Source organism: Salvelinus namaycush, chromosome 21 (genome assembly GCF_016432855.1).
Source record: "Salvelinus namaycush isolate Seneca chromosome 21, SaNama_1.0, whole genome shotgun sequence".
NCBI lineage: Eukaryota > Metazoa > Chordata > Actinopteri > Salmoniformes > Salmonidae > Salvelinus > Salvelinus namaycush.
The window spans coordinates 33,247,488-33,391,666 of NC_052327.1; the positions used below are offsets into that span (position 1 = coordinate 33,247,488).

The 144,179-nt window shown below is 42.3% G+C and overlaps 2 protein-coding genes across 2 annotated transcripts; both read right to left on the reverse strand.

Annotated features, from left to right (window-relative positions):
• Nucleotides 1-14,953: 14,953 nt before the first annotated feature.
• LOC120066701 (ras association domain-containing protein 10-like) lies at nt 14,954-17,295 on the reverse strand. Its single transcript, XM_039018152.1, has one exon. It carries the CDS (start codon nt 17,027-17,029, stop codon nt 15,539-15,541), a length of 1,491 nt encoding a protein of 496 aa, XP_038874080.1. The 5' UTR covers nt 17,030-17,295; the 3' UTR covers nt 14,954-15,538.
• A 4,358-nt stretch (nt 17,296-21,653) lies between these two features.
• tead1a (TEA domain family member 1a) lies at nt 21,654-106,810 on the reverse strand. The gene is made up of 11 exons (XM_039018153.1): nt 106,609-106,810; nt 55,323-55,387; nt 54,448-54,510; nt 47,464-47,589; nt 47,323-47,369; nt 47,098-47,159; nt 40,511-40,626; nt 33,541-33,714; nt 23,119-23,259; nt 22,448-22,600; nt 21,654-22,363 (listed from the first exon to the last, which is right to left on the reverse strand). The coding sequence occupies exons 1-11, from the start codon at nt 106,808-106,810 to the stop codon at nt 22,250-22,252; spliced, it is 1,263 nt and encodes a 420-aa protein (XP_038874081.1). The 3' UTR covers nt 21,654-22,249.
• Nucleotides 106,811-144,179: the final 37,369 nt, after the last annotated feature.

Below are 144,179 nucleotides of genomic sequence, written 5' to 3' on the forward strand. Positions count from 1 at the left end.
TGTTTACATACCCTACATTACTCATCTCATATGTATATACTGTACTCTATACCATCTACTACATCCTGCCTATGCCGTGCGGCCATCGCTCATCCATATATTTTATATGTACATATTCTTATTAATTCCTTTACACTTGTGTGTGTGTGTATAAGGTAGATGATGTGAAATTGTTAGATTACTTACATTTACATTTTAGTCATTTAGCAGACGCTCTTATCCAGAGCGACTTACAGTAGAGTGCATACATTTTATTACATTTTACATACTGAGACAAGGATATCCCTACCGGCCAAACCCTCCCTAACCCGGACGACGCTATGCCAATTGTGCGTCGCCCCACGGACCTCCCGGTTGCGGCCGGCTGCGACAGAGCCTGGGCGTGAACCCAGAGACTCTGGTGGCGCAGTGGCCACCCGGGAGACCCCCAGTTACTTGTTAGATATTGCTGCATGGTCGGAACTAGAAGCACAAGCATTTCGCTACACTCGCATTAACATCTGCTAACCATGTGTATGTGACCAATAAGATTTGATTTGAACGAGGCCTGTACTCTGGAGCAGGATCGATTTGGAGGTGGAGGGTCCGTCATGGTCTGGGTCGGTGTGTCACAGTATCATCGGACTGAGCTTGTTGTCATTGCAGGCAATATCAACGCTGTGCGTTACAGTGAAGACATCCTCCTCCCTCATGTGGTACCCTTCCTGCAGGCTCATCCTGACATGACCCTCCGGCATGACAATGCCACCAGCCATACTGCTCGTTCTGTGCGTGGTTTCCTGCAAGACAGGAATGTCAGTGTTCTGCCATGGCCAGCGAAGAGCCCGGATCTCAATCCCATAGAATTACTGATGCTAGCATTGGATGTGCTCGTGGAAGCAGAACAACTTGTCATCGACAGGTGCAGGTGTAGTACTGCTGGTAGTAGCAGTACTACCAGTAGAGCTGGTATGTGTGTCTATGGATGCGGGCCTTACTTTTCTTTAACCATTTGTCAATTTTCGAGCAAACGGAATGAGCAGCAGCTACTTTTGGCTAGATACGGACCGTTAGTGGATTTCCCGCGAGAGCGTAATGGTTAATGTGATTGGATGTTCATTATTTGACTAGGCTACCTGTATTTGACATTATTATTTCGCTGAACACGAGATGGTTGAATTTTATTTTTGGCAGTGAAACAAGGCTACTCAGGCAGGGGGGGACCACCCAAATGTATAGCCCCGCTGGAAAATATAAATGGACTGTTTGAAAATGTGAAGAAGAGAGGGGGGGGGGGGTTAAATGTCAATCACATTTTTATTTGGCGTACCCCTGACGGCACAGTTTGTGCCCGACGGCACAGTTCCAGTTTGGGAATACCTGTTCTAGAAAAAGGCCAGAGTTCCGAATTTACAATTCCGAGTTGGATGAAATTTCAAAATGTATTTGTTTTTCCCCCCCGAGTTCCCAGTTGTCTTGAACTCACTCAGATTTGCAGTTCCGAGTTAACAGTTGTTTTGAGCGCGGCACAAATCATGCTTCATTGACTGCATGGCCAGCATGGTAAACTAGGAAAATAGACCCTTAATCTTAGACTTCATGACGATAACAGCTAGCTATGACTTTGAAAGTATGATGTTGACATGATCAGTCCAATCAAAGCTACTGTAGATATGTGATTTGATGTAATTTTATCTGTGGGCAATGACCTTGAGCCTTCTTGGGTGGGCACCTCTAATGTAACTAAATGGCAGCACTCAAGGGGCTTGAATTTTCTAGCTCTACCCTTCGACTTGGCGGTGACGTAATGTCCTCATAAGTGACTGAACACTGAGCCAATCATGGCACACTGCTTTGTATTTTCTGCTGGGTTGCCCCACCTCCACAGAAAGCACTGAGCTAGGCTGAAACACCTGCATTTTGGAGCTGCCGTACTCAAGAAAACAACAGAGACCATGTTTGTATGCGGCTTTATTAACTCAACTATATATCTTTTTACATTGGTTGCAAACTGATATGTGACACATTAATGCCAAAATAAGATGCAAAACAGGAAAGCCTGTATTTTATTCATTTTTTTGCTAAAAATGTGGGGCTCAAAACTGCCCTGAATGACGGGTCGCAACTGGATACGGCCATATGCTGCTGTTCAGAGAAGTGGGTGCCCGTCTCCTCCCTCCCCTCTGATCGCTGAGGGAGGAGAGACAGTACAGGTCTACTGGGACCAGATTAGGACATGGCTGGCAGGGGGACTCAGTAGTGATATGCTGCTGAACATGCTTTAACTCTGGAACCTGATCACTCACTGTGTGTGTGGTTTAGTAGCACTCTGTAGTTATTTGTTCAGGTGTAAGGCTTATGTAACCAACAACAAAGGGAAATGGGGCATGGGATCTGTGATCAGTGCGCCAGCTATTTTATACATATTTCAGTGGAGCTCAATGGGAATATTTGTTTTGAGACTATGCAAACTGCGCAGGACTACCAGAGCTGTTTGTCAAGAGTAAAAGCAATGATTAAACAAACGGATATTATTTTATGGACATGTATACTCTTAGCCTCCACCGCCATGCTCCCATAACACTGTATACAACAGTTGCCTTTAATTTTTCATGACATCACTCCTGATTTCCCAGCATTGGCCTGCTGTTCAGACGGGCTAGTGTTTCCGTGGAGAATAGGAACAGAGGGAAATCCAGACAGTGCACATGCTTGGGAAACATGATTCCATGTGAAGCTTTGCAATGCGGATGTCACAGATGGATAAGTAATCGAATAAGTTGTCTACTGTAGGTTTAGATTCCTAGTATAACAGACAAGAGAAGAAACATTTATTGAATTGACTCTTTAATAACTTCTTACCAATACTTTGTAAGACTACAATGGAAGAGCATGATGAGTATCACACCCACTTGTCTGTCTAGAACCCTCAACTCAACTCTGGACCTCAAAGCCAGTTTCACTGTTCTTTTCTCCATTGGTTCCCTCTAACCAGGGACTGATTTAAACCTGGGACACCAGGTAGGTGCAATTAATTATTAGGTAGAACAGAAAACCATCATGCTCTGGACCTCGTAGGGTACGAGTTAAATATCCCTTGTCAAGAACATGATCAAAGTGTCAATGACCTGCAGGTTAGTCAGAGGAGCAGTTAAGGTAGAGACCCTCTCAAAGGTCCTCAGACCTACCAATACCTTTGTCCCAGGCAGCACACCTGTATTCTCACTGGCCAACATTGTTTCAAGAGGATGAGAGAATTAGTCATTTAGCAGACACTCTTATCCAGAGCGACTTACAGTAAGTAGTGAGTGCATTATTTATTTTTATAGACCATCCTCTGTCCATAGGTGTCTTACTTGCTGTATCATGAGAACTCATTCCAACCGAACAGACCCCCCCCCCCCCCCTCCAAAGGGACAAGAATTATTATCAAATATGTGTGCTTGTGTAAGTGTTCAGTTCATATATGCATTTATTCAGCTATTGTGGGAAAGTCCTACTGCTGAGTCATTCATTGACCAGGAAAACATTTTGTGACAGTCCCCTGCCTTTTGTGGTTTCTGCTGCAGTGAAATTGAATTTAAATTATGCATGCTGGGTGTCTGCTTGAGCAGAAAGACAAAAATTGCCCCCTTTGTCCAAAGTGGTGACGCTCTCCTCGTGGCTGTAGGAGAACTGTAGAAACCACCATTCTGCTACTACATGACAGCTAGCCTAAATGTTTCAGTAGAGCAAGTAGCCACAGTCAGCCATTGTTAATGGAGTTTGTGAATGTCAATCACATTATATGGATTTAAAATGTATTTTCTTGGCAAATACATTTCTTGGCGTTGTAGCTAACCCGGATCCTGTTGTAATGTTGATCTCAGTATATCAACTTAGCACACTAATCTAGAGTAGTAGACTTTCACATGCAGCATAGATTCTGCTCTGATAATCCTTCATAGAGGTCCCAGGAGCTGAAAGTTAATATGGGAGTGAAGGATTGCATCTGATCGCCACAGGTCTGTTTCACCTGTAGTCCTGCCCTGCCATCAGCACCTGTGATCGTTCTACTGCACTCTCACCCAGCCATTCACAGGCTTTCACGTTCAGGTCCCACACGGCCAGTGTTGCGCTAGAAAAGGCCTCTCGGTATCACTGACAAAGGTGGCTTTGTTCACAGCAAGATGCAATACTTGCTCCTCATTGTGGCAGACTCTTTCGAGTCCTCTGGTTCTTTTGACGCATGTAGGACTTTGTGTGTGCCGTAGCAACCCCTGACATTACAAGGTTATGCTGACCTCCAATAAGATATCTTCTGGAGTTATATTTTATCACTGTCTTGATGTATAATGTCAACTCTAATAGTGGTAGTACTGCCCATAGCCTCCATTGCCCTAGCCCAGTTAAAGATGGTGTTCAGTGTGTTCATTCTCACAAAGTTTTGTATGAACAGAGCGTTGCCCCATTCACACGTCAGAGGAGGACACAACACTGCGGTTTCCCTCCTCACCATCAGGAGGTAGGGTCGCTGTCAAATACAATTAGACTTTCCCTCATCTCATGTCTATCAGCCCCACAAGGACCACTGGAGCAGCCTTGTTTTTCTGTCTCTTCTAAAGAGGGAGTGTATTCCTCTTACAGTATGTAGTGGTCTATGGAGCGAGGCGGGCAGGGCCCCTGCCATTCAGGATTAGCTGTCAGATCAGACGTATGTGTGTGTAGGGCGACTGGACCAACCTCTCCTGCTCTAACCAGACTGAATCGGCTCTGACAATGGCACCTAGCCTAACGCGATGGGCAGAACCTGTTCAGCACACTGCAGGCCACATAAAAACACCAGACTTTTTATCACCTCAAATTAAGAGGTATTTACTACATGGGGGGGGGGGGGGCTAGAGCTCAATAATGGGGTGACAATGCTTGAAAAGGGCATTGTGACATTAAAGATTTTAATCCCGACTTGGTGCATGTGCTGTTATGCATGTCTCCATCACCACTCTGGGGATGTTTAGCTGGTATGTATGTATGTGTGTGTGTCCTTAATTCTCTATCAGATTAGCTCTAAATATAGCATGATCAAGGCCATATCAGGCTATGCTTTTCATGAAGTGATTTTAAATGAGGCTACAGTATAATACAGTTGTCTATGTTCATTAATGTGGAGGACTAGAGTACTCCTCTGAGGCAGAGTTGCAGTAGTTGGTTGGTAGTAGTACTTCTTGCCCTGTGATGTTCTGTAATCCAGCTCCCACAGCATGGTTTCCTAGGAGACCTGTTGCGAGCAGCTCAAGGCTCCATCACCGAGCCTCATCTCCAGCCCCCCTCCGGACCTCCACATGAAACCCAAACCCCAACAGTGTCACAGGCTCTAGCGCCACTGCTTTTTCACCAATGCCCCCAATGCAGTAGTATTAAACCATCATGATAATTAACGTCGCACAGGCATTGTGTTCATCTTTTAGAGGAGTCTGGGGGACATTGTGTTGCTGTCTGAAATGTCTCATTCCCCCTCCGCTCTCTGACTGTTTGTGCGTCGCAAATGGAGTGTGTCCCTCAGTGTTTTGGCATCTGAATATCTGGGCATTGAAGGTTCCATACAGAAGCCTGGTGTGGAGTCTTTTGCGTGAGAAATGAAAAGTGCTCTTAGAGCCCGAGGAGGGAGAGTGCTCCAGCAGCAGGCATCTCCGTGCTTTTAGTGCTCTCATTCTTTATTTTTTTTTCTCTTCTTTCCCTGTGGAGGAATTTGAAAATCCCTTTAACTCATTCCTTTGACCCTTACCGGGGCAATTTTATTTTAACATTAGGCTACAGAAATAGCCACAACACTTTAAGTGCAAATCTTTTCAGTCGGTTTTGTTTCGGGATGTCAATGTGTGTTTTGTCCACGTCTACATTTATACTCTGAACATTTTAGAAAAATACGTTTTCAGAATAACTTGTTTGCTCAACAATCCAGATCTCCAGTCTCTTTCAGTATCTAGACTTAGAAAAATGTTTTGTGGCTAGCTTCAGTTGAATGCCGTTTGAAAGAGCAGGGGTGCAGCGCCACGACCCCCAGTCCTGTCAGCGCCACGACCCCCAGTCCTGTCAGCGCCACGACCCCCAGTCTTGTCAGCGGCACGACCCCCAGTCCTGTCAGCGCCACGACCCCCAGTCCTGTCAGCGCCACGATCCCCAGTCCTGTCAGCGCCACGACCCCCAGTCCTGTCAGCGCCACGACCCCCAGTCCTGTCAGCGCCATCCTTAATCTTCTTTCACTGGTTGATAATGTATTTTTTATACTGATCACTCGCTCTCCACTTGTCATAGGGAACTGTCATCAAGATGTCACTGCCTGAATAAGACCAACCCCTTAAGGAACACTCAGGAGTCCCAACTCATCTGAGGAAAGGCGGACCTGCACTTGATGGTACTCTTGTTTATCACAATGCCCTCAAAACCCAACACGGAGGACTACAGAGTAATGTCCCCATGGAAACTTTTTAAACATCACATGCAAGATCCAACCTTCCTGGATGTCTTAGATTAATCACTGCTCATAGTTGTGAATATCATTGTCCTAGGAAGGGCCTTCTGATATGGGGCATTGCTCCATATCCCCTTTCCAATGTTTGTCCTACCACTGCTACCCAGCGATTCAGCACTCGCTGGGTAGTAAGAACAGTGACTTTTCACTCAGCCCTCTCGTGCGATGACTAGGCTAAAGGTGGGATTTGCTGTGTCTCATCATATTTTAGCACTGCATGTGGGAGTGTATATTTAGTTGCGAATTCTACCTCTGGATTTCTGTGACGTCGCTCCAGTGGAGTTGTTTGTTGTTTTCATGTATCTTGTACTCGTAGAGACGTCAATGTTTTTATTGTAAAGCTGTTTTGAAATAATAAAATATTAACCCTTCTAATGGTCGGTCATTTATTCACTAGAATGTTTCTGAGGGTGGTCACATGTGGAGTCACTGCTCTTTGGTTTGCATTTTTTATGAGAAGCTCAACTCAATACAACTATACAAGAGATTAGAAACGTAACGTCTCTACATAGAGGTAACGTTTTGGATTCTATGATGAACAGTGGTGATGGTGCCACTACTGTTGGATTTGACAGATTCTGTTATGAGTTAATCAGTTAAATAGTTATGTTGACTAGATAAATTGCAGCCAGTCTGAACTAATGTCTTTAGGCAGCTAGTGCACCATCCATTTACATCTAGACCCTACATGTTTGACCAGAGGTTCTTGTAATGTTTTTCTCCAACTTGGTTACAAACTTTTCACTGCACAAACATTGTGGGTGATCATGTTGTGTGTTTTGGGAGGGTATCTGCCTTTTTCACGACATGTAATGACAATCAGCCCCTGGAATTACCTGAGGTGTATGTAGGCAGCACTACACAACCACACAATTGTTCACTCTAATGGAACAGCTGCGTGACGTTTTTGTGGAAGAGGCGGATTCTACTTTCCCCTACTTATGTAACTGTCAGAAAAGCACTGTAGTGGAGAAAGACTGGCAGACGAACAATACAGATTTAACCTGGTTTTGTTATTGTGATTTAGTGCTCTTATAAATCTGTCAGCTCACAAGGAAAACTAAGTCAACTGGAAAAGCTGTGGAATGAGGGGAGTGTGCTTTAGGTCTTTTTTGATCCCACACACCGATACTTGGCTGGCTGAAGAAAGCGGCGTTTTATTTTGATGCGTTTTAGTTTTTTCTCTTTTCCCCTCCAGTAGGTGGATTTAACTAGCGTTGCTCTGTGATGATGCATGTTATCTCATTCTGCTTCTTTCTGTTTTTTTCTCTTGCTATTTCACTCTCGCTCTAAGTTAAGGTAGTGACCTATTAAAAGCTCAGGAATGCTTTGAGTGGACCCTCTGACCTTGTAAGGCTGCGTTTAGACAGGAATCCTGATTCTATTTATTTTCCACTAATTGGTCTTTTTACCAATCACACATCTTTTCCAGAGCTCGTCTGATTGGTCAAAAGATCAATTTGTGAAAATAAAATATCAGATTCTGTCTTCCTGTCTAAACGCTCTGACCCGGTAGTTCAGGGTCAAAGGCAGTCCTCAGAACCTGGCCAGGACAGAGGGGAGGAAGGAGGGGTGGAGGGCTCAGGGGCACAAGTGCTCCCCATACCTGAAGCAAGAGTGGGAGTTTGGCGGTCAGCAACTTTTGTTTACATCCCCCAATGTCTCCCGTCTCACCTGCTTTCAAACAGGACATGGGTTAATGTTATTGCATAATTTTCTCATCTATTGTAACAGTATGAGGCCGTGTGTGGCATATTAGATGATACATTTAAACTTTATCCAGTTCCACAAAACATATTTCCAAAGGTTAACACATACAAAACAAATAAAAAATCCAAAAGTTTTCTCATAAAGTAGACCGAAACACAACAATTGTAGTAAAACATTTACATTCAAACTAGTTATTTTGGTCTCGTTTCCCAGAAGGCTACTGCATTCTCCTAATCCAGTCCTGTATGCTGTGTTTTGGTTTCAACCATACTTATATCCTTATGTGTCCACTCAACCTCATGGATAGAGCAGATACCTTTTAGTCAGGTACGTCCACCCACAGGATGCAATTTGTCTTCCAGTTGTTCTGGGAGATGAGCTCTGTCAGCTCTTGTTAAAGACACATTAACATCTGCATGAGGGGGAGGCACACAGGGTTGAATTATTGACAGCACACTGTTTCTCTCACCTCTAGTCCAGGTTCACTACAATCCTTTTAGGAGTTTCTAAATTCTTTGTGCTCTTTGACGTGCCCATGATTCAATCTTTATACATTAATGAAAACAGATTTTGATAGTACCTAATCTTACACAGGAGAGCACACTAATGACCTAATTACACAGAGGTGAGAGAGCTTCAGTTTTTACTCATGTTAAAATGTTGCCCGCGCACCCCCCCCCCCTAACCCTCTTGTGATATGGGAAGTGAGAAGGAAAGGGAAAGGTGCCGCCTGCTTCCTGGCATTCATCTGTTGGGATGAGTGGGACTAGAGTCAAAATGAACATCCGCCACTTCTGAACTGAACAGACCTGACACACAGGTTATACTCATCTTGAAAAACACAATAAAAAAAATTAAAACATTAACGTTTATCTCTAAAAGAATTGCGTACAAATCAACTACTAAATGTTCATGTTTTTCATATAATCATAGGACACACATATAATCACTATATGTGGAAACCCTGACAGATGCAAGATATGCACTTGTCATTAGTCATCTTCCTGCTGTTTCACCCTTCATAGAGAAGCTATACTCTTGTTGATTTCCAATTTAATAATCATTGTCATTAACCTATCCAATAATTAATTAAAAGGAGTTCAAGACACTATTCCTTCTGACCAGCCCTGTGTGCCCACACAGTAAGGATGACTTACAGTACTGTAGCTTTCTCCTCCATATAACCACTAATGAAAACATTGACTGGACTTCAGTTATTCTAACTTATTGTACTGTGAGGTTTTTATATACAGTTATTAGATCTTAATTTGACATCTTGTCGCAGCAAAATAATCCTGCAGCAACAGGATGTGAACGTTTAGTCTATAATGTTGCATGATCGATGGCTAGGCTATTTGGCTGAAAGTAGGCTACTTGAGAAGTGCAATACTGTTAATATAACCGTGGGTTTTCAGTGAATTTATGTAAATCACGAAGCTCATCTGCATGTCCTGAAGTGCAGGAAAATTCTCAGCACCAAAAGAGTGATCAAATTAAGATCCTGCACCTGTACCATTAATTTTAAATGACGCCTCCCGGGTGGCGCAGTGGTCTAGGGCACTGCATCGCAGTGCTAGCTGCGCCACCAGAGTCTCTGGGTTCGCGCCCAGGCTCTGTCGCAGCCGGCCGCGACCGGGAGTTCCGTGGGGCGACGCACATTTGGCCTAGCGTCGTCCGGGTTAGGGAGGGTTTGGCCGGTAGGGATATCCTTGTCTCATCGCGCTCCAGCGATTGGATACCACGAAAATTGGGGAGAAAAGGGGATAAAAAAAAATATATATAAAAATATATATATATATATATATATATATTTTTTTTTAAATGATGATGATCGTGAAGTGCAAAATTATAAACAAACAAATCGTCAACTGCTGGTTTTGATAATTAGCTCTTCTGGTCAGGAGCATTGTTATAAATCGTCATGGTGATTTCTTTGCACCATGCCTGTTAGGAGCTGTGTTGTTCAGAGGGTAACATTAGAGGGCCCAAATGTATGACTTGCATAATGGATGAGTGTTGTTGCGTAGCACTAACATAACTCCCTGTTCAGCGTAAGTGTTGTGACTGGCTCCTGTGAGAACCTGTTTAAATGCTGTGAACCTGCTCTTTACTTCACCCTTTCCTACTGACAGACAACATAATATATGCCAGCTCCAACCTGTTCACACCGATAGCTCTGATTGCTGCATGGGAATATCGGAAGTAGTAGGACTCGAGCATATGACTGTTGGTAGTATATCATAAAAGCAGGACCTAGTTAATGGCTGGCCCACCAAACATGACCTTGTTTTGCCAATGCATGGTTGCATTATTGCAATGTAACATGTTTGATTTTTTTTCTAGTTCAGTGCATGAATATGTTATGCCAGTTGGAAGGGAAGTGTACACCCGTGTCACACACACACACACACACACACACACACACAGGTATGTAGAGGGACACCGTGTCCTGTGCTGTGTGAGTCATTAAAAGGGGTTGACACACACAGGCATGTTTCGTCTTTGACAGGCCCGTGGAGCATGAGATCAAGGAAGTCTGCTGAATGTATTTACTATGGTAAATGTTTAATCCAGCCAGCCTTTCCAACTAGCTGGACGCCTGTTTGCCTGCAGCTCTGTGTTTCCCAGTCCTATGCAGTCGAAATCACAGCACAGCACCGCCAAGGTTCGGTTACAGGGAGATGTTGGAGAATTTGGGTTCACAGACATTACGAGAGGAATGGTATGCAAGTCAGTGTGATCTACACTGAGTGTCCAAAGCTTCCCACAGTTGTCAAGTTGTCTGGATGGCCTTTGGGTGGTGGACCATTCTTGATACACACGGGAAACTGCTGGGCATTAAAAAAACTGCAGCGTTGCAGTTCTTGACACAAACCGATCCACCTGGCACCTACTACCATACCCCGTTCAAAGACACTTAAATATTTTATCTTGCCGATTAACCCTCTGAATGGGACACGTACACAATCCATGTCTCAAGGCTTAACAATCCTTCTTTGAACTGTCTCATCCCCTTAATCTACACTGATTTAACAAGTGACGTCAATAAGGGACCATAGCTTTCACCTGGATTCACCTGGTCAGTCTGTCATGGAAAGAGCAGGTGTTCTTAATGTTTTGTACACTCAGTGTATTCCCATGTTTGTCGCCTAACTCTAACATGGCATGAATTGGTCCTATTGGGCCTGCGTGTTAGAACAACAACATTAAGCTGCTTTGGTTTCAAAACTAGGAGCAGGAGGAATTAACCCAACCATACCCCTTCCTATAAATCAATATGGCTGAGTGGCTCCTCGGGTTGAGTGAGTTATGACAAGCACTGTGAGAGGACTGTGTCTGTGAGTTATGACGGGCCCTGTGAGGGGACTGTGTCTGTGAGAAATGACTCTCTCTTACATGGCACCAAACAGCCAGGCTGAGTTGTTGTCATCAACGATTCATAAGGCCACACCCTAGTCTTCATGTTCCATGTTCATCCAGCTAGATTGACTGATGAACAGAACAGAGCAGACAGGCTCATCAAGTTTATTAGGCACTTAGCTCCAGTAGGAGCTCTGACAGGACCTCTGTCTCTTTCTATCACTCTTTCCGCGCCACATTCAGTAGGAAAACATTGTTAAATGTTTCAGATAGAAATTACATGAGCAGAGCCAACATGATTCCTTATTCTACATGTTAGAGAGGCATGTTCTGCAAAATATATTTCTATCTGATGCTCCTCAATGTTGTGCCCTGCTGAACATGCCCCAGGTTTCAGTATGACTAGAGGGTCAGCCCCTCCATCTGACATGCCACTTGTGGAACAATTAGCTCCAGTGTAGAATAATCCCATACTAGCCTGTCTGGTCCATGTATCCTCCTCTCCAATGGTCTGGATGGGGGTGAGAGTGGTTGTCAGTTGGCACCTTGAAGTGTGTTATGTTATGTTCTGACTCACTCACTCGTGGTTTGGTTTTATTGCCCCCCACTCATCCAGATTGTTTCCATGTCAGTAGTATTTCCTAAAGACAGCCACCAGATGAAGAGAGGGTTTATTAGATCCCATATGGATATTAACTGCTGGGCTCATTCCAGCAAACACATAATGAGCCTGCATCATCTCATGCGAGTGGTTTTGTACTATGCATGTGTAGCATGCATTTCAATATCACTAAAGTCTCTTAAATTTGATTATATATACATTTTGATGATCTCTTTGGGGTGAATCCTAACCGACTGGCCAGATGTGCAGTAGATTTTCACTTAGTTATTCAGTGATGTCAATGGGAGACTAAATGAAAATTCTACTTAAGTGGAAGTTACGATTGGCCCCTTAATGTTTTAGAGGGCCAGTCTTTATTCAGCTGGCGTAAGAATGATTCCGGTCTTACAGGTTGCTGCTTTGTAACTATTTATAGATTTGCGGTCTCCTGCTGATACAGTTCATTACCTGGGTTTATGAATGATGAGGTTGATGACCCATGAGAACATCGCCAGGGCAGGGTCCCATTCATTACTAAGGGGGCATTGCATGAGTGGAATGGGGGGGGGGGGGGGGGGGGTTGAAGGGTACAGGAAGTCTCTCAGGTCAGTCTTTTCACCTTACAGTATGTCTGCATTATGCAACTCCATTATGATAACACCAGCCTGATAGCGTTATCATACAAACGCAACAGAAATGGTACAGGAAATCCCTGGAACAGATGGTTACGCCTACGTTTTAATTTTAAAGGTTATAGTTAAGTCATGCTATTTATGGTAAGGGTGTGGCCAGGTTGTTTTTAAAGTGAAGTGGGAATGGTACAGTGTATGGATACGTTTGAGGTAAAATGGCTGTTTGAGGACAATGCAACAAGGTTGTGTTTCAGTGTTATCTGTGACTGTTGCCAGGGTGCTTAAACAGTTAAATCACCTTATCTACCCAACACAGCTACAACGCCTACACAGCATAAACACAGTTTCAGAGAGAAGAAGTAGCTGTGCCATCCAAGACAGCAGCTGCCTGTGACCGTCTGGTGTTTCTCTCTGTTGGCTTCTCCTCCACACACACACACACCGCTGACCAGATGTTCCTCTCTGGTGTCCAATCCAAACACACTGCCGCTCTATTTCATGTACACAGGAATTTATGCTCTTGTTTGTTTGTCTGTTTGAAACATTTCCATTCAATCTTGCTGAATGAAGCGTTATCTACCCCCATCCTGTCATCTGTCATCTGGTGGGATCAGAGCAGGTGCTGGTGTTAGAAAGACTGGGCACGACCTCACTACTGTACCACTGATCTGTCTGTCTGTGTCTGTCTGGCCACATACTGTACACCTCTGTGTGATCAATTTCATACATAAGGCCGAAATAATCTCAGCAGTATAGAAAACTAACACAGCATTAGTGTGGCACTGAGCTGTTGGGGACTCGAATCCTCCAGATCTGAAACACACACATCCCTTCTCAAACAGTCCCAGTCCATCCCACACAGTAGCACATGAAGCCTGACCCAGCCTTCATCCCTGATTTATGTAAACACCACTGTTTTCAGCAGAGGGAGCAGGGCTAGGCAGCTGCTCTCTGCCCCTGCCGCCCCGTGCCAAACACAGCCCAGTGAGGACACAGTGGGCACAACAACACAACAACAGCACGACGCCCAGACACAGAAGCAGACAGGGTTGTATAAACAGAAACTGATTCTGCATGTCATGTTTTTCTCTCCTCCTCAATTTATAGAACCACAGTCTGAGTAGGGCAGTGCATAACCACTGCATTGACTTTGGGATGTTGTATGTCTCAGCTTTCCCAGGATCCATATACACTATTACTTGTCCTGATAAACCAATTAGAGCTCTCAAATGGTTGTCCTGACATAAACCATGCTGAGAACAAGCGATCCCTGAGGTTGATTGGCACAGCAAATTGTACTGTAACTGAATAGAGCATTGCCCCCAATAGGGCATGACCATCATGTTGCCAAGAAACCGGAGAGAAAGTGAGGATCAACTACATGGATGAATTAAACAATCACTGGATCAGGTGACAGCTAGTCTGAATTTGCATCAGCAGACTGGCTTTAATCTTGTATTCTCTGAATATGAACCGTTAGTAATGCATCAACAACATTCTCAAGAGAGAGGTTTTGTTCATTGATAATGTCCTTTGATATTTCTAGAAGTTACCATCTGGGAAATGCTACATCTTGGCAGGTTTGAACCTGGCACTCAGAGGTCCATAGTGTCACAGTAAAAAAAATCTATAGGCCTAAACCGTGCCAACAGATACTGCATTCATATTGATCAAATGCAGTTGCAGTTGTAGGCTTCTAACGCATTGGCTTATATCCAACTTGTTGAACACCCACCTCAGAGTACAGTGAAAAGCTTGGCATGAAAATTGGTATCTAAGCAAATACAGGGAATTACAAACTTAATAGTAAAAATGTCTGGAATTTCCTCGCTTGGTTAATAGTGAACAGTTTGGTCTGCTTTGTTGCTATATTCTACCTGTAAAAGGTATGCATTTACAGTAATCATCTTTAATGCGGAAGTTCATGCTCTGCTGTTCCATAGACTCCAATGAAATACAACTGACCATGATAAGCACACATCACACACTGCAAGACATGGCCCCTAAAGAGATAAGCACACATCACACACTGCAAGACATGGCCCCTAAAGAGATAAGCACACATCACACACTGCAAGACATGGCCCCTAAAGAGATAAGCACACATCACACACTGCAAGACAACTTTTTTATCAACTTTTTACTTTCTCATGAGGTGGGCATAATCCCCATGCAAATAACATTTGTGAGTGTCCTAGCCAACACTTAAATAGTTTTCCCAACTCATGCAAGTACTAAATCAAACAGATCATAATATGTTGTAATAGTTTATTTCCACAGTAACCTGTATGTTTATAGCTGAATGGTCATAGTCATGTGGGTCTTTGCAGTTCAATGCAGTTGTCGTTTTCCCTAGTTCTAATACTTGTGACACACAGAAACAGCAGAGCAAGCTATATCAATTTTCCATAACTTTTGTTAGGATTTCAGCACAATTGACATATTGCTTGTTTATACTATTTACATTTTAGTCATTTAGCAGACACTGTTATCCAGAGCAACTTACAAGTGCCTTGCTCAAGGGCACATAGACATATTTTTCACCTAGTCAGGTCAGGGATTCGAACCAGCGACCTTTAGTTTGCTGGCCCAGATGCTCTTAACCGCTAGGCTACCTGACGCCTTATAGATTTTAAGTGTCCATGCTTATGCCTTTTGGAGGAAAAGGAGAAACATATTGTTTAGTGTGGAGAATTTCACTGTCCCTGAGTTTGCATTGCATATTTTCAACAGTTCAATAAAGAGTTACACTAGTGATTCACAAACAGGTGTATTGTCAGAGTCCTGGCTATGCATGGAGCTCAGCCCCGTGTCTGAGTCCTCATCGTTCGTGTTGCTGGTCTTGGAGAGACCTCTGGCCTGCTCCACCCACCCACTGCTCTTCTCCAAAGAAGGCAACATTTCAGTCTCAGTGACACCAGAGGGTTCTTTGTAATCATCGGGTAACTTCTCATTATTTAAATCCATAGAGTCCATTTTTGCGAGCAAATCCGTTAGTTCTTTTTCTTTTGCGTCCCACAGCTCCTGGCTTAAGTCCAAATCACCCTTAATAGTCTCTGAATCCGTGTTCAAACGAAGACCAATATATAAACTAGTATCCAGCTGTATTTTGATTCTCTCCTCCTCTAAAACCAAGTCGTTCTCTGATAAACTGTCCACAGTTGTCTCTTGAGCAGCGACGCCTGCCTTTGGAGCCATTGCAGACACGGGGATGTCTACAGACTCCCCAATACTGTCGGTATCTTTGCCCGACAGCTCATCTTGCCGTCTTTTCATCCACCTTTGGTTCAGCTCCTCCTGAATCTCACCTGTGATGATGTCCATGAGAGCTTCGCGTTCTGTCAACTCCTCCTGAAGTCGCAGGACCTCCTCGCAACAGAGCGCGTACTCCTCAAACTGTGCGATAGCCTCCGCTGAACATGGCACGTTCTCTGTTGGATCAGCCTTCGCGCTTGACTCCACCATGTATGTGTCCTGCACATAATTGATACCATGTTTCTTAATTCTGTCAAAATGCACGTTTGCCTCATACCTCTCTATATCCCTATCTAATTCTTTGATCCTTTTGATCTGTTGGCGGATGGTGTGATCTTGAGATATAACCAAGTGCACCAATGTTTCCATTTTCTCCACTGAGGATGTATCTTTAGGAACAGTCTCCTCTTTCTTTTTGTTAATTTTGTCCAACTTTCTAAAAGCTTTTCTAACAATCCTCCGCTGCTTTTCTTGCGAGAAAGCCATTGTGGTCTTGGCTGCTCCCTTGAATACGCACGGACTGTCTTTGCTCTGAACGACCCGCGCCTCGGCGCTCCTGGGTCCGTTGTTCGGTAACGATGCCTCATTCTTCACCAACACAAACCTCACATTTTCCTGCTCATCTCCCCAGGCGCTCCAGAGATGCAGGATTTTGGTTTTATTGGGTAAAATCCTCTCAAAGCCTCTCCATTTCTCCACTATGCAGTAAGACTGGGGGGTCCCAGATAGCATCACCGCTGACGCACCTTGCTTCAAGTTTTGGTCCTCCAGTAGAACTTTGACAACATCGGAGCAGGTGGTGCGCTTGGACAGCCCGGAGACCAGTTTCTCCTCCCGGCAGACCCATACTGATACCTTGCATTCATCCTGCTCCATACTGGAAAAACCTTTAACCCAATTGCTGATTAAAGTTTCTGCTCTCCTTTCGACTCCTCGGTTCCACTTTTCAGTTGTAGAGGGAAAAGTGACACACACCTTCATTTGGAGCTGTCCTTATTCTCATGTAAGCATGTCATCATCATGAAGTAATAAGTGCAGTACTTGCCTCCAGTAGGACTTTTCCTGTGGCAGACTGAGTGAGGCACACTGTGAAGTTGTTCTGCGGGGGATCACATTATCAGACTTCCTTTTGGAACACTGTGCGCAGAGGAGGAACGGGCATCCTTCCTTTCGGTTGGTATGCACTGCTGTGGGTACATTTCTATGCAAACACTAAAGTATACGCCCTCCGCTCCCAATGGGACTCTCTCCACTCTTCGTTGATCACAACACTACAACTCTACTCCAAACAGAAGTTTTTGAAAGTAACATTACCCACCCACTTTGTGCGCATTTTACGCACCAGTTTGCCTACTGTACTTTGGTCAAAACTACCATCAATCTCATGTGAAAGATTAAAAAGTGGACACATTTTAAAGTGATTGTTATATATGTCATTAAATGAATTCAAGTGAAATTGTCAAGTTAAACTATATAAATATTCTGATGTCTCAAGCTTATTCATCTACAAGGCCTTTTATTAGTTTATGTTGATGCACATAAAGACAAGAGTTAGTCAGGATCCCCCTTGTTTCACTCCATTATTTCACATCTTGAAGACTTCTGATCTGGTCTTCTGCAGAAACAACAAAGCAAGCGAAAAAAAAAATATATATATGAATGAAGCTGCTCAGAAGATAATTTATCTCTGCCCTCTATAACACCCCAACCAAACCACTTCCCGCAAATACATATGAACGAAAAACATATTTTCATAAAACAAGGATTTGTCTGTGGTTATTGCAGAGGTCTTTAGTGGATAGGGATTGTTGTCTGGGTGTGTATATGTTAATTCCCTACAGCCCTGGCCAGAATCACAGCTCGTCATTGGTCCCGGTCGGTTTATCCTCCTGTGATCCTGACAGCTGATGACAGGCCAAGTTTGTTGATGAAACACTACATAAAACCCCAGGCTGGAGGTTATAATCATGTCAGCCAGGTTATTCTCCAACATCAACATAGCCAGGAGCTAGCTGTATTGAAAGAGGATTGCCATTTCGAAGCTCAAGAAAAAGTGGAGTTACTATTTATTCTCATGTGTGTGAATAGGTCAACATTATCACAGGTTGCCAAGCCCGATTCTTTTGGATAGAGCTCCCCCTGTTGTCCATTAGGAGCATTGTATGTTCCAGCAAAATAAGTAATACTATAATAATTTCAGAGACGTTAATCGACGTTTGTGAGAAATTATGATTCATTATCATTCAGAAACAGAATTGAATATTTATTTTAATTGGATATAATATGCATACAACATTTCTAGAAAGCTATAAAATATCTAACATTTTAGCAATGAAGAAAAAATTACAAAGCAAAGACCAGACCCATTACAGTAAAAACAGTCTTTTTCCATATTCTCGTCTCTTTATACAAATCACCTTTAACCATTTTCTGCACACAATATTCTGAGGATGCCATCCAAACTTGAGAAAAATTAAAGCCAGTTTTGAAAAAAATAGACAAAAAGGTACCAGTACCTACAGACAAATAACAACCCAGATCTTAGCTGCTGATGTTTGTGTAAAAAAAATACTCATTTTAAAATAACAATATTTCCCCAAAACGTATCTTGTGGTTGACAGGACTGACATAATGGGAGCCCAACAGTGAAACCAACAGGCTTGACTCTGATTAAACTGGAGTCATCACAAAAGCATTGTAAGTATAGCCTACATAGAACACATTCAAACAGAAATTACTGTAGTGGTGGTCTGTGTTGCTCACACCATAATCTAGTCCCAATTATTAATAAATTAGAACACAGGTCAAAGGTCTTCTAAACATGACATGAACCCTGCCTGATCCATTGTCTTCAGCAACACTAACATACAAGTATACTGCATGATGTTTTATGGACTGTAATGTTAGTGTGCATATGGTATGATAACAGTTGATTTACTGTGACAGTGATATCAAATAAACCTTCGCAAAGGGATCTTTTGACTCATAACTATTGAAAACACTGAACATGCATCTATCTTTTCCCAAATAGTCTAATTGTTGTGGTAATGAATACAGTTCTACAAAGAAAGATATTGATAAAGGCATTCTGGTGATCTCGTCCGCCATTTCTTTAACTTTTTGGTTTTGCTTCTTTTAAACCTTTTCTAAGATGTAAAGTCATGACCAAAGGCACTTTATAATAGTGCAGGCGACAAATGCACATCTGACATGTCTCCAGATTTTTGGTTTTTGATAGACAAGGCAAAGTTATTACTGCTATTACACATGGAATTTGTTTATTGTAATAATCAATGTATAACTTAGCATCATTATTTTGTAAAACAAGGTGAAATGTGTACATGTAAAACGGACAGTTGTGTATCTATAATGACCAACATGAAACATCACTAATGTTATGCATTTTCCATCCAAGCAAACCAGGTGCCATTGGGGAAAAGTTACTAAGGCACTGTACATGCAACACTGGGATGTATGAGAATAACAGGGCTGTCCTCCAGCTTAAGAAGAGCTCACATTTCGTGGTAGAGTTACAGTATCTGTAAGGATGCCATTCCCTACCGCCAAGGTTAAAGATGCAATCCGCATTAGGGGAAACAGCGCCACTGTCCACCCGCGGACGTTATTGTTTTGCTGACAAAGTGGAGGTGAGGAACGTCACGCATCCTGCAAAACATTTCTTTACAGTACATGTTCTGCTGTTCTATCGCGTGTGCAATGATGTGGGGGGGGGGGGGGCATAGTTGTTTGCAGTACCTTCTTTGTTGTTGTTATATCGCAAACAGACGTGGCAGTTCCACTAATAAAGAGTCCAGCTTTAGTGTAGGCCACAGATTGACAGGCAAAATAAGGCTGAATTACATCCAGAACCAAGAACACCCAAAGATGAATGTGTGGGAGTGTTTTGACTACTGTGTTCCTCAGTCACTGAGAAGTAAAGTTTCACTCTATCCCACATAACCATACAGAGGAACTAAGTGCTTATTTTCAATATGTGTATTCTTTGCTTCATTGTCATACGGGGTAAAACCTTAGCAGCTTAGAGAAAAGATACCTTAGGAGGAATCTCTGGTCTCTGCCATGCATTGTCTTGCTTTAGTGTCATCAGTGCTTTTTCTCTTTAGTTGGGCCCAGGGGATATGATGCAAAGTGGTACCTGAATCTTATTTATACTCTCAATGTCCCTGGAATTGTAACTGTAACCTGTCTTCATCATACAGTAGTTTAGCATTTTCTATGTTATCCAAAATGTAAAACCTTTTTCTTTGGAAAAATGTTGTGTGATAGTGATGTTCATTCGGAAAGTATTCAGACCCCTTGACTTTTTCCAGATTTTGTTACATTTGAGCCTTATTCTAAAATGTATTAAATAAAACATTTTCCTCAGCAATCTACACACAATACCTGATAATGAATAGGCAAAAACAGGTTTGACATTTTTGCAAATTTATTAAAAACAGAAATACCTTATTTACAAAAGTATTCAGACCCTTTGCTATGAGCTTCGAAATTGAGCTCAGATACATCCTGTTTCCATTGATTATCCTTGAGATGATTTTTCAGTCCACCTGTGGTAAATTCAATTGATTGGACATGATTTAGAAAGGCACACACCTGTCTATATAAGATCCCACAGTTGACAGTGCATGTCAGAGCAAAAACCAAGCCATGAGGTCGAAGGTATTGTCCGTATAGCTCTGAGACAGGATTGTGTCGATGCACAGATCTGGGGAAGGGTACTAGAAAAATGTCTGCAGCATTGAAGATCCCCACGAACACAGTGGCCTCCATCATTCTTAAATGGAAGAAGTTTGGAACCACCAAGACTCTTCCTAGAGCTGGCCGCCCAGCCAAACTGAGCAATCGTGGGAGAAGGGCCTTGGTCAGGGAGGTGACCAAGACCCCGATGGTCACTCTGACAGAGCTACTCTGTAGAGATGGGAGAACCTTCCAGAAGGGCAAACATCTCTGTAGCATTCCACCAATCAGGCCTTTATGGTAGAGTGGCCAGACGGAAGCCACTCCTCAGTAAAAGGCACATGACAGCCCGCTTGGAGTTTGCCAAAAGGCACCTAAAGACTCTCAGACCATGAGAAACAAGATTATCTGGTCTGATGAAACCAAGATTGAACTCTTTGGCCTGAATGCCAAGCGTCACGTCTGGAGGAAACCTGGCGGTGAAGCATGGTGGTTGCAGCATCATGCTATGGGAATGTTTTTCAGCGGCAGGAACTGGGAGACTAGTCAGGTTCGAGGGAAAGATGAACGGAGCAAAGTATAGAGAGATCCTTGATGAAAACCAGCTCCAGAGTGCTCAGGACCTCAGACTGTGGCGAAGGTTCACCTTCCAACAGGACAATGAGCCTAAGAACACAGCCAAGAAAACACAGGAGTGGCTTTGGGACAAGTCTCTGAATGTCCTTGAGTGGCCCAGCCAGAGCACAGACTTGAACCTGATCAAACATCTCTGGAGACCTGAAAATATTTTTTGAAATTAGCAACAATTTCTAAAAACCTGTTTTTGCTTTGTCATTATGGGGTATTGTGTGTAGATTGATGACGAAAAAACAACACTTTAATCAATTTTAGAATAAGGCTGTAAAGTAACAAAATGTGGAAAAAGTCAACGGGTCTGAATACTTTCCGAAGGCACTGTATGTAGTAACTGTATAATGTTTAATATTTATCTAATTAAGAAAGGCTAAGATCTGTAATTGGTTTATAATTGTGATGACTACAGTATAAAATGCAGAAAACAGATAGCTTCCAAATGTAATCCACAGTACATCTTCCTATGTTACACAATGCCCCTTCATATGTACACCATAGATATGACAGTCTGGAAAAATGACACCACACAACTGTACCACAAATTGACAGCTGCACTCATACAAATATACATACAAAATACAAATATAATGATATTATCCATTAGAAACTTCACCCCAATGTAACCCAAGGACATTGTGGGTGGGATTTGTGTAGAGGCACAGCCACTTTCCATAAGGTTGTCTTTCTGAAGGTGTGCTTCACTGGGCGGTTGCCTCATGTCCCGCTCACAACCAACCAATCACAACAGCGATTTATCTCTGTCAATTACTAAGAATTCGTCCTTCAATGTCTTCCCTCCATTCTTCAGAAGCTGTCCTTCAGGTAGATCGGTGATAGTTTGTCCCAGCACGTTTCTACTGAATCAGTCTCTTATTCCTTGACTAGCCGGTAGATGTGATGTTGAGCTCCGTGGTCGCTGTTCGACACCTCAAACACACACGCCATGCAAAGCATCGTCTCCTGTGTTTCTCTGTTAGTCACCACCTGAAGCACAAGAGAAATGCAGTGTGAGACACACACACACAAACACTAGTATACAAGCAGACTGACTGAACAGGCTATCCTTACCAATAGGATAGTGAAGTTCTCTAGGACACTGTTCATCATGTACTTCTCAGGCAGGTGTTTGAGTTTGTGGATAAAGTTGATCATGTATTCACACATGGGGGAGCGGCTTATCCTGTAGACAAAGCGTCCATTCTCAAAGCAAGCATATTCCGTCTGAAGGAGGGAGAGAGACAGAGAGAGATCACGAGTACAGCTCTTCACAAGAAAACTAATAAGTGAAGGGAACAATGTCCACCACGATCAAATAGGAGGTAAAACACAGCAATTGTGAGAAACACAAATATAAAAGTAGGTAACGATTATGAGTCATGTGTAGTTTTTAATAGTTGCTTCTCCACCAAGCACACAGTGGTGTGTGTGCGTGTAGGACTAAGAGCTGGATTCACTTCGTATCACAGAAGATACGCGTTCAAATTTAAAGGTAATTTCCAATTGAGCCGACATATGCAGCGTTTACCCGCAAACGTGGAACATACCCTTTAAATTTCAATCAAGCTATAACGTGGATCTTCAGCGTGATTGAAATGTAAAGGCATTGTTCCCACTTTAGTGGAAACTTTATTCAGGGTAAACGCTGCATATGTCATCTCAATCAGAAGTTACCTTTACATTTCTATCACGTAAACTGTATTGCTTCAGCTTTACAGAATAAATAGAGCCCTAGGACTCACCTCGACCTTCTCGACCACCTGCTTGCCGAAGGAGCACACCTTGGTAGAGCACGTGATGGTCATGTTCTCAGAGCTCTCATACTGGCTGCTCACACCGTAGAAGGCCCCAGAGTCATCCTGGATGTTACAGTTCAGGTCAGCCTGCATCAGGACAACACAACATGTATTTTTATTAGAAAAATGATATGATTTAACCTTTATTTAACTAGGCAAGTCATGTAGAGGATAAACTACATAATCAAACAAATGTTGACCAACACCAGCAATGCAATGAGTTAAATGTTTACAACAAAACACATAAAAATGTTTAAATGAAAATAGATTTTCTTTAAGTCTCAAGAGGACTAATGTAACTTGGCTGTACAGCTGGGTTATCCAACTGGCGGCCCGCTGGTGATTTTATTTGGCCCCCCCAAGTTTTCTGTGCAAAAAACAAAAAAACTACATTTAAAATCATAAGACTGTAAAAACAAATCTGTTCCAAAGTATTCCCACGCATAGATAGAGATACTCAGTGGCCAGTTTATTAGGTACACGACCCCATTCAAGAAAATGTGATCGTGGCTTGGATATAAAGCAGGCTGAGGCATTCTGTTACTGTTTGATTGAATGTTAAAATGGGCAAAACAAGTGACCTAAGGGACTTTGTACGTGGTATGCGCATCGATGCCAGGCACGCCGGTTCCAGTATCTCAGAAACGTCCGGCCTCCTGGGCTTTTCACGCATAACAGTGCCTAGAGTTTACCGAGAATGGTGCAACAAATAAAAACATCCAGTCAGCGGCAGTCCTGAGGTCAAAAACTCGATGAGAGGTCAAAGGAGAATGGCAAGAATTGTGCAAGCTAACAGGCAAATAGGCAAATAACAGTGGTGTGCAGTACGGCATCACAGTGCGCACAACTCGTCGGTCGTTGTCAAATCAAATCAAATTTATTTATATAGCCCTTCTTTTATCAGCTGATATCTCAAAGTGCTGTACAGAAACCCAGCCTAAAACCCCAAACAGCAAGCAATGCAGGTGTAGAAGCACGGTGGCTAGGAAAAACTCCCTAGAAAGGCCAAAACCTAGGAAGAAACCTAGAGAGGAACCAGGCTATGAGGGGTGGCCAGTCCTCTTCTGGCTGTGCCGGGTGGAGATTATAACAGAACATGGCCAAGATGTTCAAATGTTCATAAATTACCAGCATGGTCAAATAGTAATAATCACAGTAGTTGTCGAGGGTGCAGCAAGTCAGCACCTCAGGAGTAAATGTCAGTTGGCTTTTCATAGCCGATCATTAAGAGTATCTCTACCGCTCCTGCGGTCTCTAGAGAGTTGAAAACAGCAGGTCTGGGACGGGTAGCATGTCCGGTGAACAGGTCAGGGTTCCATAGTCGCAGGCAGAACAGTTGAAACTGGAGCAGCAGCACAGCCAGGTGGACTGGGGACAGCAAGGAGTCATCATGCCAGGTAGTCCTGAGGAATGGTCCTAGGGCTCAGGTCCTCCGAGAGAGAGAAAGAAAGAATTAGAGAGAGCATACTTAAATTCACACAGGACACCGGATAAGACAGGAGAAGTACTCCAGATATAAAAACTGACCCTAGCCCCCCGACACATAAACTAATGCAGCATAAATACTGGAGGCTGAGACAGGAGGGGTCAGGAGACACTGTGGCCCCATCCGATGATACCCCCGGACAGGGCCAAACAGGAAGGATATAACCCCACCCACTTTGCCAAAGCACAGCCCCCACACCACTAGAGGGATATCTTCAACCACCAACTTACCATCCTGAGACAAGGCCGAGTATAGCCCACAAAGATCTCCGCCACGGCACAACCCAAGGGGGGGCGCCAACCCAGACAGGAAGATCACGTCAGTGACTCAACCCACTCAAGTGACGCACCCCTCCTAGGGACGGCATGAAAGAGCACCAGTAAGCCAGTGACTCAGCCCCTGTAATGGGGTTAGAGGCAGAGAATCCCAGTGGAGAGAGGGGAACCGGCCAGGCAGAGACAGCAAGGGCGGTTCGTTGCTCCAGAGCCTTTCCGTTCACCTTCACACTAATGGGCCAGACTACACTCAATCATATGACCCACTGAAGAGATGAGTCTTCAGTAAAGACTTAAAAGTTGAGACCGGCCTCCTGGGTCACGCAGTGGTCTAGGGCACTGCATCGTAGCGCTAGCTGTGCCACCAGAGACTCTGGGTTCGCGCCCAGGCTCTGTCGCAGCCGGCCGCGACCGGGAGGTCCGTGGGGTGACGCACAATTGGCCTAGCGTCGTCCGGGTTAGGGAGGATTTGGCCGGTAGGGATATCCTTGTCTCATCGCGCACCAGCGACTCCTGTGGCGGGCCGGGCGCAGTGCGCGCTAACCAAGGTAGCCAGGTGCACGGTGTTTCCTCCGACACATTGGTGCGGCTGGCTTCCAGGTTGGAGGCGCGCTGTGTTAAGAAGCAGTGCGGCTTGGTTGGGTTGTGTTTCGGAGGACGCATGGCTTTCGACCTTCGTCTCTCCCGAGCCCGTACGGGAGTTGTAGCGATGAGACAAGAGAGTAATTACTAACAATTGGATACCACGAAATTGGGGGAAAAAAGTTGAGACCGAGTCTGCGTCTCTCACATGGGTAGGCAGACCATTCCATAGAAATGGAGATCTATAGGAGAAAGCCCTGCCTCCAGCTGTTTGCTTAGAAATTCTAGGGATAATTAGGAGGCCTGCGTCTTGTGACCGTATCGTACCTGTAGGTATGTACGGCAGGACCAAATCGGAGAGATAGGTAGGAGCAAGCCCATGTAATGCTTTGTAGGTTAGCAGTAAAACCTTGAAATCAGCCCTTGCCTTAACAGGAAGCCAGTGTAGGGAGGCTAGCACTGGAGTAATATGATCAAATTTTGGGGTTCTATTCAGGATTCTAGCATCCGTATTTAGCACTAACTGAAGTTATTTAGTGCTTTATCCGGGTAGCCGGAAAGTAGAGCATTGCAGTAGTTTAACCTAGAAGTAACAAAAGCATGGATACATTTTTCTGCATCATTTTTGGACAGAAAGTTTCTGATTTTTGCAATGTTACGTAGATGGAAAAAAGCTGTCCTTGAAGCAGTCTTGATATGTTCGTCAAAAGAGAGATCAGGGTCCAGAGTAATGGCGAGGTCCTTCACAGTTTTATTTGAGACGACTTTACAACCATCAAGATTAATTGTCAGATTCAACAGAAGATCTCTTTGTTTCTTGGGACCTAGAACAAGCATCTCTGTTTTGTCCGAGTTTAAAAGTAGAACGTTTTCAGCCATCCACTTCCTTATGTCTGAAACACAGGCTTCTAGCGAGGGCAATTTTTGGGCTTCACCATGTTTCATTGAAATGTACAGCTGTGTGTCATCCGCATAGCAGTGAAAGTTAACATTATGTTTTCGAATGACATCCCCAAGAGGTAAAATATATAGTGAAAACAATAGTGGTCCTAAAATGGAACCTTGAGGAACACCGAAATGTACAGTTGATTTGTCAGAGGACAAACCATTCACAAAGACAAACTGAAATCTTTCCGACAGATAAGATCTAAACCAGGCCAGAACTTGTCCGTGTAGACCAATTTGGGTTTCCAATCTCTCCAAAAGAATGTGGTGATCGATGGTATCAAATGTCACAGATTGAAGCAGACGACCACACCAGGTTCCACTCCTATCAGCTAAAAACAAGAAGAAGTGGCTCCAGTGGGCACGCGATCACCAACACTGGACAATTGAGGACAAACATCGCCTGGTCCGACAAATCCTGGTTCCTGTTGCGTCATGCTGATGGCAGAGTCAGGATTTGACATAAGCAATATGAGTCCATGGCCCCATCCTGCCTGGTGTCAATGGTACAGGCAGGTGGTGGTGCTGTAATGTTGTGGGGTATGTTTTCCTGGCACACTTTAGGTCCCTTGATACCAGTGGCGGTCCGTAACGTTTAAGATGAGGGAGGACAATAATTTATTATGAGCATTGACTTATTTCTATTAAAGCATATTGGATGTCAGTCATTCATATTCCATTCAATCAGCTTAATGTAACATCAATAGGTTTTAGATAATACATGATACTCACCTTTTCCCTATACCCATCATGAGGTTGCCACAACCTAGTTTATGAATGAAAGTTTACAATGTGAGAGAAATATTAGACTAATCAAGGTGACAGACAGTGACACATTCAATACCAGCTTGCACACTCTTGCCTGCATCAGTTGCAAAGGAGAGTTTCTATTGGACAAATTCAGGTATGTTTATCCCACCGATTGTGTTGAAAAACGTTCCTTAAACAGAAGCAAACGAAACGGGAATGAATACACCCTCGATCACACGCAAACACAGTTCACTTTCAGAGCAGCCACATACAAACAGCATGATCCTTTTGCTCGTTATATAATTCCTTCTCGCATCTACATGCTCTCTTCCTCTCACCTTTTCCCTTCACTTCTGGACTTCAGTGCACAACACATCAGATGTCTGTGACCATAACCTAGCTGTAGTTTATGCTTTCATTCTCTGATCCTTTGATTGGATGGACAACATGTCAGTTCATGCTGCAAGAGCTCTGATAGATTGGAGGACATCCTCTGGAAGTTGTAATAATTACTGTGTAAGTCTATGGAAGGGGCTGAGAACCATACGCCTCCTAGGTTTTGTATTGAAGTCCATGTACCCAAAGGAGGATAGAAACTAGCTGTCCTCTGGCTACACCAGAGTGCTACCCAGAGTGCTGTTGAGGCTACTGTAGATCTTCATTGCAAAACAGTGTTTTAATCAATTATTTGGTGACATGTGAATCTATTTTGTATAGTTTTACCTAAAAAGGATAACTTTTTTAATGTTTCACTATTTTTTTTTTTTTTTAATTCACTGAGGATGGTCCTCCCTGTCCTCCTCTAAGGAGCCTCCACTGCTTGATATCAATTGAGAAACATTTCCATGTCCCAAAAAATTCTGTGTGTTCTGGAGGCAAAGGGGGTCCGACCCAGTACTAAATTGTTTCAAACCTTGCTTACATGTATACAATCACATAGACTAAATGGACAGTTTATTAGGTACAGTCATCATGTTTTAGTCAAAGATTATATCCGTTTGGGCTTCTTGCGGTCAATTTGCAGTCTACATGAGTGGACCATCCACTCAGGAAAAAGAAATCGGCCTGTGGCTGAATTTAGTTGATGATCCATGATGTAAAGATACTAAGGCAGCGAGGCCCTCTAGTGACTCATGGCAATACTTGCAACCATATTATTTGGCATGTGTGTATCCTGAGAATGAGTGGAGTAGCCATCTACCAGTAAGCACTGCTGTCCAATAATCTTTTGAGACCAAAAGAGGCTTTAGGAATATCGAATGGCACAGGATGTACTGTATCTTTAGAAATAGCCTGATGAGAGTCTATGTAATAAGAGTCCTCTGAAGAGGAAGGCCTGTTTCAAGAAAATAGAAAACCATAATTTGTACAAAGGAATACATAGCTCCTTCATTAAGTCAGCGTGTTATTAAGGCCTGTAATGATGAGAGGAGGGCTATTGTTTAGAGTGGGTGTCCATGTTTGAAATTCAGATACAGTGGCTCTTCACTAATGTCTGAAGAGAGACTCATCCTCTTGTTTGCGTTTTACATTTGAATTTTATTAATGTGCACGTCAATTAATATGGTCCCGTTTGAAAACATATCAGTTGACTGTAGATTATGAAAATATGTTCGAGTTGAACAAAATAAAGGGATTTTATTGAGTATCTTAAATAGAGAACCAGCATGCATGTAACAAACAGAAGGAAACAGAGCTAAGGATTAAATTCTTTGTAGTTCTAAAATGTTGATGTTGCTTCTGAAACCAAATATTTTGGCCAATAGACTCTATAGGATGTAATAGTAAGTAAAGCTGTGGAGAACCAGTTGATATTTGCGCTTAGAGAGAGAGACTTCATTGGTAGGGAGCTGCTGCAATCTCCTTAGTTTGCCCCAATCTCTTCACACCTGTCAGGAGGTAGGCAGGTGTTCAAACAAAGCCTCAATGCTACCACATCAGCCCCTAGGGATGCATTGTTGGGAAGGGCCCGTAAGTAAGCATTTCACTGTTAGTCTACACCTGTTGTTTACGAAGCATGTGACAAATAAAATTTGATTTGATATGACGCGCATACATATGCACACACACACACACACACACACACACACACACACACACACACACACACACACACACACACACATTCAAGCACAAACCCATATGCTTGGTTTCACTCATGATGCATATACAGTACCTTCAGAAATTATTCATACCCCTTGACTTATTTCACATTTGTCACACCCTGACCTTAGAGAGCCTTTTTATTTCTCTATTTTGTTAGGTCAGGGTGTGATTTGGGTGGGCATTCTATGTTTTCTGTTTCTTTGTTTTGTGTGGTTCCCAATCAGTGTGGTTCCCAATCAGAGGCAGCTGGCTATCGTTGTCTCTGATTGGGGATCATACTTAGGCAGCCCTTTTTCCCACCATTAGGTTGTGGGATCTTGTTTTCTGTTTCGTGTCTGTACCTGACAGAACTGTGCGCTTTCGTTTTCACTTTGGTTATTTTGTTTGAATGTTTTTTGAAAATAAAAATCATGAACACTTTCCACGCTGCGCTTTGGTCCACTCCTTTCGACGAGAACTGTAACAACATTTTGTTGTGCTACAGCTTGAATACAAAATTAATTAAATAAAAAATGTCACCCATTCAAACAGAATACCCCATAATGACAAAGTGAAAACATGTTTTTAGAAATGTCTCCTAATTTATTTAAACTGAAAACCAGAAATATCTCATTTACATAAGTATTCGCACCCCTGAGTCAATACTTTGTAGAAGCACCTTTGGCAGTGATTACAGCTGTCTTTCTGGGTAAGTCTCTAAGAGCTTCCACACCTGGAGTTTGCAACATTTGCCCATTATTATTTAAAAAGCTCTGTCAAATTGGTTGTTGATAATTGCTAGACAATCATTTTCAGGTATTTTCAAGCAGATTTAAGACAAAACTTTAACTTGGCCACTCAGGAACATTCACTGTCTTCTTGGTAATTAATTCCAGTATAGATTTGGCCTTGTGTTTTAGATTATTGTCTTGCTGAAAGGTGAATTCATCTCCCAATGTCTGGTGGAAAGCAGACAAACAGGTTTTCCTCTCAAATTTTGCCTGTGCTTAGCTCCATTGTTTTTTTGTTTTTTTCCTGAATAACAACCCAGTCCTTAACAACTACAAGTATACCCATAACATGATGTAGCCACCACTGTGCTTGAAAATATGGAGAGTGGTACTCACTAATGTGTTGTATTGGATTTGGCCCAAACATAATTTGTATTCAGGACAAAAAGTTAATTGCTTTGCCAAATGTTTTGCAGTATTACTTTAGTGCCTTGTTGCAAACAGGATGCATGTTTTGGAATAAGCTTCCATCTTTTCACTCTGTCATTTAGGTTAGTATTGTGGCGTAACTACAATGATGTTGATCCATTCTCAGTTTTCTCCTATCACAGCCATTAAACTCTGTAACTGTTTTAAAGTCACCATTGGCCTCGTGGTGAAATCCCTGAGCGGTTTCCTTCGTCTCCGGCACCTGAGTTAGGAAGGACATCTGTATCTTTGTAGTGACTGGGTGCATTGATACACCATCCAAAGTGTAATTAATAACTTCACCGGGATATTCAGTGTCTGCTTTTTTTATACCCATATATCAATATGTGACCTTTGCGAGGCATTGGAAAACATTACATGAGCATTACACCTAGGCCTGTACTCTGGAGCAGGATCGATTTGGAGGTGGAGGGTCCGTCATGGTCTGGGGCGGTGTGTCACAGCATCATTGGACTGAGTTTGTTGTCATTGCAGGCAATATCAACACTGTGCGTTACAGGGAAGACATCCTCCTCCCTCATGTGGTACCCTTCCTGCAGGCTCATCCTGACATGACCCTCTAGCATGACAATGCCACCAGCCATACTGCTTGCTCTGTGCGTGATTTCCTGCAAGACAGGAATGTCAGTGTTCTGCCATGACCAGCGAAGAGCCTGGATCTCAATCCCATTGAGCACGTCTGGGACCTGTTGGATCGGAGGGTGAGGGCTAGGGCCATTCCCCACAGAAATGTCCGGGAACTTGCAGGTGCCTTGGTGGAAGAGTGGGGTAACATCTCACAGCAAGAACTGACACATCTGGTGCAGTCCATAAGGAGGAGATGCACTGCAGTACTTTTTCTTTTTTAAATTGAACCTTTATTTAACTTGGCAAGGCAGTTAAGAACAAATTCTTATTTACAATGACGGACTAGGAACAGTGGGTTAACTGCCTTGTTCAGGGGCAGAACGACATATTTTTACCTTGTCAGATAGGGGATTCGATCTAGCAACCTTTCAGTTATTGGCCCAACACTCTAACCACTAGGCTACCTACCACTAGGCTACCTGCAGCTGGTGGCCACAACAGATACTGACTGTTACTTTTGATTTTGACCCCCCTTTGTTCAGGGACACATTATTCCATTTCTGTTAGTCACATGTCTGTGGAACTTGTTCAGTTCATGTCTCAGTTGTTGAATCTTGTTATGTTCATATAAATACACTGCTCAAAAAAATAAAGGGAACACTAAAATAACACATCCTAGATCTGAATGAATGAAATATTCTTATTAAATACTTTTTTCTTTACATAGTTGAATGTGCTGACAACAAAATCACACAAAAATTATCAATGGAAATCAAATTTATCAACCCATGGAGGTCTGGATTTGGAGTCACACTCAAAATTAAAGTGGAAAACCACACTACAGGCTGATCCAACTTTGATGTAATGTCCTTAAAACAAGTCAAAATGAGGCTCAGTAGTGTGTGTGGCCTCCACGTGCCTGTATGACCTCCCTACAACGCCTGGGCATGCTCCTGATGAGGTGGCGGATGGTCTCCTGAGGGATCTCCTCCCAGATCTGGACTAAAGCATCCGCCAACTCCTGGACAGTCTGTGGTGCAACGTGGCGTTGGTGGATGGAGCGAGACATGATGTCCCAGATGTGCTCAATTGGATTCAGGTCTGGGGAACGGGCGGGCCAGTCCATAGCATCAATGCCTTCCTCTTGCAGGAACTGCTGACACACTCCAGCCACATGAGGTCTAGCATTGTCTTGCATTAGGAGGAACCCAGGGCCAACCGCACCAGCATATGGTCTCACAAGGGGTCTGAGGATCTCATCTCGGTACCTAATGGCAGTCAGGCTACCTCTGGCGAGCACATGGAGGGCTGTGCGGCCCCACAAAGAAATGCCACCCCACACCATGACTGACCCACCACCAAATCGGTCATGCTGGAGGATGTTGCAGGCAGGAGAACGTTCTCCACGGCGTCTCCAGACTCTGTCACGTCTGTCACGTGCTCAGTGTAAACCTGCTTTCATCTGTGAAGAGCACAGGGCGCCAGTGGCGAATTTGCCAATCTTGGTGTTATCTGGCAAATGCCAAACATTCTGCACGGTGTTGGGCTGTAAGCACAACCCCCACCTGTGGACGTCGGGCCCTCATACCACCCTCATGGAGTCTGTTTCTGACCGTTTGAGCAGACACATGCACATTTGTGGCCTGCTGGAGGTCATTTTGCAGGGCGCTGGCAGTGCTACTCCTGCTCCTCCTTGCACAAAGGCGGAGGTAGCGGTCCTGCTGCTGGGTTGTTGCCCTCCTACGGCCTCCTCCACGTCTCCTGATGTACTGGCCTGTCTCCTGGTAGCGCCTCCATGCTCTGGACACTACGCTGACAGACACAGCAAACCTTCTTGCCACAGCTCGCATTGATGTGCCATCCTGGATGAGCTGCACTACCTGAGCCACTTGTGTGGGTTGTAGACTCCGTCTCATGCTACCACTAGAGTGAAAGCACCGCCAGCATTCAAAAGTGACCAAAACATCAGCCAGGAAGCATAGGAACTGAGAAGTGGTCTGTGATCACCACCTGCAGAACCACTCCTTTATTGGGGGTGTCTTGCTAATAGCCTATAATTTACACCTGTTGTCTATTCCATTTGCACAACAGCATGTGAAATTTATTGTCAATCAGTGTTGCTTCCTAAGTGGACAGTTTGATTTCACAGAAGTGTGATTGACTTGGAGTTACATTGTGTTGTTTAAGTGTTCCCTTTATTTTTTTGAGCAGTGTATTTACACATGTTAAGTTTGCTGAAAATAAACGCAGTTGACAGTGAGAGGACGTTTCTTTTTTTGCTGAGTTTATGTATCATTAATGTTGTTTGTTTAGATGTCAATCATGTGTGTATTGTGAAGCCAAATTGTGTGGACAATAACGGCCTGGATTTTATTCAAGACACGTTATAGAGCAGCACACTGGACAATGCAACTTTTACAACCATTCACAGTTAATGACCTTGTGCCTTGAGACTCACCCAGAACTTGACCAGGAAGAAGGAGTTGTGAGGGCCCTTTCCAAAGAGGTCCTTCAGTCCTCCCTTCTTCTCTGGGAACTTGTCGTAGATCTGACGGATGTCCACAGCCTCCAGTAGGGCATCGCTGTACAAGTAGTTGGTCTGTCCAATGCTCACAAACAGGTGTTTGTTGTACTGATGAGAGAAAGAAAACAGCCGGTTTATATAGATTACTTCTATTAGCATTATTTTAGTACTTCTTCATTATCCTAAGAGTTGGTTCCCCAGACACAGATTAAGCCTGGTCCTGGACGAATTTTTTTTTCAATAGATGATCTCCATTGAGAATGATTTTTAGTCCAGGACTAGAGTTAATCTACATCTGGGAAGCCGGCTCTAAAAAATCTTAACCTCTTGACAAGGTCACTAGTATTGTGTTGTCATAAAAAATTATTAATATATCTTTGAAGCCCTTTTACAAAAAGTCCTAACATCATTACTAAACTTTAGACATTCGAGTTACCACACCCAGTCTCAGGGATGGCAAACCCTGGAAATTCCTTTGGTTCGCATAGCCTATTACCGACTTTTGGTCGACCAAAAGTTGTCTGTTCTTTTGACCAATCGATTGCTCCATTTTTAAACGTGTTTTTTTTCTCCCATATATAGACACACCCTATGTGTTTTAATGAAATCAACTATGTGCATTGATGCTTCAAGCTTACGGTTTGATGCCTTAAGCGGGTGCCAGAGATCTAGATAACCAGAAGAAAAACCTGACCCAATTATTCTCCTTCTGCTCCTGCTGGCTTTCGCAGATTCTGCCATTACTCTCCTGAAGTTGCCGGTAATAGGCTATACGAGGAGTCAGCAACCTTTCTCATGTGGAATGCCAATTTATCTTACCATTTCTACCAATCTGCGTGCCAGTTTCGTGAAACAGTTTCTCAAAATCATTGTCATGTGGTTAATCAAAATTCTATCCAAATCTTCTTGCGCTTCACGGAGCAGTGCATAGCTGTTGTCAAGGAAGTGAGTTTGTGTTTATACAAGATGTACCGCCCCCACCTACCTTCAACCAATTATGTTAATGCGGCGCTATACAGACTCCTCCGCATTGTTTGGGAGGTGCATGACTATGTGGTACAGGGCTCAAAATTTGGCCTCTGCATGCCTCTGGAGGCTCCGCAATTGCATCACACCCTCTATATGGAGCATCCGTCCAGCTTTTACTCTAGGCCTCCACAATGGATTAGTTCACTGAGATGGGCGCAAATATATATACAGTGGGGAGAACAAGTATTTGATACACTGCCGATTTTGCAGGTTTTCCTACTTACAAAGCATGTAGAGGTCTGTAATTTTTTATCATAGGTACACTTCAACTGTGAGAGACGGAATCTAAAACAAAAATCCAGAAAATCACATATACAATATGATATGAAGTAATTAATTAGCATTTTATTGCATGACATAAGTATTTGATACATCAGAAAAGCAGAACTTAATATTTGGTACAGAAACCTTTGTTTGCAATTACAGAGATCATACGTTTCCTGTAGTTCTTGACCAGGTTTGCACACACTGCAGCAGGGATTTTGGAGACCTTCTCCAGATCCTTCAGGTTTCGGGGCTGTCGCTGGGCAATACGGACTTTCAGCTCCCTCCAAAGATTTTCTATTGGGTTCAGGTCTGGAGACTGGCTAGGCCACTCTGTTACGCACGCCTCTATAAAGAGGGAACGCAACTCCCTGCTGCAACTCAACTCTCCGTGAAGCGAAAGAGGTATGGACCGTAGGTGCGAGAAAGGACGACAAAGGCAGAATTTACCGTTACTAGGATTTATTTCCTACACGGTAATATGGGGAAAAGGGGCTGGACGGAACCAAAGGAAAGAAAGTAAATATCAAAGCTCCCCCTCTCCTATCTAACCTGCCTACCCACTTAACTTACCTATCTTAGCACCACCTGGTGCCCTAACCAAAATACAGGGGGTGGTCCGCCCAGGTCTTACCTAGTGTGCCTAGACATTGAATATACTACGGGTATATGTATGCCAGCGGGCCTCTTGCCTAAGCACTCCCAAAGTGCCTTCCCCTTCCCCCCTGGGAACAAATGAAACAGAATAATTATTAACAATTTCACAAACACTTTACAACAAAACTGAGTAAACTAACTCAGGCCACTAAAGAAGCTTTGACAAAGCAACAAACACAGAACTCTTTCTAATGATTTCTCCAAAACATTCAATCTCCCTCTAACCTCCAATCATTTCTCATGATCTTCAATCTCCCTCTAACCTTTTCTCCAAAATATTCAATCTCCTCTCTCTCTAATCTCTTTCTCATGATCTTCTGAACAGAACACTGGCTTTATATCTTCAGGTGGCAATGGTGATTAGAGTCAGCTGCTTCTTGACGAGGGGGCGGGGTCAGCTCTCCAATCATCAATTAGCCTGGGGTCGACCAATCAGCTGCTTGGGGAGTTTTCAGGAATCTATCTCCTGAAACACACACACTCAAATACAACACAGAAACTGGGGAACGTAACACACTCCAGGACCTTAAGATGCTTCTTACGGAGCCACTCCTTAGTTGCCCTGGCTGTGTGTTTCGGGTCGTTGTCATGCTGGAAGACCCAGCCACGACCCATCTTCAATGCTCTTACTGAGGGAAGGAGGTTGTTGGCCAAGATTTCGCGATACATGGCCCCATCCATCCTCCCCTCAATACGGTGCAGTCGTCCTGTCCCCTTTGCAGAAAAGCATCCCCAAAGAATGTTGTTTCCACCTCCATGCTTCATGGTTGGGATGGTGTTCTTAGGGTTGTACTCATCCTTCTTCTTCCTCCAAACACGGCGAGTGGAGTTTAGACCAAAAAGCTCTATTTTTTGTCCCATCAGACCACATGACCTTCTCCCATTCCTCCTCTGGATCATCCAGATGGTCATTGGCAAACTTCAGACGGGCCTGGACATGGCTGGCTTGAGCAGGGGGACCTTGCGTGCGCTGCAGGATTTTAATCCATGACGGCGTAGTGTGTTACTAATGGTTTTCTTTGAGACTGTGGTCCCAGCTCTCTTCAGGTCATTGACCAGGTCCTGCCGTGTAGTTCTGGGCTGATCCCTCACCTTCCTCATGATCATTGATGCCCCACGAGGTGAGATCTTGCATGGAGCCCCAGACCGAGGGTGATTGACCGTCATCTTGAACTTCTTCCATTTTCTAATAATTGCGCCAACAGTTGTTGCCTTCTCACCAAGCTGCTTGCCTATTGTCCTGTAGCCCATCCAAGCCTTGTGCAGGTCTACAATTTTATCCCTGATGTCCTTACACAGCTCTCTGGTCTTGGCCATTGTGGAGAGGTTGGAGTCTGTTTGATTGAGTGTGTGGACAGGTGTCTTTTATACAGGTAACAAGTTCAAGCAGGTGCAGTTAATACAGGTAATGAGTGGAGAACAGGAGGGCTTCTTAAAGAAAAACTAACAGGTCTGTGAGAGACGGAATTCTTACTGGTTGGTAGGTGATCAAATACTTATGTCATGCAATAAAATGCAAATTAATTACTTAAAAATCATACAATGTGATTTTCTGGATTTTTGTTTTGGGGTCACTTAGAAATGCCCTTGTTTTTTAAATAAAAACGTTTGTCCATTAAAATAACATCAAATTGATCAGAAATACAGTGTTGACATTGTTGTAAATGACTATTGTAGCTGGAAATGGGTGATTTTTTTATTTATAAAAAAATAAGTATTTTCACCCTTTTTTTCTCCCCAATTTTTCGTGGAATCCAATTGGTAGTAGTTACAGTCTTGTCTCATCGCTGCAACTCCCGTACGGACTCGGGAGAGGCGAAGGTCGAGAGCTCCGAAACACAACCCAACCAAGCCGCACTGCTTCTTGACACAATTCCCATCCAACCCGGAAGCCAGCTGCACTAATGTGTCGGAGGAAACACCGTACACCTGGCGACCGTGTCAGCGTGCAATGCACACAGGAGTCGCTAGTGCGCGATGAGACAAGGATATCCCTGCTGGCCAAACCCTCCCCTAACCCGGACGACGCTGGGCCAATTGTGCGCCGCCCCATGGGTCTCCCGGTCACGGCCGGTTGTGACAGAGCCTGGACTCAAACCCAGAATCTCTAGTGGCACAGCTTGCACTGCAATGCAGCACCTTGGACCACTGCGCCACCCGGGAGGCCCCCAAGGAAATGGCTGATTTCTTATGGAATATCTACATAGGCGTAAAGAAGCCCATTATCAGCAACCATTACTCCTGTGTTCCACTGTGTTAGCTAATCCAAGTTTATCATTTTCAGTCTATTCTTGTTCTGAGAAATGAAGGCTATTCCATGCGAGAAATTGCCAAGAAACTGAAGATCTCGTTCAAAGCTGTGTACTACTCCCTTCACAGAACAGCGCAAACTGGCTCTAACCAGAATAGAAAGAGGAGTGGGAGGCCCGGTGTGTATATATATTTGTTACTGCTCGACTAAAACAATCTTGGTTGACCAACAGCCTAACGAACAAACAATCAACCAATCGACTAATTAAGGTCAGCCCTAAATCAGCTTAGTTTTTTTTGCAACTTATTTGTTGAACAATGTTTGATGTTTTGTTGCCTCTAGGCCAATTCAGAATGATAACATTTTTACTGATGGTCTTTGTTTTTCTTTCCGCTTGCATTTTGTATTTTCATTTTGATGTGTATTTTCTGTAATTGATGTAATTCAGGGCTCATTTGTAAAAGAGACCTTGGTCTCAGGATGACTCCCTGATAAAATAAAGGTTAAATTAAAAAAATATATCGAAATGATTTTACTTCATTGTAACATTGCCCAGACATACAGTGCCTTTGGAAAGTATTCAGACCCCTTGACTTTTTCCACATTTTGTTACGTTACAGCCCCTTACGCTTCGAGTCTTCTTGCGTATGACTTTACACTTGTATTTGGGGAGTTTCTCCCATTCTTCTCTGCAGATCCTCTCAAGCTCTGTCAGGTTGGATGGGGTGCGTCTTTGCACAGCGATTGTCAGGTCTCTCCAGAGATGTTCGATCGGGTTCAAGTCCGTGCTCTGGCTGGGCCACTCATGGACATTCAGAGACTTATCCCAAAGTCACTCCTGTGTTGTCTTGGCTGTGTGCTTAGGGTCATTGTCCTGTTGGAAGCTGAACCTTCACCCCAGTCTGAGGTCTGGAGCAGGTCTTCATCAAGAAACTCTGTACTTTACTCCATTCATCTTGCCCTCGAACCTGACTAATCTCCCAGTCCCTGCCGCTGAAAAACATCCCCACAGCATGATGCTGCCACCACCATGCTTCACCGTAGGGATAGTGACAGGTTTCTTCCAGACATGACGCTTGGAATTCAGGCCAAAGAGTTCAATCTTGGATTCATCAGACCAGAGAATCTTGTTTCTCATGGTCTGAGAGTCTTTAGGTGCCTTTTGGCAAACTCCATACGGGCTGTCATGTGCCTTTTACTGAGGAGTGGCTTCCATATGGCCACTCTACCATAAAGGCCTGATTGGTGGAGTGCTGCAGAGATGGTTGCCCTTCTGGAAGGTTCTCCCATCTCCACAGAGTAGCTCTGTCAGAGTGACCATCGGGTTCTTGGTTACCTCCCTGACCAAGATCCTTCTCCTCCGATTGCTCAGTTTGGCTGGGCGGCCGGCTCTAGGAAGAGTCTTGGTGGTTCCAAACCAAAATGATGGAGGCCACTGTGTTCTTGGGGATCTTCAATGCTGCAGAAATGTTTTGGTACCCTTCCCCAGATCTGTGCCTCGTCACAATCCTGTCTCTGAGCTCTACGGACAATTCCTTCGATCTCATGACATTGTTTTTGCTCTGACATGCACTGTCTACTGTGGGACCTTATATAGACAGGTGTGTGTCTTTCCAAATCATGTCCAATCAATTGAATTTACCACAGGTGGACTCCAATCAAGTTGTAGAAACATCAAGGATGATCAATGGAAACAGGATGCACCTGAGCTCAATTTCTGTTTTTTATTTTAAATAAATTTGGTTTTCGCTTCGTCATTATGGGGTATTGTTTATAGATTGCTCAGGATTTAAAAATTGTTTTTAATCCATTTTAGAATAAGGCTGTAACGTAAGAAATGTGGAAAAGGTCAAGGGGTCTGAATACTGTCCGAAGGCACTGTAGCAGTATAAACACTGGTCTAGGATAGCTCACTAACCCAAGATAAATGTCAGCTGTTATAAAACACAAGTAAAAATGCAATAGCTAACAGATAGTGACAAAATGACAAACTGGATATACAGGTAACTGCCAAAATAAAGGAAACACTTGAGTAAATGAGGGATACAAAGTATATTGTAAGCAGCTGCTTCCATACAGGTGTGGTTCCTGAGTTAATTAAGCATTTAACATCCTATCATGCTTAGGTTAGGGTCTTGTATAAAAATGCACAGTTGCCCATTATTTTGGCTACCATGGCTAGAAGAGATCTGTTATTTTGAAAGAGGGGTCTCAAAGGAGCAAAAGGGGTTTAAAAGGTGTGTGTGAACACTTATGGGAGATTCTGGTGCGGCGCCTGAGACAACGTTTTCCACCACCATCAATGATGGAAATTATTGTGGAAGAATGGTGTCGCATCCCTCCAAAAGTGTTTCAGACACTTGTAGACTCTATGCCAAGGCACAGTGAAGCTTTCTGGCTCGTGGTGGCCCAACACCCTATTAAGATACTTTATATTGGTGTTTCCTTTATTTTGGCCCTTACCTGTATGTTCCAGAGTCACTTTGGTATTTGGAGGGATTCTGCTTTGCTTGTTTTACCTTTTTTGTCTGTGAGAGTGTGTGAAGACATACACCAGTTTGAGGAAGTACGGTTGACCTCAGGAAACGGCACTAGTTTGGCCTGCTTTGGTCTGGTTTGGGATGCTGTCTGAGAAACAAGTACTGGTTTACCCAGGTGTGTTTTACTGTGTGTGGGAAGGAAGACAGTAGGGCAGGTACTCACAGTGTCAGGGTCTCTCTGCTGCTCCAGGAAGGCAGAGAACTCCACCAGTCTGAGTTTGGTGGTCCCGATGGAGCGTCCCTGCCAGGCCGGGGCTGTAGCCGTGGGGGGCTCGTACGCTGGGGGATTACACACAACACTGTCACCTCACTATCCACCGTTTACTGACACTAGGCAATCCAAGATGGCGTAGCAGTGCAGACCTGTTTTGTCATTGTCCTGTGTAAAAAAACAACAACATTTTTTTGTATATATTTCAATATAATAAATCTCTTTTTCCATTTTTAAATTAAATATACCTTCCGGCAACCCGCCTCACCCAATGTGATACGGATCTGCTATTTTTAGACCTTATAGCTAGAACCTCCATCAGATGCTAACCAGCTAATTAGCTACTAGCTATTTAGTCATTGTTAGCCACTGCTAGCGGCCTTTACCCTTAGCTCAGACACTAGCCACTTTTTGCCTGGATAATACCCACCAGTCTGCATAGCGCGATATCAATCCTGAGCATATCAGACTGCTTTTCTCCACTACATCACCAGATTCCTGCCGTAAGCTCTGGACCATTACTCCAGATCATCGCAGCTAGCTGCTACTGAGTGTCCCAGCCCCGAAGCTGCCATAGTAATTCCGTCCGATGTGCCCTCAACCGGCCTTTGTTGGACGTCGGTGAAGACGCTTCTGCTAGCCCCGACCTGCTAACTTTATGAACGCCGTGTCCCCCGCTTGCTAGCGTAGTAACGACTACCTAACGGCTTCCCTGTTTCATCTATTGCTGTTCACTGGACCCTATGATCACCTGGCTACATAACTGATGCCTGCTGGACTGTTCATTAATCACGGTACTCCATTTTTGTTTATTTTGTTTATCTGTCGGCCCCAGCCTCGAACTCAGGCCCTGTGTGTAGTTAACTGACCCTCTCTGCCCATTCATCGCCATTTTACCTGTTGTTGTTGTCTTAGCTGTTTAGCTGTTGTTGTCTTAGCTAGCTCTCCCAATCAACACCTGTGATTGCTTTATGCCTCGCTTTATGTCTCTCTCTAATGTCAATATGCCTTGTATACTGTTGTTTAGGGTAGTTATCATTGTTTTATTTTACTGCGGAGCCCCTAGCCCCAGTCAACATGCCTCAGATACCTCTTTTGTCCCACCTCCCACACATGCGGTGACCTCACCTAGCATAACTAGTGCCTCCAGACATGCAATCTCTCTTATCGTCAATCAGTGCCTAGGTTTACCTCCACTGTACCCGCACCCTACCATACTCTTGTATGTACATTATTCCCTGAATCTATTCTACCACGCCCAGAAATCTGCTCCTTTAATTCTCTGCCCCCAACGCACCAGACGACCAGTTTTGATAGCCTTTAGCCGTACCCTCATCCTACTCCTCCTCTGTTCCTCGGGTGAAGTAGAGGTTAACCCAGGCCCTGTGTATCCCCAGGCGCTCTCATTTGTTGACTTCTGTAACTGTAAAAGCCTTGGTTTCATGCATGTTAACATAATTTTGTTTTACTCACTGCTTTAGCACACTCTGCCAACACTGATGTCCTTGCCGTGTCTGAATCCTGGCTTAGGAAGACCACCAAAAATTAGGAGATTTCCATCCCCCGTCAAGATAGAACTGCCAAACGGGGAGGACTTGCAATCTATTGCCGCTTGTTATAGACCCCCCTCAGCTCCCAGCTCTGCCCTGGACACCATATGTGAATTGATTGCCTCCCATCTATCGTCAGAGTTCGTTCTGTTAGGTGACCTAAACTGGGATATGCTTAACCTGTTTGGGCTGCAGGGGCAGTATTGAGTAGCCAGATAAAAGGTGCCCATTTCAAACGGCCTCGTACTCAATTCTTGCTCGTACAATATGCATATTATTATTACTATTGGATAGGAAACACTCTCTAGTTTCTAAAACCGTTTGAATTATATCTGTGAGTCAAACAGAACTCATTTGGCACAAACTTCCTGACCAGGAAGTGGAAAGTCTGAAATCGAGGCTCTGTTCTACTTCCTGCCTATAAATGGGCATGATACGTATTAGTATACATGCACTTCATAGACCTTCCCCTGGATGTCAAGAGGCGGTGAGAGAAGAAATTGAGTGTTTATCTTGGTCTGAAGTGGAATACAAGCTCTTTGTATGACGTGTCCCCCATTTCCGGTTTTCTGGAGAGCGCGAGGAGGTACCTGGATTTGCCTTCTGTTTAGCTGCCGTTATAGGCGACTACTATCTCCGGCTTTGATTTTATTTGATACATGTGACCATATCATCGTAAAGTATGTTTTTTCAATATAGTTTAATCAGATTATTGAATTTTTTTCGGGAGTTTTGCCGTGTTCCGTTCTCTGACTTTGTTGACGATGGAGAGATTCGTGCCACTTGGCTAGTGTGCTTGCTAAATCGAGAGGGAAAGTGGCCATTCTAAATCCAAACAACGATTGTTCCCGACAAAGGACCCCTTGTCCAACATTCTGATGAAAGATCAGCAAAAGTAAGAAACATTTTATGATGCTATTTCATATATCTGTCGTACATGTGAATTAGTCGTCGGCGCCCAACTTTTGGGTACTCTAGCTATACCGAAGCTGGATGTCGTAATGAAGTTATTTTTTAGAATTCTAACACTGCGATTTCATTAAGAACTAATGGATCTATCATTTCCTATACAACATGTATTTTTTAGTTATGTTTATGAATAGCTATTTGGTCAGAATATGTGTGTCAGAAAAAGTGTCAGAAAAATATCCGGACGTTGTGGGAAATAGTAGCTATGTTAGCACAATGTGTAACCACTGATTTCAGCTCTAAATATGCACATTTTCGAACAAAACATAAGTGTATGTATCACCTGATGTTATAGGACTGTCATCTGATGAAGAATATCAAGGTTAGTCAAAAATTATATATCTTTTACTGGTTTGTCACGATCGCTAACTTGTACTGCTGGGGAAGGGCTTGTGTTTCTGGCTATTGTGGTAAGCTAATATAACGCTATATTGTGTTTTCGCTGTAAAACACTTAATAAATCGGAAATATTGGCTGGAATCACAAGATGCCTGTCTTTCATTTGCTGTACACTATGTATTTTTCAGAAATGTTTTATGATGAGTAATTAGGTATTTGACGTTGGTGTCTGTAATTATTCTGGCTGCTTTCGGTGCAATTTCTGATTGTAGCTGCAATGTAAACTATGATTTATACCTGAAATATGCAAATTTTTCGAACAAAACATAGATTTATTGAATAACATGTTATAAGACTGTCATCTGATGAAGTTGTTTGTTGGTTAGTTTGGTTGGTTCTTGGTTAGTTAGGTTGGCTTTGTGCATGCTACCTGTGCTGTGAAAAATGTCTGTCCTTTTTTGTATTTGGTGGTGAGCTAACATAAATATACGTGGTGTTTTCGCTGTAAAACATTTTAAAAATCGGACATGTTGGCTGGATTCACAAGATGTGTACCTTTCATATGCTGTATTGGACTTGTTAATGTGTGAAAGTTAAATATTTAAAAAAAATATCTTTTGAATTTCGCGCCCTGCACTTTGAGCTGGCTGTTGTCATAAGTGTACCGACACCGGGCTGCAGCCATAAGAAGTTAACACCCCGGCCGTCCTACAATCTAAGCTAGAAGCCCTCAAACTCACACAAATTATCAAGGAACCCACCAGGTACAACCCTAAATCCGTAAACATGGGCACCCTCATAGATATTATCCTGACCAACTTGCTCTCCAAATACACCTCTGCTGTTTTCAATCAGGATCTCAGCGATCACTGCCTCATTGCCTGCATCCGTTATGGGTCCGCGTTCAAGCGACCACCCCTTCACTGTCAAACACTCCCTAAAAACACTTCTGCAAGCAGGCCTTTCTAATCGACCTGGCCCGGGTATCCTGGAAGGATATTGACCTCATCCCGTCAGTAGAAGATGCCTGGATGTTCTTTAAAAGTAATTTCCTCACCATCTTAAATAAGCATGCCCCTTTCAAAAAATGTAGAACTAAGAACAGATATAGCCCTTGGTTCACTCCAGACCTAACTGCCCTCGACCAGCACAAAAACATCCTGTGCCGTACTGCACTAGCATCGAATAGTCCCCGCGATATGCAACTTTTCAGGAAAATCAGGAACCAATACACACAGTCAGTTGGGAAAGCAAAGGCTAGCATTTTTCAAACAGAAATTTGCATCCTGTAGCTCTAACTCCAAAGAGTTCTGGGACACTGTAATGTCCATGGAGAATAAGAGCACCTCCTTCCAGCTGCCCACTGCAGTGAGGCTAGGAAACACTGTCACCACCGATAAATCCACGATAATCGAGAATTTCAACAAGCATTTCTCTATGGCTGGCCATGCTTTCCTCCTGGCTACCCCAACCCCGGCCAACAGCACCACACCCCCCGCAGCTACTTGCCCAAGCCTCCCCAGCTTCTCCTTCACCCAAATCCAGATAGCAGATGTTCTGAAAGAGCTGCAAAACCTGGACCCCTATAAATCAGCTGGGCTAGACAATCTGGACCCTCTCTTTCTAAAAATATCCGCAGCCATTGTTGCAACCCCTATAACTAGTCTGTTCAACCTCTCTTTCGTATCGTCCGAGATTCCTAAAGATTGGAAAGCTGCCGCGGTCATCCCCCTCTTCAAAGGGGGGAGACACTCTAGACCCAAACTGTTACAGCCCTATATCCAAGTTAACAAATACAGTGGGGCAAAAAAGTATTTAGTCAGCCACCAATTGTGCAAGTTCTCCCACTTAAAAAGATGAGAGAGGCCTGTAATTTTCATCATAGGTACATTTCAACTATGACAGACAAAATGAGAAAAAATTATCCAGAAAATCACATTGTAGGATTTTTTATGAATTTATTTGCAAATTATGGTGGAAAATAAGTATTTGGTCACCTACAAACAAGCAAGATTTCTGGCTCTCACAGACCTGTAACTTCTTCTTTAAGAGGCTCCTCTGTCCTCCACTCGTTACCTGTATTAATGGCATACTGTCAATCACAGTATTCTTATCGGCAGACTCAACAGCCTTGGTTTCTCAAATGACTGCCTCGCCTGGTTCACCAACTTCTTCTCAGATAGAGTTCAGTGTGTCAAATCGGAGGGCTTGTTGTTCGGACCTCTGGCAGTCTCTATGGGGGTGCCTCAGGGTTCAATTCTCGGGCCGACTCTTTTCTCTGTATATATCAATCATGTCGCTCTTGCTGCGGATGATTCTTTGATCCACCTCTAAGCAGACGACACCATTCTGTATACATCTGGCCCTTCTTTGGACACTGTGTTAACAAACCTCCAAACGAGCTTCAACGCCGTACAACACTCCTTCCCTAGCCTCCAACTGCTCTTAAACGCTAGTAAAAGTAAATGCATGCTCTTCAACCGATCGCTGCCCGCACCCGCCCGCCCGAGTAGCATCACTATTCTGGACGGTTCTGACTTAGAATATGTGGACAACTACAAATACCTAGGTGTCTGGCTAGACTGTAAACTCTCCTTCCAGGATCATATTAAGCATCTCCAATTCAAAATGAAATATAGAATCGGCTTCCTATTTCGGAACAAAGCCTCCTTCACTCACGCTGCCAAACATACCCTCGTAAAACTGACTATCCTACCGATCCTCGACTTTGGCGATGTCAATTACAAAATAGCCTCCAACACTCTACTCAGCAAACTGTCTATCACAGTGCCATCCGTTTTGTCACCAAAACTCCATATACCACCCACCACTGCGACCTGTATGCTCTCGTCGGCTGGCCCTCGCTACATATTCATCGCCAGACCCACTGGCTCCGGGTCTTCTATACGTCTTTGCTAGGTAAAGCTCCGCCTTATCTCAGCTCACTGGTCACCATAACAACACCTACCCGTAGCACGTGCTCCAGCAGGTAAATCTCACTGGTCATCCCCAAAGCCAACACCTCTTTGGCCGCGTTTGCTTCCAGTTCTCTGCTGCCAATGACTGGAACGAATTGCAAAAATCGCTGAAGTTGGAGACTTATATCTCCCTCACTAACTTTAAGCATCAGCTATCTGAGCAGCATTCCGATCGCTGCAGCTGTACACAGCCCATCCAACTACCTACCTCATCCCCATATTGTTTTTATTAACTTTTTTGCTCTTTTGCAAACCAGTTTTTCTATTTGCACATCATCATCTGCACATCTATCACTCCAGTGTTAATTTGCTAAATCGTAATTACTTCGCTACTATTGGCCTATTTATTGCCTTACCTCCTTACTCCATTTGCACACACTGTATATAGATATTTATATTGTGTTATTGACTGTACGTTTGTTTATTCCATGTGTAACTCTGTGTTGTTGTTTTTTGTCGCACTGCTTTGCTTTATCTTGGCCAGGTCACAGTTGTAAATGAGAACTTGTTCTCAACTGGCCTACCTGGTTAAATACACTCACTAACATGATACCCATTAGCTATATCACTAGTAGCATTAGCCATGTAACAGTATTAATGGCCTGGTAATAGGTGCCATTGGAGTTTTGTTTGAGCGTTGGCCTCAGATAAAGTGAAATGAGCTGATAGAAATAGGATGGATAGGGTAAAAGGGCACCCTCACGTGAGATGGTAGTCGTTACAGCTGTCTGGCTGGGGTAGGCCTGCTGGGAAAATGGCTTAATGCTGAAGATAAAAAGACAGAATTAGGAAGTTGACCTGGTTATTGTAATAATACAAAAAATGAACTAGGTAGATAAGTTATGAAATCGAGCTAACAAATGAGTTAAGTTATTACTTCATCATCTTATATCGTCAATAACAAGACAGACACATTAGGACGACTTACTCTTGTGAGGATCCAGGCTGGCCAGTGGATATCATACCCTGCCAAAACTAGGGAAGAGTAAATGAATGGACAATCAGGACAGCACAATGCACATCAAGTCAATTGTTACGAAATATGTGGGTTTAGTGAGGGGTGTCTTACCCCTGTCGCCCCAGGGAAGGTGGGTCTTGGGAGGCCCAGCTTGTTGTGGATGGCAGTGGCAGAGACAATCTGAGCCGAGGACATGGAGGCCATACTCTGCAGTGCCTTGTCTTTCACACTCTGGTCCTTCAGCAGAACACAACACAATGACTCAGAGTGGTGGGACAAAGAACAAGCAACAACAACCAAACAAACACACACACCCACACACATTAATAGACAACCTCACACACACACACACACACACACACACACACAAGGCCGCCTATTTGCCTGGAAAATATGTGCCTTTAAGAGTACAGAATTCTATTGCTTTTCATTTTTCTCTGAGACTGGTGAATAAAAACACAGAACAACCATTGTGTTGTTATTGAGTCTTGAATTGAATACCTAACCATTTAAATGAGTTTTTCTTCTAAGGACAGAGCTTGTCTTGTATGAAAAAACAGTACATTACCCAAACAGATTGTCACAAGTGGCGCAACTAAGGGCTGGATTTAATCTGTATTGCGGAAGATCCAAGTTAAAATTCAAAGGTAATTTCTGATTGAGCTGACATTGGCAGCGTTTACTGCAGTCTCCAAGAACGTTGCAACATTGCCTTTAAATTTCAATCGAGCTATAACGCGGATACAGATTGAATCCAGCCCTAAGTGATTGAAAGAATCCCACAACCAAGGACATCAGGGCAAGATTCTAGTGTATGCTGAACATTGGAAAGAAAGCACTCCGGTGCTTGAGTTCTCTGTAGAGAAGTGGCATCTGTGAACATTTTATAAGTCGGACATTTTAATTAAATTTATGAAAAACATACAGTATCAGTAAAAGGTTTGGACATACAGTTGAAGTCGGAAGTTTACATACACTTAGGTTGGAGTCATTAAAACTCGTTTTTCAACCACTACACAAATTTCTTGTTTCTTGTTAACAAACTATAGTTTGGCAAGTCAGTTAAGACATCTACTTTGTGCATGACACAAGTAATTTTTCCAACAATTGTTTACAGACAGATTATTTCACTTATAATTCACTGTATCACAATTCCAGTGGGTCAGAAGTTTACATACAATAGGTTGACTGTGCCTTTAAACAGCTTGGAAGATTCCAATGATGTCATGGCTTCTGATAGGCTAATTGACATCATTTGAGTCAATTGGAGGTTTACCTGTGGATGTATTTCAAGGCCTACCTTCAAACTCAGTGCCTCTTTGCTTGACATCATGGGAAAATCAAAAGAAATCAGCCAAGACCTCAGAAGAAAATTGTAGACCTCCACAAGTCTGGTTCATCCTTGGGAGCAATTTCCAAATGCCTGAAGGTACCACGTTCATCTGTACAAACAATAGTACGCAAGTATAAACACCATAGGACTACACAGCCGGCATACCGCTCAGGAAGGACACGCGTTCTGTCTCCTAGAGATGAACATACTTTGGTGTGAAAGGTGCAAATCAATCCCCGAACAACAGCAAAGGACCTTGTGAAGATGCTTTAGGAAACAGGTACAAAAGTATCTATATCCACAGTAAAACAAGTCCTATATCGACATAACCTGAAAGGCCGCTTAGCAAGGAAGAAGCCACTGCTCCAAAACCGCCATAAAAAAAACAGACTATGGTTTGCAACTGCACATAGGGACAAAGATCTTACTTTTTGGAGAAATGTCCTCTGGTCTGATTAAATAAAAATAGAACTGTTTGGCCATAATGACCACCGTTATGGTTGGAGGAAAAAGGGGGAGGCTTGCAAGCCGAAGAACAACATCCCAACTGTGAAGCATGGGGGTGGCAGCATCATGTTGTGGGGGTGCTTTGCTGCAGGAGGGACTGGTGCACTTCACAAAATAGATGGCATCATGAGGCAGGAAAATTATGTGGCTATATTGAAGCAACATCTCAAGACATCAGTCAGGAAGTTAAAGCTTGGTCGCAAATGGTTCTTTCAAATGGACTATGACCGCAAGCATACTTCCAAAGTTGTGGCAAAATGGCTTAAGGACAACAAAGTCAAGGTATTAGACTGGCTATCACAAAGCCCTGACCTCAATCCCATAGAACATTTGTGGGGAGAACTGAAAAAGTGTGTGCGAGCAAGGAGGCTTACAAACCTGATTCAGTTACACCAGCTCTGTTAGGAGGAATAGGCCAAAATTCACCCAACTTACTGTGGAAAGCTTGTGGAAGGCTACCCGAAACGTTTGATCCAAGTTAAACAATTTAAAGGCAATGCTACCAAAAATGCTAATTGAGTGTATGACCCACTGGGAATGTGATGAAAGAAATAAAAGCTGAAATATATCATTCTCTCTACTATTCTGACATTTCACATTTTTAAAGTAAATTGGTGATCCTAACTGACCCAAGACAGGGAATTTTTACTTGTATTAAATGTCAGGAATTGTGAAAAACTGAGTTCAAATGTATTTGGCTAAGGTGTATGTGAACTTCCGACTTCAACTGTACCTACTCATTCAAGGGTTTTTCTTTATTTTTACTATTTTCTACATTGTAGAATAATAGTGAAGACATCAAACCAATGAAATAACACATATGGAATCAGGTAGTAACCGAGAAAGTGTTAAACAAATCAAAATAGATTTTAGATTCTTCAAACTAGCCACCCTTTGATGACAGCTTTGCACACTCTTGGCATTCTCTCAACCAGCTTCATGAGGAATGCTTTTCCAACAATCTTGAAGGAGTTCCCACATATGCTGAGCACTTGATGGATGCTTTTCCTTCACTCTGTGGTCCTTTACTCTGAGGTCAGGTGATTGTGGAGGCCAGGTCATGTGATGCAGCACTCCATCACTCTCCTTGGCCAAATAGCCCTTAACTTCTTATGGCTGCAGGGGCAGTATTGAGTAGCTTGGATGAAAGTTGCCCAAAGTAAACGGCCTGCTCCTCAGTCCCAGTTACTAATATATGCATATTATTAGTAGTATTGGATAGAAAACACTCTGAAGTTTCTAAAACTGTTTGAATTATATCTGTGAGTATAACAGAACTCATATGGCAGGCAAAAACCTGAGAAAAAACCCAAACAGGAAGTGGAAATTCTGAGGCTGGTCGAGTTTCAACCAAGATCCCATTGAAATCACAGCGAGATATGAATGAGTATTCACTTCCTACGGCTTCCACTAGATGTCAACAGTCTGTAGAACTTTGTCTGATGACTATACTGTGAAGGGGGGCCGAAGGAGACAGGAATGAGTCACCACTGCCATGAGGTGAACATTCTTTGACCACGCGCGCTCACATGAGAGGCAGCTCCGTTCTATCGCTCATCTGAAGTCAATGTAATTCTCCGGTTGGAACGTTATTCAAGATATATCTTAACAACATTCTAAAGATTGATTCAATACATCGTTTGACATGTTTCTACTGACTGTTACGGAACTTTTGGACATTTCGTCACGTTTTAGTGAACACGCTTTGTGACTTTGGAATTGTTTACCAAACGCGCTAACCAAAGTAGCTAATTGGACATAAATAACGGACATTATCGAACAAATCAAGCATTTATTGTGGACCTGGGATTCCTGGGAGTGCATTCTGATGAAGATCATCAAAGGTAAGGGAATATTTATCATGTAATTTCTGGTTTCTGTTGACTCCAACATGGCGGCTAATTTGACTATTGTTCTGAGCTCCGTCTCAGATTATTGCATGGTTTGCTTTTTCCGTAAAGTTTTTTTAAAATCTGACACAGCGGTTGCATTAAGGAGAGGTATATCTATAATTCCATGTGTATAACTTGTATTATCATCTACATTTATGATGAGTATTTCTGTTAAAACGATGTGGCTATGCACTATCACTGGATGTTTTTGGAACTAGTGAATGTAACGCGCCAATGTAAACTCAGATTTTTTTTATATAAATATGAACTTTATCAAACAAAACATGCATGTATTGTGTAACATTAAGTCCTATGAGTGTCATCTGATGAAGATCATCAAAGGTTAGTGATTCATTTTATCTTTATTTGTGCTATTTGTGGCTCCTCTCTTTGGCTGGAAAAATGGCTGAATTTTTCTTTCAGCTGGTGGTGACCTAACATAATCGTTTGTGGTGCTTTTGCTGAAAAGCCGATTTGAAATCGGACACTTTGGTGGGATTAACAACAAGATTACATTTAAAATGGTATAAGACACATGTATGTTTGAGGAATTTTAATTATGAGATTTCTGTTGTTTGAATTTGGCGCCCTGCACTTTCACTGGCTGTTGTCATATCGATCCCCTTACCGGGATTGCAGCCATATGAAGTTAAGGAGAGGTATATCTATAATTCCATGTGTATAACTTGTATTATCATCTACATTTATGATGAGTATTTCTGTTGAAACGATGTGGCTATGCACTATCTCTGGATGTTTTTGGAACTAGTGAATGTAACGTGCCAATGTAAACTCAGATTTTTTTATATAAATATGAACTTTATCAAACAAAACATACATGTATTGTGTAACATTAAGTCCTATGAGTGTCATCTGATGAAGATCATCAAAGGTTAGTGATTCATTTTATCTCTATTTGTCCTTTTTGTGACTGCTATCTTTCGCTGGAAAAATGGCTGTGCTTATTGTGGTTTGGTGTGACCTAACATAATCGTTTGTAGTGCTTTCGCTGAAAAGCCTATTTGAAATCGGACACTTTGGTGGGATTAACAACAAGATTACCTTTAAAATGGTAAAAGACACATGTATGTCTGCGGAATTTTAATTATGAGATTTCTGTTGTTTTGAATTTGGCGCCTTGCACTTTCACTGGCTGTTGTCATATCATCCCGTTACCGGGATTGCAGCCATAAGAAGTTAAACAGCCTGGAGGTGTGTTTACGGTCATTGTCCCGTTGAAAAACAAATGATAGTCCCACTAAGCGCAAACCAGATGGGATGGCATATCACTGCAGAATGTTGTGGTAGCCATGCTGGTTAAGAGTGCCTTGAATTCTAAATAAATCACAAACAGTGTCACCAGAAAAGCACCCCCACACCATCACACCTCCTCCTCCATGCTTCACAGTGGGAACCACACATGCAGAGATCATCCGTTCACCTACTCTGCGTCTCACAAAGACATGGCAGATGTAATCAAAAATCTCAAATTTGGACTCATCAGACCAAAGGACAGATTTCCACCAGTCTGTTGTCCATTGCTCATGTTTCTTGGCCCAAGCAAGTCTCTTTTTATTATTGGTGTCCTTTAGTAGTGGTTTCTTTGCAGCAATTCGACCATGAAGGCCTGATTCACACAGTCTCCTCTGAACAGCTGATGTTGAGATGTGTCTGTTACTTGAACTCTGAAGCATTTATTTGGGCTGCAATCTGAGGTGTAGTTAACTCTAATGAACTTATCCTCTGCAGCAGAGGTACCTCTGGGTCTTCCTTTCCTGTGGCGGTCCTCATGAGAGCCAGTTTCATCATAGTGCTTGATGGTTTTTGTGACTACGATTGAAGAAACTTTCAAAGTTCTTGAAATGTTCCGTACTGACTGACCATCATGTCTTAAAGTAATGATGGATTGTTATTTCTCTTTGCTTATTTGAGCTGTTTTTGCCATAATATGGACTTTTATATGGACTCTTTTACCAAATAGGGCTATCTTCTGTATACCACCCCTACCTTGTCACAACACAACTGCTCAAATGCATTATGCATTATTCTACAAATAAACTTTTAACAAGGCACACCTGTTAATTGAAATGCAATCCAGGTGACTACCTCATGAAACTGGTTGAGAGAATGCCAAGAGAGTGCAAAGCTGTCATCAAGGGAAAAGGTGGCTACTTTGAAGAATCTTGTTTTACACTTTTTTGGTTACAACATGATTCCAAAATGTGTTATTTCATAGTTTTGATATATTCACTATTATTCTACAATGTAGAAAATAGTCAAAATAAAGAAAAACCCTGGAATGAGTAAGTGTGTCCAAACTTTTGACCTGTACTGTATGTATTTGTGTAAGCGTGGGTTAATGGATTGCTTCACTGCCATTTGAATGAAAGAAGCCTTGGGAGAAGATGAGCATGCTGGCAATGATGATGCACTGAGATGGAGCATAAGCAGTAGCTGCTGGTGATAGATACACATAGGACATACATTACACAGTACATAGGCCTTCCGCAGCAGAACACTATGGATCTAAGAGCAGGGACACCTTCACATCATACAGACGGGCCTGAAGCACAGGCAACAGTACAGTATATTGAGGGTGGTACTTACCATACATGTGACCTGAATGCAAAGAGATGAGAGTGGTTTTACTCTTACAGGCCACTTATCACCTGTATACTTCGCTATTTGGACAAGACTAACTAGTGTCTGTATTACAACATAGGATGATGATAATGTTCAGATAGTTAGAGATTAAATGGGAGGTATTGACAGTGGTATATAAAGCATGACCTTGCAAACATAGGCCATGCAAGCCGGCCTGCAAGCCGAACCTGCACGAACAGCTTCAGTGTTAAACGATAATAAGGTCATAACTTCTGGCTGACTGCTAGCTCATCTACTGTACAATCAACAGCGAACACGTCTTGGCAGTACGCTGCCTGAATTTGCTGTCAGTAGCTTGCCGTCTTAACATCATGCACTGAGAATATTGTGCAATCTATTTTCGGGATCAATATTTATATATCTAAAAATATATATATTTCAGTATTTTCTTGCAAGTTGACGGAAGAGATTTGCATTGTACAACACTGTTTAATGAAATATTATGAAACTGAACAAACAATTAAATCCTTGATGAGTGACAAAGAGTGAAGAACTATTACATTGCAAAGACAGTTCAGTTCCGCTATTATTTTGTTAGTTACAGGAAGCAATAAGAAACAGAGCAGAACACGGGGAAGTCTGGGACTAGCCCATCGAATGCTAAACAGGAATATCAGATGTGAGGAATCTTAGATGCATCCCACCTGTCACCATGGCAACAGAAACAGGAAGCTACACAAACAGTGCAGTAGCTCTTACCTTTAGCTTGGTGTGAAACTCCCGAGATTTCCGTCTGGCAAGAACCTGAATGTGACTGGAGACCTGTTGGGAGGGAGACAAGGGAACAGACTGTTACCATGGAGATGAAAAGAAAGCGGGCCTAACCCCGCCACTGGGGGCACACACTCCTCCCTTGACAACTGCTGCCAGCGCCCTGTATCCCTCCACCTTTCTCTCTGGCTAAGATTCAACAGTGAAAAAACACCTGTGGTCTTTTGACATCAAGTGCTATGCATCATGCAAAATCATTCTTCAATAGGAGACCTGTTTTGATTCTATGCATAGCCACACAGCTCAAAGTGTCTGAGTTCAGCCTGTGGTGTCAGATGACCTGCATTCCAGCACCCTCTAAGGGCTGCACAGAAAACCTCAGGGATTGGACAGTGAGTGAGTATGTACATCAGGGATTGGACAGTGAGTGAGTACTTCAGGGATTGGACAGTGAGTGGTTCAGGTTTCATTACACAGTGCACAGCATATCTGAGTCAGTGTTTCCCCTATATTCATTTAGCAGCGGCGTGCAGCCATTGCTAAATCATTGCCGCCACGCCAGAAAATGTGATAAATGTTTTAAGTAATACTAATTATATATATATATGGAGAGAGAGAGAGAGAGAGAGAGAGAGAGAGAGAGAAAGAAAAACTAGGGTGGGTAAAACATTTTCAGTGTAAACTGAAATGTGTAGAATTGCAGGAAATTAGTTTTAAAATGGCAACATTTTGTCTCTGTGGCCAAGACGAGGGACTCTGATATTTTGAGTTCGGAGACCACGCCATTGGCCACGTCCATACCACTCTCCCCCACTCTCCCCCACAAAAAGTGAAAACTCATATGGGAAAGGCAGTCCTCTTACCTGCTTTCTTGTCCTTGTCTTTCCCGTTCTTAGTTTGATGTATCTTGCTATCAATTCATTGCGACCTGAGGGAAGAAACAAAGCACTAAGACAGCAGTCTGGGTGTGTAGGTAGTGGCCCCCTGACTTTTGTGTCCACTCTAGACAGGTGGGTATATGTGGAGGGGGCCTGGTGGGGGAGACTAACCCTAACCCTCGTTCACTTGGAGGGGACCATTGTGTTAAGGCCACACGGACAGGCGGACAACATGTGACCTCGGCCGAACAAACAGCATCTGGGGGATTTAGTGGTGTGACCCTACTCCCAGCAGGCCCGCACTGTAATCTCCCGCCGCCCATGCTGGGGCCTCCCTACTCTCAATCGTGTACACATAACATGACAATATGGGCATTCATGCAGACGCCCAATCCCCAGATCAAAGGCCGCAAAACGGCCAGCTGTAAGCATGCTTACTGCTGAATAATTCATTCTTTTCACCAGCTTGCAAACATGCTCAGCAGGACTTGGCAGGCGTGCTAAACAAGAGAGAGGGAGAGAGAGGGTGAAGGAAAGAGTGAGAGAAGGAGGGAGAGAGCGAGAGGGATGGAGGGAGGGAAGGAGAAAGAGAAGATTAAAGACCCTCAACCTAACAGACGAAACCAAGAAAATCCCTCCCCCATGATACTCATAAGATAGCCCACTATGAGTTGAGTAAGCTAATCTTTATTTTCAAAGCTAGACAAAAAGATTGCACTGCCAGAAGAGAGCCTAGACAGAGAAGGTTCAGCACTGATGGACATTATTATAGTCAAACGTTTCAGATGTAACACTGCTCTATTTCACTCAGCTTTTTTCTGAAACCTTGTTCAAAATCAGGTCCATCACAAATCCCTGCTGTGCTTGTTTTCTCTGTAAAACCAGCCAATTAATGTCATTACTGCATGTGAAACATACATTCAAATTCGTTTTCTCTGAAAACACTTAGAAGAAAAAAATACACATCTTGTTCAAATGCCTTGCAAATCCTTCAAGCAAATATCAACTAGACAATATCTCCTTTCATGATCCCTCAAAAGCAGGAAAAATGGTGGGGAACATATTGGAGCCTATTACTAGCAGTGTTAGACCAGAATACAATGGACGTCTACAGGGAGTACTGTAGAGGTGTGACGTGTAAACATCTAAACCAATTTGGGATCGTTAACATTTTGAAAAAATCCCTAACTGAAAACGTTTTATTAAATTAAAATCACAGTGCAGTCATCACTAGACTACCACTAACAGATTGGTCCCGATCATTTTTTTAACCAGGTAGGCAAGTTGAGAACAAGTTCTCATTTACAATTGCGACCTGGCCAAGATAAAGCAAAGCAGTTCGACACATACAACAACACAGAGTTACACATGGAATAAACAAACAAACAGTCAATAATACAGTAGAAAAATAAGTCTATATACAATGTGAGCAAATGAGGTGAGATAAGGGAGGTAAAGGCAAAAAAAAGGCCATGGTGGCGAAGTAAATACAATATAGCAAGAATAACACTGGAATGGTAGATTTGCAGTGGAAGAATGTGCAAAGTAGAAATAGAAATAATGGGGTGCAAAGGAGCAAAATAAATAAATAAATACAGTAGGGGAAGAGGTAGTTGTTTGGGCTAAATTATAGATGGGCTATGTACAGGTGCAGTAATCTGTGAACTGCTCTGACAGCTGGTGCTTAAAGCTAGTGAGGGAGATAAGTGTTTCCAGTTTCAGAGATTTTTGTAGTTCGTTCCAGTTATTGGCAGCAGAGAACTGGAAGGAGAGGCGGCCAAAGGAGGAATTGGCTTTGGGGGTGACCAAAGCGCGTGCTACAGGTGGGTGCTGCTATGGTGACCAGCGAGCTGAGATAAGGGGGGACTTTACCTAGCAGGGTCTTGTAGATGACCTGCAAAACAACGTTTTTAACAAAAACCGTGATGGCGCTGATGGAGAAATTGTACAATGATTGCTCTGCAAGTACAAAGTGCAAGCTCTCAAACACCATACGTGGCATGACGTCGATGAACATGCTGTCATATATCACTGTGTAGTAGGATTTAATCTTCAATCAGAGGCACACAACAGAGAACCTAGCACGCCGTCTGGATGATATACGATTAAGACTATCCTACCAACGAGACATTAAAAACTGTAATATCTTATGTTTCACCGAGTCGTGGCTAAACGACGACACAGATAATATAGAGCTGACTGGCTTCTCTGTGCATCAGCAGGACAGAGCAGCTGTCAATAACTGCTGGTGCACGAAGTCTAATATTAAAGAAGTCTCGAGGTATTGCTCACCTCAGATAGAATACCTCATGATAAGCTATAGGCCACACGAGCCGTCTATTTACCACCACAAACCGATGATTGGCACTAAGACCACACTCAACGAGCTGTATAAGGCCATAAGCAAACGAGAAAATGCTCAAGCAGAAGTAGTGCTCCTAGTGGCCAGGGACTTTAATGCAGGCAAACTTAAATCTGTTATACCTCATTTCTACCAGTATTTCAAATGTGCAAACAGAGGGAAAAAAACTCAACCACCTTTACTCCACACACAGAGACACATACAAAGCTCTCCCTTGTCCTCCATATGGCAAATCTGACCATAATATCCTCCTGATTCCTGCTTACAAGCAAAAACTAAAACAGGAAGTACCAGTGACTCGCTCAATACGGAAGTGGTCAGATGACGCGGATGTTACGCTACAGGACTGTTTTGCTAACACAGACTGGAACATATTCCAGGATTCATCCAATGGCATTGAGGAGTATACCACCTCAGTCACTGGCTTCATCAATAAGTGCGTCGACGACGTCGTCCCCACAGTGACCGTACGTACATATCCGAACCAGAAGCCATAGATTACAGACAACATTCGCACCGAGCTAAAGGCTAGAGCTGCCGTTTTCAAGGAGCGGGACACTAAGCCAGACGCTTACAAGAAATCCTGCTATATCCTCAGACAAACAATCAAACAGGCAAAGCGTCAATACAGGACTAAGATTGAATCCTACTACACCGGCTCTGACAAGGCTTGAAAACTATTACGGACTACAAAAGGAAACTCAGCCGTGAGCTGCCCAGTGACGCAAGCCTGCCAGACGAGCTAAATGCCTTTTATGCTCGCTTCGAGGCAAGCAACACTGAAGTATGCATGAGAGCACCAGCTGTTCCGGACAGCTGTGTGATCACGCTCCCCGTAGCCAATGTGAGCAATACCTTTAACTTCTTTGGGCTGCAGGGGCAGTATTGAGTAGCCTGGATAAAAGGTGCCCATTTCAAACGGCCTCGTACTCAATTCTTGCTCGTACAATATGCATATTATTATTACTATTGGATAGAAAACACTCTCTAGTTTCTAAAACCGTTTGAATTATATCTGTGAGTAAAACAGAACTCATTTTGCAGCAAACTTCCTGACAGGAAGTGGAAAATCTGAAATCGATGCTCTGTTCTAGGGCCTGCCTATAAATGTCCTTGATATGTATTAGTATACATGCACTTCATACGCCTTCCACTAGATGTTAACAGGCAGTGAGAGAAGAAATGGAGTGTATAACATGATCTGAGGTCGAATAAAAGCTCTTGGCATGACGTGACCCCAATTTCCTGTTTTCTGGAACGCGCGAGAAGGGACCTGGTATTGCCTTCTGTAAAGCTGTCGTTATAGACGACTAATATCTCCGGCTTTGATTTTATTTGATAAATGTGACAATATCATCGTAAAGTATGTTTTTTCAATATAGTTTTATTAGATTATTGAAATTTTTTCGGGACGTTAGGCGTGTTGCTTTGTCTGCGTTTGTTCGCGAAGGAGAGCTTCGCGCCACTTTGCTAGCTTTCCGTGCTAATTGACTGGAGAAGAGGACATTCTAAAACCAAACAACGATTGTTCCCGACAAAGGACCCCTTGTACAACATTCTGATGGAAGATCATCAAAAGTAGGACCCATTTTATGATGCTATTTCATATATCTGTCGAACATGTGTACTAGTAGTTTGCGCCCAGATTTTGGGCACTCTCTCGCTATAACTAAGCTGGATGTCGTAATGAAGTTATTTTTAGAATTCTAACACGGCGATTGCATTAAGAACTAGTGTCATTAGTATTATGTTGTATAGGAAATTATCATTTCCTATACAACATGTATTTTTTAGTAACGTTTATGAATAGTTATTTGGTCAGAATAGTTGAGTGTCATAAAAATATCCGCACATTCTGGGAAAAAGATGCTACGTTAGCACAATGTATAACCACTGATTTCAGCTCTAAATATGCACATTTTCGAACAAAACATAAGTGTATGTATAACCTGATGTTATAGGACTGTCATCTGATGAAGCTTATCAAGGTTAGTCAAAAATTATATATCTTTTGCTGGTTTGTTACGATCGCTAACTTTTGCTGCTGGTAAATGGCTTGTGTTTCTGGCTATTGTGGTAAGCTAATATAATGCTATATTGTGTTTTCGCTGTAAAACACTTAAGAAATCGGAAATATTGGCTGGATTCACAAGATGCTTGTCTTTCATTTGCTGTACATCATGTATTTTTCAGAAATGTTTTATGATGAGTATTTAGGTATTTCACGTTGGTGTCTGTAATTACTCTGGCTGCTTCGGTGCTATTTGTGACGGTAGCTGTGATGGTAGCTGCAATGTAAAACTGATTTATACCTCAAATATGCAACTTTTTTGAACAAAACATAGATTTATTGTATAACATGTTATAAGACTGTCATCTGATGAAGTTGTTTCTTGGTTAGTTTGGTTGGTTCTTGGTTAGTTAGGTTGGTTTTGTGCATGCTACCTGTGCTGTGAAAAATGTCTGTCCTTTTTTGTATTTGGTGGTGAGCTAACATAAATATACATGGTGTTTTCGCTGTAAAACATTTTAAAAATCGGACATGTTGGCTGGATTCACAAGATGTTTATCTTTCATTTGCTGTATTGGACTTGTTAATGTGTGAAAGTTAAATATTTCTAAAAAATATCTTTTGAATTTCGCGCCCTGCACTTGAGCTGGCTGTTGTCATAAGTGTACCGACACCGGGCTTGCAGCCATAAGAAGTTTTAAACAGGTCAACATTCACAAAGCCAAGGGGCCAGACGGATTACCAGGACGTGTACTCAAAGCATGCATGGATCAACTGGCAAGTGTCTTCACTGATATTTTCAACCTCTCCCTGACCGAGTCTGTAATACCTACATGTTTCAAACAGACCACCATAGTGACCAAGAAAGCAAAAGTAACCTGCCTAAATGATTACCGCCCCGTAGCACTCATGTCGGTAGCCATCAAGTGCTTTGAAAGGATGGTCATGGCTCACATCAAAACCATTATGCAGAAACCCTAGACCCACTCCAATTTATTTACTGCCCCACAGTCACATTCATACAGTCGCACTCCACACGGCCCTTTCCCACCTAGACAAAAGGAACACCTATGTGAGAATGCTGTTCATTGACTACAGCTCAGCATTCAACACCATAGTACCCACATAACTCATCATTAAGCTAAGGACCCTGGGACTAAACACCTCCCTCTGCAACTGGATCCTGGACTTCCTGACGGCCTGCCCCCAAGTGGTAAGGATAGGCAACAACACATCTGCCACGCTGATCCTCAACACTGGGGCCCCTAAGGGGTGCACGCTTAGTCCCCTCCTGTACTCCCTGTTCACCCACCACAAGGTTGCCAAGCACGACTCTAACACCATCATTAAGTTTGCTGATGACACAACAGTAGTAGGCCTGATCACCGACAACAATGAGACAGTCTATAGGGAGGTCAGAGACCTGGCAGTGTGGTGCCAGGACAACAACCTCTCTCTCAATGTGAGCAAGACAAAGGAGCTGATCGTGGACTATAGGAAAAGGAAGACCAAACAGGAAATAGAAAAGGAGGGCCAATCACCAACGAAGTATCATGGTCCAAACACACCAAGACAGTTGGGAAGAGGGCACGACAACACCTTTTCCCCCCTCAGGAGAAAATATTTGACATGGGTCCCCAGATCCTCAAGTTCTACAGCTGTACCATCGAGAGCATCCTGACCGGTTGCATCACAGCCTGGTATGGCAACGGCTCGGCATCTGTCCGTAAAGCACTACAAAGGGTAGTGCGTACAGCCCAGTACATCACTGGGGCCAAGCTTCCTGACATCCAGGACCTGTATACTAGGCGGTGTCAGAGGAAGGCCCAAAACATTGTCAGAGACTCCAGTCACCCAAGTCATAGACTGTTCTCTCTGCTACCGCACGGCAAGCGGTACCGGAGCTCCAAGTCTAGGACCAAAAAGCTTCTCAGACTGCCATAAGCCATAAGACTGCTGAACAATTAATCAAATGGCGGCCTGGACTATTTACATTGACAACCCCCCCCCCCTTTGTTTTTACACTGCTGCTACTCGCTGTTTATTACTTGAGTTTATTTAGTAAATAATTTCTTAACTCTATTTCTTGAACTGCATTGTTGGTTAAGGGCTTGTAAGTAAGCATTTCACGGTAAAGTCTACACCAGTTGTAGTCGGCGCATGTGACAAATACAATTTGATTTGGTAGGTAGCCAGGACTGCAGTAGATTGAATTGCATTGCCCCTAGCGGTCATACTGTACAGTATGTGACCATATCTGAATTGTGAATTCGCTTAATTTTATGTTGCTTTTTAATACGTTTAAACGAGAGAAAACATGGTAGTTTAAAAGGTTAAGAAAGGTTTGTTGCAGCTCTTACTACAGTATAGATTGGAGTTAGGGTTGACAAGTTGGAGTTGTGAGTTCAGTGGGTTGACGAGGTAGGGTTGGTGTATGGGTTGGACATGTTTGACAATGTTAGGTTGCAGGTTAAAGCTCTCATTACTCTGGTTTGCCTGATCAGCAGACTGCTGCAATACCACTTGACAGTTGATAGTGTGTGTGGGCAGTTCTGTGTTCCCCTGACCAGGCTGATGGATGGAGTAGGACCCTGACCCACACTGACTCACTTCGACCCGGCCTCAGCCCTACTGATTAAAGCCAGGGGGTAGAGGTCAGGGCAGAAACACAACACCACACACACACACACACACAACATAACCAGAGAAAGTTACTTTATCATGACCCACCATTGACAGCTGACACATTACAGACAGCTTGATGCCTTGTGGCTGATATACGTCAAAGAGTTATTTTTTGTTGGTAACAGTATTAAAAAGTGTTTTTCTTGTTTACAGCACGTCTCTCAGCTGAGATCTTTTTAACACTCATTTCCTTTCCCACACTGACCACACTCCCACGAGGCTCTGCAGTAGAACACGGTGATGTCCGAGGACCCCAGAGAACACTCTGGCATTCTGACAACATGAGGATCACTCATACACTCATTCACTGCACCCTTCATGTGGTTTTACCATTAAACCTTACTCCATACATTTCTACTGCCAGGCAATATGAGCTGTTTCCAGCATCATATCAATAGATTTAAAGGCATTTCTCAGAGATGTTTCCAAGTGTCCTTGTGAATCACAGCCTGTTCCTGACTTAAAAATGGCATGAAAACAAAATAATGTATCACTTATACAATTAAATCTTGAACCAATTAAAGTAGCTGCCCTCAGTATTGTACTGTTCCACCCGTTTGCTGCATGTTGCTATCAAGGTAGGGAGGCTAGCAACTTCAAACGTATCAAAAGTATTGACTCCAAACATTACAAATCACAAAAATATGTCCATGTACAACAAAATGCCTTGTTGTCTCTTGGTCCAGTGCTCTAACTTGTCACAGCCACTTACCCTCCTTCCATAGCTCTCTGATTAGCCCATATTTACATAGCGACCGACGCCCTAATCCTTTCCTCTCTTTACTCCCCCTTCCCAGAATGCACTGGGCCACAGGCAGGCCCCTGTCTCCCGGCTGTGCGGAGTGAGTGCAGGAGAGACCCAAATCCTCTGGATAATAGCCTAGCTGTCCCGCCGGCCATGATGGATGACTCAAGGGTCTCAGGCTCACATTAGCATCACAAAAGCCTAAAGCCAGCCTTTCAGTGGGAGGTCCCAGGCTGGCTAGGGAGAGATGGGGGAGACGGGAGAGAAGCTCTATAACTACTACGCACTTGAACACTACCATGGCTAAAGTTGCTGTATCTTCACTCCAGTCCAGCTCCATCCCCTGGGCGCTGTCTGGTCTGGTCTCCATATTTTCACACACAAACACAGAGGGCTACCTTGGGGTGTGGTCTGGTATACAACCACCCATGTGATAAGAGACCTTAAAGCTTCAGAAACCTATGAAACAGGTGACCAACAAATGGTAAGTATGTTAAGACCATATTACCCATTGTATATTTAAAAAATACAGTGTTTACACTACCTTGTAGGTTACCAATAAAATGGGTGGATGGTGAAGTAGACATACTTGGTATTCACATCTCAAAAAATATAAATGAACTTACAATTTCAATAGAAAGTTAGCAAAAATAGATTAGATTTTGCAACCATGGAGAGGTAAATACTTGTATATTTTTTGAAAAATTACATTGATTAACTCTTTGGTCCTATCAGAGTTTACTTACTTACTAATGGCATTGCCTACTCCAGATGATTCGTTTTTAAAATCATATGAGTAAAATATATTTCATTTTATTTGTAATACTAAGCCAGACAAAATTAAACGTGCCTATTTATATAATGAATATGAGTTTGGGGGGCTAAGATTATTAAATATTAAAGCTTTAAACCTCTCACGAAAAGTTTCACTCATACATAAATTATACTTAAACCCAAAATGGTTCTCCAGTAGATTATTAAGAAAAGCTCACCCTTTGTTCAAAAATGGCTTTTTTAACTTCATACAGATTACAATTTCTCATTTCTGACTAATTGAAAAGGAAATTTTGTTTAAAGTATTGTCCTTTCTTAAACAAGCCATACAAAGCAGGTTACAAATTCAGTTTAATCCTCCAGAAAAGATAGAACAAATATTATAACAAATGTTATGATTAAACTCAAATATATTGATTAATAAAAAAACATTCTTTATGGAAGAAATGTTTAAAAATGGTGTTATATTTATTAATGATATTATGAATAGAAATGGAGGAGTTATGTCACATTTGCAGTTATCGAAAATATATGGGAATATCTGCTCAATCCAAATTTACAACTGGCGGAGGCAAGTGGAAAAGGGAGAAGGTAGGGAACTTGTTTGCCTGCCATATATTAAAGATACAAATTTTTTGAAAGGAACTGGCATGAATAGAAAAATATACCAGTTTTATCAGAGGACAAAAATGTTGACAGCTGCGAGATTTTCAATGTACCAATTCCATGGCACAACTGGTACAAAAAATTACACTTGACTCAACACTTAAGAGTTTTTCAATTTAAATTATTAGATAAAATTCTTGCCACCAACAGAATTCTATATACAGTTGAAGTCGGAAGTTTACATACACCATAGCCAAATACATTTAAACTCAGTTTTTCACAATTCAAATCAAATCGAATTTTATTTGTCACATACACATGGTTAGCAGATGTTAATGCGAGTGTAGCGAAATGCTTGTGCTTCTAGTTCCGACAATGCAGTAATAACCAACGAGTAATCTAACCTAACAATTCCACAACTACTACCTTATACACACAAGTGTAAAGGGATAAAGAATATGTACATAAAGATCTATGAATGAGTGATGGTACAGAACGGCATAGGCAAGATGCAGTAGATGGTATAGAGTACGGTATATATGTCACGACTCCTACCGAAGGTGGCTCCCCTTCCTGTTCGGGTGGCGCTCGGCGGTCGTCGTCACCGGCCTACTAGCTACTACTGACTTTTTCCTCCCCCTCCTTATTTGTTTATTGGTTACACCTGTTTGTGGTTAGGGTGATTAGTGGGGCTTTATTACCCAGCAGCCCGGCCTGCTGGGTGTGCGGGATTGTTTTGTGTACAGGTTGTACATGCTTGTGTGTCACGGTTAGTGTACGTTGTCTTTTGGATTATTTTGTTCTCATTAATGTGTTTGGAGCATTTACTTGGAGTGGCGTCGTGTTCACCTCTGTGTGATTAAATTAGTACGCTACTCTGAACTCTCTGTCTCCTGCGTCTGACTCCTTCCTCCACTACACCCCGGGCATTACAAAATACATATGAGATGAGTAATGTAGGGTATATAAACATAAAGTGGCATAGTTTAAAGTGGCTAGTGATACATGTATTACATAAAGATGGCAAGATGCAGTAGATGATATAGAGTACAGTATATACATATACATATGAGATGAGTAATGTAGGGTATGTAAACATTATATTAAGTGGCATTGTTTAAAGTGGCTAGTGATACATTTTTACATACATTTCCATCAATTCCCATTATTAAAGTGGCTGGAGTTGAGTCAGTATGTTGGCAGCGGCCACTAAATGTTAGTGGTGGCTGTTTAACATTCTGATGGCCTTGAGATAGAAGCTGTTTTTCAGTCTCTCGGTCCCTGCTTTGATGCACCTGTACTGACCTCGCCTTCTGGATGATAGCGGGGTGAACAGGCAGTGGCTCGGGTGGTTGTCCTTGCTGATCTTTATGGCCTTCCTGTGACATCGGGTTGTGTAGGTGTCCTGGAGGGCAGGTAGTTTGCCCCCGGTGATGCGTTGTGCAGACCTCACTACCCTCTGGAGAGCCTTACGGTTGTGGGCGGAGCAGTTGCCGTACCAGGCGGTGATACAGCCCGACAGGATGCTCTCGATTGTGCATCTGTAGAAGTTTGTGAGTGCTTTTGGTGACAAGCCGAATTTCTTCAGCCTCCTGAGGTTGAAGAGGCGCAGCACAACACTGTCTGTGTGGGAGGATTCAGTTTGTCCGTGATGTGTACACCGAGGAACTTAAAACATACTACCCTCTCCACTACTGTCCCGTCGATGGGGACAGTAGTGACATTTAATCCCAGTAAACATTCCCTGTCTTGGGTCAGTTAGGATCACTGCTTTATTTGAAGAATGTGAAATGTCAGAATAATAGTAGAGAGAATGATATATTTCAGCTTTTGTTTCTTTCATCACATTCCCAGTGGGTCAGACATTTACATACACTCAATTACTATTTGGTAGCATTGCCTTTAAATTGTTTAACTTGGGTCAAACGTTTCAGGTAGCCTTCCACAAGCTTCCCACAGTAAGTTGGGTGAATTTTGGCCCATTCCCCCTGACAGAGCTGGTGTAACCGAGTCAGGTTTGTAGACCTCTTTGCTCGCACACGCTTTTTCAGTTCTGCCCACAAATTTTCTATGGGATTGAGGTCAGGACTTTGTGATGGCCACTCCAATACCTTGACTTTGTTGTCCTTAAGCCATTTTGCCACAACTTTGGAAGTATGCTTGGGGTCAATGTCCATTTGGATGACCCATTTGCGACCAAGCTTTAACTTCTTGACTGATGTCTTGAAATGTTGCTTCAATATATCCACATAATTTTCCTGCCTCATGATGCCATCTATTTTGTGAAGTGCACCAGTCCCTCCTGCAGCAAAGCACCCCCACTACATGATGCTGCCACCCCGTGCTTCATGGTTGGGATGGTGTTCTTCGGCTTGCAAGCCTCCCCCTTTTTCCTCCAAACATAACAATGGCCATTACGGCCAAACAGTTCTATTTCTGTTTCATCAGACCAGAGGACATTTCTCCAAAAAGTAAGATCTTTGTCCCCATGCGCAGTTGCAAACTGTAGTCTGGCTTTTTTATGGTGGTTTTGGAGTAGTGGCTTCTTCCTTGCTGAGTGGCCTTTCAGGTTATGTCGATATAGGACTTGTTTTACTGTGGATATAGATACTTTTGTACCTGTTTCCTCCAGCATCTTCACAAGGTCCTTTGCCGTTGTTCTGGGATTGATTTGCCGTTTCGCACCAAAGTACGTTCATCTCTAGGAGACAGAACCTGTCTCCTTCCTGAGCGGTATGACAGCTGCGTGGTCCCATGGTGTTTATACTTGCGTACTATTGTTTGTACAGATGAACGTGGTACCTTCAGGTGTTTGGAAATTGTTCCCAAGGATGAACCAGACTTGTGGAGGTCTACAATTTATTTTCTGAGATCTTGGCTGATTTCTTTTGATTTTCCCATGATGTCAAGCGAAGTGGCACTGAGTTTGAAGGTAGGCATTGAAATACATGAACAGGTACACCTCCAATTGACTCAAATTATGTCAATTAGCCTATCAGGAGCTTCTAAAGTTATGACATCATTTTCTGAAATTTCCAAGCTGTTTAAAGGCACAGTCAACTTAGTGTATATAAACTTCTGACCCACTGGAATTGTGATACAGTGAATTATAAGTGAAATAATCTGTCTGTTCACAATTGTTGTAAAAGTTATTTGTGTCATGCACAAAGTAGATGTCCTAACCGACTTGGCAAAACTATAGTTTGTTAACAAGACATTTGTGGAGTGATTGAAAAACGAGTTTTAAGGACTCCAACCTAAAGTGTATGTAAACTTCCGACGTCAACTGTGTCATGACGTTGGGCTGGGGGTAGGTTTATGACAGTCATAAATACCTCTTCCCCCCTTTTTCCCCTCTCGACCCTACTGATGTGACATTTGAAAATCCTTTGGTTAACATAGAGATTCTGGGAACATCAGAAGGTGGGGGGAAATAAACTATATTCTGGTAATCCAACCAATTGAACATATGCGGTGGTACTTAATGAATATGATGTCAGTTCGGTTGTCATCTGAGACATTCTCATCAATAATTGGAGGACATAAACATTACAGTGGAAAGTCGGCAGATTGTAGTTATCAGATTCACATGGAATTGTTGTTCAATTTAAATGTTTGAATATAAAATTATTGGTGAAGAGATGAAATGTAATTTTAGCTTCCAAATGAGAGATTTGGGTTTTCATAAGGTTAGGGCTCTGCTCAATCAGTGGCCCGCCCCTGTGAAGAGACATGTGTTATAAAACTTTTCAAACACACCCTTCTCGCTCCACTATATAAAGCCTTGACGAAAATATAACATCTCTGTTCCGAGGATGTGAGGACGACGGTCCATACGTTAAAAGGACTAACATGTCAACTACAGAACTAAGCCAACCTCAGCGTGAGCTTTGGTTGCGAATGGTATGAACTTTGAACTCTTATTCACTACAGAAGTGATACCTCCTAGCCATTGAGTTAGCAACAGCAGCTGCAAACGTGGGCTAGGAAGGAACAGACAGAGTATCCCGTCTACCACACTACGACGTTACTACAACGTATCCAATTTAGCAGAGACATTCTTCAAAGGACAAAGGACTCGGTTGGGCAACACGGCCTTCCATCTACCACCAACCTACCGAAGCGCAGCTCAGAGTAGATCTTTTTTGCATTTTCCTTTTCCAAATGGGCGGTAATTTAGAATGCATAATATACTGTATTTACGATAGCCTGGCGTCTCCCTTTGTTCCTCAAGTCTTCCCGCTCTTTCACTCAAACCCAGCCCCTTTTCTTTTGTGTAACCAGCTGTCATATCTGTTCCGCCCGCTAGGGACGTTTTCCTTTATGACGTAATTTGTAATCAAGGTATGATTCTTTCTGTGTATATGTAATTCTGTGTGATTAGTTAGGTATTTAGTAAATAAATAATTAAACCCAATTTTGTATTGCTGATTCAACTTGTTAGCCAAGAGTGTACTCTGTAATTGAAGAATTTAACATTGTTCGATGATCCGGAAAGGATTTGAACATTTATGGAACTAGGACGCACGTTTGGGTTAATATAAACATATTGGTGCCCCCGTGTGCGAGGAATCTAAAATAGAATGACGCTTTCATTTTGATTCAGCCTGTATAAAATTGAAAAGCAGATTACATAATATACCAAGTTTATTGTACACATTATGGGAGTTAAAGACAGGAATTATTGGTGTGTGTGTGCTCTGGAGAAATGCCTACGTGTTGTGTTCTGACGTAGTCAGTGGGTAACATAAGCGAATACATTTCTGTATGAGGGCTGATAAAGGTAATTATAGAAATCTGAGAAATAGAGCATTTGGCCAAACGCAGGGCTATTTCTGCCTTGCGCATTCAGATGCGGGTAGGCTCGGTCATTATTAATTTCTGGAGCGAGGACAAAGAGCCAGCCGATTGAAATTCAGGAAATATAAGCTTGACCAGCGATAATTATCTCTGTTTCTCTCGTGTTTCCACGCGAGTAGACCACGGTGCATTTCGTTGTTTGCAGCGTGTTCCGGTTAAAACATCGTCAAAAAACGCCGAAAAGGGTTTGAACATAATACGTTATAAGTAAAATGTTTCCCTTGCCAAGGGAATCCTATGTGCTGCATTTTCAGGCACAAAGTAGGGTTAGCTTGCGCGAGATGCTAAAGCTAACAAGGGAAAATAGCCATTTTGTTTTCTTGTGCCACGTTGAAATTCCTCCGCCTTGCGGAACGGAAGTCCCGCCCCGGGTATTTCCGTTTGATTTCAGCGTGTGTAATCATTGACCGCTGAAGTGCGCCCTAGTATATTCGTTCATGAAGAATTATTCAGGTCACACTCAAGTCATTACTTATGATATCCAGACGGATATCAATGTCTTATCCAATTGAACTAATAAGTGTAAATCTGGCAATTTATATTCTGAAATAGATTGTTTAAATAATATCCAAATTGATGAGTTTCCTAAATAAGACATTGTAAACTTTTTCCAAACTAACCTAGATGAAGCAACTTCTCAGGTTAATTAAAGTTTAATTCCCAGATAGCCTATACAGGTCTGATTTATCATTAAATTGATCAATCAGTAAAATTTTGTTTTTGCAAAACCATTCAGTAATCCAGTACTGACAGAAGTCCCGCCCCAGCGGGAATCCCATGTGGCTTCGGCCTTAGGGAGAAGTGTACCACAGTGGTGAATATTTCCAACATTTGATCTACTGTTTACACTTATGATATCCAATCAATGGAGATTGTATGGATTATCGTCTCATTCAATTTAATAAGTTCAATTGTTGAACATACCTTAATGTTCTTCCAATCAAATGAGACACTTTTAAACTTCTCATATTAACCTGGATGAAGCAACATCTCAGGTTAATTAAAGTTTAATACCCAGATAGCCTACCCAGGTAGGATTAATCATTGGCATTGATTAATTAATTCAGTTTGCTTTTGCAAATTCATTCACGTCCAACATCCACATTACTGGTACAGTACTAGTAGTTTATTAATGTCTATAAATAGATTAAACTTGTCTTTGCAGCTTCCGACGAATTCCAAACCTTTGAAAAAAATAGGAACATTTTTCCTCAATTTTTCTAATAATGTGCAAGCTATCAAAGGAGGTGGTCACCACTCCTCCGCTAATTAGTGAACCTCCACCCATAAAAGGATTGATCTCTGACCTCAGCAGCGATACCAACCCTAATTATGCCATTAGCGAGAAAACAGCCGAAATTGCAAACTCTCTCCAAAATCAACCATCAAACACAGGCTTTGTGACGGTTCTCTCCACTTTAGCATCACCATCAAAGGTTGGCATCGGTCCAATACCACAGTGCACAGCTGAAGCACGTGCAAGACATGGCTAACATGAGGACACAGGTGGAGAGAACTGAGCAACTATTGACAAAAGCAGGAAATGAAAACATTCTGCTAGTCAAGGAACTGCGTTCGAAATCGGAACAATTAAAAGTAATTGCAAATACTTATGACGATGAAAGCACAAACTCTTCAACAAAATCGTTGTCTCCAGGAACAACTCGATTTAGCCAAAACTAAATACGATGTAGTCCACTCCAAACTAGATGAATCTGTTGAGTTATCCACAAACAGGAGCGCGCAAGTTGATAACATGCAGGCAGTTTTGTTGAACGTTACTCAGAGTAACACGGTTCTACTCAAAACGCTGCAGACCAAAGACGATCAGTTAATGAACACAAGGACAAAGTTGGATGAAAAATCAGCAGAACTCATTGAAGTCGCTGACCAAATGAATGATGAGAGAACTCAGGTGATGAAGATGGAAATATTGATTTCTAAGCAGACGGAGGAAATCTCATCACTGAATCTCTCGCTCCGTACTCAAGACCTCTATCTGCAAACCATGACAGATAAGTTTGTGACCGAAAGGAGCAAGTGCGACACTCACGTGTCCAAAATCAGTACTCTAAGCGCTCAAGTGGACTCTGCAATGCAGCAGAATACCACCCTTAGGTACCATCTGGAGGAAGTCCAGAATGGTCACGCTCCACAGCGTGAACTACCCATCCAAGCAACCGGAGCCCTGTACTCAAAGGAGTGAAGACGATAGGTTTCAGACATTGCCTCTATCAAGTGTCCCTCAGTCTTCTCCTCTTGGCCATTCGGCACAGTAATATGGCGCCTCTTGGCCAACAAAGCCAAAGCTTGGCTTCTCCTCTTGGCATTTCGGCCCCACTTTCCCCACAGGATGAAGCCAACCCTCTCCGCCCGCTTGACACGGAATACCTTGACAAACTCGTCAAGAATTTCCCCAACTTTGACCCCGTTCCAGGTCAGCCAAACGATACTGAGACGTTCCTAGCTGACATAGAGGACGTGTTGGATGGCTACCTGAACGCTACGGGTTCTGACAGGGTTTACCTGTTGAAGCGAACGTCGAATAGACACGTGACAAGGTTAATTCGCCTACAACAGCAACACGTGCTAAATGACTACCCTAAACTTGCCACAGCTTTGAAATTAGAATTCAGTGGTTCTGCACTCGCAAACACGATAGCTCACTGGCTAACACGGTCAAACAAGCTCAGAACGAACACCCACAAGCTTACTATCATAGGCTTCGTTCAGCTTACTTTGGCCTGCTCACTGAAACAGGCATGGAAGACCTGTTACCATTTAAACAAATGTTCCTGTCGAACATGTATCCTACCTTCATTACCTACTTGGGCCCTGCCGCCCACGTTGGCTTGCCTATCTTACAACTCAGAGAGCTTGCAAGCACAGCTTTTGAGGCATCAAAAGCTTGCAACGCTAAGAGCCCTGACCACTCGGTTTTGAAGTTTGACCAGGAGCACTCACTCCAGTTAGAGGGTGCATTATCAGGTATTGGAGCGTTAAGAGATGACGCACAACAACAGTTTCTACCTCGAAACCATGATTCCAATAACCTCCGCGGTCGAAATAACTGTAAAGTACGTCGCCATCAAAACGACTACCGCTACAATCGACCTGTTCACTACGTTCCTCCTGCACCCAACCCACACAAAGTGTCAAAGCACAAGGGTAACAAAGGGTTGAAGGATGATCAAAACGTAGCCCGAATGTTCTCCAGAAGTTCCACTACGTGAAGAACTAAAGCGAGAAACATTTGAGAAAAGGGTAAAAGATAAGTCACAAGGACTAGACAGGGAATTACTGGACACCAGGTCCGCAGGAATTAACACCCATAGCAAGGACGTTAAAATTCAAATCTCTCCCGCTCTCACTCGAGACCCTATCCAGGGCCCGATTGATCAAGAAACAAGCCCACGGGCTTTGTCTATAGACTCTGATACAAAGGTTGCGAAGAAAAAGGTCAAACGCTTCGTTAAAGCCAAGCCTACTCACACAAGTTCCACTTTTAACCTTTTCTCAATAGGGGGTGCCGTTTTCACTTTGTAAAAATTCAGAGAGTTGTGATGGTGGCTGCAATGTAAAACTATGATTTATACCTGAAATATGCACATTTTTCTAACAAAACATATGCTATACACTAAATATGTTATCAGACTGTCATCTGATGAAGTTGTTTCTTGGTTAGTGACTATTTATATCTTTATTTGGTAGAATTTGTGATAGCTACCTATGCAGGAAAAAAATGGTGGAGAAAAAAAAGTTGTGTCTTTTGCTATCGTGGTTAGCTAATAGAAATACATATTGTGTCTTCCCTGTAAAACATTTAAAAAATCAGAAATGATGGCTGGATTCACAAGATGTGTATCTTTCATCTGGTGTCTTGGACTTGTGATTTAATGATATTTAGATGCTAGTATTTACTTGTGGCGCTATGCTAGGCTATGCTAGTCAGCTTTTTTTACTGATGAGGGTGCTCCCGGATCCAGGATTGTGACCAAGTAGAAGTTAACCAACGTTTAGTTGGCTTCAAAGCCCTTTTTAGATCATCAAACAATGTTTGAGAGATGAGTGATATTGTCGCACCCGAATCAATTAGCGCATGACAAGTTAACTTCTTGACGCTAGGAGGCAGAATTTTTATGTTTGGAAAAATAACGTTCCCAATGTAAACGGCCTATTTCTCAGGCCCAGATGCTAGAATATGCATATAATTGACAGATTAGGATAGAAAACACTCTAAAGTTTCCAAAACTGTCAAAATATTGTCACATATTTTGCATATTTCTATAACTATTTTTTAGTTATAGAAATATTGGCTGGAATCACAAGATGCCTGTCTTTCATTTGCTGTACACTATGTATTTTTCAGAAATGTTTTATGATGAGTATTTAGGTATTTGATGTTGGTGTCTGTAATTATTATGGCTGCTTTCGGTGCAATTTCTGATTGTAGCTGCAATGTAAACTATGATTTATACCTGAAATATGCACATTTTTCGAACAAAACATAGATTTATTGAATAACATGTTATAAGACTGTCATCTGATGAAGTTGTTTGTTGGTTTGTTTGGTTGGTTCTTGGTTAGTTAGGTTGGCTTTGTGCATGCTACCTGTGCTGTGAAAAATGTCTGTCCTTTTTTGTATTTGGTGGTGAGCTAACATAAATATACGTGCTGTTTTCGATGTAAAACATTTTAAAAATCGGACATGTTGGCTGGATTCACAAGATGTGTACCTTTCATTTGCTGTATTGGACTTGTTAACTTCTTATGGCTGCAGCCCGACACCGGTACACTTATGACAACAGCCAGCTCAAAGTGCAGGGCGCGAAATTCAAAATATATATTTTTTAAATATTTAACTTTCACACATTAACAAGTCCAATACAGCATATGAAAGGTACACATCTTGTGAATCCAGCCAACATGTCCGATTTTTAAAATATTTTACAGGGAAGACACAATATGTAAATCTATTAGCTAACCACGTTAGCAAAAGACACCACTTTTTTACTCCACCAGTTTTTTACTCCATCAGTAGCTATCACAAATTCGTCCAAATAAAGATATAAATAGCCACTAACCAAGAAACAACTTCATCAGATGACAGTCTGATAACATATTTATTGTATAGCATATGTTTTGTTAGAAAAATGTGCATATTTCAGGTATAAATCATAGTTTACATTGCAGCTACAATCAGAAATTGCACCGAAAGCAGACAGAATAATTACAGACACCAACGCCAAATAACTAAATACTCATCATAAAACATTTCTGAAAAATACATAGTGTACAGCAATTGAAAGACAGGCATCTTGTGATTCCAGACAATATTTCCGATTTATCAAGTGTTTCACAGCGAAAACACAATAGAGCGTTATATTAGCTTACCACAATAGCCAAAAACACAAGCAATTTCCCAGTAGCAAAAGTTAGCGATCGTAACAAACAAGCAAAAGATATATAATTTTTGACTAACCTTGATTTTCTTCATCAGATGACAGTCCTATAACATCAGGTTATACATACACTTATGTTTTGTTCGAAAATGTGCATATTTAGAGCTGAAATCAGTGGTTACACATTGTGCTAACGTAGCATCTTTTTCCCACAACGTCTAAACAGCAACGATATTTTTCTGACACGTTTTCTGACACATATTTTGACCAAATAGCTATTCATAAACATAAGTAAAAAATACATGTTGTATAGGAAATGATAGATCCATTAGTTCTTAATGAAATCGCAGTGTTAGAATTCTAAAAAATAACTTCATTACGACATCCAGCTTCGGTATAGCTGAGTACCCCAAAGTTGGGCGCCCACGACTAATTCACTTGCACGACAGATATATGAATTAGCATCATAAAATGTTTCTTACTTTTGGTGATCTTTCATCAGAATGTTGTAGAAGGTGTCCTTTGTCAAGAACAGTCGTTGTTTGGATTCAGAACGTTCATTTTCCCTCTCGATTTAGCACGCGCACTTGCCAAGTGGCACAAAGCTCTCCAAGTCAACAAACGGAAGAGAACGGAACACGGCAAAACTCCCGAAAAATTTTCAATAATCTGATGAAACTATATTGAAAAAACATACTTTACGATGATATGGTCACATGTATCAAATAAAATCATAGCCGGAGATATTAGTCGTCCATAACGACAGCTAAACAGAAGGCAAATCCATGTCCCCTTTCGCGCGCTCCAGAAAACAGAAAATGGACGGTCACGTCATACAAAGAGCTTTTATTCCACCTCAGACCAAGATAAACACGAAATTTCTTCTCTCACCCCCTCTTGACATCCAGGGGAAGGTGTATGAAGTGCACGTAGACTCTTACGTATCATGCCCATGTATAGGCAGGAGGTAGAACAGAGCATCGATTTCAGTCTTTCCACTTCCTGGTCAGGAAATGTGCTGCAGAATGAGTTCTGTTTCACTCAGAGAAATAATTCAAACGGTTTTAGAAACTAGATAGTGTTTTCTATCCAATAGTAATAATAATATGCATATTGTACGAGCAAGAATTGAGTACGAGGCCGTTTGAAATGGGCACCTTTTATCTGGCTACTCAATACTCCCCCTGCAGCCCAAACAGGTTAATGTGTGAAAGTTAAATATTTCTAAAAAATGAATTTCGTGCCCTGCACTTGAAGTGGCTGTTGTCATATTGATCCCGACTTAGGGCTTGCAGCCAGAAGAAGTTAAAGGGATATCAACCAGATTCATTTTCCTATGGCTTCCTCAGGGTGTGAACAGTCTTTAGACATAGTTTCAAGCTTTTATTCTGAAAAATTAGCGAGATTTATCAAATCGCGTCAGTGTCCTTGATTAGTTATTGTGCGCAAAAGTGGTAGCTCAACATTTTATTTCTGTCTTGTATTGAATAGTTTACCCTCCGGTTGAAATATTATTGATTATTTATGTTAAAAACAACCTGAGGATTGATTATAAAAAAACGTTTGACATGTTTCTACGAACTTTACGGATACTATTTGGAATTAGTCTGCCCTTCATGACCGGCACGAGCCTGTGGATTACTGAACATAACGCGCAAACCAAATGGAGGTTTTTGGATATAAAAATCATCTTTATCGAACAAAAGGAACATTTATTATGTAACTGGGAGTCTCGTGAGTGCAAATATCCTAAGATCATCAAAGGTAAGCGATTAATTTTATTGCTTTTCTGACTTTCGTGACCAATCTACATTGCTGTTCATAATGTTTTGTCTGGTGATCGATAAACTCACACAAACGCTTGGATTGCTTTCGCTGTAAAGCATATTTTCAAAATCTGACACGACAGGTGGATTAACAACAAGCTAAGCTGTGTTTTGCTATATTGCACTTGTGATTTCATGAATATAAATATTTTTAGCAATGTTTTTTGAATTTGGCGCTCTGCAATTCAGCAGTTGTTGATGAAAATTATCCCGCTAAAGGGATCCGTGCGCCAAGAGGTTAACATCTGCCTAAGTTACTTCCCAGATCTTCCAGTCTGGACGACCAGTCTACGGGTCCGGAACGGCAATCCCAATCCGGACATCCGCTGCCCAGCCATGGAGTGGAATTCTTCATTCGCAGACACCTTACCCGGGTCGACCACACCAGAGGGGGGACTGCAACAGCGATCACCAACTGGACATCTGCTGTCCAGCCATGGAGCGGACTTAATTCGCAGAAACCCTACCCGGGTCGACCACCAGATGGGGACCACAACGATGGTCCACAACCAGGACAACCCACGGTCATTTTTATGTTGGTTTGCAACATGCAGGTTAATCGCAAGATTGAACCCAACATGGGGGGACTGTCATGACGTTGGCCTGGGGGTAGGTTTATGACAGTCATAAATACCTCTTCCTCCTTTTTCCTCTCTCTACCCTACTGATGTGACATTTGAAAATCCTTTGGTTAACATAGAGATTCTGGGAACATCTGAAGGTGGGGGGAAATGAACTATATTCTGGTAATCCGACCAATTGAACATATGCGGTGGTACTTAATGAATATGATGTCAGTTCGGTTGTCATCTCAGACATTCTCATCAATAATTGGAGGACATAAACTCTACAGTGGAAAGTCTGCACATTGTAGTTATCAGATTCACATGGAATTGTTGTTCAATTTAAATGTTTGAATATAAAATTATTGGTGAAGAGATGAAATGTAATTTTAGCTTCCAAATGAGAGATTTGGGTTTTCATAAGGTTATGGCTCTGCTCAATCAGTGGCCCACCCCTGTGAAGAGACATGTGTTATAAAACTTTTCAAACACACCCTTCTTGCTCCACTATATAAAGCCTTGACGAAAATATAACATCTCTGTTCCGAGGATGTGAGGACGACGGTCCATACGTTAAAAGGACTAACATGTCAACTACAGAACTAAGCCAACCTCAGCGTGAGCTTTGGTTGCGAATGGTATGAACTTTGAACTCTTATTCACTACAGAAGTGATACCTCCTAGCCATTGAGTTAGCAACAGCAGCTGCAAACGTGGGCTAGGAAGGAACAGACAGAGTATCCCGTCTACCACACAACGACGTTACTACAACGTATCCAATTTAGCAGAGACATTCTTCAAAGGACAAAGGACTCGGTTGGGCAACACGGCCTTCCATCTACCACCAACCTACTGAAGCGCAGCTCAGAGTAGATATTTTTTGCATTTTCCTTTTCCAAATGGGCGGTAATTTAGAATCCAATCTCCCTTTTCTTTGTGTAACCAGCTGTCATATCTGTTTCGTCCGCTAGGGACATTTTCCTTTATGACGTAATTTGTAATCAAGATATGATTCATTCTGTGTATATGTAATTCTGTGTGATTAGTTAGGTATTTAGTAAATAAATAATTAAACCCAATTTTGTATTGCTGATTCAACTTGTTAGCCAGGGTTCGTGAAGATAACCAAGAATTTGCAACTTTCAGATGAGACTGAATTAAGGTGAAGATTAATATTGACTGCTATTGTGGTAAAATATTACTAGGTCTTTAAGAGTTTATTCTGAAGATAACAGATCTATAAATATTATTTTTTGTTGCCCCGACTTTCTAGTTAATTACATTTACATGATTAGCTCAATCAGGTAATATTAATTACGGAGAAACTATTTTATAGAATAGCATGTCATATCACTTAATCTGGCATAGCCAAAGACATGACAACTGTATATGGGGCATACAACAATCTCAGCTCTGTAGATTTTGTTGCAAAGAGACAGAATCAATAGATCACTTATTCTGGTATTGCCCCTATGTAGCTTGTTTCTGGTCACAGGTTCAGGAATGGTTAAAAGAAAATCACAACATGCACTTAAAATGAAGCTTACAAATAGCAGTGTTGGGCGATCTGGAAAGCCATAGCCAGTCAATAAATAATATAATAATACTCATAGGAAAGGTTTTCATCTTTAGCTCACAATCTGTGGATAACATACGATTAGAAAGATTACATTTTTTTGTAAAACATCACAGCACAATTGAAAAATATATGGCACATGGAAACCAAACAAGGGTGGTCTATGGTGATAGGTGGGATGGGCTGAGAGTGGCTGAGGGTTGGGATTAAAGAGGTTGTTTGGTAATGTATGTCAAATGTATATGTCAAATGTGTAAAAAACTAAGATATTTGTCCTCCAAAGAGGGGTGGTGGTGGAGGGATTAAATGGGGCGGCAGGGTAGCCTAGTGGTTAGAGCGTTGGACTAGTAACCGTAAAGGTTGCAAGATCGAATCCGCGAGCTGACAAGGTAAAAATATATCGTTCTGCCCCTCAACAAGGCAGTTAACCCTCTGTTCCTAGGCTGTCATTGAAAATAAGAATTTGTTCTTAACTGACTTGCCTAGTTAAATAAAGGTTAAAAAATAAATAATAATTAAGGAGAAAAAAAGGTTGTTAACCTGTTTGGGCTGCAGGGGCAGTATTGAGTAGCCGGATAAAAGGTGCCCATTTCAAACGGCCTCGTACTCAATTCTTGCTCGTACAATATGCATATTATTATTACTATTGGATAGAAAACACTCTCTAGTTTCTAAAACCGTTTGAATTATATCTATGAGTAAAACAGAACTCATTTTGCAGCAAACTTCCTGATAGGAAGTGGAAAATCTGAAATCGATGCTCTGTTCTAGGGCCTGCCTATAAATGTCCTTGATATATATCAGTATACATGCACTTCATACGTCTTCCACTAGATGTCGACAGGCAGTGAGAGGAGAAATGGAGTGTATAACTTGATCTGGGGTCGAATAAAAGCTCTTTGTATGACGTGTCACCAGTTTCCTGTTTTCTGGAGAGCGCGTAAAGGGACCTGGTTTTGCCTTCTGTACAGCTGTCGTTATAGACGACTAATATCTCCGGCTTTGATTTTATTTGATACATGTGACAATATCATCGTAAAGTATGTTTTTTCAATATAGTTTTATTAGATTATTGAAACTTTTTCGGGACGTTAGGCGTGTTGCTTTGTCTGCGTATGTTCAGGAAGGAGAGCTTCGCGCCACTTTGCTAGCTTTCCGTGCTAATTGACTGGAGAAGAGGACATTCTAAATCCAAACAACGATTGTTCTGGACAAAGGACCCCTTGTACAACATTCTGATGGAAGATCAGCAAAAGTAGGACCCATTTTATGATGTTATTTCATATATCTGTCGTACATGTGAACTAGTAGTTTGCGGCCAGGTTTTGGGCACACTCTCGCCATAACGTAAACTGCATATCGTAATGAAGTTATTTTTAGAATTCTAACACGGCGATTGCATTAAGAACTAGTGTATCTATCATTTCCTATACAACATGTATTTTTTAGTTATGTTTATGAATAGTTATTTGGTCAGAATATGTGTGTCAGAAAAAGTGTCAGAAAAATATCCGGACGTTGTGGGAAAAAGATGCTACGTTAGCACAATGTATAACCACTGATTTCAGCTCTAAATAGGCACATTTTCGAACAAAACATAAGTGTATGTATAACCTGATGTTGTAGGACTGTCATCTGATGAAGCTTATCAAGGTTAGTCAAAAATTATATATCTTTTGCTGGTTTATTCGCTATCGCTAACGTGCCTATTGCTATCGCTAACGTGCCTTGATGAATGAATGCGGTAGGCTATTGTAGTAAGCTAATATAATGCTATATTGTGTTTTCGCTGTTAAACACTTAAAAAATCGGAAATATTGGCTGGATTCACAAGATGTTTGTCTTTAATTTGCTGTACACCATCGATTTTTCAGAAATGTTTTATGATGAGTATTTAGGTATTTGACGTTGGTGTCTGTAATTACTCTGGCTGCTTCGGTCCTATTTGTGACGGTAGCTGTGATGGTAGCTGCAATGTAAAACTGATTTATACCTCAAATATGCACATTTTTCGAACAAAACATAGATTTATTGTATAACATGTTATAAGACTGTCATCTGATGAAGTTGTTTCTTGGTTAGTTTGGTTGGTTCTTGGTTAGTTAGGTTGGCTTTGTGCATGCTACCTGTGCTGTGAAAAATGTCTGTCCTTTTTTGTATTTGGTGGTGAGCTAACATAAATATATGTGGTGTTTTCGCTGTAAAACATTTTAAATGTTTCGGACATGAATCGGACATGTTGGCTAGATTCACAAGATGTTTATCTTTCATATGCTGTATTGGACTTGTTAATGTGTGAAAGTTAAATATTTCTAAAAAATATATTTTGAATTTCGCGCCCTGCACTTGAAGTGGCTGTTGTCATATTGTGCCCGGCTTCGGGCTTGCAGCCCAAAGAAGTTAAGACATATTAGGTTAATGTATTGCATCTAAAGAGGCATAAAAGATAAGATAAGGTAAGATAAAGAACGAAAGAAACAAAAAGTATATTACTTCTGGACCTGTTAATTAACCCTGAAAGAAAATAGACCTAGAGTTGTGAACAAAAAGCTCTAGCCTTGGCCCTGTGTACCTAAACCAGATGGTGCTGCTCTGACCAATCCCTTAGCTTGGAGATAGGGAGCTTCGTCTGATACCATCTATAGCTCCAATGTAGGTGTTTCCCTCAGAGCAGTCAATGGGTGCAGCCGTAACTCCCCCTGACAAATACACACACACACACACACACACACACACACACACACACACACACACACACACACACACACACACACACACACACACACACACTCCTGACAGACTGACTCCATCCCGACCAGCTGCCCATTGTAGATCGCTTAACACGGTACATTATGATCCCCCCCCCCCCCCCCCCCCCCCACTCCCATTTAGAGAATGGGCCAGAGAAAGACTTCAAGGCCAAAGTCAGATTGTCTGACACCATGACGATGGCTTCTCTCATTATCAACATAGCCCTCCAGCCCTCCCTATGGACGCCTCCACTCTCCACCAATCACAATGCACTTCCTTATACAAAAGGAGCCACTGGTCAGCCAAATACGCACATGAGAACAAATTAATCAAATCACATTTTATTTGTCACATGCGGCAAATACAACAGGTACCGTGAAATACTTGCTTACAAGCCCTTAAGGCACACTGTTGTATGCTTGCAGGGATTTTGAGGATGCTTGTTAATAGAACAATTTCCATTTCAGCGGTTCTTCCAGACCACACGGTTTCACAGATTAATGCATGAACATCTAAGAAGGCTGCTTTACAGCAGATGCCGGTAGCCTCCACTCAAAATAAAGTACTTCAGTGGTTTTAGAATGACTCCAAACTTCAGCCCAGTCTATGATGAACTTGGAGTATACCCTGGGGAGGCCACAGACCACGTCCTGGTTTGGCATTCATCGCAATTTTCAAAATTAAAAAGCCTGTGTGTGTGCGAATGCAAAGTATATATACAGCAGACAGGCGCTCTAAGAAAACCACATTCCCTCTCTCCCAAACTGTGATCTACTACTTCAACTCATGGCCCATCAGCCAACAGGTAAGGAGCGAGAGTCAGTGTGAGTGAATGGTGCAGGTTGGTACAGCCTTTGGTTGGTTTTAATGGGAGTAATTAGCCATGCTTCCTGTGTGTTGGGTCTTCTCGGTGTTCTGACAGAGGCTTGGATGGAAATATTACACCAGCATGCTGGAAATCACACATGTAAAAATAGAAACATCCTCAAGTGACCTCCCTGCAGGCCTTACGATGCCTGATGAATGTGTTAACCTTTCAAGGTTAACTTCAACCCCAAAAAATGTACTGTATATCGTACATTAGTCAGTCTAAACAAATACTGTACAGTGATGGAGAGAATGAAAGAGAGTTGTGACCTCTCGCATATTCTCCTCCCATCTCAATGATACTTTCTGTTACCATTAACTCATTACCTGTCTTTCTGTCTCTGTGTGGGCCTTCACACCAAGTATCTAGCAAGTCTTTCAAAGGTACAAATTGTCCCTGGAATAAGAAGAGAGTTTAACACAATGACCTACAGATGAACACCTAGTGCTCTTTTCTGAACAAAACACTCTAGACATACACATGCCTGTGAGGAGAGAGGCTCTGTTTGGAACACGTTCTACCTCTGAAGGCCATGGAGTCATTGGTAACAAACAATGATGTGCCAAGAGCCTCATTCACTCCATTTTACCTTGAAAGAGAGAGAGAGAGAGAGAGTATGGAGAGAGAGAGTACGGAGAGAGAGTACAGAACGGAGAGAGAGTACGGAGAGAGAGTACGGAGAGAGAGTACAGAGAGAGAGTACAGAGAGAGAGAGAGAGTAGGGAGAGAGAGTACGGAGAGAGAGGTCATGATCAGATGAGCTCCTGCATTTTTCAGCATGTTCTTAAAAAAAGATAGATTTTGAGTTAGATAAACTTGGATTTTTTGTCAGGAACATATACAGGATGCTACCCTCTACAACATAACCTTCACTCAAAATCAAAACCTACAACCTGATTTTGGACGGAATTACGGAATCACCTGGAAGGTTTACAACTACTAAAGATTATTATTCCAATGCTATACAGCAAATGCTCTGGAAAACAACAGAAACCTGAAAACACCATCCAACCTGGAACTAAGTGAGTAATGTTTAGTCTATATTTTATTTCCCAAAGCCAAGAAGAAAAATACATTACATTACATTGGGGGGAGACAGTCTAGACCCAAACTGTTACAGACCTATATCCATCTTGCCATGCCTTTCTACAGTCTTCAAAAGCTAAGTGAACAAACAGATCACTGACCATTTCGAATCCCACCGTACCTTCTCCGCTATGCAATCTGGTTTCCGAGCTGTTCACGGGTGCACCACAGCCACGCTCAAGGTCCTAAATGATATCATAACCGCCATCGATAAAAGACAGTACTGTGCAGCCGTCTTCATCGACCTGGCCAAGGCTTTCGACTGTCTATCACCGTATTCTTATCGGCAGACTCAACAGCCTTTGTTTCTCTAATAGCTGCTTCGCCTGGTTCACTAACTACTTCTCAGATAGAGTTCATTGTGTCAAATCGGAGGGCCTGTTGTCCGGACCCCTGGCAGTTTCTATGGGGGTGCCACAGGGTTCAATTCTCGGGCCGACTCTTTTCTCTGTATATATCAATGATGTTGCTCTTGATGCGGGTGATTCTTTGATCCACCTCTACGCAGACGACACCATTCTGTATACATCTGGCCCTTCTTTGGACACTGTGTTAACTTCACTAGGGTAGGGGGCAGCATTCGGAATTTTGGATGAAAAGCGTGTCCAAATTAAACTGCCTGCTACTCAGGCCCAGAAGATAGGATATGCATATATTTAGTATATTTGGATAGAAAACACTCTAAAGTTTCCAGAACTGTTAAAATAATGTCTGTGAGTATAACAGAACTGATATGGCAGGCGAAAACCCGAGGAAAATCCAACTAGGAAGTACTATTATTTTGAAAGGCTGTTTTTCCATTGAAAGCCTATCCACCATACAAAGACTTAGGACCCAGTTCACGAGCTCTGTGGCTTCCTCTACACGTGGCCAGTCTTTAGGCATTGTTTCAGGCTTTTCCTCTGAAAAATGAGGGAGATACAGCACTTTCAATCAGTGGCCAGTGAAATTTCCATTCATCAGCCATGCGCCTGGTCGGGAACGCGCCTTTCTTGTTTCTCCTTTCCTATTGACGAAGCTTTTGTCCGGTTGAAATATTATTGATTATTTATGACAAGAACAACCGGAGGATTGATTTTAAACATCGTTTGGCATGTTTCTACTAACGTTTATTGTACTTTTTGTGGACTTTGTCTGGACTTGTTAGTGCACGCGCCTTAAGCATTCGGATTACTGGATAAAACGTGTGAACAAAAAGGAGGTATTTGGTCATAAAGAGGGACATTATCGAAAAAAATAAACATTTATTTTCTAACATGGAGACCTGGGAGTGCCACCTGATGAAGATCATCAAAGGTAAGTGATTAATTTTAATGCTATTTTTGACTTTTGTAACACTCTCCTTGGATGGAAAATGGTTGTATGGGTTTCTGTGGCTAGGTGCAGACCTAACATAATCGCAAAGTGTGCTTTCTCTGTAAAGCCTTTTTGAAATCTGACACAGCGGTTGCATTAAGGAGAAGTTTATCTTTATTCGTATGTTTAACACTTGTATCTTTTATCAATGTTTATGATGAGTATTTCTGTAATTTGATGTGGCTCTCTGCACTTTCACCAGATGTTTGTTTGAGACAATGCATTTCTGACCATAACGTGCCAATGTAAACTGAGATTTTTGGATATAAATATGAACTTTATCGAACAAAACATACATGTATTGTGTAACATGAAGTCCTATGAGTGCCATCTGATGAAGATCATCAAAGGTTAGTGATTAATTTGATCTCTATTTCTGATTTTTGTGACTCCTCTCTTTGGTTGGAAAAATGGCTGTATGGTTTTCTGCTGACCTCACATAATAGCATGGTGTGATTTCGCAGTAAAGCCTTTTTGAAATCGGACACTGTGGTTGGATTTACAAGACGTTTATCTTTAAAATGGTGGATAATACTTGTATGTTTGAGGAATTTTACTTAGGTGATTTCTGTTGTTTTGAATTTGGCGCCCTGCAATTTCACTGGCTGTTGTCGAGGTGGGACGCTAGCTTTTACCAGAGAGGTTAACAAACCTCCAAACGAGCTTTAACGCCATACAATACTCATTCCGTGGCCTCCAACAGCTCTTAAATACTAGTAAAACAAAATGCATGCTCTACAACCGATCGCTGCCCGCACCCGCCCGCCCGACTAGCATCACTACTCTGGACGGTTCTGACTTAGAATATGTGGACAACTATAGGTAGGTGTCTAGATAGACTGTAAACTCTCCTTCCAGACTCACATTAAGCATCTCCAATCCAAAGTTAAATCTAGAATCGGCTTCCTTTTCGCAACAAAGCCTCCTTCACTCATGCTGCCAAACATACCCTCGTAAAACTGACTATCCTACCGATTCTTGACTTCGGCGATGTAATTTACAAAATAGCCTCCAACACTCTACTCAGCAAATTGGATGCAGTCTCTAACAGTGCCATCCGTTTTGTCACCAAAGCCCCATATACCACCCACCACTGCGACCTATATGCTCTCGTTGGCTGGTCCTCGCTTCATATTCGTCGACAAACCCACTGGCTCCAGGTCATCTACAAGTCTTTGCTAGGTAAAGCTTCGCTTTATCTCAGCTCACTGGTCACCATAGCAGCACCCACCCATAGCACGTGCTCCAGTAGATATATTTCACTGGTCAACCCCAAAGCCAACACCTCCTTTGGCCGCCTTGTTCTCTGCTGCCAATGACTGGAACATTTACATTTAAGTCATTTAGCATACGCTCTTATCCAGAGCGACTTACAAATTGGAAAGTTCATACATATTCATCCTGGTCCCCCCGTGGGAATTGAACCCTGGTCCCCCCGTGGGAATTGAACCCACAACCCTGGCGTTGCAAGCGCCATGCTCTACCAACTGAGCCACACGGGACCACATCTGGAACAAATTGCAAAAAAAATCACTGAAGTTGGAGACTTATATCTCCATCACTAACTTTAAGCGTCAGCTGTCAGAGCAGCTTACCGATCGCTGTAGCTGTACACAGCCCATCTGTAAATAGCCCATCCAACCAACTACCTACCTCATTCCCATATTAGTTTTTCTGCTTATTTGCACACCAGTATTTCTACTTGCACATCCTCATCTGCACATACAGTGGGGAGAACAAGTATTTGATACACTGCCGATTTTGCAGGTTTTCCTACTTACAAAGCATGTAGAGGTCTGTAATTATCATAATCATTTATCATAGGTACACTTCAACTGTGAGAGACGGAATCTAAAACAAAAATCCAGAAAATCACATTGTATGATTTTTAAGTCATTATTATTGTATATCACTCCAGTGTAAATGTCTAAATTGTAATTACTTTGCCACTATTGGCATATTTATTGCCTTACCTCCTTACTTCATTTGCACACACTGTATACAGCTTTTTCTATTGTGTTATTGTCACGTTCCTGACCTTATTTCCTTTGTTTTGTCTTTATTTAGTTGGTCAGGACGTGAGCTGGGTGGGTATAGTCTATGTTCTATGTTTCTAGGTTAGGTTTGTCTGATTGGCCTGATATGGTTCTCAATCAGAGGCAGGTGTTTTACGTTGTCTCTGATTGGGAACCATATTTAGGTTGCCTGTTTTCACTATTGGTTTGTGGGTGATTGTTCCTGTTCGTGCGTTCATGTGTTCTATGTTCACTAGTTCAGGACTGTAGCTTCGTTGGTTTTCGTCTGTTTATTGTTTTTGTTCGTATTGAAAAAGTATTCCAATAAATATGGAAACGTACCACGCTGCGCTTTGGTCCTCCTCTCTTTCCACCGACGAAAGACGTTACAGTTATTGACTGTACGTTTGTTTATCCCATGTGTAACTGTGTTGTTTTTGACGCAATGCTTTGCTTTATCTTGGCCAGGTCGCAGTTGTAAATGAGAACTTGTTCTCAACTGGCCTACCTGGTGAAATAAAGGTGAAATAAATAAATAAAATAAAACTTTTTAAGGACTGAATGCTAAATTAACCTTTCTCGCCCAGGGGTTCCGCTAGCGGAACACCCACAACATTCCGCCTTCGCAGCGTGTGAAATTCAAAAATATTTTTTCAAAATATTTAACTTCCACACATTAACAAGACCAATACAGCAAATGAAAGATAAACATCTTGTGAATCCAGCCAACATGTCCGATTTTTTTAATGTTTTACAGCGAAAACACAATATATTTATGTTAGCTCACCACAATAGCCAAACACACAACACTGTAACGGCTGTCTAATTCCTCCTCCTCGGATGAGGAGAAGGAGTAAGGGTCGGACCAAAACGCAGCGTTGAATGAAGACATAATGAATTTATTTACAGACAGACGAAGACGGTAAAACTCTTAAACAAACTACAAAACAACAAACGACGCAGACCGACCTGAACATAAGAACTTACATATACACGAAGAACGCACGAACAGGTACAGACTACACAAACAAACGAAAACACAAAACAGTCCCGTGTGGTAGACACAGACACAGGAACAATCACCCACCAACAAACAGTGAGAACAGCCTACCTTAATATGGTTCTCAATCAGAGGAAACGTCAAACACCTGCCTCTAATTAAGAACCATATCAGGCAACACATTTAACCCAACATAGAAACACATAACATAGAATGCCCACCCCAACTCACGCCCTGACCAACTAAACACATACAAAAACAAGGAAAACAGGTCAGGAACGTGACAAACGCCATGTTTTCACCGCAAACATAGCTTTCACAAAACCCACAAATAGAGATACAATTAATCATTAACCTTTGAACAACTTCATCAGATGACAGTCTTATAACATCATTTATGTTTTGTTCAAAAATGTGCATATTTATAGGTATAAATCGTAGTTTTACATTGCAGCCACCGTCACAAATAGCACCAAAACAGCCAGAATAATTACAGAGAGCAACGTGAAATATATAAATACTCATCATAAAACACTTATGAAAAATACATGGTGTACAGCAAATGAAAGATAAACATCTTGTGAATCCAGCCAATATTTCCGATTTTTTACGTGTTTTACAGCGAAAACACAATATATATTTATGTTAGCTCACCACAATAGCCAAACGCACAACGCCATTTATTCACCGCTAACATAGCTTTCACAAAAGCCACAAATAGAGATAAAATGAATCACTAACCTTTGAACAACTTCATCAGATGACAGTCTTATAACATCATGTTATACAATACATTTATGTTTTGTTCGAAAATGTGCATATTTATAGCTACAAATCGTGGTTTTACATTGTGAATACAGCGCCATAATGCACCAAATTGTCCGGAGATATTTTGGACAGTCACGTAATCTAACCAAAAAACTCATCATAAACTTTGCTAAAAAATACATGTTGTACAGCAAATGAAAGATACACTGGTTCTTAATGCAACCGCTGTGTTAGATTTAAAAAAAAATACTTTAGTACAAAGTACAGCATGCAATATTCTGAGACAGCGCCCAGCCGTTCTCCGCCATGTTGGAGCCAACATATTCCACAAAAATACGAAATAACATCATAAATATTCTCTTACCTTTGATGATCTTCCATCAGAATGTAGTGCAAGGAGTCCTAGTTCCACAATAAATCGTTGTTTTGTTTTAGAATGTCCATTTCTTCTGTCGAATTAGCAACTTTGGCTAGCATTGTGGGGCGCACATGTCCATCAACTCTTGGAGCATGGAACGAAAAATTCCAAAAGTCACAATAAACGTTGAATAAACTGGTCAAACTCAGTTGAAAATCCATCTTTATGATGTTTTTCTCATATGTATCCAATAACGTCGAAGACGGAGCATTTCGTCGTGTATACCTAACGCATTGCAGAAAACAATGTAGTGTTCCCTGGTGCGCAGCTGAATACTGCCAATAGGGCGGACCTGTCACTCCAAAAGCTCTCATTCGGTCTCACATCAAGCTAGACACCCCATTCAACATTCTACTGCCTGTTGACATCTAGTGGAAGGCGTATGAAGTGCATACAGATCCATAAATAAAAGGCAATTGAATAGGCAAGGCCTTACACAGAGCCCCATTTTCAGAATTTTCACTTCCTGTTTGGAAGTTTGCTGCCAAACGAGTTCTGTTTTACTCACAGATATAATTCAAACAGTTTTAGAAACTTCAGAGTGTTTTCTATCCAATAGTAATAATAATATGCATATCGTATGATCTAGAACAGAGTACGAGGCCGTTTAATTTGGGCACAATTTTTTTCCCAAAGTGAAAACAGCGCCCCCTATTTCTAAGAGGTTTTAAGGCTGCCAAGCTTGGTACAAGTTCAATTAGCACTGAAGTGTCAAGTGACAGCTGCATCCTGTTGTTCAGATGTAATTAAAATACAGTATTCTGTGTATGTAAAGGCAAGAAAAGATCACAAAATGAAGCTCCTTATGGAAAATCAAGAGACACTTTTTGCTGACTATTATAAAAATGGGAACATCAGCAACCTAATCTTCCACACAAACCATCCCCTGGCATGGCACAGTGCTATACTAGCACACTACCCCTCTGTTAAAAAGAGGGGTGTTAACAAGAGGTGGAAACTCAGGATACTAGACAACGAGGACTCTGAGTCAGCTAATATAAATCTCTATAAGTCTTGAACAGTATTGGTACAGGGCAACCCCAAACAGCTTCAGCTGGACTTTCACCTAATCAAATAATTAGCCCAGTTGGAGAAGCTCTCCCTTGAGAAAGATACCCCCACCCCGAGCGTGTCAGACCAGACCTCTTCATTATATAACCCCACAGACGAGCAACCCCAAGTGGAAAGTCAACCTCCCAGCACAGAGTACTACCCCCATTGAAATGAAGGATACATTTACCCAGCTGGAGGTAAGGCAGGTGGAGCTGGAACAGCAGGTGATTACACTCCAGTCAGCACAGACCCAGACAACAGTCCAGCACAACAACACCCCCTTAACCAGACCCAGAGAGCTTGAGGTGGAGAGAGACATATCTGCACTCTGGACTGTGGTGAGACAACTTCAATAATATAAAAAGCAAGAGCAGGAGAAGAACAGAGCACTAGAGGAGAGGATCAGACTGGTGGAGGAGAGGGTGAGGGGGATGGCGTGTGACAGAGAACAACCCACTAGAGAGGTGGCCACCCACGCAGAGAAGCCAGCAGAACAGCCCACCTCAGCTCCCGACAAAAGTTTTGACACCACAGCAGAACAGTCCACACCAGACCCTGACCATAGCGTCGACATCAAAGCAGAACAGACAATTGAAGAACCCCAATCCCAGGGAATCTCACCCCATCTGAGCACTCCCCCTGTCAAGTCACCCTGATAGCCCTCCTGACAACCCCCCCACACCCACTGAGGACATACACAATACACAGATTGTACTCCTTATGGACTCAAATGGGAAATTTATTCAAGAAAAAAAACTTTTTCCCAAACACAGTGTGTCTAAACTCTGGTGCCAAACACCCAGCGCGCCCTAGACCTTCTGTCTGAGGACCAACTAGGTTCACCTAGCCACATAATAATACACACAGGCACAAATGACCTGAGAACACAGCAGGAAAGGGTGGCCACAGCACTGAAGGGAGTGATTGAAAAAGCTTCTTCTACTTTCCCCAATGCACAAGTGGTTATCTCCACCCTGCTACCACGAAAAGACTTCCACCCTGCTACAATACAGCGGGTAAACGCAAGCATTTCCCGTGACTGTGCCTCAAAACCAAATGTTTTCCTGGCACACCACTCCACCCTGGACTTGAACAGCCTCTTTGACCAGGTCCACCTATACAAGGCAGCAGTGCCCACCTTCGCCCGGACTCTAATGGACATCGCTCTCAAACGCAGCCCCAACACTTCACACAGGAGCAACAGATCAATAGACACCCAGCCCAGACAGGCGAGACACTCCCCCAGACCTGCGGGACCTGCGGGACCTGCAGAACCTGACACCCTCAGCACACAGGGGGACAAACACCTGCCTGGAGGTGACAGCATTCCCTCCCCCATATGCCCCCCTAGGCACAACTATGACAACATAACCAACAAAAATGGGTCACAACTCCTGCAGCTCTGTCGCACGCTGGGTATGTACATAGTCAATGGTATGCTTCGAGGGGACTCCTATGGTAGGTACACCTATAGCTCATCTCTTGGCATTAGTACTGTAGACTACTTTATCACTGACCTCAACCCAGAGTCTCTCAGAGCGTTCAGTCAGCCCACTGACACCCCTATCAGACCACAGCAAAATCACAGTCTACTTGAACAGAGCAATACTCAATCATGAGGCATCAAAGCCAAAGGAACTGAGTAATATTAAGAAATGCTATAGATGGAAGGAATGTAGTTTGGAAACCTACCAAAAAACAATTAGGCAATAACAAATTCAATCCCTTTTAGACAACTTCCTGGACAAAACGTTCCACTTGTAATAGTGAAGGTGTAAACTTGGCAGTAGAAAATTTTAACAATATATTTGACCTCTCAGCTTCCCTATCAAATCTAAAAATCTCAAATAGAAAACCAAAGAAAATGAACAACAATGACAAATGGTTGGATGAAGAATACAAAAATCTAAGAAAGAAATTGAGAAACCTGTCCAACCAAAAACATAGAGACCCGGAAAACCTGAGTCTACGCCTTCACTATGGTGAAGGCGTAGAAACAATACAGAAATACACTACGGAAAAAGAAGGACAGGCACGTCAGAAATTAGCTCAATGTAATTGAAGAATCCATAGACTCTAACCACTTCTGGGAAAATTGGAAAACACTAAACAAACAACACGAATAATTATCTATCCAAAATGGAGATGTATGGGTAAACCACTTCTCCAATCTTTTTGGCTCTATAACAAAGAACAAAGAACAAACAGCAAAAACATATACATGATCAAATACAAATCTTAGAATCAACTATTAAAGACTACCAGAACCCACTGGATTCTCCAATAACCTTGAATGAACTACAGGACAAAATAAAACCCTCCAACCCAAAAAGGCCTGTGGTGTTAATGGTATCCTCAAACTCCACTCGCCGTGTTTGGAGGAAGAAGAAGGATGAGTACAACCCCAAGAACACCATCCCAACCGTGAAGCATGGAGGTGGAAACATCATTCTTTGGGGATGCTTTTCTGCAAAGGGGACAGGACGACTGCACCGTATTGAGGGGAGGGTGGATGGGGCCATATATCGTGAGATCTTGGCCAACAACCTCCTTCCCTCAGTAAGAGCATTGAAGATGGGTCGTGGCTGGGTCTTCCAGCATGACAACGACCCGAAACACACAGCCAGGGCAACTAAGGAGTGGCTCCGTAAGAAGCATCTCAAGGTCCTGGAGTGGCCTAGCCAGTCTCCAGACCTGAACACAATAGAAAATCTTTGGAGGGAGCTGAAAATCCATATTGCCCAGCGACAGCCCCGAAACCTGAAGGATCTGGAGAAGGTCTGTATGGAGGAGTGGGCCAAAATCCCTGCTGCAGTGTGTGCAAACCTGGTCAAGAACTACAGGAAACGTATGATCTCTGTAATTGCAAACAAAGGTTTCTGTACCAAATATTAAGTTCTGCTTTTCTGATGTATCAAATACTTATGTCATGCAATAAAATGGAAATTAATTACTTAAAAATCATACAATGTGATTTTCTGGATTCTCACAGTTGAAGTGTAACTATGATAAAAAAGTACAGACCTCTACATGCTTTGTAAGTAGGAAAACCTGCAAAATCGGCAGTGTATCAAATACTTGTTCTCCCCACTGTATACATAATATGACATTTGTAATGTCTTTATTCTTTTGGAACTTCTGTGAGTGTAATGTTTACTGTTCATTTTTATTGTTTATTTCACTTTTGTATATTATCTACTTCACTTGCTTTGGCAATGTTAACATAAATTTCCCATGCCCATAAAGCCCCTTGAATTGAATATAACAATCGCTATGCATTTTGTTTAAATTATTATTGTCATGACGTGGCCCTTTCTGGGTATAGATCGTGGCATCCCCCTCTCTCTCTCTCTCCTACACCCAGGTTCTGTTATCTCAGGTCGTAAATTCCTGGAGGAGACTCTCTCCCCCTGGCCATGCAGAAAGAGACACATAGAGAGAACAAAGGATTTCACATGGCAAACTCCTAAATCCCCAAAATTGGGATTTGATACAAAAGGTCCATTTGTGAGAATGTGGGAATGGTCCGTGGACATTAAAGGGACGGGTATGACGAGTGTGTTTCATTTGGTGACCTCAGAGAGGACAGGAAACACACATAACTAGATCTCTGAATATGTACATTTCTCAATTATGGGGTTTGCGTCTAATTCTTGTATAAAATGAATGAGTAATGATGAAACTATTTGTGAAATGATGTAAGGTGATGTTAAACCTTTAATGAAAGAGAATTGTATTCCCTTTAAAGTTTAACCAAGTCATTGGCCCACCCCCGTGAGCACAGACATGATCTGGTGTCATGGAACAGCTCTTTTCTACTGTTACAAATAAAAACGCCTCCTGAGGAAATCCTGTTCAGACCACGCGTGCCTCGATGGACACAGAGGGGGCACAGGTTGAGTTTAGACCACAAAAACCTCAGTGTCCACTAAGATTGCAATGGTAGTTGAATTCCTAACCATACCACGTGGAGCATTGGCTACACGGGTGGAAATGGTTAAACTCTGAGACTATCAATCCCGACAGAATAAGAGCAAATCTTAGATACTAATTACAAGTCTGCAGCTAGAAGTTATGTCAACCTGGGATGCAAAGACCGACAACCGCTGAAACATCTATTCTATGAGAACATTTCTGAATGGTACTCATTATTCATTCTAACCACGAAAGACTATGATCTTCAGGACAGACGGACGATCCCAACAGAGATCACGATGTGAATATATATTGATTGCAGTTATTCCAAAATGAGTGAGCGTTCATGTGCAAAGGATTAGCATTTCAATTAATATAATTATCAACTGTGTAGTGATTCCTTTTTTTGTCTTTCCCGCTGTTCTCAGTCCACACCCACTTCCCTTTGTCCATCATATCGGCTTAGCCCACTAGGGAACCTCCCCTATCATTTCTTTGTAACCATAACTGTTGTTTGTTTATGCATTTCTGTGATTATTTAGTTAGTTAATAAATAAATGATTAAGACAATTGGTGTATGGATGATTCATAGTAAAGGCTGGGTTTGTGCAGATAACCAACAATTTATGACGTTTGGAATGAGACTAACTTGAGGTAAAGAATAATTAATTAATAAAAATACTAATTGATCAGATATTAAAATATCTGAAGAGTTATATTAGGAAAATTATAACTTTGTAATCTGAAGATTTTCCTTGGTGCCCCGACTTCCTAGTTAATTACATTTACATGATTAGTTTAATCACGTAATAATAATTACAGAGAATTGATTTAATAAAATAACAGTCTACACTTTAATGATGCCAAAGACACAACATTATTGTATGAAGATCGGTTTCTAATTCTGTTACTGTAAAAATGACAGGTCTTTGTATGTCATGATATTTCGGTTTCGTCCGTCCGTCCGTCCGTCTGTCTGTCTGCGTGTGTGCGTGCGACAGGCACAGGCCTGCCCTGCATGGTCACAGTTTACACCCCTCTGGAGGCACACAGGCTTACATTACTGAAGCATTCTTCCAACCATTCCTACCATTGCACACCAATAGCCATTAATAAAAATAAAACAATAAACAGTGAAGGTCTTGATTATCTTTCTCTTCCAATAACAATGTATTTAATATGAAAGTACAGTCTTTGTGACAGTACAGCAGCAGGCATCTCCATCTCTTCTGTCAGAGTGTACCTGATTCAGGGTTGGAAAGGTAAACAGTACAGCAGCAGGCATCTCCATCTCTTCTGTCAGAGTGTACCTGATTCAGGGTTGGAAAGGTAAACAGTACAGCAGCAGGCATCTCCATCTCTTCTGTCAGAGTGTACCTGATTCAGGGTTGGAAAGGTAAACAGTACAGCAGCAGGCATCTCCATCTCTTCTGTCAGAGTGTACCTGATTCAGGGTTGGAAAGGTTTCAACCACCACCACAATACACCCAGACCATTATAATGCTTCTCTAGGGCACAACACAAACAGTTTTGTTGCCTTACAATTCTCCATACATTTCCAGAGCACTTGTAATTTTAATTGTACACGCCTTCAATAAAACTCCCTGACCTCCATTGTGCATAGTCAATAACCTGCCTTTCTAACAGGACAAAGTCATGTCGCACCACTAAGGTCGTAAAATAACTGATCACAGCTCACCTATCTAAAATTACCCTTCCAAAAAATTTCACACCACAAAAGACAACTCCCCTCTACTCATAATGCAGAAAATACAGCTGAACTATTGACTTATTTTACACAAAGCCTGTGCAATTATTTAGATCAGAGTAGTAAAAAGACATTGAGAAGTGCAACTTCAGTGTGTTTCCATCCTTTGTTGAAGATAACATGTGTAGATCGCACTATTTTCTCTCTCTAAGCATTATCTTGGCTCTCTAAGAAGTAGGATAAATTGTATGGGAAGTATGTAAAGTTTACAGAGAGGAGAACTCTGTGGAGCTGTTCCTCAAGGTGAGCCTTTCCCACAATGCCATACAGGTCCATGCCAGGGAGAATGCGTGGCTCAGTGTCAATACCAACTCTGCCCGCACCACAGAGCTACTGTACTGTAGAGAGCAAGCTGGCATGGGCGTCGACTGACAGACAGGCAGACCACTAGCTGTTTGTAACACGATGTTAAACAATCTCTTTGAGACTTGAAGACATTACAGAAACTCAACTTAAGCTGCTAGCATTTATAGTTGTATTTTTACTAATACAGCACCAGACCACAATTATAAATGCTAGAAGCAGAAGTTGAGGCTCTGTACTGTACCCATCATAGAGTGAAGCATACTGTAATGTTACCTGTTACTGTAGCTCCATGACGTTGTATGTACCATACTGGGAGGACAGCCTGAAGGAAACCCCAGGAAGACTCAGACCCAGGCCACCCCAGCATGTTCACCATTACCCTGAGGGCATGAGGACTGTATGTCTTCTCATACTGGGCATGCTGGCAGCTTGGATGCACAGGATCTTATCCACAATAGCTAGAAGGTAGAGATGAGATATTCTCATGTAAACCAAATCAATGCTCACCAGTACACAGTTTCCAATCCCTCGTTTATAAACCGTTTTTTTTGTTTTAATCATTTTAATTGAGCTATTTGTTGGTGACAGTGTCAATGCACTGGATTTTACATTTAAAATATCTCAGAACTTAAAAAGGGCCAAATCCAGTCACTACCTGCACCTCAGTCACTACCTGTTCCAGAAGCAGAGGGGGTAAATGGCCATGTCACTAATGGTGCTAGCTACATACTCCAACCTGCCTCTGCTCTGATCTCTCCTCCAGCTAAACCATGCTGCAATTTTTGGCCTGGCCAACAGAGTGACAGCAGATTGCTATGGTGTAATGGTGATGAGGCATCATGACAGGCCTCTCCCCCCTCAGGATAAATGGTGGCAGAATGGAACCACAGCATAGTCCTATCTTCTCCTCATCTAACCCAGCAGGAAACTGTCAATACTATTTAAAAACACAGATTTCTCTCTGGAGTTAATCGCTCTGACAAAAGAAGTGCAATGTGGCCTCTGGTGATGATGTCAGGAAAATGTCCCATTCTTCTCTGAATTGGATTACACTGTGGTGTGGTCGATAACATCACAGACAACATGCATTAATACAGCATGTGGAGGTGGTATATGTGTTGTGATCAGTCAGCCCCTAGCAGTCCTAGGGTTCCTCAGAGACTCCCCCCAGCCCCAGTCATTCCCCTCAGCACCAGTAATCCCTTCCCCAGCCACCCCCCCCCCCCCAGCCCGTCACTCCCCCCCAGCTCCAGTCACTCCCCCCAGCTCCAATCACCCCCCCAGCACTAGCCACTCTCCCCCAGCCACCCCCACCTAGCCTGTCACTCCCCCCCAGCTCCAGTCACCCCCCTTCAGCTCCAGTCACCTCCCTAGCCCCAGTGACTCTCCCTGACCCAGTCACTCCTCTCCCAGCCCCCGTCAACCCCCCCCCCCCCAGCCCCAGTCAATAAACATTGTTTAGAGTAAAAAGGCAGTTGCTATAGAGACAGTTACTAATTAACTGCATTGAGCAGAGGGAGCAGAGGGCTGAAGAGAGGCACTAAGGAGAACCGGAACCCCGCTCTGCCTCACTCCGCCTCCTCTAGTGAGCAATCTAGGCCGCTCTGCGTCATTCCTCCAGTCTCTCAATGTTCAGATTCCAATGCCACCCAACACGGTACCGCAACGTACCTCGTCAAACAATGCCGCATGTCGTGAGAGCTCAATCACTGTCTGTTGTCTCATAAGGATGCGACCCGGCGGACAGCAAAATTAAGTTATTGAATCCAGGCCATCTGTGTGGTTCTAGCACTAACTAATGCAAACCATTGTATTTCTATCAACCAACCCACTTAAATCAGCCTAGAGCACCTCTCTGTTTGGGGGATGAGAGGGAGGGCTCACAGCATAGTGATCGTCAACAGGATTTAAAGGCAATGATCCCGCGTTAGCGGAGACTGGATTCACGGTAAACGCTGCATGTCAGCTCAATTGGAAATTACCTTTACATTTCTATTGTGCAATCTGTAACGCTTCAGCGATACAGATTGAATTAGAGCCCTAAAGTGGCCTTAAGTGTTTTAAATGTTTTTTGAGTAAAATCCCAGAGAGATCATTCTTATGTCTACAGATGGTAAACAAACAAGCAACTGAGTCTAGAATATATCCAATACTGAGGACGTCTGCCCTACCCTGTTCTGATCCCACTCAATAAATAACAACCCTGAAGCAGTCGTGCAAAATTCAATAAACAAAAACTCAAACACGAAGTAGATGACTCTATTTGACTCCATTGTGTGTCAAGAACCTCAGAAACAACCTGAATACATTATTCAGCACAGCATGCATCACTGTTGAATTATACACAACAATGTATTATAACACTTATAACCAGCAGTTATACACTTATAACCAGCAGAAGTTCACAAAAAGCTCCCAAAGTGCCACAGTGCTGTTAATTCTGAAATTAAAAATGTTTCTGGTTTCTCCATATCTTACATAAGATTTGACTCAGTAAAAGGCCTGAGTTTGAAACAGACTGTGAGCTTGGGTAGTGAGGTCACATGAGAACAGTTGCAACGAAAAATATAGATTCTTCAAAGTAGCCACCTTTTGCCTTGATGACAGCTTTGCACACTCTTGGCATTCTCTCAACCAGCTTCATGAGGAATGCTTTTCCAACAGTCTTAAAGGAGTTCCCATATATACTGATCACTTGTTGGCTGCTTTTCCTTCACTCTGCGGTCCAACTCATCCCAAACCATCTCAATTGGGTTGAGGTTGGGTGATTGTGGAGGCCAGGTCATCTGATGCAGTACGCCATCACTCTCCTTGGTCAAATAGCCCTTACACAGCCGGAAGGTGTGTTGGGTCATTGTCCTGTTGAAAAACAAATGATAGTCCCACTAAGCGCAAACCAGATGGGATGGTGTATCACTGCAGAATGCTGTGGTAGCCATGCTGGTTAAGTGTGCCTTGAATTCGAAATAAATCACTGACAGTGTCACCAGCAAAGCACCCCCAAATCATCACACCTCCTCCTCCATGCTTCAGGGTGGGAACCACACATGCGGAGATCATCCATTCACCTACTCTGCATCTCACAAAGACATGGCGGTTGGAACCAAAAATCTCAAATTTGGACTCAACAGACCAACGGTCAGATTTCCACCGGTCTAATGTCCATTGCTCATGTTTCTTGGCCAAAGCAAGTCTCTTCTTCTTATTGGTGTCCTTTAGTAGTGGTTTCGTTGCAGTAAGTCAACCATGAAGGCCTGATTCACGCAGTCTCCTCTGAACAGTTGATGTTGAGATGTGTCTGTTAATTGAACTCTGTGAAGCATTTATTTGGGCTGCAATTTCTGAGGTGCAGTTAACTAGTGAACTTATCCTCTGCAGCAGAGGTAACTCTGGGTCTTCCTTTCCTGTGACGGTCCTTATGAGAGACAGTTTCATCATAGTGCTTAATGGTTTTTGCGACTGCAATTGAAGAAACTTTCAAAGTTCTTGAAATTTTTCGGAATGACTGACCTTCATGTCTTAAAGTAATGATGGACTGTCGTTTCTCTTTGCTTATTTGAGTTGTCCTTGCCATAATATAGACTTGGTCTTTTACCAAATAGGGCTATCTTCTGTATACCACCCCTACCTTGTCACAACACAACTGATTGGCTCAAACGCATTAAAAAGGAAATAAATTACACAAAAAAGCTTTTAACAATGCACACCTGTTAATTGAAATGCATTCCAGGTGACTACCTCATGAAACTGGTTGAGAGAATGCCAAGAGTGTGCAAAGCTGTCATCAAGGCAAAGGGTGGCTACTTTGAACAATCTCAAATATAAAATATATAAAATAACACTTTTTTGGTTACTACAATAGTGGCCAAAAGTTTTGAGAATGAAACAAATATTAATTTTCACAAAGTTTGCTGCTTCAGTGTCTTTAGATATTTTTGTCAGATGTTACTATGGAATACTGAAGTATAATTACAAGCATTTCATAAGTGTCAAAGGCTTTTATTGACAATTACATGAAGTTGATACAAAGAGTCAATATTTGCAGTGTTGACCCTTCTTTTTCAAGACCGCTGCAATCCACCCTGGCATGCTGTCAATTAACTTCTGGGCCACATCCTGACTGATGGCAGCCCATTCTTGCATAATCAATGCTTGGAGTTTTTCAATGCTTGGAATTTGTGGGTTTTTGTTTGTCCACCCGCCTCGAGAATTGACCACAAGTTCTCAATGGGATTAAGGTCTGGGGAGTTTCCTGGCCATGGAATCAAAATATTGATGTTTTGTTCCCCGAGCCACTTAGTTATCACTTTTGCCTTATGGCAAGGTGCTCCATCATTCTGGAAAAGGCATTGTTTGTCACCAAACTGTTCCTGGATGGTTGGGAGAAGTTGCACTCAGAGGATGTGTTGGTAAAATTCTTTATTCATGGCTGTGTTCTTAGGCAAAATTGTGAGTGAGCCCACTGATGGTAGCGCTCACCTTGTCTTCTCCGGACAAGCTTTTTTCCGGAGGCCCCAAACAATCGGAAAGGGGATTCATCAGAGAAAATGACTTTACCCCAGTCCTCAGCAGTCCAATCCCTGTACCTTTTGCAGAATATCAGTATGACCCTGTTGTTTTTCATGGAGAGAAGTGGCTTCTTTGCTGCCCTTCTTGACACCAGGCCATCCTCCAAAAGTCTTCACCTCACTGTGCGTGCAGATGCACTCACACCTGCATGCTGCCATTCCTGAGCAAGCTCTGTACTGGTGGTGCCCCGTTCCCGCAGATGAATCAACTTTAGGAGATGGTCCTGGCGCTTGCTGTACTTTCTTGGGCGCCCTGAAGCCTTCTTCACAACAATTGAACCGCTCTCCTTGAAGATCCGATAAATGGTTGATTTAGGTGCAATCTTACTGGCAGCAATATCCTTGCTTGTGAAGCCCTTTTTGTGCAACGCAATGATGACGGCACATGTTTCCTTGCAGGTAACCATGCTTGACAGAGGAAGAACAATGATTCCAAGCACCACCCTCCTTTTGAAGCTTCCAGTCTGTTATTCGAACTCAATCAGCATGACAGAGTGATCTCCAGCCTTATCCTTGTCAACACTCACACCTGTGTTAACGAGAGAATCACTGACATGATGTCAGCTGGTCCTTTTGTGGCAGGGCTGAAATGCAGTGGAAATGTTACTTGGGGATTCAGTTCATTTGCATGGCAAAGAGGGACTTTCTAATTAATTGCAATTCATCTGATCACTCTTCATAACATTCTGGAGTATATGCAAATTGCCATCATACAAACTGAGGCAGCAAACTTTGCGAAAATGAATATTTGTGTCATTCTCAAAACTTTTGGCCACGACTGTATATGATTATTTCATAGTGTTGATGTCTTCACTATTATTCTGAAATGTAGCAAATAGTAAAAATAAAGAAAAACCCTGGAATGAGTAGGTTACCAAACTTTTGACTGGTACTGTATATATATTTTTTGCCTGTTATTGTCACGAATCCCGTTTCCTGAGTCTGTTTTTTGCCTGTGTTCTGTCCTGGAGTGTTTTTTCCAGCGTCCTGGAAGGCACCCTGTCTGGTTGCCGGGCAATGTAGCCAGTTGGGAGTTCTGATTACCCGCACCTGTATCCCATCAGCTATCTGCACACCTGGTCCTGATCATCATCTCTCCTCTTCTTAAGCCCGGACCTGACATCCATTCCCTGCCGGATCGTTAGCCATGAACAGTATGTTGTGCCCACGAACCAGCCTCCAGTTGATAGAGTTTGTTTTGTTTTGTTTTGTTGTTTTATACGTCTTGCTTGCCTTTAACTTACCTCCGTTTGTTCTGTCTACAGCCATTCACCCGGAACCCATATCCCATCCCTGTCTGCTCGTCGCCAGTTTTTGTTTATCCCTTGGATCTGCCTATCCAATCCCGTCAACACACCTCCGCTGCCCGCTCCACCACCTGGAACTATCTACCTCCACGTTCTCATTTATTAATAAATACTCACCATCTTCATACTCACCTTGTCCTGGTCTGCTTCTGGGTCCAATTTTGGTAAACTCTGACAGTTATGTTGGCATTAATACGTGTCACATATCAGTTTGCAAACAATGTAAAAAAAAAACTATCATTGAGTTAATAGAGCCGCATTTGCTTTCTTGAGTAAGGCAGCTCCAAAATGCAGGTGTTTCAGCCTAGCTCAGTGCTTTCTATGGTGGTGGGGCAGCCAGCGGAATATACAGAGCATAGGGGTTGGTAATGTTCTCTAGTTGCGCCATGATTGGCTCAGTGTTCTGTTAATAATGGGGACACTACATCACCGCAAAACCTACGGGTAGAGCTTGAAAATTCAAGCCCCTTGGCTGCTGCCATAGATTTACATTAGAAGTGCCCATCCAAGAAGGCTCAAGGTCATTGGCCACAGACAAAATGATGCCAAATCACGTTATATCTACCGTAACATTGATTGGACATCATACTTTCAAAATCTTAGCTAGCAAGCTCGACAAGCTGTCATTATCATGTATGAAGAAGACAATCTTCCGGCAAATCCTTTTCAATCCTTGTCATATGAAGAGAAATTATGGATAAAACGTATCGGTGCTCATCGGCCAAAAACATTACACAACAAGTTGGAAATCGCAAATTCAACAATGAGTGGTTTGGAAGGAATCAGTGACTAACTGCAAGCGTTGCAAAGCAATCACTAGCCTGCTATTCAGTGGAGAGGGTGTGTGGTCCAAGTCTGGGTTTAACGGTCTCTTTTCCAAGCTTAAAAAATAAACATTCAAACGCAACACCATGGGCCAGAAAAGGTTGAATACAGTGACCATGCTGTCAATCCAGCATGACTTCTGCCGCGTTCAAGACAACTAGAAACTCGGAACTAGGAAATCTCATACTTAGTTCAAGACAACTGAGAACTGAAAAAAACTAGCTCCAACTGGGAAAATATGTTTTGAACGGTCATCCAACTCGGAATACCAAGTCAGCAACTCTGGCCTCTTTCTAGAGCTCCAACCTGAAGATCACTGACATCATGATTCAACCTTGTTTTTTTCCCCCAGAGTACCCAGTTGTCTTGAAAGCACCATAAATTCAGAGAATGACAGACTTTGATGACAAAGTTTGACAAAAGTTGCCTACAAGAAGGACCGCCGTGCCACCTTCCTGTTCAAGTGAGCACAGCATAGCAAGGTGAGTCCAAAAATGTATTGTATGCTGCTGCATAAATTATGTAATATGCCAGGGAGATACAGTGGGCTCCAAAATTACTGGCACCCCTGACTGGCAATGCACAAACAATATTTAAAAAATATATACAATATAATTATAGAGAAACTCAAAATATCAACATGTGAGAAATACTGTACTTTATTAATGTTTCAATAGAACCCATCAAAATAATTTATTGATTTAATTAAAAATCAATGTCCTGCAAATCAAGTTTTCACAATTAATTGCACCCTTAAATATTATTGTAAATAACATCTGTATGTATACTGTAGCTAAGAAATTAATACTAAGTGTATGTTGTGTATTGATAAGCTGTTAGTTGCCCATCTGCCTCACCCTAATAAGTTCTGACTTGGTGGTGCACATGCCTGTTTTATCGAAATATCATCATCGAATATTGTAAGAGCTTTCATTTTCTGCTTATGTGCCCCCTTTATTTATCCTACGGTTCTGACTTGGTGTACAGGGAGAACACTGTAAGAACACCCCATGTTCTGAAATATGTCGCTGTACATTTCAAAAGTGCTGAGCAAATAGTTTTATTGATTACGTCCGTCCTAGCTCGGTCATTAATGTCTTAATCGAAATTGCAGATTTCCGCTCATCATTCCCTTATGCCATAGTTTGTACATCTCAATTGTCAGTAGAAACCACATTTGTTTAAGCAAGTCAGCCATATCAGCTATGTTTTTAGAAAAGGCTGTAAATTAGGCTGAATGAACTGTTTCGCTGCCAGACAAGGCTCTACTAATAGCCAGGAGCAGTGGTAAGGATTGACTCCATGGTGCTGAAAATAAAGCTCTGCTGTTGGGACAGCTTTATGTCGGCCCTAACAGTTTGTGGGCACCGTCTGTCGTTGTTATAGTGCAGTGGTTCCCAAACCTTTTATAGTCTCGTACCCCTTCAAACATTCAACCTCCAGCTGCATACCCCTTCTAGCACCAGTGTCGGCGCACTCTCAAATGTTGTTTTTTGCAATCATTGTAAGCCTGCCAGACACACACTATACGATACATTTATTAAACATAAGAATTAGTGTGAGTTTTTGTCACAACCCAGCTTGTGGGAAGTGACAAAGAGCTCTTATAGGACCAGGGAACAAATAGTAATATACTAATAATCAATAATTTTGCTCTTTATTTAACCATCTACATATAAAAGCTTATTTGTCCATAAATTGCGAATAACTCACCACAGGTTAATGAGAAGGGTGTGCTTGAAAGGATGCACATAACTCTGTAATGTTGGGTTGTATTGGAGAGAGTCTCAGTCTTAAATCATTTTCCCCACACAGTCTGTGCCTGTATTTAGTTTTCATACTAGTGAGGGCCGAGAATCCACTCTCACATAGGTACGTGGTTGCAAAGGGTATCAGTGTCTTATCAGCGTGATTTGCCAAGGCAGTGGCTTCTGATTAAATTCAATTTTCACAGAACTGCTTGTTGCAATTTCGATGAGGCTCTCTTGTTCAGATATCGGTAAGTGGACTGGAGGCAGGGCATGAAAGGGATAACGAATCCAGTTGTTTGTGTCATCCGTTTTGGGATAGTACCTGCGTAATTGCACACCCAAACCACTCAGGTGCTTCGCTATATCACATTTGACATTGTCTGTAAGCTTGAGTTCATTTGCACACAAAAAATCATACAATGATGGAAAGACCTGTGTGTTGTCCTTGTTAATGCAGACAGAGAAGAGCTCCAACTTCTTAATCATAGCCTCAATTTTGTCCCACACATTGAAAATAGTTGCAGAGAGTCCCTGTAATCCTAGATTCAGATCATTCAGGCGAGAAAAAACATCACCCAGATAGGCCAGTCGTGTGAGAAACTCGTCATCATACAAGCGGTCAGACAAGTGAAAATTGTGGTCAGTAAAGAAAACTTTAAGCTTGTTTCTCAATTTTAAAAAAAAGTGTCAATACTTTGCTCCTTGATAACCAGCGCACTTCTGTATGTTGTAAAAGCATTACATGGTCGCTGCCCATATCATTGCATAGTGCAGAAAATACATGAGAGTTCAGGGGCCTTGATTTAACAAAGGTAGCGATTTTCACTGTAGTGTCCAAAACATATTTCAAGGTGTCGGGAGCAACTGCTTGCACGCGCATTACCACTCCACTATGTCTCCCTGTCATGGCTTTTGCACCATCAGTACAGATACCAACATGAGCAGCAGCTACGTTTGGCTACATACGGACCATTGTTGTAATTTCCGTGAGAGAGTAACGGTTAATGTGATTGGATGTTAATTATTTGACAAGGCTACCTGTATTTGACATTGTGGTGTTATTTCGCTGAACACTAGATGGTTTCATTTCATTTTTGGGAGTGAAACGAGGCTACTCAGGCGAGAAAAAAACTCACCCAAATGTATAGCCCTGTTGGAAAATATGAATGGACTGTTTGAAAATGTATAAAAAAAAAAAAAGTGAATCTCATTTTTAGATGGCGTACCCCGACGGCATTGCGCGTGCCCTGTACACAGTTTGGGAATACCTGTTATAGTGCAATTAATGTATTGTTTAGTGTTGTGGCTTTGCTGGCATGCACCTAAAACATTATTTTATTTTTTGCCCCACCAAGATTTACATGCTAAAATCACCACAGCATGAGAGCTTATCTCGTTCCCAGGCACTTCTGCCCAAATGCGCGAAGAGTCTGGTGGACCAACTTGTCAAACTTGGCCTTCATTAGCCAATACAGAAAGATCAAGAGAATCTCCAGGCGCATAGGCATTGGCTTAATCTACCAACCAATCATCTCCCACAACATCTTCCCCCCTAACCCTCACCATACCTCAGTCGTGTGATTCACAGAAATGTAATTATGACAAATACTTCACTCAGTAGGTCACGCCCATAGAATTCTATGGTCACTCCCACTAAGGCCTAATTTGAATCATTGATATCCTAGGCTTATGTGCGCTGTGCGAAATAGCCTGGGGGGATGAGGTTACATGAGAGCAGACAGAAGAGAGGGAGAGTGTGTGTGAGAAACAGGGGAAGGGGGAGGGGGGAGAGTGTACGGCGCAGCTGGTGGCAGACATACGACCATCTGCTCCCCACTAATGGTTCACACTAGCTTAGTTCTAAACCCCTGCCTCCCTCCCGTAGCACTCAAGGCCTCCAGCAGAGACTGACTGGTCACATCTCTCACTAACTTACAGCACTTTCACACTCTGACTAACTTCCAGAAACACTGTACAGTATATGTGTTCCTTCTAATGATTCTAACTAAATATAGCTCCCACATTCTCCACTTCTGTGAACAATAGCGCAGTTCTAACAGCCTTCGTTGGAGTTCTTCTCTTCCTCCTTCCTCGTAACCTACTCACCATACATCTTTCCCTCGTCTGAGAGGATGATTTTCCTGCGCCCACAGGGGGGGTAGATGGCCAGCGCCTCCTGGAAGCTCTGTTCGATGTCGGGGCTCCACACCCCCTCGGGGTCCCCGTCCATGCCCTTGTCGGCCTCGTCGCTCATCCTCTCCATGTCGTCTGCAGGGCTCTCGCTTCCGCTCCAGCTGCTATGGTCCATGGTGGCGGTGCACTCGTCCAAGCCCAGGCCCTGAGCTAGGGGGAGAACATGGAGAGGAGCAGTGGAACAGACAGACAGACAGTCAGTCAGGTAGTTAAAGAGCAGAATGTTAACAAATTATTTATATATACACACTAGATGACTGATAGATGGTGCTGTGTTGAAGCCACTGTGCCTCCATTTTGGCACTCCCCCAACATTGTACATTTTTTGGGGCAAACTATAGAAATGCATTTATTAAGGTCTACATTCGTTTTTGTCACACATATTATTTTACAGATAACTGAATGCATACTTTTAACTTTTACCGCCTCAGAAACCCGGATCCGGGAGCACCCCCCACCCCCCCCCCACTGACTAGCATAGCTAGCATAGCGTCACAAGTAAATTGTAGCTTCTAAATATCATTAAATCACAAGTCCAAGACACCAGATGAAAGATACACTTCTTGTGAATCTAGCCACCATTTCTGATTTTTAAAATGTTTTACAGGGAAGACACAATATGTAAATCTATTAGCTAACCACGTTAGCAAAAGACACCATTTTTTTTACTCCACTCCATCACCAGCTATCACCAATTCGACCAAATAAAGAAATAAATAGCCACTAACCAAGAAAAAACCTCATCAGATGACAGTCTGATAACATATTTATTGTATAGCATAGGTTTTGTTAGAAAAATGTGCATATTTCAGGTATAAATCATAGTTTGCAATTGCAGCCACCATCACAAATCTCCCCAAAGCGACTAGAATTACTACAGAGAGCAACGTGTATTACCAATTTACTCATCATAAAACATTTCTTAAAAATACACAGCTCACAGCAATGGAAAGACACAGATCTTGTGAATTCAGACAATATTTCAGATTTTCAAAGTGTCTTACAGCGAAAACACAATAAATCGTTATATTAGCATACCACATTTGCAAACGTTACCCGAGCATTGATTCAAGGCAAAATGAGCTATAGCGTTATCATCACCAAAATACATTAATTTTTTCACTAACCTTCTCAGAATTCTTCCGATGACACTCCTGTAACATCATATTACACAATCCATATAGAGTTTGATCGAAAATGTGCATATTTAGCGGCACAAATCGTGCTTACACAATGGAAATAGTGTCCAACTACTCAAGCAATCTGCCCGGCGCCATCTTGAAAATACAACTATTTTTATCGAAAACTATTCATAAACTTGACTAAAAAAATACAGGTTGGACATGAAATGAAAGATGCATTAGTTATTAATGCAACCGCTGAGTTAGATTTTTAAAATTAACGTTACTAGACATACAGTGTGCGTTACAGCCAGACTAGTGCCGCAATAATGGCGTCACTAGTCGCCATTATTGAGTTTACATTTTTCCACATAAAAACGGAATAACATCATAAATAGCTCTTACTTTTCGACGAGCTTCCATCAGAATCTTGGCCAAGTGGTCCTTTGCCCAAAATAATCGTTGCTTGGTTGTAAAACGTTGCATTCAACTTCTGATATAGCAGCTAACAATAGCTAACAATAGCTATTTTGCCCCAACGTGTCCAAATCCTCAAGACGCAATACTGAGGAAATTCCGAAAAATAGCAATATACTCGCATAATCTGATATAACTCGGTTTAAAATAGCTTCGTTATGATGTTTCTAACACCTATATCGAATTAAATTACAGACGGATACATCTAACGTTGATAACTGAGCGTTTGAAAATGGCATCCTGAGGTCCCTCTCTGCGTAATGGTCAGCGTCGAAAAGAAGGCTACCCTCACTCCTTGGCCTTTTATAACCTCTGAGAGCTACGTAGAAAGCCCATTCCACTTCTCATTGGTTACTGACATCCAGGGGAAGGCGGGTGCAGTTCATGTCGTTCCATAGGATACACACAGACCTTTAAAACTGATCTGAGACCAGAGCTTCGCTCTCAGACCTTCGCAGTACCTGTCATGGATTTCGCTGTAGAAAGAGTTCTGGGTCACCCACAGACATAATTCCAACGGTTTATGAAACTAGAGAGTGTTTTCTATCCAATAGAATTAATAATATGCATATTGTACGAGCAAGAATTGAGTACGAGGCAGTTTAATTTGGCAACACCCAGAAAAAAAAAATGCTAACTGCTCCCCCTATTGACAAAAGGTTAAATGATATTATGTGAACAAAACATAAAAATAAAACATTTAATATTTTCCCATGTTACTGGTTGAATCTGTGTTTGAAATTCACTGCTCGACTAAGGGACCTTACAGATAATTATATGGGTGGGGTACAGGGACGAGGTAGTCATTCAACAGTCAATATTTAACACTATGATTGCACACAGAGTGAGTCCATGCAACTTATTATGTGACTTGTAAAGCAAATTTTTACTCCTGAATGTATTTAGACTTGCCATAACAAAGGGGTTGAATACTTATTGACTCAAGACATTTCAGCTTTTAATTTTCATTTAAATTGTTAAAATTTCGAAAAACATAATTCCACTTTGATATTACGGGGTGTTGTGTGTAGGCCAGTGACAATCTAATCCATTTTAAATTCAGGCTGTAACACAACAAAACATGGAAAAAGTCAAGGGGTGTGACTTGCGAATTTTTCTTATTTTGTTGCCTTACAACCTGGAATTTGATTTACACAACATGTCTACCACTTTGAAGATGCAAAATCTTTTTTATTGTGAAACAAACAAGAAATAAGTAAAAAAAAACAGAAAACTTGAGCGTGTTTAACTATTCCCCCCCCCCCCCCCCCAAAGTCAATACTTTGTAGAGCTACCTTTTTGCAGCAATTACAGCTGCAAGTCTCTTGGGGTATGTCTCTATAAGCTTGACACATCTAGCCACTGGAATTTCTGCCCATTCTTCAAGGCAAAACTGCTCCAGCTCCTTCAAGTTGGATGGGTTCCGCTGGTGTACACAGCAATCTTTAAGTCATACCACAGATTCTCAATTGGATTGAGGTCTAGGCTTTGACTAGGCCATTCCAAGACATTTAAATGTTTCCCCTTAAACCACTCGAGTGTTGCTTTAGCAGTATGCTTAGGGTCATTGTCCTGCTGGAAGGTGAACCTCCGTCCCAGTCTCAAATCTCTGGGAGACAAACAGGTTTCCCTCAAGGATTTCCCTGTATTTAGCACCATCCATCATTCCTTCAATTCTGACCAGTTTCCCAATCCCTGTCGATGAAAAACACCCTCACAGCATGATGCTGCCACCACCGTGCTTCACTGTGGGGATGGAGTTCTCGGGGTGATGAGAGGTGTTGGGTTGCGCCAGACATAGCATTTTCCTTGATTTTAGTCTCATCTGACCAGAGTACCTTCTTCCATATGTTTGGGGAGTCTCCCACATGCCTTTTGGTGAACACCAAACGTGTTTGCTTATTTTTTTCTTTAAGCAATGGTTTTTTTCTGGCCACCCTTCTGTAAAGCCCAGCTCTGTGGAGTGTACGGCTTAAAGTGGTCCTATGGACAGATACTCCAATCTCCGCTGTGGAGCTTTGCAGCTCCTTAAGGGTTATCTTTGGTCTCTTTGTCGCCTCTCTGATTAATGCCCTCCTTGCCTAGTTCGTGAGTTTTGGTGGGCAGCCCTCTTTTGGCAAGTTTATTGTGGTGCCATATTCTATCCATTTTTTAATAATAGATTTAATGGTGCTCTGTGGGATGTTCAATGTTTTGGAATGTTTTTTATAACCCAACCCTGATCTGTACTTCTCCAGAACTTTGTCCATGACCTGTTTGGAGAGCTCCATGGTCTTCATGGTGCCACTTGCTTTGTGGTGCCCCTTGCTTAATGGTGTTGCAGACCTGCAGACAGGTGTAAATATACTGAGATCATGTGACACTTAGATTGCACACAGGTGGACTTTAACTAATAATGTGACTTCTGAAGGTAATTGGTTGCACCAGATCTTATTTAGGGGGCCCTGAACAAGGCAGTTAACCCACTGTTCCTAGGCTGTCATAGAAAATAAGAATTTGTTCTTAACTGTCTTTTTTAAATTTCACTTAACCAATTTTTTTCATTTCACCAATTTGGACTATTTTGTGTATGTCCATTACATGAATTCCAAATAAAAATCCATTTAAATTACAGGTTGTAATGCAACAAAATAGGAAAAACACCAAGGGGGTGTGTAACGATTCTCCTCTTCCTCTTCATCCGAATAGGAGGAGCATGGATTGAACCAAGACGCAGCGTTGTGATAAGACATGATATTTAATAAACAAAACAGAAAACACGACGAACACTTGAATAATTACAAAACAATAAACGACGTAGACAGACCTGGACGACGAACTTACATGAAACTCGAAGAACGCACGAACAGGAAAAATGACTACATAAAACGAACGAACAAACAAAACCGAAACAGTCCCGTGTGGCGTAACAAACACAGACACTGACACAGGAGATAACCACCCACGACAAACAAAGTGAAAACACCTACCTTAATATGATTCTCAATCAGAGGAGATGAAAACCACCTGCCTCTAATTGAGAACCATATCAGGTACCCATAAACCAACATAGAAACACAAAACATAGACTGCCCACCCAAACTCACGTCCTGACCAACTAACACATACAAAAACTAACAGAAAACAGGTCAGGAACGTGACAGGGTGAATACTTTTGCAAGGCACTGTAGCTACAGTTGAAGTTGGAAGTTTACATACACCTTAGCCAAATACATTTAAACTCAGTTTTTCACAATTCCTGACATTTAATCCTAGTAAAAAATACCCTGTCTTGGGTCAGTTAGGATCACCACTTCATTTTAAGAATGTGAAATGTCAGAATAATAGAAGAGAGAATGATTTATTTCAGCTTTTATTACTTTCATCACATTTCCAGTGGGTCAGACGTTTACTTACACCCAATTAGTATTCGGTATCATTACCTTTAAATTGTTTAACTTGGGTCAAACGTTTCGGGTAGCCTTCCACAAGCTTCCCACAATAAGTTGGGTGAATTTTGGCCCATTCCTCCTGACAGACCTGGTGTTTCTGAGTCAGGTTTGTAGGTCTCCTTGCTCGCACACACTTTTTCAGGTCTGCCCACAAATTATCTATGGGATTGAGGTCAGGGCTTTGTGATGGCCACTCCAATACCTTGACTTTGTTGTCCTTTATCCATTTTGCCACAACTTTGGAAGTATGCTTGGGGACATTGTCCATTTGGAAGACCCATTTGCGACCAAGCTTTAACTTCCTGACTGATGTCTTGAGATGTTGTCCCCATGTGCAGTTGCAATCCGTAGTCTGGCTTTTTATGGCGGTTTTGGAGTAGTGGCTTCTTCCTTGCTGAGTGGCCTATCAGGTTATGTCGATATAGGACTCGTTTTACTGTGGATATAGATACTTTTGTACCTGTTTCCTCCAGCATCTTCACAAGGTCCTTTACTGTTGTTCCGGGATTGATTTGCACTTTTCGCACCAAAGTACGTTCATCTCTATGAGACAGAACGCGTCTCCTTCCTGAGCGGTATGCTGGCTGCGTGGTCCCATGGTGTTTATTCTTGCGTACTATTGTTTGTACAGATGAACGTGGTACCTTCAGGCGTTTGGAAATTGAGGTCTTGGCTGATTTCTTTTGAATTTTCCCATGGTGTCAAGCAAAGAGACACTGACCTTGAAGGTAGGCCTTGAAATACATCCACAGGTACAAATGATGTCAATTAGCCTATCAGAAGCTTCTAAAGCCATGACATCATTTTCTGGAATTTTACAAGCTGTTTAAAGGCACAGTCAACTTAGTGTATGTTAACTTCTGACCCATTGGAATTGTGATACAGTGAATTATAAGTGAAATAATCTGTCTGTAAACAAATGTTGGAAAATGACTTGTGTCATGCACAAAGTAGATGTCCGAACCAACTTGCCAAACTATAGTTTGTTAACAAGAAATTTGTGGAGTTGTTGAAAAACGAGTTTTAATGACTCCTACCTAAGTGTATGTAAACTTCCGTATTGGACACCATACATGATCTACATTGGTTGTGAATGACAATAAAAGAGCAAACAATTGTAATATTTGCACATTGTTATTTTAGCAGAACACTGCTACAGTATTATATGAAGGGTGGTTTATTTTACATGGAACGGTAACACCTGAAAGTTATAACATTTTGTTTTGAAATTTGTTTAAGTTCAGAAATTGCATTCTTCTCATATTACTCTGAAGGCTACTCAGTATGAAAAGAGTGCCATCCTCCTGCATCTCATATCTGCCTGTAGTTATTGAACTCTGCCTGCTGGACCCAAGAGGCAAACTCTGTCATATCTAGGATGGAGTGTCATGACCTCCATCTAACCTGCCACCTGATTGTACAGTCGTGGCCAAAAGTTTTGAGAATGACACAAATATTAATTTCCACAAAGTTTGCTGCTTTGTCAGATGTTACTATGGAATACTGAAGTATGATGACAAGCATTTCATAAGTGTCAAAGGCTTTTATTGACAATTACATGAAGTTGATGCAAAGAGTCAATATTTGCAGTGTTGACCCTTCTTTTTCAAGACCTTCAAGACCGCATTACAGACTACAAAGGGAAGCACAGCCGAGAGCTGCCCAGTGACACGAGCCTACCAGACAATCTAAACTACTTCTATGCTCGCTTCGAGGCAAATAACACTGAAACATGCATGAGAGCACGAGCTGTTCCGGAAGACTGTGTGATCATGCTCTCCGCAGCCGACGTGAGTAAGACCTTTAAACAGGTAAACATTCACAAGGCCGCAGGGCCAGACAGATTACCAGGACGTGTACTGCGAGCATGCGCTGACCAACTGGCAAGTGTCTTCACTGACATTTTCATCCTCTCCCTGTCCGAGTCTGTAATACCAACATGTTTTAAGCAGATCACCATAATCCCTGTGCCCAAGAACACTAAGGTAACCTGACTAAATGACTACCGACCCGTAGCACTCACGTCTGTAGCCATGAAGTGCATTGAAAGACTGGTCATGGCTCACATCAACACCATCATCCCAGAAACCCTAGATCCACTCCAATTTGCATACCGCCCCAACAGATCCACAGATGATGCAATCTCTATTGCACTCCACACTTCCCTTTCCCACCTGGACAAAAGGAACACCTATGTGAGAATGCTATTCATTGACTACAGCTCAGAGTTTAACTTCTCTAGGGTAGGGGGCAGCATTCGGAATTTTGGATGAAAAGCATGCCCAAATTAACTTCTTTGGGCTGCAAGCCCGAAGCCGGGCACAATATGACAACAGCCACTTCAAGTGCAGGGCGCGAAATTCAAAAGATATTTTTTAGAAATATTTAACTTTCACACATTAACAAGTCCAATACAGCAAATGAAAGATAAACATCTTGTGAATCCAGCCAACATGTCCGATTTTTAAAATGTTTTACAGCGAAAACACCACGTATATTTATGTTAGCTCACCACCAAATACAAAAAAGGACAGACATTTTTCACAGCACAGGTAGCATGCACAAAACCAACCTAACTAACCAAGAACCAACCAAACTAACCAAGAAACAACTTCATCAGATGACAGTCTTATAACATGTTATACAATAAATCTATGTTTTGTTCGAAAAATTTGCATATTTGAGGTATAAATCAGTTTTACATTGCAGCTACCATCACAGCTACCGTCACAAATAGCACCGAAGCAGCCAGAGTAATTACAGACACCAACGTGAAATACCTAAATACTCATCATAAAACATTTCTGAAAAATACATGGTGTACAGCAAATGAAAGACAAGCATCTTGTGAATCCAGCCAATATTTCCGATTTCTTAAGTGTTTTACAGCGAAAACACAATATAGCATTATATTAGCTTACCACAATAGCCAGAAACACAAGCCATTTACCAGCAGCAAAAGTTAGCGATCGTAACAAACCAGCAAAATATATATAATTTTTGACTAACCTTGATAAGCTTCATCAGATGACAGTTCTATAACATCAGGTTATACATACACTTATGTTTTGTTCGAAAATGTGCATATTTAGAGCTGAAATCAGTGGTTATACATTGTGCTAACGTAGCATCTTTTTCCCAGAATGTACGGATATTGTTATGACACTCAACTATTCTGACCAAATAGCTATTCATAAACGTTACTAAAAAAGACATGTTGTATAGGAAATGATACTTTCCTATACAACATAATACTAATGACACTAGTTCTTAATGCAATCGCCGTGTTAGAATTCTAAAAATAACTTCATTACGACATCCAGCTTAGTTATAGCGAGAGAGTACCCAAAATCTGGGCGCAAACTACTAGTACACATGTTCGACAGATATATGAAATAGCATCATAAAATGGGTCCTACTTTTGATGATCTTCCATCAGAATGTTGTACAAGGGGTCCTTTGTCGGGAACAATCGTTGTTTGGTTTTAGAATGTCCTCTTCTCCAGTCAATTAGCACGGAAAGCTAGCAAAGTGGCGCGAAGCTCTCCTTCGTGAACAAACGCAGACAAAGCAACACGCCTAACGTCCCGAAAAAAATTCAATAATCTAATAAAACTATATTGAAAAAACATTCTTTACGATGATATTGTCACATTTATCAAATAAAATCAAAGCCGGAGATATTAGTCGTCTATAACGACAGCTTTACAGAAGGCAATACCAGGTCCCTTCTCGCGCGTTCCAGAAAACAGGAAATTGGGGTCACGTCATGCCAAGAGCTTTTATTCGACCTCAGATCATGTTATACACTCCATTTCTTCTCTCACTGCCTGTTGACATCTAGTGGAAGGCGTATGAAGTGCATGTATACTAATACATATCAAGGACATTTATAGGCAGGCCCTAGAACAGAGCATCGATTTCAGATTTTCCACTTCCTGTCAGGAAGTTTGCTGCAAAATGAGTTCTATTTTACTCACAGATATAATTCAAACGGTTTTAGAAACTAGAGAGTGTTTTCTATCCAATAGTAATAATAATATGCATATTGTACGAGCAAGAATTGAGTACGAGGCCGTTTGAAATGGGCACCTTTTATCCAGGCTACTCAATACTGCCCCTGCAGCCCAAAGAGGTTAAACTGCCTGCTTCTCGGGCCCAGAAGATAAGATATGCATATAACTGGTAGATTTGGATAGAAAACACTCTAAAGTTTCCAAAACTGTTAAAATAGTGTCTGTGAGTATAACTTAACTGATTTGGCAGGCGAAAACCTGAGAAAAATCCATTCGACTAGATGTCAACAGTCTTTATAAATTGTTTCAGGCTTGTATTCTGAAAAATGAGGAAGTAAGAGCAGTCTGAATGAGTGGACCCTAAAGTGTCACAGAGCTTTTTCATGCACGCGACCGAGAGAGTGCCTTTCTTGTTTACCTTTTATACTGACAACGTTATTGTCCGGTTGAAATATTATCGATTATTTAGGGTAAAAACAACCTGAGGATTGAATATAAACATCGTTTTCATGTTTCTATGAACTTTACGGATACAATTTAGATTTTTTGTCTGCCTGTTTTGACTGCGTTTGAGCCTGTGGATTACTGAAGAAAACGTGCAAACAAAACTGAGGTTTTTGGATATAAAGAGACTATCGAACAAAAGGAACATTTATTGAGTAAATGAATGTCTGCTGAGTGCAACCATATGAAGATCATCAAAGGTAAGGGATTCATTTTCTCTCTATTTCTGACTTGTGTAACTCTTCTACTTGGCTGGTTACTGTTTGTAATGATTTGTCTGCTGGGCAATGTTCTCAAATAATCGTAAGGTATGCTTTCGCCGTAAAGCATTTTTAAAATCTGACACCGTGGTTGGATTCACAATAAGTTCATCTTTAAACCTATGTAAAATATGTTTTGTTTTCTGAATTTTTATAATGAGTATTTCTGTATTTGAATTTGGCTCCCACCAGTTTCACTGACTGTTGAAGAGGTGGGACGCTAACGTCTCACGTACCTAAGAGAGGTTAACACCATAGTGCCCTCAAAGCTCATCAATAAGCTAAGGACCATGGGACTAAACACCTCCCTCTGCAACTGGATCCTGGACTTCCTGACGGGCCACCCCAGGTGGTAAGGGTAGGTAACAACACATCCGCCACGCTGATCCTTAAGACAGGGGCCCCTCATGGGTGCGTGCTCAGTCCACTCCTGTACTCCCTGTTCACTCATGATTGCACGGCCAGGCACGACTCCAACACCATCATTAAATTTGCCGATGACACAACAGTCGTGCCTGGCCGTGCAGTCAAGAGTGAACAGGGAGTACAGGAGTGGACTGAGCACGCACCCCTGAGGGGCCCCTGTGTTGAGGATCAGCGTGGTGGATGTGTTGTTACCTACCCTTACCACCTGGGAAAGCCCGTCAGGAAGTCCAGGATCCAGTTGCAGAGGAGGACCGAACATGCCCCCATTCTCATCGACGGGGCTGCAGTGGAGCAGGGTGAGAGCTTCAAGTTCCTTGCTGTCCACATCACCAACAAACTAACATGTTCCAAGCACACCAAGACAGTCGTGAAGAGGGCACGACAAAACCTATTCCCCCTCAGGATACTGAAAAGATTTGGCATGGGTCCTCAGATCCTCAAAAGGTTCTACAGTTGCACCATCAAGAGCATCCTGACTGGTTGCATCACTGCCTGGTATGGCAACTGCTCGGCCTCCGACTTTAAGGCACTACAGAGGGTAGTGCGACCGACCCAGTACATCACTGAGGCCAAGCTTCCTGCCATCCAGGACCTCTATACCACGCGGTGTCAGAGGAAGGCCATAAAAATTGTCAAAGACTCCAGCCACCCTAGTCATAGACTGTTCTCTCTGCTACCGGAGCGCCAAGTCTAGGTCCAAGAGGCTTCTAAACAGCTTCTAACCCAAGCCATAAGACCTGAACATCTAGTCAAATGGCTACCCAGACTATTTGCGTTGCCCCCCCCCCCCCCCCCCCCTTTACACCACTGCTACTCTCTGTTGTCATCTATGCAAAGTCACTTTAATAACTCTACCTACATGTACATACTACCTCTACTAAAAGGTGCCCCCGCACATTGACTCTGTCCGGGACCCCCCTGTATATAGTCTCGCCATTGTTATTTTACTGCTGCTCTTTAATTACTTGTTACTTTTATCTCTTATTCTTATCCATATTTTTTTTTTAACTGCATTGTTGGTTAGGGGCTCGTAAGTAAGCATTTCACTGTAAGGTCTACACCTGTTGTATTCGGCACATGTGACTAATACAATTTGATTTGATCTACACTGATTGAAGTGACTTTCTGGAGATGGCCACACAGCTGCCCCCCTCCCCTCATTCTCATCCAGTTGCCGAGCAGCAACGCCTTCTTCTCAAACAAGATCCTATTCATGTAGCACGCTTTGTGGTAAAGAGCAACTATAGCAGTAACATGTTTCCTCTAGAATGTCAGTACACTAGAGGATTTTGTGTGAGTGTGTGTGCATGCGTGTGTGTGTGTGCGTGCGTGGGTGTGTGTGATTGATAGGGGGGGAGGCTGCTGTTAAAGAATCTCCCACAGAGTAGGCATAGCTTTGACTCAATTAGTTTGTGTGCCGAGTGCTGACACGGCACAACTAACTCCTGCTATTGGTGGGGATGGAAAACGTTCCATTCCAATCACTAAATGAGTGGTCTTTTATTTCTCTCCCCCTGACAGAATTATGAACGGTGTTAGTAAATCACTTACCGCTGATAAATAAGGATTATCAGATGTTGAATTAATCATTTAAAATACCTTCTCCTTTCGTTAGTTTGACATAGTAGCATGATTTGAGGAGTAAATGGCAGAGATAGTGGGAGAGGATTCAATAAGGTAAACAAAGAATAATGTTAACTTAAAGGGACTCTTTTGGCATTTCAGAATCTGTCGGCAGATATATTTATGGAAAGGACAACAGTGACACTCAGAAGCGTTTTGGAGATGCCTAGCTACCATACTCCTCACTGCCCAGCAGGATATCTGGCTGAGGTTTTCCTCCACACTCCCACAAGTGTCTTTCCCAGAACCCATCTCTCTAGGAAGTAGAAAGAGGCTTACCGTACCTAACGTAATAAAATATTAAGTTCTTTCCTGTGGCACAGCCACACGCATATGTGGTACATACTGTAATGTACATATGTGTGTGGCAACCATAGACATACATATTCACAGCCCACCAAAGTTCAAAATATAGGCATTTAGGAACACACAACGATGACTGCCTATGTTGTTCATTCTAAACCATAAAAATAATGATATGTTTTGTATAATATATGAGTAACATATGCATTTAGTACTCATTCTAAATGAGAATTAGTGTGTGACACAGGGATGTTTTCTGTAATAAGTAAATTCCTCCAGATCAGCATTATGGTGTTGAATTGGCAAAGAACAGAATCCTATGAGAGTAGTCACGTCACTGTAATGAAAACTGCATAATTAACTCGTCTGTTGGGTTTAAATGTATCACTTCCTTGTATCACCCCCCCCCCCCCCCCACCCCCCACCAAACCACATCACAAAAGGCTTCGCAGACAAATACACCCAACCCCCCACACCTCATTCCCATTTCTCAATGATTTAAACCTGATCCAAAATGTAAGAGGAATCTGGAACACTACTTCGGCCCTATTTACTCAAACTGGTAACCTGATTTCTAGCATTCACCAACTATGTTTTTTATGAGCAACAAGAGGGCAAGTTTTTATAAGTCTGATGATATGTTTCTCAATGTTAACATTTTTGCTGAGTTTTCAACATCATAGTAGAAGAGTGTATAAATGTTTGAGCTCTTCCTGTGAGAAAAAACTAAACATTAAGAAGAAAATCTGGATTTACTCATTTGGGTCTGATGTTTGGACATGGTTGCTCTGTTATGTTGCGATGGTACACAATGCGGGGCAATGTCTCAGCTCAAACAGTCTTTCTGCTCCACTGATTCTGTACTAATGCAGTGGAGGAGGGAGGGAGGGGGACAAGGGGAGCCAGAATGTTGTGATTGGTACAAATTGGCCGTGCTAGATGCTGGAGTGGGACTGCTTGTCGGAGCCCCCAGTGGCAGATGGGAGAGGGAGATTATTCATGCAGCAATATACTGTGGTTATACTTACACTGCACTTTATCCTCCAGGCAGGGACAGGGACAGCCTTCCAAACAAACGCCATGACATGAATGCGATTCCACAGAAACCGGGCGCATACATCCACAACGGGCAGCCATCTCGCTCTGTCATTCTCTCCCTCGTCTGCTCTAATTCCAGCTCTTCTGGGGCTACCTCGATGTATGTGCAGGGAAATAAGGAGGCCGCCAGACAGTGTGTTGTAATGAAATGTAATGATATGTATGAGTGTTTGCATCACCAGGGGGTTGTGGTGCTAGGGGGTTGATCATGTTACCGCTATAACAGTAAACACAAGCAGCAGTGTGGTCCTGACTGAGATGTTCTCTCTCTTGGAAGCTGCATCCATCTAAAGTGAAGCCAAAACACATAACACTGCCTCCATGGCATCCAATCTTCTGCAATTTCTGGGAAGCTGTTCCCCACAAGGGCAGTGTGAAAACACTTCAACACAACATTACTAAATGGACATGGCCATGCCTGAAATGATGTATAGTGGGATGTTTCTCTATTAATCTGCCCATTGAACAGGAGTTGGACTCCCGAAAGAAATAGGGCTTTAAAAAAAAAAGTATCCATATAAGCACACAAAGATGGCAGTTACAAAGCCTGTACATATTTCTGTGAACACCACTGACAAGGTTATTCATAATACAATTTTGCATTTTGTAATTATGAAATGAGACATACGTGTATAAATAAGTACAGATTTAATACAAAAGGGTTAATTATCTACAAGAGGCTACAAACAAAGGATGTTCTTAGATCTTTTCCAACATATTACAAGCAAGCGTTGAGAAAAAATGCTTTTATCCCGTGCTATTCAGTCCATTTCTACTGATAACGTGAATTACTTATGCACCGCTATTAGTTTATGGGTCTATCATAAGGCTGGAAATTCAATTAGGAATGACCTGACAATCCCTTCTTTCATGCTTTTCTCTGTCAGATATATCTTTGCATTTCAATAGCATGATGCATCAGTGAAAGAGTGTGCCCATCTTGCTCAGTGTGCCATTACAGCACTGGGCTAAGTGAGACACGGCTCCTTTATCTCTCTGGGGAGGCCTCAGCACAATGCCATTATTTCAATATCCCTCCACCTGAACGGGTCTATTTACTACCCTACTATGCCATTACACTGTACACATCCTTTGTCGCCTTCATAATTGGAGAAATGGAGAGGATGCAAAAGTCGGAATATTTCTGAAATGCTGACTTCTGCCTCCTCATCCAAGTACTGTGGATTGCACTGCATTTGATGCAATTGGAGTTACACTACATTCATAACAAGATGTGGGACCTAATCCTATGAAATTGTTCTAATTTAATGTCTGACTGATAGGAGCATGCCCTCCTTCTTCCAACACCTGACAGGGAGAGACGTCCTCACTGCCAGAAGAGACTGGTTCTCAGTGAGCACAGCTGGATGAAGCTCCAGTCCATTCACAGCTCCAAATAACATGACAAATGATAACACCATCCTTAGAGGTGCAGCTCTCGGCTTCTGCCGCAACACCACAAAGACCACTAACCAACCCCCCAGTCCTAACCAGGTTGCTCTGTCCTGTAAGACAGCAGTAACAAGGTCAGTGATGTGGCAGAGGACTGTTGCAACACTTCTTAACAAGACAGACACCGGCGGAGACACAGGCTATTCACAGATGTTCTGAGGTTTCTACTGAATACAAAACACACTGGCTAATTATCACTGGCTGTGAGATGAAATCAAAATGTCAGTCCATTCAACAGTTACCTAAGTCTGAGCAGATTACTACATACCACAACCCCCCTGACTGCACACCATGGAAATGCTCTTATTAGTGATATAAAGAGAGGGAGACGTAGGAACATGTGCCTTCCAGGGCTTAGAAAGGGCTGGAGTTATGACCCTGCATGTTATAACATAATACAAGGAGGCTGCACGCCCTAATGCAGGTCACTCTAAAGACTAATCAATTTAAGTGAATTTGACCAATATTAAACGCAGTATGTAGCTTCTTTTTGGAGTCTGACATCTATCATTGTCTATCTAGAGCTAAACTGAATTCCACCACGATGAGTCATTCAGTTCAAGTTCAGTCAATACAGATTACTAGTGACACCTTCAGATACATTTATTGTATGCTGGAAAACTGGGAACAAGAACATTAAATAGAAACCTTGTCTTAATTTTGTGTTAAATATTCAATGTAAAGATTGATTTAAAAAAATCTGACTATCACACATTCCTGAACCATTTCATTCTAATAATTGAAACGGGTGTATACAAAAATATTATTATTTTCGTTCATCATACAATATTATTTGAAATCTGTAGTAGCAAACCACACAGAACAATTTCAATGTTCTTACTTATTGCTCCACCATGATGCAAAACACTGTGGCGCTGCATTTCCTTCAAAAACAAACCTAACACACAAATGGGAAATCAATTTTGACTGCATTAAAGCAAAAACATGTCGCTGTTTCCAGGCAACAACTTAATTTATGAATGGTTCTTGAAATAATTATGTAAAAACAGAACATTTTGTTGAGGGAAAATAATATTCCGTTATAAAAAGCAACAGCCATAGTTGATCCACTTGTGCTCACACGATCCATGTATGTGTCATGTCTATAGTTCCGTCTACAGTTCTGAACTGTTGACAATGTCCAGCTATCGGGCTCTGAAGTGATCAGTAAACCCAAGCTAACCTGGCAGCATAGTAACTCTTTCAGGATTCAGGTCCAGTCAGACAGCTACAGTAACAGGCTACTTCACTACATGAGGAGAGGAGAGCGTGTGTGTCTCCCCTCCAGCAGTGTCATCTCATCCCACCCACGTGCTAATGACTTGGAGGTGAAACACAACCCTCTGGAAACTGTTGTTTGCTGTCCAACTTCCAGCCAGTGCAGATTTCCATTGGAGTGGTTCAAGTGAGGCTCGTCTCTGAACTATGGAGGAGTCAACAGCAATACTATAGTACTGTATACTGAGTGTACAAAACATTTGCTCTTTCTATGACATACATAGACTGACCAGGTGAATCCAGGTGAAAGATATGATCCCCTATTAAAATCAGTGTAGATGAAGGGGAGGAAACAGGTTAAAGGATTTTTAAGCCTTGAGACAATTGACGCTGTTCTGAGAGAAAAGGGGGTGCAATTAAATATTAGGAAGGTGTTCCTAATGATTTGTACACTGTGTAAATTCTGAACAGTTAAGGTTCTGTCAGAGAAATCAAAACTATTTTGTGCAATGTCAGCTTTAAACGACAGTTTGTTGCTTAAAAGGTACATTCATGCCTGGACGAGTTAAGTATCGTCACTTATATGTGACTTTTAAAAATATATATTTTTTAATCGGATTAAATGACATTGAACCAACTTGGAATAGACATTGAAATGACGTCTGTGCCTAGTGGGGAAGGCATTGGTTGAAATTCTCCCGGAGAATCTGATGGTCTAGTCAGTTTGATCTCCTATAACACTAGCAAATCACGAGCCAATCAGCACAGAGCGTGGTGATGTTCCCAAAGCATAACATTGGTCCCACGTGGAGAAAAGAGTGTGCATCTCAGTAGGCTATGGATGGAGACCAGTGCACTGTGAATGTATCTGGCAACTTTTTTCCTGTGACAGGTACATTTGCTACAGCATAGCCTATATTATAGTCTTTAAACACAACGAGACTGATAGAACAGATCAAGACATTTAGTTTAAAATGTTGCTAAACTATTCTTTTTTCAAATGATAAATTAAGCAATATGCACACAGCATTACGTGAGAATGTTCCAAAATGTAAGTAGCCGGAAAATACCATTCTAACGTACACCACGTGCCAGTGGTTTGTATGACAGAGATAGAAATAAATATCTGTTAAGCATTTTGAAGGATGAGAGATCTAAAGATGCAATAACTAGGATGTTACGCAGAATGCTAATTAGGCTAATCATTCATTGATCATGCGAGACATTGATTAAGCTAAACTTTATTAAAAGATACTGACTGGTTTTCTGATCCACGCTCCAAGATTCCATGAGATAGTTTGACAGTTTGTGGAGGAATTCTTCAGTTGTGCAAACCCACAGTTTCATCAGCTGTCTGGGTGGCTGGTCTCAGACGATCCTGCAGGTGAAGAAGCCGGATGTGGAGGTCCTGGGCTGGCATGGTTGCACGTGGTCTGTGGTTGTGAGGCCAGTTGGACGCACAGCCAACTTCTCTAAAATTACATTGGAGGCGGCTTATGGTAGAGAAATGAACATTACATTTTCTTGCAACAGCTCTGGTAGACATTCCTGCAGTCACCATGCCAATTGTACGCTCCCTAAAAACTTGAGACATATGTGGCATTGTGTTGTGACAAAACTGCACATTTTAGAGTGGCATTTTATTGTCCCCAGCCCAAGGTGCACCTGTGTAATGATCCGAGCTGCGCTCGGGCAAGCAATAGCCCCGAGACTGCCGCGCAGAAGAAATATCAGCCCATGGAGAGAAGGACAAGATTGATCTTTACTCAACTTTTATGTTTTCCCTGTTAGTTAACAATGTTATCATAATACATCTGCTGCTTTGCATGATGTATTGTTGTCTCTACCTTCTTTCCCTTTGTGCCGTTGTCTGTGCCCAATAATGTTTGTGCTATGTTTTGTGCTGCTACCATGTGTTGCTACCATGTTGTTGTCATGTTGTGTTGTTACCACGCTGTGTTGTCATGTGTTGCTGCCTTGCTATGTTGTTGTCTTAGGTCTCTCTATATGTTGTGTTGTCTCTGTTGTCATGATGTGTGTTTTGTCCCATATTTATATTTTATTTATGTTTTATTTTTAATCCCGTCCCCGCAGGAGGCCTTTTGCCTTTTGGTAGGCCGTCATTGCAAATAAGAATTTGTTCTTAACTGACTTGCCTAGTTAACAGTTAAATAAAATTAAAAGAAAAAAAAAATACAACAAAAATCAGCTCCTCCCTCGGCTTTTCGGTCAACCACCTATGAGTCGAGAGCGCAGATGATGGGTCTTGGGGGAGCGCACAGACCAGTCGAAAGCACCAAATGTGGTGTAGTGAGCTGAGAATGGGTCCAGCGAGCGCACATGCAGCGGGGGTGAGCAAATTGAACTTGAGTTTCAAGTGTGACTGAGTGAGCAGAACATTATTGCCGCACGCAATGTATTAATTTGAGAGCAGAGATGTTCATTTTGAAGGAGATACAGTTGAAGTCGGAAGTTTATATACACTTAGGTTGGAGTCATTAAAACTCGTTTTTCAACCACTCCACAAATTTCTTGTTAACAAACTATAGTTTTGGCCAGTCGGTTAGGACATCTACTTTGTGCATGACACAAGTAATTTTTCCAACAATTGTTTACAGACAGATTTTTTCACTTATAATTTACTGTATCACAATTCCAGTGGGTCAGAAGTTTACATACAATAGGTTGACTGTGCCTTTAAACAGCTTGGAAAATTTCAGAAAATTATGTAATGGCTTTGGAAGCTTCTAAAAGCTTCTACCTTCAAACTCAGTGCCTCTTTGCTTGACATCATGGGAAAATCAAAAGAAATCAGCCAAGACCTCAGAAAAAAAATTGGAGACCTCCACAAGTCTGGTTCATCCTTGGGAGCAATTTCCAAATGCTTGAAGGTACCACGTTCATCTGTACAAACAATAGTACGCAAGAAAAAACACCATGGGACCACGCAGCCGGCATACCGCTCAGGAAGGAGATGCGTTCTGTCTCCTAGAGATGAACATACTTTGGTGCGAAAAGTGCAAATCAATCCCAGAACAACAGCGAAGGACCTTGTGAAGATGCTGGAGGAAACATGTACAAAAATATCTATATCCACAGTAAAACGAGTCCTACATCGACATAACCTGAAAGGCCGCTCAGCAAGGAAGAAGCCACTGCTCCAAAACAGCCATAAAAAAGCCAGACTACGGTTTGCAACTGCACATGGGGACAAAAATCGTACTTTTTGGAGAAATGTCCTCTGGTCTGAGGAAACAAAAACAGAACTGTTTGACCATAATGACCATCATTATGTTTGGAGGAAAAAAAGGTCAATATCACACTTTACCAGTCTTAGCAAGCAGTCATCATCATGAATCAAGTCGACAATCTACTGGCAAATCCTTTTTAATCCTTGTTATATGAAGAGAAATAATGAAGAGAATTTATAGATAAACGTATCGGTGCTCATCGGCCATAAACATTAATTAAACAACAAGTCGGAAATCGCAAATTCAACAATGAGTGGTTTGGAAGGAATCAGTAGCTAACTGCAAGCATTGCAAAGCAATCACTAGCCTGCTATTCAGCTGTGTGGCCTCAAGTATAAGATTAAGGGCCTCTTTTCCTAGTTTAAAATTATAAACATTCAACATTGGCCATGCTGTCAATTAAACATTTGTGCTGCGCTCAAAACAACTTAACTCGGAACTGCAAAATCTGACATTAGTGAGTTCAAGACAACTGGGAACTCGGGGAAAACAAGCTAGGACTGAGAAAATACGTTTTGAACTTTCATCCAACTCGGAATTGTAAATTCGGAACTCGGGCCTCTTTCTAGAGCTACAACCTGAAGATGACTTACGTCATCATGATTAAACTTTTTTCTTCTTTTTTTCTCGAGTTCCCAGTTGTCTTGAAAGAACCATAAATCCAGAGAATGCCAGACTTTGATGACAAAGTTTAATGACAAAATTTGCCCACGAAGGACCACCGCACCACTTTCCTGTTCAAGTGAGCACAGCACAATAAGGTGAGTCCAAAAATGTCTTGTATGCTGCTGCATAAGTTATGTAATATGCCAGGGAGATATGTATACTGTAGCTAAGTAGTACTAAGTGTATGTTGTGTAGTAAGCTGTTAGTAGGCCATGTGCCTCACCTTAGTAATTCGGTCTATTTTCCCCTCTTCATTTCACCTACTGTTCTGACTTGGTAGTGCACATGTAGCCTACAGCCTGTTTTTGAGAAATGTAATCATTGACTATTGTAAGAGCTTCATTGCCTGCTTATATGCCCCCTTTATTTATCCTATGGTTCTGACTTGGTGAACAGGGAGAACACTAAGAACGGCACATGTTCTGAATTCTGTCACAGTACATTTCAAAAGTGCTGAACAAAGTTACATTGACTACGTCCATCCTAGCTTGCACATTCATGTCTTAATTGCCTCTTATCCGCTTGTCGTCCCCTCATGCCATAGTTTGTACATCTCAATTGTCAATAGAAGCCACATTTGTTTAAGCAAGTCAGCCATATCTGTAAGGACTGACGCTGGGAGACGAGAAGCAAGTACAAGGAGTGAACATTTAATGGATAATAGACAAGAAACAAACAAGGACAGCGTCTGGTCAGGGGAAAACATAACGACATCAATGCTGACACGGGGAACAAACTGAGGAGCAGACAGATATCGAGGGGCAATCAACAAAGTAAAGGAGTCCAGGTGAGTCCAATGAGCGCTGATGCGCGTAATGATGGTGACAGGCGTGCATAATGAAGGGCAGACTGGCGTCATCGAGTGCCAGAGAGGGGAAGCAGGAGAAGGCGTGACAATATCAGCTACGTTTTTTTTAAAGGCAGTAAATGAATTGGAATTAACTGTTTCGCTGCCAGAAAAGGCTCCGGGGATAGCCAGGTGTAGCAGTGGTAAGGTGTTGTGACTGCTGTTGGGATAGCTTTATGTAAGCCTTAACAGTTTGTGGGCACCATTTGTCACCATTATAGTGCAATTAATGTATTGTTTAGTGTTGTGGCTTTGCTGGCATGCATACCACAATGGGTTTTTTCTTCCCCCCACCAAGATTTACATGCTAAAATCGCCACTGGTGGTACTGAGAGTTTGATGCTGTATGCAGGCATTGTTATTAGGACATTTGTCATGTAGAGAGGATGACATGTTATTGACTTTGACAAACTGCCGTCTGTCTATTTGGTTAGAAAGATGGTTCTTTACAGAGGATGGTTGAATGTGTACAAGTAGGTTAAGTAGGTTAGGTACAGCTCACCTCAGTTCCACATAGTATTTTATCACTTATTTGGCTAAATTATTATCCATTATAATCCACTTGATAAAGCAGCAGTTAAATGGACTGTTACCTTGAATGCAACACTAAGAGGTAAAAACATTTAAACTCCAATTGAATTCTGTCTATGCCATTTCCTGACATCATATTTTACTATCTCTCTCACTGCAGTTGTTCTCAGGAGACGGGTCAGTGTGTTAGTAGAGAACAAGGTGGAGTCCGACAAGGTGGAGTCAGATCAGGTTTCTACTTCATCGCCCTGGACCACTAAACCTACGAGGCAGAGGACGCCAAGTTTGGACCTGTGAGTCACCTTTGTGACCTTGATGTAACTTTTTTCTTAGGCTTTTGCGATCATGGGTGTTCCCTAACTCATCTATAGCCTTACACAACTCAGCAACTACTGTATGTATCCCTCCACCTTCTACAGTGGAGTCCTGACCAGGGGTATCAAATTCCAATGTCTATGTACCTGTTGTGTTGGCGTAGTTACCGGCCCAATGGGAGGCGGTGTTGATGACAGTGATGCGTCCCAGTGTGATCTCATCAGACAGTCGCTGTGCCAACACCATGCCTGATGACAACCAGATGATATTCCTCCACCCTGGATCCCAGTAAATACACACCTAGTCTCGGTCTCTGTGTATGTTTGTTGCACGTAAAAGAGTGAGCAATGGGTCTGTATATGCAGGTGCGTGTGTAGTGTAGGATATACATTGCGTATAGGAGTCTACTCTTAGTCTGTATACACCCTGTATTACAGGCCTGTGTTTTGTGACATCCCTTCCTCTTTCTCATCTCCTCAGATAGGTGGTGCTCAGTGGAGGCTGCTGAGGGGAGAACTGCTCACAATAATGGCTGGAACGGAGCGATTGGAATGGAATCATACATGGAAACCATGTGTTTGTTGTATTTGATACCATTCCACCTATTCCGCTCCAGCCATTACCACGAGCCCGTCCTCCCCAAATAAAGGTGCCACAAACCTCCTGTGGTGGTGCTCACCAGACCAGTGTTTAGAGGCAGGGATGGACTGAGATTGCTCCTCTATTCTGCACTCAGTGATTTCCAGTCCCCATAAACACTCAGACACGGTTAGTTCCCATTCCCCCATAAACACTCATCGACGCGGTTAGTTCCCATTCTCTCACACACACACAGTTAAACACCTAGTGTTGTGATTCAGCCCTTTGACTCCATACTAAATCTTATTCCATCTTCTGTATCTTTCTGCACTCTATATAGATTGTGCTGATGCTACACTGTGAGAACCTGGAAATCATCAGTGGTTCTGAGGGAGGCGACGTGGCCGCCAACAGTGCCTGGGACACGGTCCAGCATTACCACTGTCTGGAGAACAGCCAGAGTGTGGTCAAGACCCCCTCCACAGACATCTGCCATAACTTATCTTTAGCGTGTCAGGTCTTCTGCACCAGGGAGGTAAAGGTATGGCACTGCACTCACAACAGTCATGTATGACTGCTTAAATATCCTTAGACATACTTATGCTCATTTATGTGTTTCTTAATTAAAGGTCTAAGGAAGGTATCTTATGGCTCAATAATACTGATGAATGGCGTAGATTGTACACCTCTGCCCAGTCCCATATTGAGGCAAACATGCAACAGCTCTGTGCATTTGATCTTTTCTCGATTTCTTGCATTCTTTTTCCGTGCCTCCTAAAACCCCATCGGAGGAGAGGACCCAAGGTTCCTCCCCTCAGACCTCCAAAGGGGTTTGAGAAGAATGCGAGTAGCGAGGACGTGAGGAGTTGAGCTGAGATTAATTGGGACAGAGCTAACGTGATTGTTTTAGGTGGAATCTTATGTTGAATGATACATTTGTTATCTGTTTGCATGTATATCTTTGTTCTACTTGTACTCTTTCCACAAATAGCTCTGGCTTGCTGATAACATCTGATCTAATCAAACTTCCTATGCGATTTGACTCCTGTGTTACTGCCTGTACTCAATAAAACGTCCAATGCCAAATTGAAATAATTTGACCATGTAATTTGATAGACAATGGTAGCTTCCAATCAGACAATTACTATTAAACAAATCTGTTTTCCTTAGTTAAATGTTTGGTGAATGCAGGGCATTGCTTTGTCCTCAGTCCTCCTTTGAATACTGTGTGTACCATGAGTTTAGCTGGTTAAATTCTTGTTTACATTCAATTTTTTGGCACTGGTTAAGTATTGTTAATGTAGCAGATTCTCCCCTTCGTGTCTCCATATAATTCAAAATCCCCATGTGCTGTGTGTGTGTGTGTGCCATTGGGATAAAAAAACTACCCTTAACCTGTTTGGGCTGCAGGGGCAGTATTGAGTAGCCGGATAAAAGGTGCCCATTTCAAACGGCCTCGTACTCAATTCTTGCTCGTACAATATGCATATTATTATTACTATTGGATAGAAAACACTCTCTAGTTTCTAAAACCGTTTGAATTATATCTGTGAGTAAAACAGAACTCCTTTTGCAGCAAACTTCCTGGCAGGAAGTGGAAAATCTGAAATCGATGCTCTCTTCTAGGGGCTGCCTATTAAAGTCCTTGATATTTATTCGTTTAGATGCACTTCATACGTCTTCCACTAGATGTCGACAAGGAGTGAGAGAAGAAATGGAGTGTGTAACTTGATCTGGCCTCGAATTATAGCTCTTGGCATGACGTGTCACCAGTTTCCTGTTTTCTTGAGAGCGCGAGCAGGGACCTGGATTTGCCTTCTGATAAGCTGCCGTTATGGACGACTAAAACCCCCGGCTTTGATTTTATTTGATACATGTGACAATATCATCGTAAAGTATGTTTTTTCAATATAGTTTAATCAGATTATTGAAATTTTTTCGGGAGTTTTGCCGTGTTCCGTTCTCTTCCGTTTGTTGACATGGAGAGATTCGCGCCACTTGGCAAGTGTGCTTGCTAAATCGAGAGGGAAAAAGGCCGTTCTAAATCCAAACAACGATTGTTCCCGACAAAGGACCCCTTGTACAACATTCTGATGAAAGATCAGCAAAAGTAGGACCCATTTTATGATGTTATTTCATATATCTGTCGTACATGTGAACTAGTCGTTTGCGCCCAGCTTTTGGGTACTCTCTCGCTATACCTAAGCTGGATGTCGTAATGAAGTTATTTTTAGAATTCTAACACGGCGATTGCATTAAGAACTAGTGTCATTAGTATTATGTTGTATAGGAAAGTATCATTTCCTATACAACATGTATTTTTTTGTAACGTTTATGAATAGTTATTTGGTCAGAATAGTTGAGTGTCATAAAAATATCCGCACATTCTGGGAAAAAGATGCTACGTTAGCACAATGTATAACTACTGATTTCAGCTCTAAATATGCACATTTTCGAACAAAACATAAGTGTATATATAACCTGATGTTATAGGACTGTCATCTGATGAAGCTTATCAAGGTTAGTCAAAAATTATATATCCTTTGCTGGTTTGTTACGATCGCTAACTTTTGCTACTGGGAAATGGCTTGTGTTTCTGGCTATTGTGGTAAGCTAATATAACGCTATATTGTGTTTTCGCTGTAAAACACTTAAGAAATCGGAAATATTGGCTGGAATCACAAGATGCCTGTCTTTCATTTGCTGTACACTATGTATTTTTCAGAAATGTTTTATGATGAGTATTTAGGTATTTGACGTTGGTGTCTGTAATTATTCTGGCTGCTTTCGGTGCAATTTCTGATTGTAGCTGCAATGTAAACTATGATTTATACCTGAAATATGCACATTTTTCGAACAAAACATAGATTTATTGAATAACATGTTATAAGACTGTCATCTGATGAAGTTGTTTGTTGGTTAGTTTGGTTGGTTCTTGGTTAGTTAGGTTGGCTTTGTGCATGCTACCTGTGCTGTGAAAAATGTCTGTCCTTTTTTGTATTTGGTGGTGAGCTAACATAAATATACGTGCTGTTTTCGCTGTAAAACATTTTAAAAATCGGACATGTTGGCTGGATTCACAAGATGTTTATCTTTCATTTGCTGTATTGGACTTGTTAATGTGTGAAAGTTAAATATTTCTAAAAAATATATTTTGAATTTCGCGCCTTGCACTTGAAGTGGCTGTTGTCATATTGTGGCCGGCCTCGGGCTTGCAGCCAGAAGAAGTTAATATCGGATCTTTCGTCTTTCATCAGGGTAGGTAGCATAAACGTAACCACATTCAAATCCATATGTTACATTGGTATACACATCAAAAGTCCCAATACAAAGTTACCTCACTTTTCTCTTTTTGGCGTTATTACATAAAACCGATCAGAATTCCAAAGAATGCCGAAGTCAGGTCAGAAAATGTTTTTCCAGGGTGTGATGTTATATGGAGGAACCGGCAAGCCAGCCTATTCCTTATTATGTGAACTCCAACAGAAATAACTTCAAAATGTAAAACTTCAAATTAAACCAAATAGTTTACACTCATGACTACTGGTTTCAATTACATTTTCAGCCAACTTACAAGCAAATACTTTATGAATTTGTTACAAATCAACTTGCAAGGTTGCTAGCCAACTAGCCTGCTAACTTTAGCCCTACTTGCCTTCTAACGTTACGGTAGCACTGAATGAGTCAGCCAATTTCTATCCACACTAGCTTACAGCTATATTGAAGTAAACCAAAGTTTTGTAAATACATAATGCCATCTAACCAAATGTCAAAGAATGTTAGCTATATGCCGTTAGCGTTAGCTATTTAGACAGCTAGCTATTAGCCTAGCCAACCACCACGGTTATGGTCGGCAAGCTAGAGCCCAACCACTGGAGACCAGCTAGAACACAACTAAAACAAAACCCCAGATCAAAAGCAAAGAGAGAGCAGAAACAGATTGATGGCCGAGGCCATCCAATGGTAAAACTTTTAAGACTGCAGGCTGAGTTAGCTACCAAAGTGAGGAGGGGGCGCTTCACCGAGCCAAGGGAGTGTCAGGGAAATCAAATAGCTATATAGCGAGATAAATAAAAATGATCGTGACTAAAACTAATTTACTACGTTTTTGATCACACTGGTGAGTAAAAACTCATGCTTCCTACCCTTTAACTAGCCCACAAGTCCTTCCTTTCTTTCGACGTCGTGATCGTTATGCCATTATTATGTGTGTACCCACATGTTACTCTCAACAATGGAGTCATTATATTTACTCGGCTTAAATTATGGCCAGGACCTAGTGTATGATGAATTCATTTCTTAGATCAGCCAAATTATGCCCATATTCTCCACCAATTCTTTAATACATTGGGATTAACGCCCTCATATCATGCAAACATATAACAGACACTTTGTGGAAAGGTGAAGAAAAACAATAAGCTAGTGATGGACTATGGTGTTACTTAGCTAACAGACGAATGTTGCTGGCTAACAAGTAATTAGCTAGCTAGCTAACTTTAGCAAGTAGATTAATCTCAACTCAAGGTATAGCATAGCCATTTAATTTATTTCCCAATGACTTTGTTTGTTTCAAGTTTCCAAAGTTGTTCGGTACTTACTGTTCAAGCCGGCTAGCAAGCTAAACAGACGGCTCTGAAGCGCATCAAGACTCAACCAATCCCACGACAACACTGGACTGGCCAAGGGCAAGCATTTGTTAGTTCGTCCATCACTCCAGTGAAAGTGACCAATGTAAGGTTTCTCGATATGCACCTGCGTCTAAGGCCGCCCCCCAACAGCCTGAAATCCAATCTAGAAAACCACAGCTACAAAGCCAAAATACAAATTCAAGAGAACAAAAATTTGCTTTTTGGTCTTAATTTAAGGTTAGGCATAAGATTAGCAGTGTGGTTGGGGTTAAGGTTAGGTTTAAAATCACATTTTAACAAGATACATTGTAGAAATAGGTGGGGATTATGACTTTGTGGCAACTAGTGACGACCAGAAAAAAGATACATTGAAACCCAAAAGGTGCCAAGACTTGAGAGCGAGCAATTTGAGAAATTGAGAGTGTAAACTTGGCAAAGACAATTTGATGCTTTTTGCACATTTTAACCATGTTTCTTTGCTTAGGTTCAATTTTTTTTTTATTCAGACATTTTTCTTTTTGATCTGCAACAATGATATTCAGCTCGCCCAAACTCACACTTGAACATCCTCTGCTCTCTCGAGCAAATTTCTGCGCTCTTGACTGGTCTGTGTGCTCGCAGCACTCATCCTCTGCTCGCGGCATTCATCCTGGATTTTAGAGGCTGATTTGATGCGCTATAGGTTCTACAGTTTCAAAGTTGTCGATCCTTGCCAAACATCTCTTAAAAAGGACCCCTTGAGCGCTATTTGAAAATACAACTTTTACAGCATGAGAAAACCATATGCACTGGTGACACTCAAAGCATAAATATTTAAACTCAAAGAGTGCCATTCTGTTATTTTAATTCATTAGAGTTACAGTGCCTTCAGAAAGTATTCGCAAACCAAGACTTTTTCCACATTGTGTTGTGTTACAGCTTGAATTTAATTGATTTGTCACCACACACACACACACACACACACACACACACACACACACACACACACACACACACACAATGTCAAAGTGGAATTAGGTTTTCCTCCCCAATTTTTTTTAATTAAAAATGAAAAGCTGACATTTCTTGAGTCAATCAGTATTGAACCCCTTTGTTATGACAAGACTAAATAAGTTCAGGAGTAAAAATTTGCTAAACAAGTCACATAATACGCTGCATGGACTTTTGAATGACTACCTCATCTCTGTAACCCACACATACAATTATCTGTAAGGTCACTCAGTTGAACTTCAAACACAGATTCAACCACAAAGACCAGGGAGGTTTTCCAATTCCTCGCAAAGAAGGGCACCTATTGGTAGATGGGATAAAAAAAATACAAAATTGAAGCAGACACTGAATATCCCTTTAAGCATGGTTATTAATTAATTACACTTAATTACACTTTGGATGATGTATCAATACACCCAGTCACTACAAAGATACAGGCGTCCTTCCTAACTCATTTGGGGGAGAGGAAGGAAACAACTCAGGGATTTCACCATGAGGCCAATGGTGACTTTAAAACAGTTAATGGCTGTTATAGGAGAACTGAGGATGGATCAACAACATTGTAGTTACTCCACAATACTAACTCAATTGACAGAGTGAAAAAAGGAAGCCTGTACAGAAGAAAAAAACATTTTACAAAACATATATCCTTGTTTGCAACAAGGCACTAAAGCAATACTGCAAAAAAATTGACAAAGCAATTCATTTTTGGTCCTGAATACAAAGTGTTATGTTTGGGGAAAATCCAATAACGTCGGACTGCTCTAAATTGCTAGTTGGGTCATTGGGTGGGGGCATTCCGCTGAATTGGGTCTAGGGGTGTCTGGATCGAATCTGGTTGATTTAAAATGGACCTTAAAGCAGACTCTGCTTCCCCCATGTATTGTCCATAGATCTGTGAGCAGGCCTACTTCCTCCAGGTATTGTGTTACTGCTGGGTTTCATATAAGCACAACTCCTATTGTTCTTCAGGCAGCTATATCGTTGAGTCAAAGCCCTCTATTAGGTGTCATCTTCCTGGGGCGTCACTCGCCCTCCCTCAGCAATAGGGCTTTATACATTTGCCTGAATAGGCTCTACCAGGAAAGACAGGCCTGGAGGTTGGAGTAATATCAACATGCTCCAAGAAGTGTGAACTCCAGGGCAGCCTGCTGAGTGTTTGAGTAGGATCCTTCCTTGACACTCCGCAGGGTTAGGAGCACGTGGTTTCAAAGAGGGCTGTGAACCCGGTGTGTCCCTGGGCTAAACACTGATACAACATCCGTTAGATAACAGTAACGGTGCTCAGGACGCAACAAATAGACCTTTTCAGCGCCGCATAATGAAAAGTACAAACCCAATATATTTAAATAGACAAAGACACCTTTTATTAACCGAAAGAAGTGCAACATAGAGTGATGGGGGCTTCTTTTCTTTTAGACTACATCTGACCTCTTGTAAAGTCAATTTGTCAAAAGAGCTTAGATATCCACTGAAATAGTCTGATACCATATTCCTGTGTATCATAACTGTTAGTACTGAACCAACGTTGCAGTACAGTAAAATAGTAGCATAGTGCCAATACCACTGCAGGAACCAAAAATTGTCCTCAATGTATCTGCTATAATAAGTTATTTTTCTTTACTTGTGGTATAAGCAGTACATGCTGTCAATACTACTGTACTGTACTCAGTCCATGGAAAGGAAGTAGTTGAAGCCTGGATTTCCCATTTCAGAACAGGTCAAAAACTATGTTTGTTTTAGCTTCATGCTCTGTCTCATGCATTGACGGATGGTTAGCATATTGCTCTCATGACACATGGTTCGTGGGTCCCTACCATCTGTAGGCTAAACAGCTAACAGGATCTATCACTCTCTCTCCACTGGGATTCTCTGCCTCTAACCCTATTACGGGGCTGAGTCACTGGCTTACTGGTGCTCTTCCATGCCGTCCCTAGGAGGGGTGCGTCACTTGAGTGGGTTGAGTCACTGACGAGATCTTCCTGTCCGGGTTGGCGCCCCCCTCGGGTTCGTGCCGTGGGGGAGATCTTCGCCTTGTCTTAGGGTAGTAGGTTGGTGGTTGAAGATATCCCTCTGGTGGTGTGGGGGCTGTGCTTTGGCAAAGTGGGTGGGATTATATCCTGCCTAGTTGGCCCTGTCCGGGGGTATCGTCGGACGGAACCACAGTGTCTCCCGACCCCTCCTGTCTCAGCCTCCAGTATTTATGCTGCAATAGTTTATGTTTCGGGGGGCTAGGGTCAGTCTGTTATATGTGGAGTATTTCTCCTGTCTTATCTGGTGTCCTGTGTGAATTTAAGTATGCTCCCTCTAATTCTATCTCTCTATCTATCTTCTCTCAGAGCACCTGAGCCCTAAGACCATGCCTCAGGACTACCTGGCCTGATGACTCCTTGCTGTCCCCAGTCCTCCTGGTCATGCTGCTGCTCCAGCTTCAACTGTTCTGCCTGCGGCTATGGAACCCTGACCTGTTCACTGGACGTGCTACCTTGTCCCGGACCTGCTGTTTTGGACTCTCTCTCTATCGCACCTGCTGTCTCTAACTCGAATGATCGGCTATGAAAAGCCAACTGACATTTACTCCTGAGGTGCTGACCTGTTGCACCCTCTACAACCACTGTGATTATTATTATCTGACCCTGCTGGTCATCTATGAACGTTTGAACATCTTGGCCATGTTCTGTTATAATCTCCACCCGGCACAGCCAGAAGAGGACTGGCCACCCCTCAGAGCCTGGTTCCTCTCTAGGTTTCTTCCTAGGTTTTGGCCTTTCTAGGGAGTTTTTCCTAGCCACTGTGCTTCTACATCTGCATTGCTTGCTGTTTGGGGTTTTAGGCTGGGTTTCTGTACAGCACTTTGTGACATCGGCTGATGTAAAAAGTGCTTAATAAATGAATTTGATTGATTGATCGATCAGGATTTCTATTTTTGGAAAAGTAAGGGCCTTAAATGAAGATAGATTAAAGCTGTCAGATGCTTTAAATTATGCTGATGCAGTGATTTGTGTCACTTAATTGTATATCAGTAAGAATTAAAGTGGTATAATTTTTTAATGCTTGTGGAGCAATATATATAATCCCATTGATTAAATACAGTGCAATTGGAAAGTATTCAGACCCCTTGACTTTTTCCACATTTTGTTACGTTACAGCCTTATTCTAAAATTGATTAAAATAACTTTTTTTCCTCATAAATCTACACACAACACCCCATAATGACAACGCAAAGAGGTTTTTAGACATTTTTGCAAATGTATGAAAATAAAAAAGAAACCAGAAATACCTTATTTACATAAGTATTCAGACCCTTTGCTATGAGTCTCGAAGTTGAGCTTAGGTGCATCCTGTTTCCATTGATCATCCTTGAGATGTTTCTACAAAAAAAAAAAAAAAAAACGTGAGGTGCCCAGTGACGTGAGCCTACCAGACAAGCTAAATACCTTTTATGCTCGCTTTGAGGCAAGCAACACTGAAGCATGCATAGGAGCACCAGCTGTCCCGGACGAATGTGTGATCACGCTGTCCGTAGCCAATGTAGGCAAGACCTTTAAACAGGTCAACATTCACAAAGCCGCGGGCCAGACGGACTACAAGGACGTGTACTCAAAGCATGCGTGGACAAACTGGCAAGTGTCTTCACTGACATTTTCAACCTCTCCCTGACTGAGCCTGTAATACCTACATGTTTCAAGCAGACCACCATAGTCCCTGGGCACAAGAAAGCGAAGGTAACCTGCCTAAGTGATTACCGCCCCGTAGCACTCACATCGGTAGCCATGAAGTGTTTTGAAAGGCTGGTCATAGCTCACATCAACACCATCATGCCGGAAACCCTATACCTACTCCAATTCGCATACCGCCCCAACAGATGATGCAATCTCTATTGCACTCCACACTGCCCTTTCCCACCTGGACAAAAGGAACACCTATGTGAGAATGCTGTTCATTGACTGTTCATCATCTTATCTACCAACATAGACAGGGCTCTAACTCCTCTAGCTCCACAATGAAATAGGGTGCAGGCCAGGCAGCAGGCTGTTAGCCAGCCTGCCAGCTTAGTGGAGTCTGCCACTAGCACAGTCAGTGTAGTCAGCTCAGCTATCCCCATTGAGACCGTGTCTGTGCCTCGACCTAGGTTGTGCAAAACTAAACATGGCGGTGTTCGCCTTAGCAATCTCACTAGAATAAAGACCTCCTCCATTCCTGCCATTATTGAAAGAGATCGTGATACCTCACATCTCAAAATAGGGCTACTTAATGTTAGATCTCTCACTTCAAAGGCAGTTATAGTCAATGAACTAATCACTGATCATAATCTTGATGTGATTGGCCTGACTGAAACATGGCTTAAGCCTGATGAATTTACTGTGTTAAATGAGGCCTCACCTCCTGGTTACACTAGTGACCATATCCTCCGTGCATCCCGCAAAGGCGGAGGTGTTGCTAACATTTACGATAGAAAATTAAAATTTACAACAAAAAAATGACGTTTTCGTCTTTTGAGCTTCTAGTCATGAAATCTATGCAGCCTACTCAATCAATTTTTATAGCTACTGTTTACAGGCCTCCTGGGCCATATACAGAGTTCCTCAATGAGTTCCCTGAATTCCTATCGGACCTTGTAGTCATAGCAGATAATATTCACATTTTTGGTGATTTTAATATTCACAAGAAAAAGTCCACAGACCCACTCCAAAAGGCTTTCGGAGCCATCATCGACTCAGTGGGTTTTGTCCAACATGCCTCTGGACCTACTCACTGTCACAGTCATACTCTGGACCTAGTCTTGTCCCATGGAATAAATGTTGTAGATCTTAATGTTTTTCCTCATAATCCTGGACTATCGGACCACCATTTTATTACGTTTGCAATCGCAACAAATAATCTGCTCAGACCCCAACCAAGGAGCATCAAAAGTCATGCTATAAATTCTCAGACAACACAAAGATTCCTTGATGCCCTTCCAGACTCCCTCTGCCTACCCACGGACATCAGAGGCCAAAAATCAGTTAACCACCTAACTGAGGAACTCAATTTAACCTTGCGCAATACCCTAGATGCAGTTGCACCCCTAAAAACGAAAAACATTTGTCATAAGAAACTAGCTCCCTGGTATACAGAAAATACCCGAGCTCTGAAGCAAGCTTCCAGAAAATTGGAACGGAAATGGCGCCACACCAAACTGGAAGTCTTCCAACTAGCTTGGAAAGACAGTACCGTGCAGTATTGAAGAGCCCTCACTGCTGCTCGATCATCCTATTTTTCCAACTTCATTGAGGAAAATAAGAACAATCCGAAATATCTTTTTGATACTGTCACAAAGCTAACTAAAAAGCAGCATTCCCCAAGTGAGGATGGCTTTCACTTCCGCAATAATAAATTCATGAACTTCTTTGAGGAAAAGATCATGATCATTAGAAAGCAAATTACAGACTCCTCTTTAAATCTGCGTATTCCTCCAAAGCTCAGCTGTCCCGAGTCTGCACAACTCTGCCAGGACCTAGGATCAAGAGAGACACTTAAGTGTTTTAGTACTATATCTCTTGACACAATGATGAAAATAATCATGGCCTCTAAACCTTCAAGCTGCATACTGGACCCTATTCCAACTAAACTACTGAAAGAGCTGCTTCCTGTGCTCGGCCCTCCTATGTTGAACATAATAAACGGCTCTCTATCCACCGGATGTGTACCAAACTCACTAAAAGTGGCAGTAATAAAGCCTCTCTTGAAAAAGCCAAACCTTGACCCAGAAAATATAAAAAACTATCGGCCTATATCGAATCTTCCCATTCCTCTCAATTGTTTTTGAAAAAGCTGTTGCGCAGCAACTCACTGCCTTCCTGAAGACAAACAATGTATACAAAATGCTTCAGTCTGGTTTTAGACCCCATCATAGCACTGAGACTGCACTTGTGAAGGTGGTAAATTACCTTTTAATGGCGTCAGACCGAGGCTGTGCATCTGTCCTCGTGCTACTAGACCTTAGTGCTGCCTTTGATACCATCGATCACCACATTCTTTTGGAGAGATTGGAAACCCAAATTGGTCTACACGACAAGATCTGGCCTGGTTTAGATCTTATCTGTCGAAAATATATCAGTTTGTCTCTGTGAATGGTTTGTCCTCTGATAAATCAACTGTACATTTCGGTGTTCCTCAAGGTTCCGTTTTGGGACCACTATTGTTTTCACTATATATTTTACCTCTTGGGGATGTCATTCGAAAACATAATGTTAACTTTCAATGCTATGCGGATGACACACAGCTGTACATTTCAATGAAACATGGTGAAGCCCTAAAATTGCCCTCGCTAGAAGCCTGTGTTTCAGACATAAGGAAGTGGATGGCTGCAAACTTTCTACTTTTAAACTCGGACAAAACAGAGATGCTTATTCTAGGTCCCAAGAAACAAAGAGATCTTCTGTTGAATCTGACAATTAATCTTGATGGTTGTAAAGTTGTCTCAAATAAAACTGAAGGACCTCGGCGTTACTCTGGACCCTGATCTCTCTTTTGACGAACATATCAAGACTGTTTCAAGGACAGCTTTTTTCCATCTACGTAACATTGTAAAAATCAGAAACTTTCTGTCCAAAAATGATGCAGAAAAATTAATCCATGCTTTTGTTACTTCTAGGTTAGACTGCTGCAATGCTCTACTTTCCGGCTACCCGGATAAAGCACTAAATAAACTTCAGTTAGTGCTAAATACGGCTGCTAGAATCCTGACTAGAACCAAAAAATTTGATCATATTACTCCAGTGCTAGCCTACCTACACTGGTTTCCTGTTAAGGCAAGGGCTGATTTCAAGGTTTTACTGCTAACCTACAAAGCATAACATGCCCTTGCTCCTACCTATCTTTCCGATTTGGCCCTGCCGTACATCCCTACACGTACGCTACGGTCACAAGACGCAGGCCTCCTAATTGTCCCTAGAATCTCTAAGCAAACAGCTGGAGGCAGGGCTTTCTCCTATAGAGCTCCATTTTTATGGAATGGTCTGCCTACCCATGTGAGAGACGCAGACTCGGTCTCAACCTTTAAGTCTTTACTGAAGACTCATCTCTTCAGTGGGTCATATGATTGAGTGTAGTCTGGCCCAGGAGTGTGAAGGTGAACAGAAAGGCTCTGGAGCAACGAGCCGCCCTTGCTGTCTCTGCCTGGCCGGTTCCCCTCTCTCCACTGGGATTCTCTGCCTCTAACCCTATTACAGGGGCTGAGTCACTGGCTTACTGGTGCTCTTTCATGCCGTCCCTAGGAGGGGTGCATCACTTGAGTGGGTTGAGTCACTGACGTGATCTTCCTGTCTGGGTTGGCACCCCCCCTTTGGTTGTGCCATGGCGGAGATCTTTGTGGGCTATACTCGGCCTTGTCTCAGGATGGTAAGTTGGTGGTTGAAGATATCCCTCTAGTGGTGTGGGGGCTGTGCTTTGGCAAAGTGGGTGGGGTTATATCCTTCCTGTTTGGCCCTGTCCGGGGGCATCATCGGATGGGGCCACAGTGTCTCCTGACCCCTCCTGTCTCAGCCTCCAGTATTTATGCTGCAGTAGTTTATGTGTTGGGGGGCTAGGTTCAGTTTGTTATATCTGGAGTACTTCTCCTGTCTTATCCGGTGTCCTGTGTGAATTTAAGTATGCTCTCTCTAATTCTCTCTTTCTCTCTCTCGGAGGACCTGAGCCCTAGGACCATGCCTCAGGACTACCTGGCATGATGACTCCTTGCTGTCCCCAGTCCACCTGGCCGTGCTGCTGCTCCAGTTTCAACTGTTCTGCCTGCGACTATGGAACCCTGACCTGTTCACCGGACATGCTACCTGTCCCAGACCTGCTGTTTTCAACTCTCTAGAGACAGCAGGAGCGGTAGAGATACTCTCTATGAAAAGCCAACTGACATTTACCCCTGAGGTGCTGACTTGCTGCACCCTCGACAACTACTGTGATTATTATTTGACCATGCTGGTCATTTATGAACATTTGAACATCTTGGCCATGTTCTGTTATAATCTCCACCCGGCACAGCCAGAAGAGGACTGGCCACCCCTCATAGCCTGGTTCCTCTCTAGGTTTCTTCCTAGGTTTTGGCCTTTCTAGGCAGTTTTTCCTAGCCACCGTGCTTCTACACCTGCATTGCTTGCTGTTTGGGGTTTTAGGCTGGGTTTCTGTACAGCACTTTGAGATATCAGCTGATGTAAGAAGGGCTATATAAATACATTTGATTTGACTACCGCTTGGCGTTTAACACCATAGTGCCCACAAAGCTCATCACTAAGCTAAGGACCCTGGGACTAAACACCTCCCTCTGCAACTGGATCCTGGACTTCTTGACGAGCCGCCCCCAGGTGGTAGGGGTAGGTAGCAATACATCTGCCACGCTGATCCTCAACCCTCAGGGGTGCGTAGTTAGTACCCTCCTGTACTCCCTGTTCACCCACAACTGCGTAGCCAAGCACGACTCCAACATCATCATTAAGTTTGCTGATGACACAACAGTGGTAGACCTGATCACCGACAACAATGAGACAGCCTATAGGGAGGAGGTCAGAGACCTGGCAGTGAATGTGGTGCCAGGACAACAACTCTCCCTCAATGTGAGCAAGACAAAGGAGCTGATCGTGGACTACAAAAAACGGCGGGCCGAACAGGTCGAGAGTTTCAAGTTCCTTGGTGTTCACATCACCAATGAACTATCATGGTCCAAACACACCATGACAGTCGTGAAGAGGGCACAACACCTTAATCCCCTCAGGAGACTGAGAAGATTTGGCATGGGTCCCCAGATCCTCAAAAAGTTCTACAGCTGCATTATCGAGAGCATCCTGACCGGTTGCATCACTGCCTGGTATGGCAACTGCTCGGCATCTGACCGTAAGGCGCTACCGAGGGTAGTACGTATGGCCCAGTACATCATTTGGGCAAAGCTTCCTGATATCCAGGACCTATATACTAGGTGGTGACAGAGGAAGGCCCAAAAACCGGAGCGCCAAGCGGTACCCAGAGCGGCAACTTTAGGACCAAAAGGATCCTTAACAGCTTCTACCCCCAAGCCATAAGACTGCTGAACAATTAATCAAATGGCCCCCCGGACTATTTATTGACCCCCCCCCCCCCCCCCCCCCCTTTGTTTTTACACGGCTGCTACTTGCTGTTTATTATCTATGCATAGTCACTTCACCCCTACCTACATGTACAAATTACCTCGACTAACCTGTACCCCTGCACACTGACTCAGTACTGGTACCCTCTGTATATAGCCTTGTTATTGTTATTTTATTGTGTTACTTTTTGTTGTGAGGGGTGTTGATACTGATGAGAAGGGATAATGAAAGCACCCTCGTCTGTCCTTACCCTTCTAACCCTGTGGATTGGTGTGTCCTAACCCTACAGTTACAGTGGTCTCAGGGTTGCTGTACAGGGCCAAAGTGCAGCCAGAAGAAGCTGGGAGGCAGAGGTTCCCTGCAGCTGCAGCTAGCGCTGGAGCAGATGCTCAGCTGTATGTTTTTAGGTGGCACTCACCATGTACCTTGTGGAGCTAAAAGTGCAGTGCATCAGACTGTGCTGAAACTCTCCCTTTGTGACACAGGGTATACCTCAGGGCACGGAGGGAGGCCCGGGGAACAAGCGCTTAGAGTGGTCGGCCCTCCTGCAGCCAGGTCCCCGGAGGACGCCCATTGTACCCCTGCTCTCCAAACAAAGCCTGTCCCCATGCCCCTGCACTAGCACTGCAACACACCAGCCCAGTGCACCACGC

Bases quoted from the DNA above. Each gene is read 5' to 3' on its own strand.
- LOC120066701 (XM_039018152.1), bottom strand. From the start codon at position 17,029: ATGAAGGTGTGTGTCACTTTTCCCTCTACAACTGAAAAGTGGAACCGA.
- tead1a (XM_039018153.1), bottom strand. From the start codon at position 106,810: ATGGACCATAGCAGCTGGAGCGGAAGCGAGAGCCCTGCAGACGACATG. The intron at 33,715-40,510 runs GTGAGTACCTGC...TTCTCTCATCAG, and splicing joins AGCAGAGAGACCCTGACACT to TACAACAAACACCTGTTTGT. The intron at 22,601-23,118 runs GTGAGTCCTAGG...TCCCTCCTTCAG, and splicing joins AGGTGGTCGAGAAGGTCGAG to ACGGAATATGCTTGCTTTGA.